General features: G+C 38.9%; 2 protein-coding genes across 7 annotated transcripts; both read right to left on the bottom strand.

Moving 5' to 3' along the window:
- Window positions 1-8,946: 8,946 nt before the first annotated feature.
- On the bottom strand, window positions 8,947-44,885 carry FRZB (frizzled related protein). Of its 2 annotated transcripts, XM_039322533.1 has the most exons (6): window positions 44,002-44,885; window positions 32,226-32,273; window positions 27,586-27,651; window positions 26,527-26,731; window positions 24,079-24,142; window positions 8,947-9,844 (listed from the first exon to the last, which is right to left on the bottom strand). In XM_039322533.1, exons 1-6 carry the CDS (start codon window positions 44,465-44,467, stop codon window positions 9,734-9,736), a joined length of 960 nt encoding a protein of 319 aa, XP_039178467.1. In that variant the 5' UTR covers window positions 44,468-44,885; the 3' UTR covers window positions 8,947-9,733. The 2 variants fall into 2 exon arrangements, with proteins under 2 accessions (XP_039178467.1, XP_039178468.1); XM_039322534.1 differs by lacking the exon at window positions 32,226-32,273.
- Window positions 44,886-59,095: 14,210 nt separating this feature from the next.
- NCKAP1 (NCK associated protein 1) lies at window positions 59,096-124,898 on the bottom strand. 5 transcript variants are annotated; one of them, XM_039322535.1, is made up of 32 exons: window positions 124,598-124,898; window positions 116,739-116,756; window positions 115,245-115,355; window positions 101,958-102,050; window positions 101,704-101,760; window positions 100,801-100,943; window positions 100,628-100,718; window positions 96,357-96,494; window positions 94,071-94,119; window positions 91,272-91,428; window positions 90,186-90,242; window positions 89,470-89,566; window positions 89,218-89,324; window positions 86,667-86,799; window positions 83,869-83,950; window positions 82,714-82,772; window positions 79,587-79,732; window positions 77,793-77,925; window positions 76,705-76,824; window positions 75,578-75,717; window positions 73,313-73,444; window positions 71,299-71,517; window positions 69,837-69,967; window positions 69,066-69,163; window positions 67,224-67,317; window positions 64,461-64,543; window positions 64,113-64,193; window positions 63,015-63,108; window positions 62,049-62,165; window positions 61,617-61,726; window positions 60,931-61,020; window positions 59,096-60,034 (listed from the first exon to the last, which is right to left on the bottom strand). In XM_039322535.1, the coding sequence occupies exons 1-32, from the start codon at window positions 124,703-124,705 to the stop codon at window positions 59,918-59,920; spliced, it is 3,405 nt and encodes a 1,134-aa protein (XP_039178469.1). In that variant the 5' UTR covers window positions 124,706-124,898; the 3' UTR covers window positions 59,096-59,917. The 5 variants fall into 5 exon arrangements, with proteins under 5 accessions (XP_039178469.1, XP_039178471.1, XP_039178472.1 ...); XM_039322537.1 differs by having other exon boundaries at window positions 101,958-102,044; XM_039322538.1 differs by lacking the exon at window positions 116,739-116,756.
- Between the last annotated feature and the right edge of the window lie 19,281 nt (window positions 124,899-144,179).

Genomic DNA, 144,179 nt, shown 5'->3' with positions numbered 1-144,179 from the left:
AAACAGTGCCAATGTGGAAAAGATCTCAATTCAGTTAACTGTCTGGCCTGGGAAAACCAGTCGTATCAATCAAGGTGAGATAGAAACGTGAATAATACATTTCTCTAATCCTTTTGTGTGATATGCTTAAATTAACATGGTTACCTTAACAAGGATTTCTCAGTTAGCCTAACGGTGTACCCAGTGTGCTAAATTCAAATGTAGTTTGCCACTCTGCGGCTCACTGCCTTGTCTAAATCCAGCCCTTGAATTGCTTTTCATGCTCAATTATTCTTTTGAATGACCCTTCATTGTCCTTTGAGGGAAGAAAAGAAACTGAGGCTGAGAACGAATCATTCTGCTGAAGCTTCCAACTGAGATCATTCTGGGAAGAAGATCAGCTCATTCAAACTCATAATCCTGATCGGTATATAACCATTCAATTGTTGGGCAACATTTTCCCCCGAGTTTTGGGAGAATACAAAGGTTTCGTGTTTCTGTAATCATTCCTGTTCTGATAACACTTCCAGGCAGTGTAAGCAAAAAGGATCACCATCTGTAATACTGACAGTGGGGGAATTGGGGCTGTATGTCAACCCCTCAGGTACATAAAAACCAAAAATCCACTTTTTGAGTGGCTGAAGTAGAAATGAGATGGACACTGTGCATTATTCCAGAGTTCAGACCAGTCAGGGGCAAGAACTGAAGCTCTGAAAATAGTTGCTTGAATACAAAACCATGCAAGGAAATGATAGCTCTATACGTCTGCCAGAATGGAGGTCTCTTCTTTTAGCCAGTCTCAGGGGCATTGCTTAACAATTCCAGTTTTTCCTCTTAATGTATTTTTTCTGGCAAGAGACAAAATGGAAGAAGAGGTAGACATGAAGGGAGGATGGCCATGAGGGCAGGGTTACCAAAGGCAGCCAGCATAACAATCTGTAAATAAAGCAGAGGTGTTGCACAATAGCCTTTTGCGGGAATAGCTTTATGCTCCAGCCTGCAGATTCAGGATAATCATCAAAGGGAAACAAATTCTGATCTAGCAAAGCTCATCACGTAATCTGTTTAGCTCTGTGAAATGCAGTTCCATTCAACACTATGCATTCTTTGAGGAAGTGGCAAACTCCTATTAAGGAAGTCTGTTTTATTTTGCCAAAATGGTACTGCCATCAGAATCCAGATGTTAGCAACTGCACAACACAATCCTTTGCTCCGCTTGTTGCCTTGTAACTGCACTCACTTAGGGCATAGTACATGGCATAGATCAGGGTTGTCAAACTCAATTTCATTGAGGGCCGCATCAGCATTGCGGTTGCCCTCGGGGGGCCGGGATGTGTGGCCAGGGTGGGTGTAGCCTACTGGATGGGCATGGATGGAGTAGGTGTGGCCTACTGGGTGGGCATGGCCAGCTCTATATCGTTCCCGTCAAGGGTGCCTGTGGGGGCCTGGGCAGGAGTGGGACAGATCTGAGGGTCTCTGGCAGAAGTGGGTGGGACCGGGGCAAGCGCCAAGGCATGGTCCATTTCTTCATTCCTCACAAAAGCTGACACCTTCCCAGCATGCACCCAGGGGGCAGGGCCTACGTGGCAGGGGCTGGTTCCTCGCTGTTTCTAGACGGCCTTATGGAGCTAAGACTGAATGCATTTCAGCATAGATGGCCACCACAAAATTGTACATTGGCTCGCGGCCGGCCTGGGCCACGGCCAAGGCAGCAGGGGCCGTTCCCTCACTGTTTCCGGGATGGCTTTGCGGGCCACATGAAACCACTTTGCAAGCCACATCTGGCCCCCGGGCCTTGTGTTTGACATGTCTGGAATAGATAGTAGAAGATAATTCTAGCCATGTCAAAATCTGACAGGCTCACAGAAATGTAGCATCCTAACATTCAATGTCTATTCAAAACAACAATAGGCCAGTGTTTTTGAAATAAAGTCATTTTGCTTGAAAGGAGTAGAACATGCTCCAGATATACGTAACATCCAGATGCTGTGGCTTGTGAGATAATATGCATAAGAACTTCCAAGCTTGTGGTTAATCTTTGTTATTAGAATTCATTTTCTACACCGAAGCCTGAGGTTTTCAGAAGATTCTAAAGACATTTGGGACTAATTGGCTATTTTATGATAAAGAGAAACAGATTGTATTGGGGAAAGTCAAGGACATAGTCCTGAAATTATTTAAAAAAAAACAGGAGAAAGAAAAGCTTCAAATGTTACTGTATTTGGGGTTTTCCATTTGCTTGAACAAAGAAAGATCATATCTTACAATGAATATATTGCAATTAGATGATGGGAGAGGGGGAGAGAAAGAGAAAGAGAGAGAGAGAGAGAGAGAGAGAGAGAGAGGAGTAACTTTCTGTAAAACAAGTCAGACATTCTGTGCTTAAATTAAAAAGGTGCAAGCATGCCAGATATCATATAGAAATAGTGGCAGACATTGTTATACCTCATAAAACTCAGCGCTATCCTGCTTCACACTAAATTTGGAAATTCACTGAACTTAAAACTAGTTTTAGGAAGTTGGCTTCTGTGCATTCCATCTGAACTTGGCAGTTGCAGAAACTGGAATCCATTAGTTCCTCCCACATTTTATCTGTTCACAACAATGTGAAGTCACAGCTGCCAGTTCTTTAGCTGGTGTTCACCTACATACACACTGAATTCTTCCAGAGAATCTAGGATGACATAATGTATCAACATAGTATATATGTCAATAGAATGTAGCCTTTTATTATTGCTTTTTAAATTAAAAATAAATAAAATGGGCAGCTGGTTTTCTATAAAACTAAGCTAGTTTTGACCCGAGCACTGTCTTTGCCTGCACTTGGCTCCACAGGCATTCTTAAAAAATAAACATGGTGGCAAGCTGTATTTCAGAACGTATATGGAAGTGTGCAATTTATTCTGATGAGTTACAAAGAGCAATTGACTTGATCTTCTAGATATTCCTGAAACAGAAAATTTCTGGTCTGGAGCTTTTAATAAATTTAGGGTGTTTTATTGGGATGTGCAAAACTTTAAAGCTACTACTGAAATAATTACACAAAGGCTGGAAAGATTTCACAAATGTATAAAGATATTAAAGAAAATATTTTAAAAGTCATAGGAAAAAGATGGTATAGGTAAGATGTGCTAAGTAAAGGAGAATGTTGAAGAAGAAGAGGTTTATTTAAAAAAAGAATTGTTCCACAGAAGTAATTTCAGAGGTCCAAATATTTCTTTCAATGCAAAACAAAATTCACTTGTAATGGAACTTTATATTATATTATATTATATTATATAATATATATATATATATATATATATATATATATATATATATATATATATATATATAACCTTGAATGTGCACCCTGTCAGCCCAAATATGGGAGAAAGAAATCTTCTTTCTTTTGTTTTCTTTTTCTTTTGCCTATATCAGCTCAATCCAGAGCCATCCACAAGCAGCAGTCGCCAACTGCGACATCATTTTACATTTTTAGGTTGCTAACAAAGAATAAAGAGAGAACTGGTATAGCTATTTTGAGTTCCTTTAACTCTCTTCAGCCAGACTTACTCTTCTGAGATTCAAACCTGGGCTATCTGCATGTTAGGCAGTTGTTATAACCTCTAAGCCACAGGCTCTCTCTCATTTTGTCAGCTGTATCAGGAGAGAGACAGGGGGAGGAGATTTTACCTTGAATGTGCACCCTGTCAGTCCAAATATGGGAGGAAGAAATCTTTCTTTTCTTTTCTTTTGCCTGTATCAGCTCAATCCAGAGCCATCCACAAGCAGCAGTCGCCAACTGCGACATCATTTTACATTTTTAGGTTGCTAACAAAGAATAAAGAGAGAACTGGTATAGCTATTTCAAGTTCCTTTAACTCTCTTCAGCCAGACTTACTCTTCTGAGATTCAAACCTGGGCTATCTGCATGTTAGGCAGTTGTTATAACCTCTAAGCCACAGGCTTATATTACACTCCATCTGAAATATAACTTAAAAATGGAAACAACATATTCTGTTGCTTTCTGTGGGGAGCCATGGGAATGACCTTGGAGAAGGCATCCAGAAGTTATTAGGACAGCAGCAGATGCAGAAGACGTATAGGTTAAGCTCAAGAAGGCAGGAAAGCCTAAGAGACTACTGACCAAATATATAAATGATGGTCATATAATAACTAAAATGTACAAATTGTTATTAAGGTTTGATAAAGAGGTGAACAAGTTAAAGACTACATGGTGAAATGGGATATAAACTTTGATTATAATATACTGTAAAATATGGATATATGGGAGAAAACGTGGGAAACTGGTGTCAAATTTACCTTGGCTTGTAATTTAAGAGAACTTGGATATAATGATGTACCAATGGTATATGATACCAGCTAAATCATCAAAAATGTATAAAGGAATATCAGTGTTGAAAGTGTGAAAAGAAAGAGAGGGATTTTTATCAAATAAGATGGACTTGTGAGAAAGCAAAGAAATGTTGGTGCAAATCCATACAATGAAGCAAAAGATATTGGAGACCAACATCATGAAACTAGTGGGTTTTGTGGACATGCATTGATTGGAAAAGAATTATTGCTAACTTTGGAGGGTTCATACCAGTGGTGGGATTCATATATGTGAACAACCGGTTCTCTGTATGGATGCCGCTTCCGGAAGCTCATTCTGGGCCTGGGCAACAAAAAATTAGGTACTGGTTCTGCCAAAATGATATGAACTGGCTAAAGCCCACCACTGCTTCATACCAACTGTGAATGAGCATCATGAAAAAAAATATGCACACCAAAGCCAAAATGGCCAAGCTACCCCTCCATAAACAATACTTATCCCATATCCTAGCACATATTTCTTTCTTCTCTCTTACTTTCCAATTCTCCTTTGTGAGATGCATTGCTTTATGGGTCCTTGGCTACTTTTTAGGGTTGGAACTGAAGCTCATGAACTGGGTGGGGAAGCCCTGCATGGAGAAATTGTAGAGACCAAAATAGCACTTGAAGATCAAAAGCCGTTTTCTCTTATTCCAAATCCAAAGAATCATGGATTTAAGGTACAATAAGGCAGGTTTTGATTCCTAACAGTAATAACAATTGGACAGTAGAGTCACTTACCAGAGATATGGGGGCATCCATTTCATTGGTTGTCTTCAAGCAGAAGTTAGTCAAATGAATGTTTGGAATGCTTTAATCTGGATTTCTGCACTGTACAGAGAGTGTGAATTAATAGCCTAAACATCGCATTCTAGCTCTATGATTTGAGTTCAGTTGCCCATGTTTCCAGTACATGCCTCTGCTTTAAAAATAAATTTGTTCCAAAAATAACAAAAATTGCAGGGGAATTGCAATAAGACAGGCTTAATGGCATGCTTTGGGATGCGAAGAGTAAAGACTTTGGCTTCATGACAATTTACCCTCAAGGATACATAGTTATAGGAAATGATCATTCACAATGTAATAGCATCCTGCTAATTAGCCAGAGAAGATGTAATTACACATTTGCTCCCTGAAATAATAACACCCAGATGCAGAAAGGTATGGATTTAATCAACTGCCTCCATAACCCAATTCATCCCACTCTACGTACATTTTGTGCATTTGCTATATAACAAAGCAGTATGCATATGTCATATACAGTATGTACTGTATATTCCAGGGTGTTTGTCAAAGCATTAGTGTCAGTTTGTTCAATTGCTCTGTATCTCTTTGTAATTTAGCAGTATGAGCCGATTTTATTTTTAGCCACAGTAGAAAGGTCTGCTGTACTGCTTCATCATAGTGGGGAATGGGTGGGAGTGTTCCTGGGAAAGATGAGCCAAGAATTCTGGGAATGTACGCCAGGAGAATATATTTCCAGCACAGTCACCCAAGGCCTGAAGGTCATCCCAGCTGCCCAGCTAAAGCAAGCAGGCACCTACATTGGTCAGTAGCAATAAAGGAAGATGCTGGAGGTAAATGATAACTTCAGGGACAATGGCAAAGGATCACATTTATATTGTGAAGGAGAAGGCGTTTTTACCAAGAAAACCAAGTAGACAGAAAATATAAATAAAAAAATTAAGGTAAACTTAATTTTACCTTTTTAAATGCCATCTAGAGAAGTCCTATGGCGAGATGGGCAGCAAATAAATTAACAATAATAAGAAACTTGCAGAGAGCATCTTTAGAGCCTACAATGGGTTGTGGGCAGGAACTATACCAATTTGTCTTGTAGTAAAAGATTATTTGGCCATACCCACCATGTCAACAATTTGAGAGGATGCTTGCTGTCAAAACTTAAAATGCCAACACTGGCCCAAAGGGCTGGCAAATTCTATAGTGAAAAAGAAAAAGAGAGCAAGATTAATGGTGTCATTCATTCCTTGAGCTAGGTAGCTGTGTTGCCCCTTTAAAAGTCCAACTAAGAAATGGCAAGCGGCAAACATCCAATTCTCTGTCTCTACACCTGCTCTCTGTCTCACCTGGCAAGACGGACATTCTAAGGCGAAATATAGGAAGTGACATGGCTAGAATGAACGGCCAGCATTGCTCTCTTTCTTAAAATACACCTTTAAGAACAATCACCAGCATCCTATAAAGAGCAAATTACCCTAGTGCAGAAGAGCCCGATCCTAGTTGCCCCATGTTAATTGGCTAACATGGAGGTGGCAAAGTGAGCGAAGCATCCTATCAGGAAACAAGGGAGCTAGCAACTTTGTTGTATAATGAGGTAAGGAATGCAGCACTGCAAGGTTGCACAGAGACCACAAGATTGCCATCAGTAACATTTTATCTGGACATAATGCATTTCTCCACAAGTACAGCACATTTATGCCTTTTTTTTTTGAAGAAGTAACTGGCAACCATGCACTCATATAAAGTACATTTAGAGCTGCACCCAAGAAAAACTATGTCAATCATAACTGAAAATAAAATCTGCAACTATCTGTATCTGATTCATTTTTAGTCATCCAGAACCATGATGCAATGAGTGTGGCAGAGCTTTTGGAAGCTTTTTCAGATAAAAATACTGTGTTGCATCATGACCTTGAGACATGTTTTAAACTAAAAGGTATTAAGCTAAAAATGACTAGAGAAGTAAAAAATTTGGAGGAAGGATGCAAACAAAAAAGAAAAAAATAGAAAAAAAGGAATGGAAAATGATTATCGGTCAAATATTTCATGCTACTTCCTCCCCAGAAAAGATTCCCCATTACCATTTTGAAGCCTTACATATGTAGTCACAGTCTAGTTTAATTTAAATTACATTTTAATTTAATCTCTGAATACCACACCATTATATGCCAAAGAAACATGACATTTTTTTTTTGCTAAAATAATTGTTTTATTTCAATCCAGAGAGGGAGAAAGATCAGAATTACAACTTTGAACTATTGGCACTGCTACAAAAGACTTAAAAGATCATTAGGATGATCTGTTGGCACTTGTTGAATAGAAATATGCATTGTAAGCTATTAAAAATGTCCACTGATTGTAAAAAAAAGTCGATGTTTTTATTTGCTACTTGCAAGGATGAAGACCCTATGGTTGCTCCTATAAGGGTGAAGACTCTATGGTTCTCCAGCAGTGTTAGACTCAGACTCCCATTGTCCACAGTCAACATGGTGGGAAGTTTCAGTCCAATAATAGCTGAAAGACCACCCTTTCAGCTTTCTTAGAAACGTTCATCCAAATCTCTAACATGGACCATTAAACATTCCGGTTGCATATAGACCAGGGATTTTCAAATCTGGCCCTTTTATGACTTGTGGACTTCAACACCAGAATTCCTCAGCCAGACACGCTGGCTGAGGAATTCTGGGAGTTGAAGTCCACAAGTCATAAAAGGGCCAAGTTTGAAGACCCCTGATATAGAAAGTGAAATACAATCAAAAGAACAGCCATGAAATGACAAAGTGCAGATCTATGATGAGATGGAGGCTGGAGGGTGACCACTTGTATTCCTATGACTTGGCAACAACAGTGAAAAGGAGGGAGAAATGTTACCAGAGGGCAAGATTTAACAATTCTATAAAACTTTTCCCAGAAGGATTAAGACCTTCAAAAGTCCTTCGTGCAGTCTTTGTCATGGCTAATGTTTTAAAACAAGGCTTTGCGTACGTGGTTTACTGAAGCAGAATTGACATTTTATTAGCAAACCTACCCTAAAAGGCCTAATTCTCTTGATATAATCTCTTTTTGCATAATCCATGCTTGCCATAAAGAGGGATAGATGGGGAACTCATCAAATTTGCAGACGACATCAAGCTGGCAGGAATAGCCAACACTCCAGAAGACAGGCTTAAGATACAGAAGGATCTGGACAGACTTGAACACTGGGCACTAACTAACAAAATGAAATTCAATGGTGAAAAAAAGCAAGGTTCTACATTTAGGCAAGAAAAACCAAATGCACAAGTACAGCATAGGTGGCACCATGCTCAATAGTAGTAACTGTGAGAGGGACCTCGGAGTCCTAGTAGACAATCACTTAAATATGAGCCAGCAGTGTGATGCAGCTGCCAAAAAGGCCAACACAGTGCTAGGCTGCATTAACAGAGGGATAGAATCAAGATCACGTGAAGTATTAATACCACTCTTCAATGCCTTGGTAAGGCCACACTTGGAATACTGCATCCAGTTTTGGTCACCACGATGTAAAAAAGATGTTGAGACTCTAGAAAGAGTACAGAGAAGAGCAACAAAGATGATTAGGGGACTGGAGGCTAAAACATATAAGGAACGGTTGCTAGAATTGGGTATGTCTAGTTTAACGAAGAGAAGGACAAGGGGGGACATGATAGCAGTATTCCAATATCTCAGGGGCTGCCATAAAGAAGAGGGAATTAAGCTATTTTCCAAAGCACCTGAAGGCAGGACAAGAAGCAATGGGTGGAAACTAATCAAGGAGAGAAGCAACCTAGAACTAAGGAGAAACTTCCTGACAGTGAGAACAATTAATCAGTGGAACAGCCTGCCTCCAGAAGCAGTAAATGCTCCAACACTGGAAGTATTTAAGAAGAGACTGGACAGCCATTTGTCCGAAATGGTGTAGGGTTTCCTGCCTGAGCAGGGGGTTGGACTAGATGACCTCCAAGATCCCTCCCAACTTTACTACTATTACTACTAGTAAGGAGAGGAGGGCAAATTCTTAAAATTGATGGATTTTCCACTTGCCAATTGCAAAAATAGTTAGTGTTTGCCAGATAACTTTTAGAACTCATTTGCCTTTTGATGCTTATTTCTATTAGAAATTATTTTTTCTTAATATATGGGGCCCTGATATTCTTCAAATTCATCTCATTCTTCTTTATAACTACTAGGTAATTTGGATTATGTTTCTTCCCCAATAAAACCAAAGAATTGTGGGATTTGCTGAGTTGTTTTTTTTAAATGTCCTTTCAGGCAACTTGTTTCTGCATCTATAGGAAGTATTTGTGGATTTCTAGCCTGTAATAACTGTATACAAACAATTATCATGAGCATCTAATAAAAATCAATTTAGCCATTCAAATAAAGAAAAATGTTTGTCAATGTAATTCACAGATAGATGTTTGTGAATGTAACATACCTTTCTTTTCCAAGTGTTTGTACTCCTGCAAGAGTACAAGAGGCAAGAAAACAAGAAGGGAAGAAAATAAAAACAACTAACATTGGCTACAGAATGAACTCATAGTAAACAATAAAAGGCAACGTGCAATAGTGCAATTTCTGTTTTGCTGCTTCAAGAAGGCAAGTCTTTTTAATTTATACAAGTCCATGGATTAGTTTTGGCCTCAAGGTATTTTCCATCTCAGTTGCGCCTTTGTCGTGGATTGGTGCTTCTCCCAGATTTGGGAGCAGAATCACTCTGTCCAGGTTCACTTCTGCCTTTGACAGGATGGCGGAGTTTCTGGTCCCAGCGCTGTAAGATTAAAAAGAAAAGGTGAGACGGCCACCACGGCAGCTAAATTTTCTTCCTAAAGACATGGTTCTCTCATCCTTTAATAAAAGCAATTAGCTATTTATATCAGAATTATATTTCTATAACATACAATTATGCGCAAAGATAACTAATCTATCCTTGCATCTTTCACTTTATTTGTAGTTTAAGGGATTGGTATGCAAAATTAACGGCCACAGCCCGGCTCAAATAATTCTGTTCTAATTCTGTTGTGATGCATATATGTCTATCTACCTTCTTTGCTGGAGTTGCAGTTCAACATTTGTGGCACTCAAGAGAAAGGAGCAAAAGAATTTCTTTCAGAGGTAGCAGTCTTCACTTCTGGTATCCTCAACTTGGCTGTGAGATTATAGAAGGGGAAGTCTAAACATCTGGAAAGCACTAATTGGTAGACACCTGGGCCAGATCATTCAGTACTGATAGCTGCTTTATTTTAATAACCCAACTTGGGGAAACTCTATTAAAAACGTCTTACTTTAATGTTAGAGATCTTGTTAATAGAAATGAATTAGTGAACCCAACATAAGATGACACAGGCTGAAAAGTGCCTTGCAGAGAATTTATTTTTCAAATAAAAACTAAATGAAGTCAACTGGGGGCAAACTGGAGGAAAATGAAAACAAGCATAGACACAAATACAAACACGAATCTCCACAATTGGACAGGAAAGGACAAGGATGAAGGACAGTGAATATAACAATTGGACAGGAAAGGACAAGGATGAAGGACAGCCAATGCAATCCTCTTATTCTTCAGTCATCCAGCACCCATTTCTATATATGTTCCCTTCATCTGCTCTGCTTCCTCCCGGAATTTCAGATGTCAAAATATATATGTCCCAAACTCAAATAAATAGCATGAGAAGAATTGAGGTATCCTTTTTAAAGATCTTCAATAAATTAGAAATAACATCCTAAAACTTGCAAGATAATCAATAGCACTGGGAGGACAATTTCCTTTCTCAGCCCACTGGCTATTTTTTTTTAGACATAATCAATTCTTTCTTGAATAAAAATTTGCAGAATAATGTTCTGAAAAGTGCAAAAAAGAGTAATAAATAATAAGGAATTAAATGTATGAGATAAAAAAAGAAATATAGAACAAAATCTAATTGATACAAACACCACTCTCCATACTTTTCTACCTTTGCAAACCGCTTGGTTCCACATTGCCTTCAGTGCCACATATTCAAACTTCTCCCCCCCTTCTCTCCTTCACGTCAGTTTCTTCCTTTCATTTCATTCACTCTTCCTTCATATATTTTTTTTATGATTCAGTTCTCATTCATTCTCTTTATATGACCAAACCACCTCAATGTACAATATGCTTTTCATGCTTGTGGCTTACTTTTGAATTCAGCCTACATTTATTCATGGCCCTTTTCTGGTTTATCTTGTGTCCTGAGCCTGCAAAATGTTGCATTGGTCCTGGGCATTCCAAAAGCTGCCCAGGACCAGACAGAGCGGCGCCAGCCTTGTGCGCATGCACAAGGCGTGAAAACGCTAAGTTCCTATTGGTTGACACTGTCCGGGCTTCTGGCCATATAAAAAGGCCTGCGAGCCTTTTGCTTTCGCTTGGTTGTTGTAGAAGGAGAATAAAGTGTTTGTTCAGCATCACCATGTGTCTTCATCATTCGCATACGAACGAAGGATTTAACACTGGCGACGAAGGTGGGATCCTTTGCAAGCTGAAACAAAAGATTTAAGGACTTACCCAGGAAATCCGATGAAGGGAAAAACGGTGTTTGAATCAGTGTCTCAGCCTGCCAGTACAGCGTCGCTGGAGGGTGAGCTTGGCTAAAGGATCTTTTTCCAAACAATGGTTTGCAGAGGAAGTGATTGGTGAAGATCGTAAAGTTTATGATGTCAAAGATTGGCCGCTTGTCTGATTTCGATGTCTCCCACCCAGAGAGAATTCCTACATAGCACGAGTGGAGAACTACTTCAGAGTAAATCAGATAAGAGAAGACGGTCTGAAGGCTACAACTTGTGGACAAGAAGCTTTTGACATCGCAGAAAATCTGGTGGCCCCTGCACCTCTAGAATCAGTAACATATGCTGACTTGAAGAAAATGTTGAAGGAACACTTCCAGCTGAAGTTATCCATCATTGCTTGGAGGCACGCGTTCAAGCAGAGAGACCAGAGGCCGGGTGAATCTGCTGCGGACTTTATTGTGGCCTTAAGGCAAGCCGCCAGATCTTGTAAGTTCAAGGATCTGGAGGAGAGGCTGCGATATCGCTTTGTCTGTGGCTTAAGGAGCAGAGACTTATAACAAAAGATTTTTGCAAAGGAAGATGTCTCCTTCCAAGATGCATTGTGAGAGGTGTCAGCTGAGGAAGCAGCAGGCGGGGCTGTGAAGGCCTTGCGCCTCGCCAGGAATCTTCCAGAAACAGCTACCGTCCATCAAGAGGACGCTCGAGAAGGATCAGAAGTGGATCCTAAAGAGGAGGTCGACAGACTTCACCAGCCAGCTGAGAGGAGGCAGAAGGGACGTCCGGTCAAGGCCCCAGCATCTCTTCAGTGCTTCGGGTGCGGAGGACGCCACAAGCGAGCTGACTGCAGGTTTCGCTCCGCCATCTGCAGGGCGTGTGGCAGGCAGGGCCACACTGCATCCATCTGTTTGGGTCGCCAGAAGGTTCAACCTCGGGAAGAATTGCTTCAGAAATGTACCAGGGTCCCCAGCCAAAACAGGGTGAGTTTCTGCGCATTGTACAGGAGCATCCTAAGAACAGGGACACACAAGCCCCTTAAGAAGAAACTTTCCCTTAACGTAAGGTTGCAAGGGGTTCCCTTACTAATGGAGTTGGACACAGGGTCCGCTCTTTCCATTATTTCAATTAATACCTTTAAAAGGATTTGCAGCAGTAGTGACCTTCGAGTTAAATTCAGGCCATCGAATCTAATACTCACTGTCTTCCAAAATTCTATGGTGTGTGTTAAGGGGGAGGCCACCCTTTGGGTACAGTATAAGAATTTTGAAGGTTCCCCAGATGTGGTGGTTGTTGGGGGTGATCGTACGAGTCTTATTGGACTCGATTGGTTCGAGGCTCTGGGAATCCAGGTAACTGGGCTGCACAGCTTGCAAACGCTGGGCCTTGCAGAGGTTTGCAAGGAGTTTGCAGATGTGTTTTTAGTTCAGAGCTAGGATCCTACAAGGGGTCTCCCATTTCGCTACGGTTAGACCCAACCATCATGCCCATCAGGGTTAAGCCTAGGAGGGTACCTTTTGCCCTCAAAGGTAAGATAGATGCTGAACTGGACAAATTGCTCCAGCAGGGCATTTAAGAACCTGTGGATTCTAGTCTATGGGAAACTCCCATAGTGACACCTCTAAAGGCTAATGGGGAAATACGTATATGTGCAGACTACAAGTGTACACTGAATAGGGAGTTGCAACAGTACTCTTATCCAGTCCCTGTTGTAAGCCACATTCTGGTCTCCCTCAAGGGGGGGAGCGTATTTTTGCGAAGCTTGACCTGGCACAGGCCTATCAACAGCTACCTATTGATGAGGCAGCTGCAGAGGCCCAGACTATTGTAACTCACAGGGGGGCCTTCAAGGTCAAGAGACTGCAATTTGGGGTCAATGTAGCCCCTGGCATATTCCAAAGTGTCATGGAAAACACATTTCGAGGTATTCCTGGGGTCTGTCCCTACTTCGATGACGTCCTCATTGCTGGGGAGTCGTCTCAAAATTTAGCAGAAAGATTAAGGGCTGTCTTGCTTCATTTTCAAAAAGCAGGCCTTAAGCTAAAACAGGATAAATGCAAGATAGGAGTCACTTCCACTGACTTCTTAGGGTTCAGGATTGATACCCAAGGCATTCATCCTGCTGAAGCTAAACTACAAGCTATCCAACAGGCCCCAAGCCCCAAGTCCAAGAGTGAGCTGCAAGCCTTCTTGGGGCTCTTAAATTTTTACCATGCATTTCTCCCACACAAGGCTGCAGTGGCAGAGCCGTTACATAGGCTCTTAGACAAGCAGTCTCCTTGGCAGTGGACTAAAGTCCATGACAAGAGTTTCAATGAGGTTAAGGCCTTGCTCACTTCTAATGCTGTTTTAGCGCATTTCAATGAGCAACTGCCTGTTTGCATCACATGTGATGCATCCCCTTATGGGTGGGAGCAGTATTTAGCCATCTGAAGGCTGATGGAACACGAGTCCCTGTGGCCTATTATTCAAGGACTCTGTCATCTGCAGAGCGGAATTACGCTCAGATTGACAGAGAAGCCTTGGCCATAGTGGCTGGCATAAAGAAATTTCATGATTTCTTATATGGCCACCATTTCACGGTCTATACAGACCATAAGCCTCTATTAGGGTTGTTTACTACTAACAAACAGACACCACATATCATTTCTCCTCGTATGCTGAGATGGTCCATTTTCCTGTCAGCATATGACTACACTCTAGTTCACAAACCTGGAAAATAAATGAGCCATGCAGATGGCCTAAGCAGATTGCCTTTAACTCAGGTAGAAGCAGACCCTGATCCTGTCATAAATATTCTTTCCATTCAGGAGTTGCCTGAATCTCCTCTTAATACTAGGGACGTGGCTGCTGAAACTGCCACTGATCACACGCTTACACGCATGCTGACATGGGTGTTGTCAGAATGGCCTGACACATGTCCAGATGCGACATTTCAAAGTTTTTGGCAAAGGAGACATGCACTGTCCACCTTTAATGGGTGCCTTTTATGGGGTAGCAGGGTAGTCATCCCAGCCTCACTGAGGTTTAGAATCTTGATCTCTCTGCATGAGGGATATCCTGGGATAGTCAGGATGAAAGCGCTTGCGCGCAGCCATCTTTGGTGGCCTGGGCTCGATAAAGCCATCGAGGCCCAGGTGCATGGGTGCCAAGTGTGTCAAAATTCTCGGCTTGAAATGCCTCAGGCCCCAGTACATAGCTGGGAGGAAACTCAAACCGCATGGTCTAGGGTGCATATAGATTATGCTGGGCCCTTTCAGGGGCAATTCTTCCTTCTCCTCATTGACAGCCATTCCAAGTGGCTAGAGCAGGGGTAGGCAACCCAAAACACTTAAAGAGCCACTTGGACCTGTTTCCCACCAAAAACAAAACACTGGGAGCGGCAAAACCCTTTTGATATCTAAAATGAAGATAACACTGCATATATCCTTTTTTACCTTTATTATAGGTGTGTGTGTTTGTGTGTGTGGGGGTATTTGTGTGCGTGTGTGTGTATATGTATATGTATGTATGCATGTATGTATGTGTATACACACACACACACACACACACACACAGGTTAAAAAAAGGATATATGCAGTGTTATCTTCATTTTAGATGTCAAGAGGGTCTCTCTCTCTCTCCCTCCCTCTCTATCTGCCCTTGGTCTACCACTCCTCTTCCCCCACTCTATTTCTTTCTCTCTCTCTCTCTCCTCTCTCCCTCCCTCTCTCTCTTTCTCTCTCTCTCTTTCTCCCCACCTCTCCTATCTGCTGCTCACCTGGCAAGCTTCAAGCTGTTGTCCAACAAGATCAGGGGTAGGCAACCTTGTCTCTTTTATGACTCATGGACTTCAACTCCCAGAATTCCTGAGTCAGCCTAGCTGGGCTAGCTAGCTCTCTCCTGCCCTTCCTGCTTCCTGCAGAGATGCAGCAAAGGGAGGAGCTCCGCCCAGTAAGCTTTTCAGCTCCTCGGAGAACATGTGAGTACACTCTCTTTTACACATACACACACACACACACACACACACACACACACACAAAACACACACACACACACACACACACAGAGAGAGAGAGAGAGAGAGAGAGATTGAAGCAGGGAAGCGCAATTGCCTCTCTCTGTCTCTCTCTCTCTGCAAAGACAGAGGAGGCTGGGAGCCACAGGGGAAGGCTCAAAGAGCCGCATGCGGCTCTGGAGCCGCAGGTTGCCGACCTGTGGGCTAGAGGTTGTTCCTGTTTCCTCCACTACAGGACCATCCAGGTGTTGAGAGGAATTTTTGCATCACACGGTCTTCCAGATGTACTGGTTTCTGATAATGGCCCTCAGTTTAGGTCTTCTGAGTTCCAGGCTTTTCTTCAGGCCAACCTGATCCGGCATTCACCATTGGCTCCTTTCCATCCATCCTCCAACGGACTGGCAGAGAGAATGGTGCACACCACCAAAGATGCCCTCAAGAAACTGACTTACAGTAACTGGCATCACAGGTTAGCTGACTTTCTTCTTGCACACCGCACCACACCTTGCACGACCACAGGCAAGAGCCCAGCTGAACTCCGCTGGGGTCGCAGACTCATTACTAAATTGGACAGGTTGCACCCAGACTGGGTGGCTTCACAGGTGTCGCATCCTCGGGCACCAAGGAGACTACAGTTGGGTGATCCGGTCTGGGCTAGGAACTATGCTCCTGGTCATCTGTGGGTTCCTGCTGTCATCTGTAAGATCTCTGGACCTCTATCATACAAAGTGACCTTGGGAGATGGCCGTGTCCTGTGGTGTCACATCAATCAACTGTGTTGGTGTTTGTCCCCTGTGGATTCCACCCCTGCCTCCGCTCTTGGGGGGGAGGGGGCCCAGGAAACACTTCAGGTCAACCTCCTGAGACACAATCTCACACTTCAGGTCAACCTTATGAGACACAATCTCACTGTTCCTGGGACGTACCGCAGGTCGCTAGGGATTTCCCAAGGAAGGTACAAGGACATCCTCAGAGTTCAGCTATTGCGCCGAACAGGGGGTCATACATATCTGCAAGAGCTCCAAACAGGAATTCACCTGAGGCGGAGCTTGCCATGGAGGCAGCTCCTGACTCTGGAACCTCGGCCACAGGGGACTGGGAGTATTGGGGCACACCTGCAATGCAGGTCATGTTTGAGATTGGTTGTGGGCTCAAGGGACTAAGTTCCCTGGAGCCATCCAGAGTAGTTGGGGAATCCTCAGCCAATTCAGAGGGTTGGGGAATTTCAGCTGCTCTCATGGACCCTGGGGAGAACTCTGGCAATTCTGCTGGCACGCCTCACCAGGGGTCACCTGCAAAACTTGTGCATAAAAGTCCTGGTCTAGTGAGTCCAACAGACGGGCCAATAGACCAGGCGCCCTTAAAAACAAGTCCTGGTCTGCCTAGCCAGGCAGGTGAGCTGACAGGCCAGGCACCCTCGCTAACCTTGCGTAGGTCACAACAGGCTAAGGCCCCTCCTAAGCATCTAGGCGAATATGTGAGGTTCTTGTCAATACAAGGGACTTTACAGGTCTAGGTTGAGGAGATGGGACCTTTGTGGGGTAGAAGATAGACACGCGAAGTCCACATTAGAGAGTGGGTTGGTTGGCTAACTCTGTTAGTAGAAGAAGGTGTCTGCATGTGAGCAGGCTATTATTTTCTTTTAATTTATTTTATTATGATTGTAAAGAAAGTGGAATTGTGTGTGTTCTATCCAGGGGGGAGGGGTGTTGTGTCCTGGGCCTGATGAGGAAACTCAGCAGGCCCAGAATTGTTGCAAATGGTCCCGGGCATTCTAAAAGCTGCCTGGGACCAGACAGAGCGGCGGCAGCCTTGTGCGCATGCGCAAGGCGCGAAGGAAGAAGAACTCTTATTGGTTCACTCTGTCCAGGATTCAAGCCCTATAAAAAGGCCTGCATGCCTTTTGCTTTTGCTTGGAGTTGGAGTAGGAGAATAAAGCATTGATTAGTTGTCACCATGTGTCTTCATCATTCGCATGCGAACGGAGAATACAACAGGAGTGAACAAATGTTTATTGATTATGTTATGGAAAAAAGGAATGGGGAGACACCCGAAGTGTTAATTATGTATTTAGAGTAACAATATGGAAGATAGTAACTGAAATAGTAAAGCTTTATACAGGATTTAGACTTATTTAGATGAAATGTTACTGATTAAGAAAAAAGAAGGAATGTTATTAATAAATGAATATTGATTGTGTTAATGGGGAAAAAATTATGGAGAGACATTTGAAGTATTAATTATGTATTTATGTTACCAATATGGAATATAGCAATTGAAATAGTAAAGCTTAATATAGGATTTGGATTTATTTAGATGAAATCTTATTGATGACTATTTTGACTGACTTAGCTGTACTGAAATATATTAACTTGAATATAATATACTACTAGAGGGAATAGAGAGGGGTGCATTTTTTTTAAATGATTTAATTTGATCTTTATGAGTATGATTTTGTATTTGGACAATTGATTGCCCTGCCACCACAGTGATTCTTAAGCACTGGTTTGTAAAATGAAAAAACTAATAAAACTTGTTTTTTAAAAAAGGATCTCCTAACAGTTGGAGCTATTTAGCAATAGATGGCTTGGAAAGAAAGCTATTTTACTTGTATTTTAATAAAGGGTGGGTAGCCATCTCCTGAACCAGACAAGGGACTGAACTAGCTTCTCTTCTAATCCTTGTTAAGTTTTCCTTGCTGTGGATGAACAATATTATCTTCTTTCTGTTTATCAGGTCAACAACTCACATAGCCACTGCATGAGCAAACCACTTCCATATTTTAACATTTTCTCAAGTTTCACTGCTGTTGAAGGAACACTGCAATTGTTCCATATATATCCCTAAAAAATTATTTCTAGCATTATTCCATTTCAGTTACCTTCAAAGTCTTCACTTTTATTTTCATTCTGTTCTGTATCTGCTGGATGCTCCTTGTTTTAGCTTTTGTTATTCATGATCAAAGCATTTTTTTTAAATGCTCTGCATTTCCTCTGCCCCTTTTGATCCTAACTTTTTCATGTATCAATAGAAGAGAATATATTAGCTCATGGTTGAATTGTGGAGTCCTAGGTGCTCTCTGAGTTTGCTTGGTTGGTTGCTTGCAGAGATTTCATTACCCAGCTGGGTAACATCTTCAGTGGGGTTTGCCCTATAAGTGTTGGTCGGATTGTTGTTGTTTTCCTTGATAGGTTCCTTGGTTAGGGAATATTGTCTACTGCTTGACTGATAGCCTGACTTGGAAGTTCCTTGATTAGGGTATTGTTCACTGCTTGTTTGTGTGTTGTTGCTCCTGGTGTTAATCCCTGCTTATCTGGGTGTTGATTTCTGGAGAGGAGAGGTTCTTAGCTTTTTGTTTCCTTTTTAGATTTTTTTTTATTATCTCTTTTGAATGGAGGGTAAATGTGGTTTATCTTTAAAAAACTTCATATTGGCCGATTTGTTTGAGTGCCAACCTTCCTGGAAATTCCCTACTTGTTTTGGATTTAGCTTGGTCTAAGATGCTCACACTTTTACAGCTGAAGCTATGATTAAGTCTGTGCATGTGTAATGAGATTAAGGAGTTTAAGAAATTAAGGAGGACACAATGACACTGTCTTTCTTCTTTGTAACTATCTTTTTCTCTACATTTACATTATACAGTATAGTACAATTATCCTAATTTTTGCAGCTGACTTTCTCTTAAATTCTCATCCCTAGCCTCTTTCCTCATTCCACCAAGTTTCCATTTTCATACGTCCCATTACCACAATTACATACACTTCAGTAGCAGACTGAAGCATAATTCTTTTCACTTACTTCCAAACAGTTCCCACATAATCTCGTTAACATGTCCATATTTTATTCATTTTATTGGAAGATTAATCTACCTTCTAATAATTTTCAAACAAAATATATTTTCTCTTTATTTATTTCATTCAAGTTTCTTTCACTTTTTTTTCCTATGTCCATTTTTCCCAATATCCACTTACTATAATACCAGATAGTCCTCTCTATAATATTACTACCTGCTTCTTTTTTTGTGATTTCTGCTAGAGAGAGTATATACTTATGTGCTGCTGTAAAGAGTGGAATCAATTAGTTTTATTAATGGAGTGCTTTATATTATAGGTAATTAATTTTAATAAGTACTTATAAATAGTTGTACATTTAGTTTTTTGGTCTTGGTCCTCTCCTTTTTTGAAGTATGGCTTATGAAAGGAATACAATTGCATATGCCTATATGTACAAACATAAAAAGCATGTTGCATGCACAGATTCTCTGAGGGTGGAAGATTAGATTCGTTTTAGGTAAATATTAATATCAATTGCAGATTTATTAAGCAGAAGAGGGGAGAGATACAGAGAGAGATCAATTATTTTATTTGGGTTTGTCAAGGCTGCAAGAGGTCTCTGAGCTGTTTACAATAAGTGCAATGCACAGTAAAAACCATATAATTGCACAGACCAAAATAACAATCTGTAACCTGCAAAAATTCAACAGGGGCTCTGCGGACACCCATAACCTCAGGATTTGGAACACAACCAGGTCTCCAGGAAACCAAGGAAAATGGGAGCTATGTATCTTTCAGAGGGGGGGGGGGGGGGAGATGCTGCTCCAGAGACCAGGGGCTGCAATAGAGAAGGCATGATTCCTCAGTTCCATAAGATGATAACCTTTAATTGACTGGTCTTAAAGAGCTCCACTCTGATTGAAGGCATCAAATGGGCAAAAAACAACTATATTAAGCCCTATGCCATGAAAGGTTCCATAGGTGATGACCAGCATCTAAAATTAAACCTGATAGCCAAGAGGATAGCCAACATAACTCACTTAGCACAGGGGTCCTCAACCCCTGGACTGCAACCCCTAACGGACCACAGCACATTCAGAACTGGCCTGAGCAAGTAGTGGGGGAGTGAGCAGCTCCACTTGCATGAGTGGCAGGCAAACATGTGCAGGTAAAGCTCCATTTGTGTGAGCTTGCATGGAACCATCCTCTCTACCCCCCCCCCCCCACCATCACCACCAGTCCACAAAGGTCAGAGACCATTGGCTTAGAAGTTATGGCACATGGGCATAACCAGAAGCATTTGTTACTGTCTGTGCTGAGCTTCCAAAGCATCTTCAAGCAGCCCATGCAGAGCCCATTGCAGTCATCTAATCATGAGGTAACAAAATCATAAGTGACTGTCAGTTTAGTAACACTAGCTTCCATCCACCTAAAAAACTGCCACTTTCTCACCTATAGTATTTTACTGTTTTTCCATTCAACACTATTTGCTTTTAACCTTTTAATCAAAGAGCCTCAAAGCTACCTCAGCTCATTTGGGTGCCATCACACACACTTTTGTCTAAATCTGTTAGTAAATGGAAAAATTTGGAGCACTTCATTCATAACTGAGAGTTTTAAGTTGTTAAGCAGTTTTAATGTTGGGAGTTAAATATTTAGGAAAAAGAAAATGCAATATTTGGGGGGGGGGTCACAGAGAAAACCAGATAATGTGAGTAATATGTTATGTTTCCAGGCCACTTTGACCTAGAAAGTGATAAATACTATTAAACACAGACTGCAAATGGAAAGTTAACTCTTATCAAATAATCAATTGAAACAAAGGTGTGAATTTTCTGCTGTCTATTTTTTTAACAAATTGTATATGACATGTCAAAATAATTTTTCAAAACCTTTTTTTTTTTACTTACGGTTGCTATTTTTAGGAAAAGATATTTAACTGTCCCTTACAGATGACTTCTGTCTAAGGCAGAGGTGGGGAACAATGACACCTTTATGACTTGTGGACTTCAACTCCCAGAATTCCTGAGGCAGCATGGTTGGCTCAGGAATTCTGGGAGTTGAAGTCCACAAGTCATAAAAGGGCCATTGTTCCCCATCCTTGTTCTAAAGCAGCGGTTCTCAACCTCTGTGTGACGGCGACCCCCGTCACACGGACGCGCCGCCGCCCCCTGAGGGGGAAAAATGGCGGATCGCATTGTTTGGTGACCCCCGTAAAATGGTCGTTCGACCCCAAATGGGGTCGCGACCCATAGGTTGAGAACTGCTGTTCTAAAGCATTTCTGTTGCCTTATGTCTTTTGCTACCATACACAAATATGACCGCTAAGTATTAAAAAGTGTGTTATTGTTACAAGAATGATAACATTTCATATCATGAACAATAAGTCCACAATGACAAGAGTTTTTCAGAAAAATATCAACCATATTTTCTGCTTAGAAAGCACCCCAGTAAGAGAGTTGTACTAAATTGATGCTGGTCACCAGTATATGTGTCTGAAGGCTATGTGTTGAAATGAACATGATGGCTACATGTTCAAATATTGATAAATGAATGTGGGAAAGTAGACTGTAACGTTTCCTTCTTTGAGCAGTGAGAATAGGAAATAATCTATGTTGCATAGCAGATCAGATTTTAAATACTGCTTTGCAAAGTGAATCTCTAGACATAATGTCATACACAAAGCTCAAATGAAAGAGCTTGCACCATTGTCCTTCCCACATTGCCAAGCAATTTAGAAGGATTTTCCTGGATTCAGAATAACCTTCCATAAATCCAGAAAGAGCAGGAGCATGTTCAAAGCTCAGCATGTTCTCTTATGGTGTCTCCTGAGACATGTACTTAAAAGTTTCAGACTTAATACCCTCTTAACCCCCGTCGAGATGGATTGAGTGGACTATTGTTTTGTGTTTTGGCAGCAGTTTTTTAAAAAAAAAGAAAAAGAAGAGGAGTAAAGACAAAGGAAGCCTTAGCAGCAGTGCTGACAAGATCTCCACAGCCTGTGGATATGGCCAATTCTCAACAGAGGGATAAGCAAACTGTGTCAGGGGCATTGATTTCTTTTCTGACACTTAACTATTTTGAAAAGCTTGAATTGGGTTGATGCCATTGCAGAAGGAAGTTTACAATCAGTGCATACTTTTGTGGAGCCGTTCTCTTTAACGACTTAGTAACTAGTGCTTTTAGCAGGATAGAGAGAACTCTGAGCGAACTGCCTTCTGGGAAGAATTGTGGTATATGAGGCTATAGCAAATATCAGTCATTTCACCTCTGAAAAAAATAATAATCCAGGAGCACAACAGAGCATAGCTTCCTGCTCCACCTTCAACCTCAAAGCTCTCTGTGAAACCAAGAAGCTGGAAATAGTTTCCACTTTTTTACACAACAAAACAATGCTGTTCTGGATCAATATATAATTATTACTCTGAAATTATCAACATTTCATCCCACTGGTACCACTCTATAATATACCTTAAACTAGCATCTTTTTTTAGACATCAACATGACCCATAGTTCTTCGACAATACCTTCCACTTTGTGGCCAATAGTGCAAAATGAGTGGTTTACATCAGGCATGTCAAACTGCTGGCACACGGGCTGGATGCATCATACTAAAACCACACCCACCACATTGCCGGCAATGGGGAAAAAGTCACATGATGTCACAGGTTTGACACGCCTGGTTTATATCATGGGTGGTATCATCAGTATTCAGTAACTGGTGTCAACTGCAATTGTCTTTGATTTTTTTCCCCCTACGCATTCTGTAATTCCTTAAAAGGATCTGGAGGGTGTCTTGTTACTATTGCTTCATTACTCCAGCACTTACCACTGCATGTTCTGTAACCGACATTCCATTCAAGCAAACATTGTATTCATCGGTCATCATACATAAATTCATGTTTTCCCTGTCCATCTTCACATGGGGCACATCACTAAGCCCATTTGTTCAGCAACGCAGGGCTTTCCCCCCACCTTCTGAGACACCCCATGCTCTACATAGCACTCACAATGGGGAAAGTCAGGATTGCATGGATGCCTTGCTTCATGATTGTTATAATTTATGACCATAATTCTAGTCTCAGTTGTGGTCATTAAGTTGAGGACTACCTCTAAAGAGCTGTGTTGAAAAGAATCCTAAAGGAGAGCAGCCCTGTTCCCAAAGTGCTGTCCTAAAATGTAATCATGAAACATAATTATTTGTGCTTAATATTTAATATTTTTAATAGTTTAATATTTTAACACCATTGTCTACGGTGTGATTCTTCACCTCTAGTTTGAATTGCCTTGTTTTTGTATTCAATTACAGATTTTGGAATTTGTTTTGGCATGGGAGATTCTTGGTATAATGCAGTGTTTCCCAAACTTGACAATTTTAAGGCATGTGGACTTCAACTCCCAGAATTCCACAGCCAGCATTGCTGGCTGTGGAATTCTGGGAGTTGAAGTCCTCATGCCTTAAAATTGTCAAGTTTGGGAAACACTGGTATAATGAGAAGGAGATTCAGTATTGTATAGGAAAAAAAACATCTCTCTGTGGAGAAAGGAGATGGCCAAGGCTGTATTCTCATTTAAGCATGCTGAAGAGGGAAGCCTAACTGAATGTTTCTGAGTAAACAAACAGAATCTGGCCGCTTGTTTAGAAATAAGACAAAAATATAGCAACATATAACCAAGTCAAATGTGTGATTAAGCAGTTAATTAAATTTGTCTTACCTTCACTTTTTTACCGAGACGATCCTTCCATTTCTCAGCTATGGAGCCTTCCACTAAGAGTAGTCTTTGCATTTTAAGGAAAAAGAACAACAATGATTATATATGAAAGGCAAAATAGCTCAGCTTAAGAAGAAAGAGGAAGCTTTATGTTGAAGGAGCAAATGCAGATCTATTAATGACCACTGCAATTTCCCCTTAAGTTCTATAGCAACAGTCTACTTCTCCCAGTTGTAGAAATGCTTGTTAATACAATCTATACTCATGGAAGGAAAGTTAGCTATGGATATTTAAGCAGTGGTGGGATTCAGCCGGTTTGTACCACTTCAGCAGAACCAGTAGCTAATTTTTTGTTGCCCAAGCCCAGAATGGACTTCCGGAAGTGGCATCCACACAGAGAACCAATTGTTGACATATTTGAATCCCACCACTGTATATAAGTATACGAGTACCAATAGTAAGTAATATTACAGTAGTTCAGCTGTATCTTTCCTTAACTATCCTGAATTTCAAAAGATGCAAGAAAAATGCAACTCTTTGCAGTTATAGACTTTGATAGATTTAAGAAACATTCTTAGAAATAGATAAATCAATTTTCATAGGTGGCTTTGTTTAGTTTGTGATGACAACATAACAAACTTTACATTATAATAAATCTGCCAAAATTTAAGGTGTCACAAGACTGTTTTTGCATAAAATTAGGCAGAAACATATATGACAGAGGTGTAGATTTTTGTAATTAGATAGCCCTTGACCTGATATAATGTGACAATTTGAAGGATGGGCAGACCCAATGAGAGGAGTTAAAAGAGGGTTCAATTTAGAATCATTGCATAGTCACAACTCCAACACCTCCTCCCCCTCCCCCCGATGCCTTTGACTCATATCTAGTTCTATCCAGATGCTGACCATTAGTTGAGAAGTTTCCTATACATAGGCTTTTAGCAACAAATCAGTTAATTTGAACCTTTACATATGGAATTGGTTTTTCGTGCCTGACACAATTTTAGTCTAGGGAAACAATATGAAATGTTTAAAATCAGCTAATGTTTATTAATATTACCCTGCTGTCTTGCATCTGAAATTAAATTAACCTCACAACAAAATCTGATGTAATGGGCCAGGCACAGAGATTCACTTGACCAGATCCATACAGTGTCTGATTCTGAAACATGAGTTCCAGCCAATATCTCATTTTTTCAGTCTGTTACTCAAGATCTATTGACAGTTTATTGTACCTGTCCCCTCCTCCTAGAATTGTAACTTCAAGAATTTCCAACCAGAAAAAAAAATCCTAGTTGAGAATACTGGAAGTGCATATGTTACACTTTAGAAGGTTGCAGAGTAGGGGACCTATCACCATTGGTTATAAATGAAATGACTGATCGATTAGATTGGGTAGTCTTTCATCACCAAGGACCATAACTGGGGAGGCCGAGATATGCAGAATGGGAGATAATGCACCACATAAGGACAGGTCTAGTTTGGGGAGAATATGAGGGCTACTTTTGGTGGGGGGACTGCTATGATATACCTATTTTAACATTTTTTTATAGTGATAGGAAACTGTTCTAACAGTCTTCATCATTTAAGATCACAAGGAGCTGCAAACTCTACAAAAGAAAGGTTCAGGAACTGTCTGAGGCCAGCATCCAACAAGATAGATGGATTATACAAAGCCAATGAGTGAGTCAGAACTGTGGTCTAGACTTTGGCAAGCTTGGTTATTGCAAAATGCAAGCTGTCTACATTAGCTGAATAAAACCATTTGATCAGATCTGAGAGGTTGTTCTTGGTGCCAAGGACCTTCTTCAACAATTCAGGTATTGTTTTCTATTATTAAATCCAGACTCCTAATTCTTATTACACATGTTTCCAAGAAATGTCTCCATGAAAGAAGCTGGGCATCCTTAATTCTGGGCAACGTTGAATAGATGGGAGTTTTAAAATCAAGTTATAGATACAAAGCATTATTTTTCTGGGCAACTGGGAATGCATTTAACAAAACTCTGAATAATGATCACCAACCATTTTTATTTTGAAGAAAGCCAATGAACACCAAAACCACTCTTGGAAATAAAGATGGAGCATTAAAAAATATCTGATAAACTTTAATTTATATAAAAATATTAAGAAGGTGAGGGAACCGAAAGGCATGAAGTATGTTCATTTGTTTAATGAAGACACATATAAACAAAGATCTACTCTACAGTAAAAATTAACAAGACAAGTGCTTCTGTTTACTAACTTCCTCAAAATTATTCATTGGAGATGCAGATTTTTTCTCTCTCCAGCTACTCTTCTTTTCTCCTTTTTAAAATCTCTTTTTCAATCAAAATATTAATCACCCATAAAATAGTTTGTTTTTGATAATATTTGATCCAGAATCAACTTAAAATTTCTCTTTAGGTTTTATAATTTTACTAATTAAAGGGAGGAGCCCATAATTACCTAGAACGTTCCTCATCTTCATAGCCCATGATGATATATTCTTCATTAGCGTTAAGTGGTGGGCAAAGACAGCCAGAGTTTGTATATAAATTGACTGTGTCCCTAGGAATGTTCACCAAGGAAGATTTTAGAATTTCTTTCACTTCGACCACTGCAGTGACATCATGACATTTGGTCTTTACCTCCTTAACTTTAGCCCGAATAACTGAAGAAAAAGAAGAACAGAGGTTAAAATGAAGACAGCTAATGTATCTTCCAGAATATTTTGTTCTTTTTGACTCCGGAAAGAAAGTATTTTGTTTTGTTGCTTTAAAAAAAAAGGTGTATCGTAAATTAATAATTGAAAACATAGTAAAAGTGTTATTTTCTTAAAACAATAAGCACTGTCATTAGCACCAAAAAGGTAATTTAAGAAAAGGATAGTCTTATCACTTTACTGTTAGTATTGAAGAATAACAATAGCTGTCTTCTTGAAATCAGTATTGTTTTTTATTTCTTTTCTAAAGAAGTGCTTGTACATATTATGCATGTAAAATCAATGCATTTGTATCTAATACTTTTGAAATTTCCCAAATGCATTTGGTTGATGTTGTTCCCTCCAGTAAGCTACCGTATTTTCTGGCGTATTAGACGACTCGGCTTATAAGACGACTCCTGACTTTGGAGCTGATTTGCATGCTTTAGAAAGTCATCTTATACACCAGAAAATACGGTACATATTCTCGAAGGTTTCAAGCAAAAATGTAGGGATGCCAGGCTCAAATTCCATTAAGCTTCAAAACTTGTTAATTGACCTTGGTCAATCTTTCTGGCAGTCTGAACTACCTAAAATGGTTGCTTTAAGCGTGAAACAGGTGAGGGAGGAACCTGAGCTCTTTAAAAGTCACTTTCAGCAGACAATTTTTAACCCCCAACTCAATTGACTTGAGTTTTGCTTGCCTTTGGAGATAGCAATTCGCTAAAGTAGCTGCCCAAGAACCCCTTTCTGTGAAATCATTTCTGCTTTTGTTTAATCTTCTCTTCTTCCAAAGTTATTGCTTGTCTTCATGCCATACTTACCATAGTTGTAATTGTTCCGAAGGTAGGTCTTCTGGGTAGCTTTTATAGGCTTGCATTTGCAGCGCTCTAGAAAACAGAATTTCCCTCCGCATTAGAACAAAAAAAAAAAAAAAGGAAAGGTATGTGATTTGGCAATAATCACAAACAAGCATCTGTGTTGACAGTAGGAATTGGTTTGTGTCTCACTCAGCCCATTTGTTGATGGGGAAAAAAATAAGTTTATTGCTTACATACAGTGTCTTACAGATTTATTAGAAATTTTACTGTCAAAAGAAAGATGTTATAATCATTATAGGCATTTTTTTTTCCTGCATACAGCCAGACAGAGCATAACGTTCAAGTTTGCAACAAGTTATTTTCTCAGGTTCATAAAACAAAACAGTAGTAGGATTTGTCTTGGACACTGATTCAGAGCAGAAGATTTCTATCGGGGAATGCAGACCACCAAGATTCCTAGTCTAGACATGACAAATCCCACCAGCCTATCTCTCCTCCCTGATTTTTCCCAACACAATCATTGCTTCCTTCCTCTACACAATCATTGCTGCAAATCCAAATCTATTTCAATGACATTTTCTTGCTATCTTTATAGACCAAGTTTCTTTGATACAGTGATCCGTGGGATGCAATGTTTCCAAAAGTCAAGAAACATTCATTTAGCGTGAAAGACACACTACTTCCCCTGGGGGGAAAATGTATTTGAGACTCTTAAATAACAGAACAATGCAGAAGTCAAGTTTCCATGTCCCTAATGCTCCATGTGCTTTGCTTCAGTCAGATCTCTCCTCTTGGATCACTATTAGACAGGAGAGGTGGAATAGTACCGTAGGTGAAAAAACTGAATGAGGGCACCTGTACATTTATGGTGGTGCAGTGGTTAGAATGCAGTACTGCAGGCTATTTCTGCTAACTGCCAGCTGCCAGCAATTTGGCAGTTCGAATCTCACCAGGCTCCAGGTTGACTCAGCCTTCCATCCTTCCGAGGTCGGTAAAATGAGGACCCAGATGGTTGGGGGCAGTATGCTGACCCTGTTAACTGCTTAGAGAGGGCTGTAAAGCACTGTGAGGTGGTATATAAGTGCTATTGCTATTCTAGCAAAAAATAATAATAATCCAAATACTCTCCTCTCCTGATAAGAAACCCACAGCAAAGAGTAGAATGCTTCTAGGATACAGCCAGCCTGCAGGTCAATGGCTGATGTCACGTACACATTGTTGTTTTAACAGATTGCTAGCAAAGCAAATCTTTCCCACTCCGCCTTTTCCCATCTTCCAAACTGATGGTAACTTTAACATTGGGAAGATCAAACATTTCCCCTTCTTGGCTAAGGGGGAAAGGAAAATAAAGCAAAGTGAGCTGACAGAAGTACTGGTACTCCTCACTTAGCAAGCATTTGTTCAGCAACAGTTCAAAGTTAAGCTGGCACTGAACTTGATTGCACTGAACAAATGGTAGTTATGCCCAATCCCAGAAATTATGGGCGCTGCAGAGTCCATGGTCATGTGATTAAAATACGGGCACTTAGCAGCTTATATAAGCAGTACTGATAATACTTATAATTAATCACTGGGGCTCTTCAATTCCTCTCCTCCCTTCGCCACTTATCTCTCATCCATCTCTTGGCTTCCCTGCTTTCTGCCTCTTTGCACTCTACTGGCCCTGCTACCCCCAGTTTGCTTTTGCTGTTTTCTTCCTCCTGCTGCTGATGAATTGCACCTGATCTAATCCTCCCCAAGGCACGGCTAGTCACACCAGGCCTTCTTCCTGAGGCCACCCACACCTTTATCCAAGTTGCCCGTGGACTTCTTGCGATGGATTGGGTGAGTTTGGGAATGGTTTGGATTGGGTAGGCCAGGGGTAGGCAACCTTGGCTCTTTTATGACTTGTGGATTTCAACTCCCAGAATTCCTGAGCCAGCATGGCTGGATCAGGAATTCTGGAAGTTGAAGTCCATGAGTCATAAATGAGCCAAGGTTGCCTACCCCTGGGGTAGGCCCTTGCCTGACAACATGGTGGGATTCAGTTAACAACAGCAAACAATAGTAGTTGGACTGTTGTTGCGAGGTAAAACAGTCATGGGACATGACTGCATTACTTAGTGATGGATATTCTGGTCCCAATTACTGTTGTAACTCAAGGCAGATTCTCACCCACATAGTCAGCTACAGCTGATCTTTAGAGACAAACTTCTGTATCAGTCCCAGCCATCCCACTAATCTGCATTAGTGATATTTTTTTCTCAAAATATACATTTTTCAACAATGATTCCTTCTGTTCTGATAAGGCAAGATATTACACTGCAAGCTTATGGACTCTGTCATCTTGCTTAGTTAAATTGTTAGTTTGCTGCCTGATCATTTATATATCATTGAATAGAAAATACAGAAAACACTGTAATAGACATACATACATACTTCCAAGACAATATCATATGTTTTTACATGTCTTGCCTGTCTTTTTGCTTTTGACTTTGCCAGTCAAGGTAAGAAATACACCAACAGAGAAATGTAAGAAAACTTAATCTAGCTTTCACCTGGAAGAAAACCTTATTTGCCTTCTTAGTAATAACAGGAATAAAAAATCACTACAGGGCTCCTTGTGTCTACAATCCAGAAAGCATAAGTATCTGAGCACTACGGATTTTCACATCTATTTGCATGATTCAAAGCTGAGAAATGTGCAAAACATTTTAAGTTCAAAATACCCTGTTTTGAATGGAAAGCAACATTCCTTGAAGTATTCTGAGCTGATAAGACTTGCAGGATAATCAGAATATCAACAGATGCTTGCAATACAATTGGAATAAGCTGCTTTGAGCTCAAGAGCATTTTAAATTCAAAACATTTTGCACCTTCAGTGGAATTCTACTTTAAATTGGCTATGTTTTCTTAAGCTACCACTGCAGGAGAACCCCAATTCTTCAGTCATTACATTGGTTGCGCCTAGACTTTGTGGTCCAACTCAAAATGCTGGGTTTTGAAAATTCCTGATCTGATACAATACAGTGCTGGGTAGGTCATCTAGAGAAAAGCTAAACTGAGTCTTGCCCCCCTCCCACAAAATAGGGGTGGGGGAAATGGGTGGATTACAAAATAGTGGTAATCCTGTGTAGCATGCCATCTCCAGCAATATCCTAGGTCAGTGATGGCGAACCTTTTAGAGACCGAGTGCCCAAAAACAGCCCCATTCCCAGCCTGCCCCCGCTCTGCCCACCCACCCTCACCCTGCCTGCTCTCAGGGCCAACCATGGCCCACTGCAGATCGCCCAGTTGGCCCTGCAGCGCCGTGGTGGCCACGCCCTCCACTCGCGCCCTGCAACATCTGCTGCCCAGCTGTCATGTGTTTGGCTGTGCTGCTCTGCCTGGGCCGCACCTGGGGGTGACTCTTCTCCGGGGGGGCTGCTGATGAGGGGACTGCAGGGGGAGGCAGGACTGGGGCAATGGCATGTGTGCCCACAGAGAGGGATTACTTGATTAGATATTGCCTAAAGACATTGTTCACCAGCAAAAATACACTATGGAACATTTGTAATGTTTGTCAGAATAGTGTCATAGGTTCGTGACCACTGTCCTAGGTACTTCCCTTCTTGGCCATTAGTAGAAAAATATTTTAAAGCTGGCATTTGATAATTTGGAAGCCCGCTAGGAGAACAGTATGACCAAAAAAGTATTATAAAGGATGTGATAAGCAATTAAAAATGAATGGCTATGGGCCAAAGAATTAGAATAATGTGTAGAAAAGGATCCACTATTCTTCCAAATTGGATGTGATATCTCATCAAAAGTGGTATGTTTTTTTTAAGTTTCATGTGTAGCTCTCAAAAAGTGAGGTTGTCTATAGCTTTGATGGAAAAGATGAGTCCTAGATATCCTAGGGATTGACGGGTGAGAGATAGGTGTCCAGGCATAAGGAAGAGCAAGGGAAAATTAGTTGCACTTTTTAAAACTTAAGGAACTAGAGCTAGAGAAACAATGGACATTGCAAATGCAACTTTTAAGAATATTATTTTTTATCAGCATAGTTTATGTCTTTTAGTATACAATAACTACAAACGACAGCAAAAGCATTATATTTTTAAAATAAAAAAAAGTTGGGAGAAACGTTTTAGATTTTTTGAAACACAAACACACATTTTGTGAAAAGGACAAAAGTGTTATTTCCAGCCCAGAAAGAACGAGTAATTATTTATACAAAAGAACTTGCCAATTGTTTTTCTTAGGGATTACTTGATTAGATATTGCCTAAAGACATTGTTCACCAGCAAAAATACACTATGGAACATTTGTAATGTTTGTCAGAATAGTTCAGGTCCAAGGCTTTTCTTTGAACATTATCCCACAGTACCTCTTTTAATAGGGTATTAAATACATAAACAAAGCATAATAATGAAAATTTCCATGTTATTTTAGGGAATGTGAAGTGCTTCACATGGAATTCAGTTTCTGCTGTAATTTTTACAATAGCCTGAAACAACCTGGCTCCTTCCCAGTGTGTTGGGACTATAACTCCCAGAATTCCCAGCAAGCATGGTCTTTGGCACTATTATGTTGCTTCTATTCTGTTGAGGCCTGAGCTCAACAAAACAACAACAAAAAAGAATAAAAGGCAAAAACAAGGTATTAGATAAAAATGTACTCACCGGCATTGGTGCCTCTACAGTTCCCATTATTAGAATCCATAGGGAAATCTAGCATGAATTGTTAAATATGTAAACAAGTGTTAGTATTTTTAATACTGGATTATTCAACACAGCCACAACAAAATGCTTAAATTTTCATCCATTAAAAAAGACTTCCCCAATTCAGTATCCTTGGAAGAGTTGGCTTGAAAATCTCAGAATCCCCAATACAATATAAATACTATAAATTCTGGGACTTAAAATCATGGAATGAGGAAGACTGTGTCAGTAGTAAGTGGAACTAAGATTACATTTGCTTTTTTAAAAAATCAGATAGGATGGGGAGCTTTCCCTCAGGAGCCAAGTATAAAGGTCTATCGTCCTATAATAAAAAGAATTTGCCATACAGGTAGTTCTCCATTTATGACTGATTGTTTAGCAGCTGTTTAAAGTTGCAACCAAACCAAAAAAGGGGACATACGACCTGGATCCAAAGTTCCAAAAGCCACACTCCTTTGGTGAACTGTCCACCATGTTAAAATACAAGACATTAATCTACACTTGTTGTTGCTACTGTTCTTCAACTTACAATACCTTCAGCTTTAATGATCACCCCTAAAAATGCTTCAGATCTAATAATTTCATACACCGAAAGACCAAGGATACATGAACTTTAAATATAGGCTATCTGTTTCAAGAATGAGCCTACAATCTTAGGGGAATGAATTTGTATACATCAGCTCCAAACTTTAATAGCAATTCATAAAACAGTAACTAGAGCTATCAGCCAAATAAAACCTTGAGACATTGATTGAACTACTGAATCTTGAAAGGGTTCAACTGAAAGACATTCCCATGTTATCAAACCTTTAGTGTAGGCACCTTTAGTAACGCATTGAATTAATTCATTAGAAATGTAGTCTCAATTAATTGCAATGGTATTTTCTTGGAAACTGCTAATTCATGGTGTTTGTTTTTTTCTCCACCTTGCCTGGCAAATTTATTCAATATGTTTGGACTAAACTCCCATCACACCCAAATGACCATGCTTGACAATATGGGAGCTGCAATTCATATATTTGGAGACCTTCAGTTAAATGAAAGCAGTATTAAAACAATAGGAAAGACAAAAGTGGTTAAAGCAGTGGTTCTCAACCTTTATAATGCCGCGACCCCCAACCGTTCGTAAGTCAAGGACTAAACCGGTCGTAGGTCGAGGACTACCCAACCAGTTGTAGGTCGAGGACTACCCAACCAGTCGTAAGTCAAGGACTTTCCCTGCCCAGGAGCACTGCGCATGCATGGTGCTGCCCCCTGCGCCGGCCGAGGTGTAGCTGGCATGCGGCAGAGACGGAGCAGGCCAACCACCAGCTGGGCCACCAGCTGGCCCAGCCCAAGGGAGGTAAGGCACCCGCCGGAAAAGGGGAAAAAATGGCGGACAGCCTTGCTTGGCGATCCCTGTGAAATGGTCGATCGACCCCAAATGGGGTCGTGACCCATAGGTTGAGAACCTCTGGTTTAAAGTATTCACTGAGCAAATATCAAGAAGGCATTAGTAATGCTAGATATTCATGCTTGAGAATTTATTTTATTTATTGAGCAAATCTATATGACACCTGACTTGCAACACTGGCATCTAAAGAGGGAATCGGTGTGGAAGATGTAACTACCTGAAGCTTGAAAATCAATCTGTTGCAGAATCAGATTCTCTCTGCCAAAGAAACGGGGATGGGGGTGTCTTTTCAAAAGGGGAAATGGCTTCAGACCAAACAAACAGAACTTCAGTGGGATTTCATATCTTGTCTCTAAGATTCTGTTCATACTCTTTGAACTGCATTTACAGACTACTTCCTAATACAAAGAAGCCAATAAAATCAGTATGTAGAGCCAGATATCTAGCACTGATGATATTACCTAGTTTGGGTAAAGAAAAGTCTGCAAGAAAACAAGCTCAGAGAGCACCAAGGGCCCCTCAGAGCCATATATCATCCCTGCCTTACTATATTTCATTTTTTTTCCCCAGGAGATGGAGGGAGAGTAAAAGTTTGAGCCTTAGCACAGCCATCTATCCCTGTCCCAACACGACTAAAAGGGGCCAAAGTTGAAGAAGGCTGCGCCAAAGTATATATCTCTTCTCAGACTGCTATTGATTATTAAATGTAGAAGATTTCGTTTTCTACACTTATTTCTGTTATGTTCAGGTCATCCGCTCCCAATTATTTCTCTGCTGTTTAAGTTCACAGACATGTCAACATCTTTGAGCCTAAATGATCTGGTGATTTTCCACATTATTAAGTTGCTTTTCTTGGATGGGGCTAAGACAGGATTATCTGTATTGGGCAATACTGCTTATCCTTGTAGCACAGCTAAAATTGTAACATGGCTCCCTGACTCCCACTAAGAGATAAAAGACATAGAAACCACAAAAGGCCTTCTATGTTTTGCTTTGACTTTTGCCAAGAGTAGACTTCAGATAGCAAGAATGTGACACTCTGTGCCTAGACTTTCTTTTGATGCAAGGCTCCTGCCTTTCAAATGAGTACACTACAGTATTCTCAGTCAGTCCCCACCCCCAAAACCCTTTATCTTCCATATCCTCCTTTCTCCAGAAAGAAACTTAACTGTCCAAAACAGGTCACATTCTGAGCTGTATAGAGAAGAGGGTTGCTGAAATTCCCTGCTTCCATGTTTCACTTACAGAAGCCTTTCACTGGCAGAGGGACAATAGTTGGAGTCATCCCCAATAGAGTGGGAGTCTTCCTCAGATATCCTTTTCTATCTCTGTTGAGTATAATAAATATGCAGTCCTTGACTTACAATAACAACAGCAATAGCACTTAGACTTATACACCGCTTCATAGTGCTTTACAGCCCTCTCTAAGCAGTTTACAGAGTCAGCCTTTTACCCCCCAACAATCTGGGTCCTCATTTTACCTGCCTCGGAAGGATGGAAGGCTCAGTCAACCTTGAGCCTGTCAGGATCGAACTCCAGGCTGTGGGCAGAGGTTAGCCTGCAATACTGCATTCTAACCACTGCGCCACCAGGGCTCTTTATACAATCACAGCTGGGACCAGAAAAGTGGTTAAGTGAATTAACAATGTTATTTTTTTGCCATGGTTGTTAAGTGAATTATATCATTGTTAAATGAATCATCTGGTTGTTAATCCGGGTTTCCCCACTGACTTTGCTTGTCGGAAGCTGCCTGGGAAGGTTGTAAATGGCAATCAAATGTCTTTGGGATGCTGCAACCATTGTAAACACATGCTGGTGACCAAGCAACAATTGTAGGGATGCTGTAACTTCAAATGGTCGCTAAACAAATGGTGTGAGTCAAGGACTACTTGTATTAGGGAGACTTACATTCTCTGTAAAGGGCTTTCAACTGGAGCTGGAGCTGTATGTGAGGTCCGGCACTTTTTTTTTTTTTAACAAAAAAAAAGCACTGAGTAGTATTAATAGGGATTTGCAAATTGAAGTTGAAAGAATTTGGGGGGGGGGAGTCAACTGTAACTAGAGCTCAGACAGCCATACTGAAGTGATTCCCCAAATATTTTAAAGTTTTACATTTGCAACGCTGACTTTGCAGAAAACCCCCTCCAAATATTACAGTGATACCTCCATGAACTCTTGGTTCCTGGTTAAAACCCAAATAATGAGAAAATGGCCAGTAATATATTGTGACATTCACTGGATGAATAAACTATGATGATGACAAATATGATTATTTAATATTTAAAGCCACAGGTTTTAATGCCAAATCCCTTTAATGTTCTTTTAAAACAGACCTCCTCTAAATTCATTGGTAATTATAGTGAAGAAAATGAGATTATAGGTCTCCATTTTCTACAATGGTTGTCCTTCCTAAGCATTTTCTTAAATATATTGTTTTAGTAGCAAGTTGGTTATCAGCACTGAGCAATATAGAAAATAATCATTCTCCTTTTGAGATAGCAATTGTATCAAGTGTCCATGGAGGGCAGGATAAGATCGAAACATATAAATAGTTTAAAAAAAATAAATGTCAGCCTTCCTTTCTTTTTTCACAAGCAAGACAAAATTGCTTACATGGAGAACTGCATTTCCAGCCTCTACTTCATTTTTCTTTTTTTCTTCTTCTAGGAAATAGCACGGTACATCTTTTAAAATTTATTTGATTTGTATAATTGATTTATACCCTGCCTCGCTATCAAAGGGGTAAGCAGGGTGGAGAACAAAATTAAAATATTAGTGGGGTCCAAAGTGGTATGATCCAAAATGTCATCCCATCAGGTACCTTCTCATGCTGCTTAATAGATAACAAAACTGTCTTGGAAAGGCAGTTTCCATGATGTGAGGTCCCAGGAAGTGAACAGAAGCAGTTTTGAGCTGGGATCTTTGCCTATATGAATGCCTGTCAGTCAGCTGTTCATGGCTAAGAAAGATTGCTTGGGATTGGTGATCAGGTTGCTCTCGAACTTCATACTCTGTCATGCTCTGTTGTGCTTCATGGAGCTGAAGGGATAAACTTTTCATTTGGGAGAAGTGTGCTTATGGGCCTTGAATCACCAAAGGCTGGACAAGAGGGTTACAGGAGGACAGGACAGGAGGTCCTATCTTCCATTATAGGCCCAGTCCACACATTTAGTTTCAAAAGTGGGAATCTTTGGTTCTCCAGATGTTGAATGTCAACTCCCAGCAGATTAATCACAGGAAATGTAAAAAGCTGTGCACTTATTGTGGGTAATGGAAAATTAGATTTAACACAGCCAAAGGTTGCTGGATGGTAAGAGCTGGCCCAAGACTTTATGTGCCATTCAGAAACACTGCAACCTGCCATTAAGCCAATGAGTGAAATCACTAGATAGCCCATTCTTAGTCCACATGTGACTGTCAGCCTAATTTTATGTACTCCCTGGCCTAATTTCAGAAGCCCTTGCAATCAGTCAAGACAAGTGATAGTAGAACTGAATGCAATAACATCTCAACTCACTTTTGACTTTGCCTTCCACCCCTTCCTGCCTCAGGTCTGCCCATCATTACTCCACAGATGCAGTGGTGGGATTCAAATATGTAAACAACTGGTTCTTTGTGTGGATGCCGCTTCCAGAAGTCCATTCTGGGCCTGGGCAGCAAAAAATTAGCTACTGGTTCTGCCAAAATGGTGTGAACCGGCTGGATCCCACCATTGCACAGATGTCTCGTGAGAGAAAACAGCCTTGTCTAGGGAAAAAAGTTATTCCTCCTGATTCACAATGACTGATAGTGGGGCCTTTCTCTGATTTCAGACCAGAGTCTTGCCAAGACATAGCAAGAACAGGGGTATGTCTGCCCAATAACTGTAATTTTTTTTTTTTGCTGTGGCTGTTATCACAAAGCAAACTCTTTTGAATATACAATGCATTTAAGATGATTCCTCCCTAAAGCTTTGTGATCATAACTTAGCAGGACATATCCAAAGCACAGTACAGCCCCAGGAGCTGTAAGCAGTGCTACAAAACCCGACTTCTTTCTGGCCACATCTGCCTACAGCAGTGGTTCTCAACCTTTTTAATGCCGTGACCCCCAACCGGTCGTAAGTCGAGGACTAAGCCGGTTGTAAGTTGAGGACTAAACCGGTCGTAAGTCGAGGACTACCCAACCGGTCGTAAGTCGAGGACTTTCCCTGCTGCGCGTGCGTGGTGCTGCCCCCTGCACTGGACGAGGCGTAGCTGGCAAGCGGCAGAGATGGAGCAGGCCGACCACCGGCTGGGCCACCAGCTGGCCCAGCCCAAGGGAGGTAAGGCACCTGCCGGAAAAGGGGAAAAAAATGGTGGACAGCCTTGCTTGGTGACCCCCGTGAACTGGTCGATCGACCCCAAATGGGGTCGCAACCCATAGGTTGAGAACTGCTGGCCTACAGCTTATGATCCACATGGAGATGCAAATTAAAATTGGGGAGCAGACCGACAGGTTTGCTGGGGAGATCCCAGGGCCCTGGGGTGTTTAAGCATAAGCCTTGGATCCATACAAACAGGTGTAATTGATCCACAAGTCACACCTGCTTGCATGGACCCAAGGCTTGTGCTTAAACAGCCAGGGTGCCGAAACCCCTCCTGCAAAATCCTATTAGTCTTCCCCCCACCCCTCCCAATTTGAGTTTGTAATCTCCATTTCCCAAAGTTTCAAAGCACTGTTTAGTCTACTTTTAGAAGATGAGGAATTCGTATTCCTGGAAGGAGTGGGGGGGAGCTGTGGGCAGAGAGAGGAAAGAAAGGTGGCTTCAGCCTAGTGGCCAGTGTGTTTGTTTAGTTTAAAAAACATCTCAGCACTAAGAATGTCATCATGTTCCCCCCCCCCCCCGTCAGTGAAAGAAAGTGTTCATGGATTCCACCCTGGCTTTATTCAATGAAACTATTGTGCTCTTTGTGGTCCTCCGTAATAGGTAACGTTGGGGCAATCTGACAGAAAACGACTTCTCCGTAGCCTTGAATATGACGGTTTCTTAATGGCTTGCCGAGTTTTTGCCAAGCTGGATTTCAGTGCTGATCTGTTCTGAAGGCACTTTGGGAAGCACCTCCGTGCTTAGGGGAGGTGGACCTTTGCAGAGGCTTCAATGGGAGACATTCACCCTCCCCGCCCCCCCAGCCCGCCATTCGAAACCACTTGCCCGCAGAGCTTCCCAGCAGGTATCAGACCCAAGGCAGCTGAAACAACAGTCAACACTCTGTCTGTAGACAGATCTGGGGAGAGAGGTTTAGAATGGCTGAAGCTTGAAGGCCAGTTGTCAAAATACGAGGCAAATTAAGACTGGGGAGTAGGATGAGTCTGCTAGGAGGGAAATGGGCTGCCCCAACTGTCTCAGCTGAAGCCAGAAGGTGCAAGTTTAGCTGTGGTGTGGAGGTAAAAAGATACAGTTAGGAACACACTGACTGGGTTGTACAATGTACTTTTAGAAAGGCACGAGAGAGCAAACCTATCCTGAGATGTATACCTTCCTTTCTTTTAGCTCTAGTTTACATTCATAAGATGACCTAGATTTTCAAATTTATAAGTCTCAGCTTTCTGGTGCCCAGATGATGTCTGGAATCATTTCCACCCATTCCAAAACCTGGCATAATGGAAAAGCAAACCTTCTGCGCATAGCCATGAAGTCAGTCAAATAGTGAAACTGAGGACATGGACAAGCAAGCCTGGAGTATGGCAAGTACTTAGCAAGCCAAATGTCAGCAAGCCAATACAGACAACTTCCTTAGTCACTGTAAAGTGGTCACTAGAGCACTTTTGACATTTATCCTGTGCATTCTGCAGTTTTTCCATCTTAATTCAGAGCACTCTAGTCTTACAAGAGTAAGGTACGAACCTGGAAATGCTTGTGACTTTTCAAATCCAGCACTTTTCCTCCATTCCTGAATTAGAAAATCTTTTTTTAATTAACATTAAAATAAGGTTTATAAGTTTCACAATTGTGATATAGAGCCATCATTTAAAATGCCAAGGATTTCTCAATCTTGCTCTTCCCCAACCTTTCTGGAGGCTGGTGGCCCAGAGTGGGAAGGGGGAGGGGAAAGAGGGGATGATTTTGTGGGAGGGGCAGGCGCATGTCCAGGTGCATGCACACACACGAGTGCCTGCACATTCGCAGCAATGCTTGGGCAAGTGGGGCTGCAAGCGCCCACGAGGTTCGTGTGAGGCCATGAGCCCCTACAACAAGGCTCGCATGAGTGGGGCCGTGTGCGTGCACCAGCCAGCCGCTCTCACGGATCAGTGGCAATTAGGCCACGGCCTGGTTGGGGAGCCCTGCTTTATAGCTGAGCATCCCTGGCGATTACATGGATAAGTCCCTGTAGTTTTCTTAGCAACATTTTCAGAAGAAGTTTGCCATTGCTTTCTTTCTTGGGATGAGAAAGAATGACTGGTCCATGTTTTACCAATTAACTTCTGTATCTAAGGCAGGATTAGAACTTGGGTTTCCTCACTCTTCATCTAACCCAGGGGTAGACAACCTTGGCTCAGGAGTTCTGGGAGTTGAAGTCCACGAGTCATAAAAGAGTGAAGGTTGCCTACCCCTGATCTAGCCTCTTAACAACTAGACCAAGCTGGCTCTTTCTTTGCTTATAGATATATCTTTATGCTCAGCTGTCTTATTTGAATGGCATGCATTCTTTTGCCAGAGCATCTGTCAACTCAGGTGGATTTCAAGCAATTCCTCATCAGGTTAAAGACATAGATCCTTTAGAGCCCCAGATATTGTTAAACAACAACTTTGTTTTTCATGCTAAGAGCTTGTAATTCAGTAACACAGGTAGTCCTTGGCCTACAACAGTTCATTCAGTGACCGTTCCAAGTTACAACATCACTGAAAAATGTGACTTACGGCTGTGTTTCACACAACCATTGTAGCAGCCCCAGGGTCACGTGATCAAAATTCACACAGTTCGCAACTGACTCACATTTATGATGATTGCAGTGTCCCAGGATCATGGGATCACCTTTGGTGGGACTTTCTGACAAGCAAAGTCAATGGGTAAACCAGATTCACTTAAAGCAGGGGTTCTCAACTTTGGCAACTTTAAGACTTGTGGACTTCAACTCCCAGAATTCCTCAGCCAGCTTTGTTAGCTGAGGAATTCTGGGGATTGAAGTCCACAAGTCTTAAAGTTGCCAAGGTTGAGAACCCCTGACTTAACGACTTAAGTGTGACTAACTTAACAACTGCAATGATTCACTTAAAACTGTGTCAAGAAAGGTGACAAAGTGAGGCAAAACTCACTTGACAAAGGTCTCGCTTAGCAACATAAACCTTGGGCTCAATTGTGGTCGTAAATTGAGGACTACCTGTCTAGGAGAGATTACAGATTTTCCACCTTTTCAGTATGGAAAGGGTTTCCTTTAATTGGAACTTTTGGGAAATCGCAGATACACCAGAAACTGAATCCCAGAAATCTTAAGCAAAGCAAAGCAAACACACTACAGTGCCAGCTAATACAAACAATCTTGGTTTTGAGTAGTTGAAGGCTTCCATTTTTTTCCCAAGACATAGAGGAATTTTAAGGGTCATCTGCCAATACTATCACTGGTGAGCTCACAGCCAGGAGACTGTAAGCAGAGGTATCTCACCAAAGAGATCTTCCTCAAGGACTCTCTGTATTCTGGATTTCATGATTACTTATCATGCATCACCATGATAAAAATTTAAACATACTGGAGAAATGTAAGGGGGGGGGGAGTTACACCAATGAATAGCCAATCCTCAAGAGGTTACTTTATCGTCACTGACCAAGATTTGCCAAATGGAATTTCTGAAAGCTCTCATTTAATTGTGGTAGGCTCTGCCTATTGTAGACATCTGTAAGTATCCTCCTGATCATCTTGCTAAGTCTATATGGTAAGTTAATAATTGGTCATACAAAGCTACCTTTGGATTCCAATACACATTTCTCTTGGAGTCTCAAACACTCTCATAGCGTCTGAGCATAAATCACCAGCTGTTTCCTAATTCCTACTGAATTTCCAAAGTGACTGAGGATAACAGTATGTTGATATGGAAATGGAGAAGATGGAGGTTTATGGCAATTGGCACACAAATCTGAGACACTTCTTGGCAAGGTTTTCAGAAGTGGTTCGCCCTTGCCTTCTTCTTAGGGCTGAGAGACAGTGAGGGGCCCAAGATTACCCAGCTGGCTTCATGACCAAGGTGGGACTAGAATTGCATCCTAATGCAGGATTTCCCAACCTTGGCAACTTTAAGACGCATGGACTTCAACTCCCAGAAGTCCATTCATCTTATAATTGCCAAGGTTGGAAAACCCTATTTTTTTAAAAAAACAAGAAAACATCTGTGAAATACCATGTGTAGCTGAAAAAGTGTTGTGCAGCCACCTGATTTACAAAGTGGTCAAGAGGTATGTGTGCCATTATTCCAATTCCACTGTGCAGCCACCACCACTTCATAAGTATGCAGCCTCCCTGGCTTTAACTAGAATCCAAAGAAAAACAAGAACCCATTTAAATCTATGGGACTTCTTCAGATCAATAAGGGCAAGTAGCAAGGGAAGATGCAGAAGGATGGAGGTTCTTAAAACAGAAACCAGCAGTTTCATTTTTCTAGCATCTTCAGCACTAGCATTTCAAGAACCACTACCAAAATAAATTCGAAAAAAAAACCATACAAGATCCTAATAATAAAGCAGAAAGTTGCAAAACTTTTTTTTTTTTTTTTTGCAAAGAAATTAACTTTGGGGAAACAAATTTTACCATTCTAGTGATAGCCACACAGCAGAGGAAAGCTAGGTCCTTAGTGAAAGTCACAGCTGGTAATCAGATGCCCATTTACACTAAGCAGCAGATTTCTTTCCATAGAATACAATACCGTTTGCTTCAATACTAAACAAATGTTCAGTTTGTATATAAGACCAATTATCTTAATTCATCCCACAGAAAAGAAACCTGAACGCATGGGCAAGAAACACTACAATTGTGGACAAACTGTCAAGTGTCCTAGATTTCATCATCATCCAGGGGATTTAGACATAGGATAACCCCACTAAAACTGGTACTAACTCCTCTTCCCTTCCCTTCCCTTCCCTTCCAATGCAGACTTAAATACATTTTTGTAATGTCTTGAATGAACAGAACCAGAAAAAGCTAACAAGCATTTTTAGTTAATCATAAGGAAAGTATTGCCTGGGAACAGAGTCCAAAGTCTAAGATTTTTTTTCTTGCAAAAATTTTTTTGCTATGAAAATTTTGCAATAACTTAAATGGGGAACAGAATATGAGGCACTAGGGAAGGTTGCAAGCTTCTCAGGAGGCTAGGGCTGGAGAAGCTACAATTGTGGAATGGAAAGGCAATAAGGGAGTCAGAAGACCTGGTTTGCTGGAACTGTAGTTTACCAACATAAAGTAAAGCAAATTATCATGGTTACACACTGGAAATGGAGATACACCCATAAACTTAGAACAAGAAAAATTAAAGGCACTTCATTGCTTTAATTGCTGCTGGAGACCAACCCTCATTAGCCTCAGGCAGTAATAACTGGAAACCACAGATTCCTCAATCTTTGTTGAGATATATCAGGCATGATAGATAAGGATTTGAAAAGTTGATTAATCGTTTCACAGTTCTTATGGTTAAGTTCATTTCCAAACTAGAGATTTACAGTGTAAATCAGCATCATTGTGGCTACACAAAGGTACAAGGATGGATAGATGATTACAAATGACTAGAGATTGGCCTACTTTTACACAGGTCAAAGAGTTTGATGGGAAAGTTTGGGAACACAAGTGATTGCCATAATAATAGATTGATGCTTATGTTGTGGGCAAATATAGACAATAAGGCCTGGAAATTTGAAAGGATAGGTAAGGTTTACTTGCAAATAAGGAAAAGATGGGCAACTGTAGAAAGAAGACAAGGATCCACTGACAGTGAATGAGTGAGGTTAGATTGGAAAGGCCAGCAGATTTGAGACAATAGTTTAGTTGAGGAGAACTTCTACAGACAATGGTTCTCTTAGGGAGAAGGAACTCTTGAGCAAATTTATCCACATTTATTTCCCCCTTTTCTCATGGTACACACTCCCTCCTCCTCCTCTTCTTAACACAGTGATTCTGGATTCTCCACCCAATTTCATTTCTCCAAGGGGCCTCTAGACAAGGTAGTGGTGGAGGGATTTTAAGGAAAATGTGCGATTCTGAACTTGGAAGTCTCCAAGGATCCAGAAAACACCTGATGGTTCGAATTCGAGCCAGGCTTAGGGAGGTGGAAGAGAAACGTCAGAAGGGCAAGGCCAGGGATTTCAGGATAGTGGCTGGGGGAGGAAACCGAAGGCAACTCACCGGATCCTTCGGCAGTGACAATCGCCTCGGGGGAAATGCAGACCCCTCGGTCGTAAACAGGCAGCTCGTCGCAGGCCAGGCTGTCCGGCCAGGCGTGGCCGTACTTGATGAGGACCGGTTCGCAGCCCGTCCGGGCCCTCTCGCAGACGGATTTGCAAGGCTTGATGGGCTCGTGCTGGAAGTCGAGGGTGCAGATGGGCGCGTACATGGCGCAGAGGAAGAAGAGCAGGTCCGGGCTGCAGTGGATGCCCAGCAGCCCCTCGAACTGCTCCATGGCCAGGATGGCATTGGCCTGCGTGCTGTGGTGCAGGTGGTTGGGCATCTTGGTCATATTCCAGGGCAGAGACTTGCAGAGCGGGATGCGCACCGGCTCGCACGCCGCGCCCCGCGCCCCCGGCGCCCAGGAAGCCAGCAGCCCGGCCAGGGCAAGCAACAGAACGGGCGGAGGCGGCAGCAGCAGCAGCATCTTCTCAGAGCTGTGGCCGCAACCCAGCGACAATCTCTATCCTTGGCGAAGCCCGCTTTCTTCCCGGCGGAGGAGGGTGGACCGCCCCCGACTGCTCGGGAACCCCTCTGTGGGCGACTCCTACAAATAGTCTGGCCGCAGCTGCGGGGCCGAAAACTGGCCGGGGAGCCTCTCCCACCTTTTCCGCACAGCCTCCTTCAGAGAGTATCCGGCTCGGGCAGAGCGGAGCAGCAGGCTAGAGAGGCAAGAGGGAAAAAGAAGTTGCGCCGGTGCGGGAGAGGCGCGAGGTCGAGGAAAGAAGTTTCCCGAGGGAGACGGGAGACCAGTCGCGCCGCTCAGCGAGCTCAGGTCCTTCAAGCCCGGCTTCGCTGATGTGTGACTGGATCGCGCCGCTGCTTTTTCACTCCTTTCCCACCTCCCGGCCGGAGAGCCCCACCTCCCTTCTCGCGCCGCACCCCCCTCGGCTCCCCCTCCCACCCACCCACCCACTTTTTCCTAGGAGAGAGAGAGAGAGAGAGAGAGAGAAAAGAGCGACCTGACCTGAGGCTGCCTCCCGCTTCTCTCCCGGGCAGACGCCCCCCGCCCCTTTCTGTTTATCCATCTGGAAAGCGGCCGCCTCTTTCGCTCGCTTTGCGCCGGGTTTTTTTTTCGGGGGGGGGGAACTTTCTGGTTCTGCCCGAAAACGAGCCGTGGCGACAGTCCCCATAATAAGGTCGCTTCAGACTGAGATTCGTCCCTCGACTGGCAATTTGGCTGAGGAAACACCTTAATCCTCCCGCTCCTCTCTGAAACCAGGCTTAAATTCCTCAGGGAGTGAACGGGGGAACTCGTCGCTCTTTTCCTTTCGACTTCAGTATTCCCCCCCCCTTTTTTTTTTTACAACTTTCTCCTTTCTACTTCCCCCCCCCCCCCAACAATAGAAGTGGCTCATAGAGCTTGCCTTAAAAGTCCCCCAAATCTACTCTCGTTTGTCTTTTAAAATTTGTCCTAGTTTTTCCCCCACCTATCCACCCCCCCCCCATCTTTGGGAAAACTTTCACTTAGCGGCCAAAGGCAGCTCTTCCCACATGGATCCAGATGCTTTTGATCTTCAGGAACAAATAGAAAGCAGACCCTCTCCACCGTCCCCTCTCTCTCACCCTTGGACCCCCCCCTTCATTTCCCACTGGTCTCAGGGCAGAAAATGAAGCCACCAGCCAATGCACACCCTCCCACCAAACAGAAGGTGAAAATCAACCAAGGAGGGTAGCAGAACTCCCCGCCAGACGCAGCCTAACAGGAAATCACCTTTGCTCCCCATCCTTCAAATATGCTTTTGTTTTCACCCTCTCCTTTACACTCTGTCAAGAGAGATGAAAATGGAAAGGAAACTTGCCTTATCCATCTCTCCCAGGGCATTCCTGCGCCCTCATTTGGCTAGAAGGAAGAGTTACAAAGAATTGTGAGTGAGGGTCAGCCCCACATTGGTCCCAGTATTGAATAATGGCTTAAGGTGGTTTTCTATATGATTGTGCTGCAAAAACTGTAAGTTGTACTCAGCACTCTGAGTTTCCAGTGGCATTTTTATAACTCTACAGTGGGAGAAATTATGCAATCATTCCCCTGATTGCTTTAAGATTATTTTATGGCCTACTCTTGTTGCTGTACGGTTAGTTCGTGGTGAAAGATTTGCAGGCAAGTGCCATACTTACACCCCTGCATGCCCCAAAGCACCAGTTTGAATCCAAAGGGCTGCACTGTCCTAAAAGGTAAATCTTCAAGTTCAGCTTGGTGTCATGGACATATCCAGGTTGTTTTCTGAGTTCATTTGGAGTGTTTTTCAGATTTCACAGTTTGTAGTTTCCTGGTGCCTCCTATCCAAATAACAATCAGACAACCACTTGGGTTTTTCAAGATCAGCCAAGGTTAGCCAATTGCTACTAGGTAGGGGGGCTTTAACATGGACTGTCATTTAAATTACTCATGATAGTCAATAGAGCATTGATGGATATTGGGGGGGGAGAGGGCATGATATCTGTGTCGGGGAATATAGTCTCATTTCCCTTGGAGGGCATATGAAATTAGTGTTGAGTGATATTCATGTTTTCTAGCAAATTTGGGCTGTCTGTGGCTACTCATTATAAACAATTATTGGCTAATGCCAATGTTTTATATCAAGCATTGGCTAGGTACTACCTCAGGGGTGTCAAACTCGCAATCTTACGTGATGCGTTATGATGTATCGTAACTTTTTTGCCATTGCCGGCAATGGAGTGGGCGCAGTTTTGCTATGATGCATCCGGCTTGTGGGCTGGCAGTCTGACACCCCTGTACTACCTGCTAGATTCAAGTTGCATTAGGGATTTAATAATTTGCCAAATGCAAAAGGAACAAGGAGAAGGTTTGCAAGTTCATCAGACATTTGCTGATGGATATCATTATGAAATAACATGGCAAAGCATGTGGGTTTATTCATGGTTTTGTAATATTGGAAAAATATGATAAGGTTTCTTAAATGATCATTTAGTAGGTTGATTCATTTAACATGTAACTTGATATCATGAACTGTCAATGATGATGTGGCTGCTGGGTTTTTTTGTGTTTTTTAAACATTTATTTATTTATTTATTTATTTATTTATTTATTTTATTTTATTTTATTTATATGCTGCCCAATCCCAAAGGACTCAGGGCGGCGTACAAAATTAAAACAATCATCAACAATAAAACAATAAAATAATACAATCATACAGCATGTCCGATCATATCCCCCCCCCCCTCCGGGACATCAGCCCCAGGCCTGCCGGAACAGGAGAGTTTTAATGGCTTTCTTAAAGGCCGTTAAACATAGCTTGAGATTCCAGGATGGCTTTGATTTTAGTTTATTTTTAAATCAGTTGTTGATACAGCTCCTCTTGTTTGCATTATAAATATTGTGAGGTAATTTTCACAGATTTCTGATAAGACTTAAAAATGGGATAGCCCTTTGGGTATAGTGGAGGACTTTATGAGGGAGACATATACTTACAAGAGAAATAAAATCAAACAATATATTGGAAAATACAAAACAATACTATATACTGACACAATAAAACAGTCCAGCTTTGATAACTCCTTGATAAATCCTCTGGGGGAACAAAAGAAGTCTTTGCAGCTTTCTAAAACTTGCAAAATTCTCCAAGGACTCCAGAGCAGGTTGGTTTTCAGTTAAACCAAAGATACAAATGAAATAATGAAAATTTCATAAGTATATATTCATGATAGTCTGGCAGGAAAATTTAAAATGACATCATGTGTAATTTGTTACAGGTGCAACCTTTGTGTAATGTAACTTAAGACAGTCACAAAAAGCCTCCAAGGCCAAGAAGAAGGTCAAGTTGGAAATGATATGCAGCTGTTGTCAGCCTCTTATTTCAATGGTACTTTTTTTTAAAGGTACAGCAAAAAACTGACATTTGTTCCCTTGCATAGTGTTTTCCTATAGTTACTGTTTTCTGTACTGTTGTATTGCTGTATTGTAATGCTTGGAACAATTCTATGTTTGAATCTAATGGAGGATATAATAAATGAAGCCTCTGTATGATGGGCCAAGAACAACATTTCTGGAAGATTTTTTTGTTTCTATTAACAAAATTTAAAAAATATTTGAACCGGTGTGTGTGTGTGCACTGGAATAAAACTCAGAATGAAATAAACTGGTAATCAAAACCCCACCAAGATAGCTAACCATCTGAATTAACTGCATTTGTTAAAATATACTATTTCAATTTTTATTTTTATCTCCTTGGAACTTCTGCAAAAGAAATATCATACCAAAGGTTTCCTTGAACATTGTCTAGGGTCAGTGGTTGATCAAATAGCTTTCACAGTGATATAGCAAATGAATCCTAACATCTTTATGTTACTTATTGCCATTGTATACTCAATTGCTTAAGAAGACAATACACTGAGTTCAACAAGGTTATCTTGTGAATAGGTTTAAGTTATAGGAAGTTTGAACTTCCTGAACAGATGGACAATGGCACCAGTTACCTAGAGGAGCAATGGCCTGGGGCTTTTGACCAGAAGAGACCTGATCAGGAGTCCCTCATTCTGAATCTTCTGTGTTAAGTAGAATCTTAATTTAAATGACTTATAAGATTCCCGTTTAACCTATAAGGTTCACAGATTGCTTTAAGTTACGATTGGCCAACTTCATGTACCATGCCACTAGATAATGCTTTATTTATAAGCCACAATGACTGAGTTTACATAATATAGTAAATAGTGAATAATCAAATTATGACATGCAAGGTAAGATCCTGTAATGGGCAATAGGAATAAACTTGAGGAACCCTGAATTGAAAGTCCTTTAACTGGATCATCTACAAAGCCCCATCAACTATTGCAGAGATAAAATAACATCAAGGCGTTAAGGAAGTCTTTTTCTGCCGAGCAGATGATCCTATTGGAATGAGGGGAAGAATGTAGTATGATCCCTCACAGTTCTATAGGCTACATTTGGGGGAAAGCCCAAGACTGCATGGATTCTTGAATCATTGATTGCTTTCATTCATAATATAAAACCACACAGTTCAGGACTTGAATTTATTAATGTGGGGGCTACAATTAGGTTGTTCCGGTATACTAAAGAATGCAATGTCAGGAATTGTAGGGATCACCAGTCTGCAAGTTATACTGTAACAATTAGCTATCATTTAGAACTATCAGTTTCCAAACTCTGCCCATTGCCCATTGCCTGCCTTTCATTCTACACCTCACCTTATGAAGCTTCCTCTCCTTTGCCTAATAGGATATGTACTGACTAATTTCTTCATTTCAAAGTCCATGACTTGGCTGGAAATTGTTTAGCAAGGAAGTTAATTCAGTTCTTACATCTTTCGTATTTATTAATCATCCCACAGGGGCATCTGCCTTTCTCTAGACCAGTGGTTCTCAACCTGTGGGTCGGGACCCCATTTGGGGTCAAACGACCATTTCACGGGGGTCGCCAAACAAGGCTGTCCGCCATTTTTTCCCCCTTTTCTTTGGCCACGCCCTTGCCACCCAGTGATGTATAAGTGGTTGGAGGTCACCACAACATGGGGAACTGTATTATGGTGTCGCGGCATTAGAAAGGTTGAGAACCACTGCTCTAGACTTTAAGGGTGTTTATGACTAAATTTAAAACCCCTGGACAATATCTGACTTGTCAGTAGGATGGTGGAGAAATAGGAAATAACATGGAAAAGATGAAAGGAGAAGGGTGTAGATTTGGGGGGAAGGCAGCTGTTTTGCACCTACCAGTCTCCGGATTCTTCTTCAGATACAGGCAGTCCTCAACATCCGAGCACAATTGAGCCCAAAATTTTTGTTGCTAAGTGAGAAATTTGTTAAATGAGTTTTGCCCCATTTTATGACTTTTCTTGCCATATTTGTTAAATGAATGACTGCAGTTGTTAAATTACTAACACTGTTAAGTGAATTTGGCTTCCCCATTGACTTTGCTTGTCAGAAGGTCGCAAAAGCGATCACATGACCCCAGGACACTGCAACCGTCATAAATATGAACCAGTTGTCAAACATCTGAATGTAAATCACATGACCATGGGGATGCTGCAACGGTCATAAGTGTGAAAAATGGTCATAAGTCACTTTTTTCAGTGCTGCTATAATGTTGAACGGTCACTAAATGAACTGTTGTAAGTCAAGTGAAAGAATATGAGGCCTCCCAAGCAGGAAAATGTTGGCTACACTATCCTTGCCTACCAAACTGTTCCCTTTATGGGCCAGAATAGAAGAAGGATCACTTTCTGCTGCTTTTATGTGCATAAAAGGGTTAAAGCTGAAATAACCACTCACTCCCTTTGAGACTATTTATGCTAATGATACACAGTCACTGTTACTGTTTCCAGTGGCCCTGGCAAGTACTGTTTCCTTGTGATAGATACCTAGATAAAGTAAATGGTTGCCTATTGTTCATGTCTCTCTCTTTCCCTATTTATGAGTGTCTCTTAACCCATTTTTACCAGTTGCACTTTTTATGCTTGTTGAAATTTCATAAAGAAATAGCAAACTATATTTTTGCTACTGAACTGAGGGGCAGGTGTGTATGCTCCAATCTGGATATACAGTAGTGCTTAAAACTTTATGAACCTTTTGAATGTTCAATACTTCTGCACAAATATGATCTAAAACATTATATTTTCTATACACAAGTCCTTAAAACTAGATCAGGAGAACCCAATTAACCAAACAAGTCAAAAATATTATAGCTGTTCATTTATTTATTGAGAAAAAATGATCTAAATGTGTTCTGTAGGGATTGACTAGTAACATGCTGGATGCAAATTATCTACAGTAATTTTCAAGCAAACTGGTTATGGGCCCAGGAGGGAGGCAAAATTAAACTTTGAGCATTCCAATAAAATAATCGAAGGTATTTCCAAGGGCTTGGTCAAGCATATAACTGAACCACCATTCAGAGCTCACAAATTATAGACTATGCATTTGGGCTTATTTAGGAAGTATTACACGCAAAACTATATCTCTCAGAAATCCTGGAGAAGTCACATCCAAAAGCACTTCTAGTCAGGTTAGTTTGGATGAAAAAATGATAGGTTATTATTATTATTATTAATAATAATATAGTTGGAAGGGACCTTGGAGGTCATCTATCTAGTCCAACCCCTGCTCAGGCAGGAAACCCTATACCATTTCGGACAAATGGCTGTCCAGTCTCTTCTTAAAAACTTCTAGTGTTGGAGCATTCACCGCTTTTGGAGGCAGGTTGTTCCACTGGTTAATTGTTCTAACTGTCAGGAAGTTTCTCCTTAGTTCTAGGTTGCTTCTCTCCTTGATTAGTTTCCATCCGTTGCTTCTTGTCCTGCCTTCAGGTGCTTTGGAAAATAGCTTGACTCCCTCTTCCTTGTGGGAGCCCCTGAGATATTGGAACACTGCTATTGTGTCCCCCCTCGTCTTTCTCTTCATTAAACTAGACATATCCAGTTACAGCAGCCATTCCTTATATGCTTTAGCCTCTAGTCCCCTAATCATCTTTGTTGCTCTTCTCTGTACTCTTTCCAGAATCTCAACATCTTTTTTACAAAACTGAATGCAGTATTCCAAATGTGGCCTTACCAAGGCATTGTAAAGTAGTATTAACACTTCACGTAATCTTGATTCTATCCCTCTGTTAATGCAGCCTAGCACTGTGTTGGCCTTTTTGGAAGCTGCAGCACACTGCTGGCTCATATTTAGGTGATTGTCCACTAGGACTCCAAGGTCCCTCTCACAGTTACTACTATTGAGCAAGGTACCCCCTATACTATACCTGTGCATTTGGTTTTTCTTGCCTAAACGTAGAACCTTGCTTTTTTCACCATTGAATTTCATTTTGTTAGATAATGCCCAGTGTTCAAGTCTGTCCAGATCCTTCTGTATCTTAAGCCTGTCTTCTGAGTGTTGGCTATTCCTGCCAGCTTGGTGTTGTCTGCAAATTTGATGATTTCCCCATCTATCCCCTCGTCCAAATCGTTGATGAAGATGTTGAAGAGCACTGGGCCTAGAACAGAGCCCTGAGGCACCCCACTACACACTTCCCTCCATGTAAATGTGGTTCCATTGAGGACCACACGCTGAGTACGGCCGGTCAGCCAGCTACGGATCCATCTGGTGGTGATGCTGTCTACCCCACATTTTTCTATCTTGTCAAGTAGTAGGTTGTGATCTAATTTATCAAATGTTTTACTGAAGCCCAAGTAAATTATATCCACAGCATTCCTCTGATCCACTAATTTTGTCACTTGGTCAAAGAATGCAATAAGATTTGTCTGGCATGATCTATTTTTGACAAACCCATGTTGGCTTTTAGTAATGACTTTGTTTGCCTCTAGGTGTTTGCTGATTCATTGTTTGATTATTTTTTCCAGAATCTTCTAGGTATAGATGTCAGTTAAGTATGGAATAATTCTAAGGTTGAACTGTAAGTTGTTTCAAAATTGTTCTTCAGGAAAGATCTGGGATGAGCTAAGCAATCATATGCATATTCAGAAATCAGCAATATTACTTTAATGTTCAGAAAACTCATGAATCTGAAATTATCAATGAATGAAAGATTAATAGAACCTGTGTTAGGGAATCAACCTATTCAGCAGACGTAAGGCCATCCCAGTGCCAGATATAGGCATAAGCTGAACAAGCTACAGTTTAGGGCCTCACAAAATGTCAGAATAACAATTTTCTGTTTTTTTAAATGAGTTTATTATTATATTAATAGTTACCTCATTACTTATTTTGTCAGTGTTTGTATATATGTTAACATATCTTAAAATTATTTTAAGATTATATTTAAGTATTGTTTCCAGGATATACTATATTACAATCTATGAAAGAGATCAAGTCAGCCAGATAATATATAATCAGTAAATACATTCATTTGAAAAACATGTTCTTTTTCACTTTAAATACCTAGCTTTTAAATAAATAAAATACATATATGTTTTCAATATTTTTGCAGTACCCCAAGATCCTGTTTTGGTATGCATCTTGGTGAGACTTGCTGGTTTTACTTTTTAACAAGGGGCCTCCAAGCTTTATATAATTTAGGGCCTCACTAAGTCTAAATCTGGCATTGTGTAAACTAGAAAACACTAAAGAGATAATAGAAATAATCAAAATCATAATAAAATTTGTCTCAAAAATGTAGTTGCGAAACTGGAGGCACACTGAATGATAATGATAACATTGTTATTACATCAAATAATTCTCTAAAAAAAATAAAATGGAAGAACATAATTTAACATTACAGTGTAAAGGAGAAGATATTAAAAGGGAATGCACACTTTACAGAGTTAAAACAATAGAAAAAGATAAATGAGATCAAACTTTCTAAAAGAAAAGTCAATCTTGCACAGATTGCAAAAAAAAAAGAAGCGCAGACAAATAAACTGCTTTTATGTTAGATGCTTCCTTGAAAGTGAACATAATCCTGAAATTAAAAAAAAAATTTTTTTGTTCTGAATAGTGGTGCATTAAATCAAGATATCTGTAACTAAGTGTATTTATAAGTCTTGATGGATTTTATTAAAGAAAACGTAGCAAGTGGAATGTTAGTATAGGTATGTGGAAAATACAGTGCTAAACTGAAATGACTGATGAATCATAATGGAAACAGGAATCCTTTAAGAATCATATAATGCTTGGATGCAATTTAAAACCATAAGGAAAGCAAGAATCTTGCTTAATGTACCTGAATGAGATGTAAATTACATAAGTCAATATAATAATAGAATGCAGTTGTAAAATGGACTCTATTTTGCCCTGTTACAAAATACCACAAAGTAATGTTAATGGCAAAGCATAATGAAGCTAATTTGTAGGAACTTATTCAGCCTGAGTAAGAAATAAAGGATGAGGACAATTGAATTCTCCTTGCAAGGAACAAAGAGAATGAAAATATGGATGCTATTTAAAGGAAAAAGAAATACTGGCCATCTTCAAGTTGCCACCATTCATTTAGTGACCATTTGAAGTTACAACAGAACTAGAAAAATGAACTTCCAACTGGTCCTTGCACTTAACTATTGCAGTATGATTAAAATTCGGGTACTTGGCAACCGGCTTACATTTATAACCATCACAGCCTACTGCGGTCACATTCTCTTATCCTGTGTGAACTGCCTCCACTTCCCCTACCTGCTGGATCTTCCCCCCTTCTCTGTCCTTTTGGACCTTCTCGACAGCAGGGCTGGGATGAAGGGGCCACTGTATTCTGCTGACATTACCTGTCACCACCCCAGCTGACCTTCAACTTCTTCACCTTGCTGTGCCTCACACCTACCCTCTGCTGGGCTGAGGAGTACAGGTGAGTATGTTTGCACGACTCCTAGCTGCTGGTGGACTGAGATTACTGAAGCAGGGCAGGCCCACTAGGAACCCAGCAGCTGGTGAGATGGTGGTGGTGAGATGGTGGCAAGCATGCATGCATGCAGTGGTGAGCTGAGGATGCTGAAGCAGGACAGGTCTGCCAGGAGCTCAGTGGCCAGGGAGGCGGAGGCAAGGCCAGCCCTGACAGAGCCCCTATGCCAGGGATAGGCAACCTTGGCTCTTTTATGACTCATGGACTTCAACTCCCAGAATTCCTGAGCCAGCATGGCTTAGCTTGGAAACCTCTCCTTTTTCCCTCAGCATGGCTGGCTCAGGAATTCTGGGAGTTGAAGTCCACGAGTCATAAAAGAGCCAAGGTTGCCTACCCCTGCTTATGCAATGGAGCCTGAGGTAAAAAAAGACAACGACACTTAGTTAGGATAGTGGTGGTGGTGGTGCGGTATAGTGGTGGAATACAACAGCCTTTTCATCTCAGCCATGCTGTGCAGGGTGTCCAGAAGGGCAAAGGTGTAAAGGAAGATAGGTGGGTGGAGAGAATTGATGGGGGGGGTAATTTGTGCAGGGCAGAAGAGTGAAGTCCTGGCCCATCCATCACTGCTGGGACTGCCAGAACTGCGGTCACTAAGATTGCTTCGCTTAGAAAGAAATTTCCAGTTCCAGTTAGAATCATAGCCTCAAGACTACTTGAAAAAAACACTTTTCCTAGGCTGGACTGCAAAACAGTAATTAGAACTATTCAGACATTTTTTGTCCCATGCCAATCAAGACACGGGTGGAAAAAACTACTTTTTAAAACTTTCTTTTTTAAAAAAATATATTTTATTGATTTTTAACATACACTTTGATAATTGGTAAACAGTGTGTTGTCTGGGTTAGTGTTTAAAAACAATAATAATTAATTTCTCTAATTCTATAGTCCATAAATAGCTTTACTTGATTTCCTCTTCTTCCAATAATATTCTCTTTTGCCAACCTTAAATTAAAACTTTCTTTTTAAAGCTTCCTTATCCTTTTAACCTACTTATCTGGAAAGCCATCTACTCACAAAAGGTGCAGATGAAACCCCACATGATTTACGGGCAAACCCAATATATCATATCTGAAGTTATTTAGGTGCCAAACCTATGCACATATCCCTAAAGAAAAAAAGGAATAAATTACATTGCAGAACCCAGTTAGGAATAATGCTGAGAAGTTGAATAGAAACAAAAGGCCACAAATAATTTATTTTAATGAGGAAGAAAATAACCCTTAGGTGAACTGCAGTGTTTAAATAACACAAATTTGGTTTTAAAAGTAACACCTGGATTTATCCAGGAAGTTCACAAAGGGAAGCAGCAAATAACAACACTGGACAGTCAGAAGGGGTTCCTGAAAAGGAATCTGAAATAGCATCGGGATTCAGAAAGTGCTACTCACATATAATCAAACTGAGGCCCAGGATTAGAATTAAGATCTCAAAAGATCTAAGGAATCCCACTTGAGATAATGTGCTGCACAGCTAGAGCAAAGGATGTGCCTAATTCCATCTGGTAGAAAGACAAGGACTCCCAACAACTGGACACAACAATGGAAGGCAACTGTAGGGCAAGTGATCCTTGCTTAAAAGTTAAACATGGATTCTAATAGAAATTTCAAAGGACAAGAGCCGTAAGATTGTAAGTGGGTTTTCAAAACAAAGCTTGAGGTTCCTGGTAATGTGCAACACCATAAAGCAGGTTAGTAGCAAAGGGCAGTGCACAAACATATCATGGTGATTATGATATTTTTGTCACTAACATCTAAGTCAAACAATATGATTTCCAAGAATAAGCCAATTTGTTTTCCTACCTGGGAGGAAAATCACAAATAAGTAACAAAAAAAAATCATTTGCTGTATTTTCAGACTCTGTCTAATGCAGAGTTAGTTCTGGTGGAGTGATAAAAATGAGCAGCTTTAATTCAGGACTCTGATCTTTGTTTCATTATGACAAAGATTACTTGAAAACAGGCTCATCCTTCTATGTATCTCATCTTTAATATTTACTCTAGAGTTTGCAATTAACTCAACTAAGTATCACTAATCTTTTTTAAAAAGTATATATATTTGCATCTAAATTGTTATTAAATGTTTGTTTGTTTGTAGTTTAACAGTTCTGTTTGCCAGCCTCTAAGGTATACTTAACTCATTGGTTTACCCTAGCCCCAGAGTATGCAATTTCTATTAGTCTTGCAAAGTCAACATGATTTAAAGACAATGCCAATGTGTGTTCTAACATCTCACATTTTCTAAAGAAGCTTTATCTTATCTTAATTAACAGCAAGACAGCAAAACCATTAATTCAATTTGAGCTTCCTCTCCTACATCAGCAAAAGCCATTTTTCTAAGTAGCCAAAATGAATCAAATGTGGAACTCTAAAGTATATGAGATGGGTGCCTATATATATATTTAATTCATAAATATATTTATAAATTTGAATTTTTATACTTGCTTTATGTACTTTTTTTATCTGATTGTTGTGCAGCACCCAGAGTTCTTTCTGGAGAGATAGGTGACTATATAAACTTCATAAAGCTAGACGACCGCTTCAATTTTATGTGTGAATTTTAGAGAATATTCAAGAGCATATTTCAGTAATATAATTCTTGGAATCTTTGACCTTCTTACTTACACTCACATTAAATGGCCAAAATATTGTTGACACTGTATGCATTTTGCTAACATTTTTAAAGTGTTGGCTTGGTTCAACAAATCTTGCAATCTGCAAATGTATGAATATCTTGAAAATAAGAACTAAGAAAAGTTGAATTTCTTCATTTGATATGAAACAAGTTTATTGCAGCTGAGCAGAATCTCAGGAAAAGAGCACTTGAACAGACTTTGTCTGCAAGCAACATTTCTATTTAATCTGTCAGGATTGAACTATTAGTCATACCAGACAAAAGATGTCTACTGACTTCCTATGAAAGATGTTATGTATGGACCACGAAACATGGATTCCAGCTGTCTTCAAATCTATGTGCTCATAGATTTAATATTAGGACATCAAAGTAGTGATATAGGACATTTGATTTCAATGGTTTAATAAAATTTGAGGCAACAACTCTATTCAGAATCAGTCTCTAGTGTAGGAACATGCAACATGAAACCCTTCAGATCTTCTTGATGTAATCATTGCTATCTGTGTTGACCGGGGTGATGGAAATCAACATCCCACAGGTTGTCAGTCCCTGCAGAGATGGCAGCCTAATCTCTTCAAACCCAATGGCAGCCAGGCTGGTATTGAAGGGAAGTAGACTGGTGTTGCTTTCTTCTAGCATGTTGTTTGGTCTTTCAGAACTGTCTGGTAATATGGAGTAACAAGAATTTTAGAAACATAAATGTTTTTACCACTTGCACTGCATTCAGTGGGAAACAATAGACCTACAGCTAAACTTTAGTAAATGTAAAACTTTATAGGGAGGATTTTTAAACTTGTAAATGATTTGGAAAATGTTCATTATATCCTTTTAACAGTATAATCATTGGGATCACTTCATAATACTGCCTGCGGATAGTATTTATTTGTATGTTATCTGTATTTTTACAAATAACTCAAAGTGGTGAACATATCCAACACACCTTTCTTCTCCTACTTTCCCCACAATGGCACTGTGAGGTGAGCTGGGCTAAGAGAATGTGACCGGCCCAGTCACCTAGTCAGCTTACAAGCCTAAGGTGTGACTAGAATCCAATCTCCATGCTTTTAGCATGGCTCCTTAACCACTACACCATACTGGCTCTCACAGACAAACTGACTAAACTTATACTAGGTTTACAAGTCACATAAAGCCATATGATTTCACTGAAGCATAGTTTTCTTAAATTAATTAATATAACACATTAAACAAGTGAAAGAACTATATTCTCTTAGTGTGTCAGGTGAACCTGGTCTATGTGAAACAGATATTTTTCATAAAAACAGACTGTGCTTATAGTTACTTAAAATAGTTTTTTAGCCTACAGCAGAATGTACTGTCAATGGTACAAACAATGGCACCATAATAATTTCACTTGTGCCTTGGAGCAGCAAAGTTAAGACATAGTCCACAGAATCTATTAGCATCAGACCTTTACTGATAGTAATTTAAAACCTCAGCAAGAAAAATTGGAGAAAAAAAGAATTGCCAACATTTGAAAACATTAGACACTGTAACAGCTGGATCTGTGTATCTCAAGAGGGTTTGAAAGTAGACTAGAATGGAACTTAAATCAAGTTTTGAAACGTCAGGATAAGTAATAATTGTCACAGGAACAAGATTCATGCATGAATGGTCTTATGCAGAAGAACTAAGAGTTTTGGGGAGGCTGTATGTGGCATTCAGAGATGTTTCAAAAGAAGCACAGATGGCAAAGGATTGGCATAAGCAACTGTTGGACTATATTATGGTTATTACGCCAGGTATTTGAAAGAAACTGAAAAGTATGCAACCAAAAGTTAGGGGACTAAACTTTTTGCTTCCTTTAGTTACAGTTAAGAAAAATGCAGAGCAACCTGCAAAGTTAGGTGTTTTTAATGCATTCAAAGTATTTAAAAAATAAAGTACTCTTCAATCAACTGTACTGTAATCATAGCCATTAGAGATGACAGTTAAGGGAAATGTTTTGCTCTTTCTTCTGTAGTTGTTAAGATACTAAAAATATACTCCGTACAAAAAAAAGAGAACTAATGTTGAGTCAAACATTAAAGAAATTCTGTGATGAAGATACATTAAAATTGTGTCAGTTCAATCTAGCTTAGCATAAAATAGCAAAGTCACCAGCACATTTCAGTGTAGTGTTTATTGTATGTAATGGAAGATACACTTGAATTTCAAAAATTTAAAACATATAAAAAGTGGTTAAGGGCTAACATTTTATCAACATTTGATAAATGCATAAGAATGTTTATTATACAGGAGGATACAATGTAGTGTTAATGCCAATGGGGCACCATGGACATTAGTCTTAAAAAATTTCACTATGTAGGCTTTATACAAACAAAATCACTTTTTCTCATTTCAGATTGTATGGAGAAGATTGTTTAAGGATAAGCAATCCTATAACTTATTTTTAAAATATTAGATAGCATCTGTCATTAATCTGAGTGAGTGTTTCAAAAAATAAAGTAAAAATGTTGTAGTTCACAGAAATGCACATCCAGATCTTATTTCTGATAAGAACAATAGGTACAGGTTGTAATTCTCCCTATATGAAATAATTTACACACAGATGAAAACTAGGAACACTAAAATAATCACTAAATAGAGTTCTTCATGGAGATAAACAAGCCATTATGATTTCTGCATGATCAAATATGAAAAAAACTCCATGACTTCAGCATTTCTCTTTTGAACAGAATTGAGACTCTTAAAAAAGAAAAAATAAAGAGATAATTTCAGCAAATGTGCAACCTAAAATCAGCCAAGCTTATATTGTAATACAACCATATTAAGAAACCACTGGTCAGAAATACAACTGCATTGGGAAAAAGTTCAGAATCCACAAAACTCTGCCAGGCCATAAAATAAAACAGCTCCACAGTTTACAAGTAAAACTGAGGCAACAGAGAGGCGTGCTTAATTGGTCTCCAGATAAGTAGCTATTCAGGCAGAGGATGTGACACTTTGTTTGTACACAGCATGGTACGCATTCCGTAGCAAGACGTAGGGAAAGCAGGACTCCAGAAGATCCATAGTCAGGAAGGGAGATTCCTGCACAATCTAAGATAAAAGAGGAAATCAGTCAGAATCTGGGCAAAGAGCAGAATTCAGGATGCTGGTAAAATTTGTCTTCCTATATTTACGGATATACACATACACCAACACACACACACACAAACACACACACTTCAATTAAGGCTTCAATAAAAATGACATTTTGGGGGCAATCTCTATAACAAGGAGACTCCAATTGCTGAAAGGGAGACCACTAATCTGTAAATCCTGTAAACCAAATAGTTACAGTAATTTGCCTGTTCTTTTTGGATGCATTATAAATTACTCTCATTCCCAAATTGTTTGTAAATGAACTTTCACCCTTATCCTATAGCCGAGCTACAGATATGTGCCACTATTGCAAATTTATAAATATTTATAAATTGCTCTCATTCCCAAAATATTTGTTATGATTCTATGCACATTTGTGAGTTGCTCCAACCAATTTAGAATGTGGCAATCATGTCACATTGCTAGCAGACTCTGATCCACAAGAGAGAATCATAATGGTCAGCCTACTACTTTTCTTCTCCTTTTACATTTTCAGAGTGAGCTGAATGAGCACGATATCACAATAAAGTAATTTTCAGAAATGCACTTGGTAGTGATCTATGTATTGCTGAGAAAATTTAAAATGGAAAACTGCTGGAGTGAGAGACAACATAGAAGAGAAGCCAAAGACAGTGTAATATTGTGGGCTCTAGCTGTACTGAACTGACACTCACAAAATCTGCAGCCAGCATATGTCCGATTTGAGACAAAACTAGGGGGGAAAAGGCAGGAGTAGAAATTGTTTAAATAAGTTAAGCTTGTTGAGCAATTATTTTCCTGTGATCCACAACAATCTCTCTCTGCTTACTTGCAAAACAGTTTTAGGTACAATAGTTAGGATTAAAGCGTACCATGTCAAGAAGTAAGTAAACAGATTCTCTGTTCCTTGTAGTGGTTTTGTCTGTCTCCTGGCCAATTTTTAGTAGACTGGAGGAGGCAAGCTGTAAGAATGCACACAACAGAGTTAGAATTCTTTATTGGCCAAGTATGATTGGACACACAGAAAGAATTTGTTTCCGGTGCATAAGCTCTCAGTGTGCTTACAAGCAACAAGTGATAAATCCTGATCACATACAACATGATTAAACATAAGCAAAACAGGTTACAGTTCCTCCTACTTTTAAGGCACACTATTTCATTTTCATTTCAGGATATGTGCAATGTCTGATACAAATACCACGTAACACTAATAGTAATTCGCAATGCTAAGGTAATAGTAATTCGCAATGCTAAGGAATGTAACAAACATAGGGAATATTGGGTAATGACTAATAATGAAATGAATAGGACTAACTGAACACTACACAGTTCATTTGATTATTCGAATCCCTCAATTAGATTCTATTGAAAAACAGTATGTAAAACAAAAAATGGACATTCACTATAGCAATCATTATTATATAGAAAAAACCCCCACAGTATTATCAGGGTTGATAAGAAACACAGTGCACACTAATCACTGAAGAGGTTCAAACTTTGCAAAATAAAAGGTTAATTTCTGGAGCAGGTTATTTTGGAAAAAAATAATTGTACATACAGCCAAAAATTCTTTGAGACGATCTTCAATGCTTCCCTTGTGAATGGTAAATAAGGCTGCAGCAATCTGATTGATTGCTTTTGCCAGGCAATGGATATTGTTGCAGTGACCTAGACGAGAACACATTTATATTATTACATTTATTTTTTTATGCATATACACATACAAGTCAATACTGCTTCCAGATAATGATCACCACTGCTTTTCATCTTATAAATACTTTCGCTATAGCTTAAACCTTTTCTAATCACTAATCTCTAAAAAGCAGACTTGATTGAAGCAAGATATTTATTTTTTGAAAACTACCATTCTGAGATAAAAATGACTTGTTGTTCCACACGAAAATGTAAGGACCAAGACTACATAAATTGAAATCAATAGCTTCAGCTGAACAGTTAATAGATTCTCTCCATGAATTCCCATAAATATTACCTTCAATTGCAGGACTGTATTGAGACATCACATTACTAGCCAAAGTTGGTAAGGAGACTGCCACAAAGACCATCAGAAGGCAAGCAATTTTATATTCCTCCTCTGGACTAATATTTTCTGAAAATGAATTCAAATTAAGACAATTTATTATTGGGGGGGTGTCCAGAAAGAAACACACCCTAGATCAGGCATGTCAAACTGCCGGCCCGCAGGCTAGATGCATTATACTGAAACCATGCCCACCCCGTTGCCGGCAATGGGGAAAAAGTCATGATACGTTACGTGACATCGTGAGTTTGATATGCCTGCCCTAGATTAATCATTGAAGAGAAAGCTCAAGAAAGAAAACATAAAGAAAAAAGAATTGCCATGACATTAATGATTTTAAAAAATGATTCTAGAGGGGAGAGCAGTGAAGTATATATAGCTTGTTAAAAGAAGATATGAAATTGTTCACTTTGAGAATGGGCAACTAAATTTCATTTTTGATGTGTGTCCTTGTGCCCACAATAAAAAATGACAATAAAAAATATCTTAATTATTGACAATTAGAAACTTATGATTTAGAAGTAAAATGTTTTTAAGGGCCCATATTCATTTCAGCTTGGTTTAAATGAAAACACACGAGGTTTTATATCCTACATAGGGGCCAAGATAAATAAACTTAATCAAGACTAAGTATTTAGCCAGCTCCTCCAGCTGTATGCATTCAAGGGAAAATATCTTTATATCAGTTTTTTACTACTTCAGTTCTTTGCTATAAATAAAGCAGAGAACAAAGCACATAAATAATAGCACTAATTGGGCAATATTTTATCCTGTAAATAGAATGCTGACTGGAAGAAAACCTTCATGTACTCTAAAGTAAAGGGAGATAAAATCAACAATGGTTGATTTCACAACAGCAAATGGCTGAATGCGGAAGTGTCATACAACACCCACTTATCCACACGATTTATATCTTGCCTGATTTTTGAGAAGAAAGAGCTACAACCAGGGCAGGGTCTATTTCACATGGGAGTCCTGCAGCTGATGAGAGCTCATATACATTCATTGCAACCTGAAAAACAAAACACTATTGTAGAATGAAGTATGTCACTAGATTAGGAAGGCTATTCTTTATAACTATTGCAAAAAGATTAAAAACAGAAGTAGGGAAAAATGGAAAAACTAGTATATTTTGAAAAATCTAGCCGGCATTTCCATACAGGAATTCTTAGCTGTTCTCAAGCTGAACTAACTGAGAATTTAATTAACTTCAGGTATAATTTGTGCTGTTAATGCTTCTTGTCTCATATAGAAGGATTTGATTCTAGATGTCTCCTGTAAATGAAATCTGATTTTATTTCAAAGTAGAAGTCTATTGTTTTAGAGGATGAAGGCTCATTATCCTAAAAAACAACATTTTAAAGTTTGCTGCCTGGAGTCACTGTGTATGACTCAGGCCGCTCTGTAACCTAAATTTATTAAATAAATAAAACTCCTTTCAAATTTCTCCCTCTGCTATGCTATTGGTTACATACCTAAGGCCTCCATGATGGAGAACAATTCTTTCCCAGTGCTTGTCAGAAAAACCAGATGCAAGCAAGTATATGGTAGATTCTTCCTACCATATACTTGCTTGCATCTGTCCCTCAAAACTCCTCAGTCCAAAATGATTTTAAAATATCCATTTATCTAAGGAATATTTCAACAACTATAAATTAGAAGTTTTTGCTAAATGCAAAAGTAACAACAAATGGTTATTCTTTTTCTTCTTTTCTAATCAATCTTAGCTTCCCTCTTTCACTCTCTTCCCCAGCATTCTATTCTCATCAGTGATGACAATTTCTCCCCAATCTTTCCTACTACCTCATTTAATATTTCTGATTAATATGAATAGTTTTTCATTACATGTGTCGAAGAAGACAAAACCTGGAATTGTAAATGATCAGAAAAGCGTAATACTATGATTCTTTTTATCGTGTTAATCAATTCCATAGCTACTGTGGTATGTTACTTTTATGATTTGATAGATAATTATTGGAATTAAATCATCCACTCCACTCAGGAGAAATTTATTACCTTCATATCAGTCTCTCTTGGAATGTGGTCCTTAAAGTCTTCAATTGAACTTACAAGGAAAGGAATGTGATAGGATAAAACCTAGGATAAGGAAACACAGGAAAAAAAAAACTTTTCTTATATCTTCTCTCCCTTTTGACAGCATTTTATGATTTCTGCATACATTTATCCCATGGCACTGTCAATTTATTCATGACAGCTATTTTAAGACTACTGAGACCTTATTTATCTCATTTACAGTTATTAGCACTTAACTACATTTACTTTTGTAATATATTTCACTCAATTTACATGTAGGTAAGTGAATGTGTTTTACAGGACAGTTACAATGCACAAGACAGTACTTACATCCCTAAGCGCTTCTTGTGCAAGTGATCGGAATGATAAAATAACACCAATAATAGTCATCCTTTTCAAAACACTATCAACAGCTGAAAAAAAAAAGTAAAGACTGTGAAACAGAATGGCAAATTTTTCATTATGGTCATAAGTAGCATTTTTTAATCCTTGCTAAGTTCTGTAGGAGGTGGACCATGAACCAGGAGAAACATATTTGCATTCTTAAATCTCGCGGACGTACCCCCAACTGCCCAAAATCTCCTGCCACAGCCAGAATTTCTGGAGGAAGACCCTTGCCTTAAACTGTCAGTGGAACTGAACTAGTAAAGACAGAGGAACAACCAAGATACAGTCGCATACGGACAGGAATACAATCAAGATGAACCTCACTCAAGACACAGTTTTCAAAGGTTGCTTATAAACTGCCCATGAACAGGATTCCCTCTGAAATTTTCAGACACTGGATTGACCCAACATCAATTTATGCTCGAGGTCAATTAGGCCTTACTTAACATTACTACCTTAAGCAGGTATGAAAGTGAATAAGGAATAGGTGAATATTGGAGCAAATATGGGAAATATAACTCTGTCTTTGCATGTTTTTCAGTAACTGAGGAGCACCATTTCTCACAGGTGAAGCGTCCAAACTGTTTTCAAAGGTTGTCTAGAGAAAAAAATGCCAGGCAAGGTTATTCATTCATAAACGGCTGTGGTTAGAATATCCTCATAAGGGAAGGATGACAGCTAGAAAACTGATAGCCAATGTAAGCACTTTGACTCTTGGGGGACAATAATATTTCCATAAATACCTCTCTGTTTGTTCACCATACCTGCTTACAGAAGGTGGTCTGTCTTGTCAGTAGTTCCTGTTTAACACTGCTCATAAATTAATACTGTCTCTACACATGGGTTAGGCTCTTGAAGACTGAGTTGCATATCACCTGCATACTGATTATACCTGGCTTCAAAATTTTCACATGATTCATCCATTCTTTCACGTGGATGTTATAGAACATGGAAGACAATATGGATCCTTGCAGTACTTCATAGCTAGACCCAACAAACCATGCTCAACAGTCCAGCTTCATCATTATCAGAATGACACCAACTTCTACATAACAAGTAATTCTAGGAAATTAATATAATAAATGGATCTAGAAAACCAACAGGGGCTACACTTTCCTCTAATAAGGTTCATCCACCAAAGCAGTTTCAGAGCTGAAACTAGACCTGTATCGCATAAAAATCTAGAAAATATATTTCACCTAAGCATACTGAAGTGGAAGGTCATCCTCCACTCTACCATCTCATCCAACAAGACAATAATTGCTACTAGACAATAGTAGTCCAAAACCCAGAGATCTAGGCAAGGACTTTTGAGAAGGAGGCATGCCACTTCCTCTTTCAGAACCAAGAGAAGAAATTTTTCTGGAAAGAAGAAAAATCTGCAGGATCCCCAGATAACCATTTCCATTTGCTCCCAATCCTGTTGGCTTTTTGCAAAGCTTTAAGAAAGCTTTATGTGCCTGAAACTCAGAATGTATTAAGGGCCTTGTTACTTGGCTTTACTATTAGTTATTAACAATCATGGCTGCTGCCTGTATTTTATGGATGTTTTTATTGTTTTATTTTTTTAAAATTATTTTAATTATTATATAATTTTAGAATTGTAAGCTGCCCAGAGTCACTTGGTCGAGTTGGCGGCTATATAAACTGATGAATGAATCAATCAATAAATACATTTCCAGCTGGATTTAATTAGCTAAAATGATCAAGGATGGGATACAAACAGTGGTGTCGCCTCCTTATTCTGTTTAAAACTCTGGGTTGCAGAAAATTAAAAGTAATCCCATATAATTTAGCCAGACAATGGCGTAATTACTTCAGCTCACACTGTAGCTTTCTCAAACCTAGTTCCCACCAGTCCCTGGCTCCGAACTCTGAATGAAAGGTAATAAACTAGGAAGATTAACTTAAATCATTTGAAATGCAAATCAGATCTAAGACTGAATGAAAGGGAAAAAATGAATGTTCTTTTTCCAGAAGCTTGTTTGCAATCCACCTTTTAGTATCAAGAACTCTTCTTAAAATTCTTACAAGCTTTTAAAATATTTGTCTTTATAGTGTTTTATTTGTGAGTTTCATTCACCTAATGAATTAAATAGATTGTTATATCAGCCATATATGACGGTTCATAGATTTATGCAATTAGTTAATGAAGGTCCTGCTATTTCTAATGAGTGTAACTTGTTAATTTTAGTCTTTATTTGACACTGTTGATCTATTTCAGCTATTTTTTTTTTTCACCGAGAAACATATAAGAAACGGTTGCTGGAATTGGGTATGTCTAGTTTAATGAAGAGAAGAACGAGGGGGGACATGATAGCAGTATTCCAATATCTCAGGGGCTGCCACAAAGAAGAGGGAGTCAAGCTATTTTCCAAAGCGCCTGAAGGCAGGACAAGAAGCAATGGATGGAAACTAACCAAGAGAGAAGCAACTTAGAACTCAGGAGAAACTTCCTGACAGTTAGAACAATTAACCAGTGGAACAACCTGCCTCCAGAAGTTGTGAATGCTCCAACACTGGAAGTTTTTAAGAAAAGACTGGACAGCCATTTGTCCGAAATGGTATAGGGTTTCCTGCCTGAGCAGGGGGTTGGACTAGATGACCTCCAAGGTCCCTCCCAACTTTATTATTATTATTAACTTTTATTACCTACTCCATTAACAAATATGAATATTTATGTCTTTTACTGATTAGAATACTTACATGACAATCTTTTGAAGAGAGCTGCCATCTGATCTGGTTTATCAAAACTGGTCCTCATTTGTGTTAGTACTTCAACATTCTCAACCACAAGTTTCTAAGACGAAGCAAGATCTCAGGTCAGGCACAGATCTGAGTATAGTAATAAGTGCATGCTTTAGAACATTTCAGTGAGGCAAGCAGGAAACAGCTCATGAAATCCAGATCTTCCTACTATCTGACCAGAAGAACTATGCCATTATGCTATTTTAGCCTGAATACACAGCAAACAGAAAGCTTTTGAGTGTAATAATAAAAGCTCTGTCTACTTCATAAAGCATTTATTGTTCTAATCATCTCACAAAGTTGGCCAAAGATGGTTTGGAATAACTGGATTGCATTCCTCAATCTGGACTAAGATGGTCTAAAAAGAAAGTAGAGCAGAGCAGAGGAGAACAGAGAACAAAGCAAAATAAAGCAAATGATAAATAACATTTTCTGCATAATATGCACAGAAAATTAAAAGCATAACTATGGCAGAACACAATATTCAATGCAGTACATCATTTCTCCACATCAACATCCTTTACAGATTTTCCTCATGGAAAAATAACTTACATTTTCTAAGTTTGGTTTGGCTAGAGCTTCAAAATATTGCCTTCTATCATGCCTTCTTCTATTTTGGCAGGATTTTTACAGTACATTTTGGAGACTAATTTATAAGATATAAATATCTTATAAATTACATATAAATATATGTAGTTTGCATTCAAAGAATTAAAGCTATAGCTCTAAGACTACAAACTATACCACTCTTCACGAAACTACATCTCAAGGATGAGGTTTCCTGAATTATTACCGGATTTCCTTAAATTAGGGATAGAAAACTTTAAACCAGTCACATTTTGGATTTCAACTGCCATCAAGCAGCCAAAGCAAGACCTTATGGTTCACCGTATCAAGGGGGCATTTGTAACCCAGATCTGGTCCAGAATGCAATGGTGCAGACAATTTGGGGCACATTATGTTATGCCCTGTGACACTCTTGCTTTACACTGTATTGTTGCAGTGGATATAATGCAATATGCTGGTAAATCACTACAAAGCCCTAAATGGGTCCAGGATACTTGCAGTCTTTTGTGTTCACCCATCAGAACAAGTAGCACTGCCATGCACCAAGTTGTGTCCATAAAAAAAATAGGATTTTTCTGGGGCTTCGGAGTTATACCTTCTCTGTCATGGTACCTGCCCTGTGGAACAGTGTCACCTGAGATCAGGAGGCCCCTGACCTTTCTGGATTTTCATAAAGGCCAAGATGCTCTCCTAGGCACTGAGCCAGGAGGCTAAACCAGTTCTGTTAGTGGATTTGTGGTTTGGTCTCTATGGATTAATATTCAATTTTTAGGTCCGATCATACATTACATATTATCATTATAAATTTAAGTTTCTATTTGTTGCATTAGGTTGTGTTGAGTTTATTACTTGATGTGTTGCCCAGAGTTACCACCATGACGTATGTAGGTTATACAAATTGTTTAAACAGATAAATAGGGCATATGGCAGCCACAAGACTGAAAGTTATATGTAATCAAATGTAAAGAGCTGACGAGCCAATCCCAGGCATTTATGATATATAGAAATATGTTGTTTGAGTATAGCTTATGGTTAAACCAACAGGTTTGTGCGCTTTAAGACTACGAAAATTTCTCCTAGAGTGAGGAGAGTTTGCCATTCCGATGAAATGCAGGGAAAAATCCTGATGAATGAGGACAAAAGGTGGTACTAATTTAAATCATTTTAGAGATACCACAAATTTGGCTGTTAAATTATAAAAACAGTAACCATGCAAGATTATTCAAAAACTACCTTGAGCTCAGCAACCTGTGAGGAAATATGCCACATAAGACTTTCACTTAAGAACTTCATACCATATGGACCAAGAAGTTCTGATAGGGCTCTCATTTCTAAGGAATAAAAATCATATACATTTGCTTTAATATAATGCCTACAGTATATATTGCTATTCTATTACCATCTTAAGGCATGTACTCTATCTCAAACACCCAAAACAGAAAATAATTTGCAATCAATTTGCTGCAGTGTAAAAATGAAGCAGGTAAATAGATTGAGAAACAAGTCAGTTTGGTCTAGTGGTTAAGGCAGCAGGCTAGAAACTGAGATCATGAGTTCTAGTCTCTCCTTAGGGATGAAAGTCACCTGGGTAACTTTAGGCCAGTCCCTCTCTCTCAGCCCAACCCATCTCACAGTGTTGTTGTGGGGAAAATTGGAGGAGGAAAGTATGTCCTCAAGTTAATTGCCTTGAGTTATTTCTAAAAATAATAAAGGTGGGATATAAATAAATAGAAATTACCTCACTATAAAAACAAACTTATTCTCAACTTCTGCTTCTTAGCCCATCTCCGCTCCTTAGCTCCTTTTGATCCATCACAAGTGTGAAAGGAGCAACTTGTGAAGACTTAGTGAAGCCTCATTGTGTGAGCTAAATTCTCTTTATTTTTCTCTGGGTTCAACAATACAGCTTAACTATCTGATTAGTATTTGTACTTAAAAAGCGTTACTTGACAAAAAAACTCCAATAGTTACAAACAATGTAACAAATGTTTACAGAAAACCTACCTGAGATGTCTGAATATTCTTCTGCATTAAATGTCAGCTCATTTTCAGTTGGCAAGTTGACAAATGCCTTCATTGCAGGGAAATAAGCTATATGGCCATTACTGACTTGCCGTAGCAGAGTTTCCAGATACCTTAACAAAATGAAATTTATTTTCATAGTAGAATTAACACCATATCAATTCTGACAAGACCTATATGAATTTTTGTCCTTGCTAATTGATATAAAACAACCTAATGTACTAAATGCCCTTCTTCAGAGCTGGTAATATTCAATTAAAACCAATTAGCAAATGCCTTGATAGGAAACTAAAACACTCCACTTCGTGAAATTCATAGTCTCTAATTAATGTCTCTGGTACAGCATCTGAAGCAACAGAAGCTTTGAGTGTATTGAAGACAACCTTTATTGAGGCCAAACTGACAATTTATTACCTTTTTAAAACCTTGGACAATATACAATAGATTTGGATCAGATAATTGGAATAACCTAGGTGCCAGGCTTCAAGGAATATTACCTATGTTTCTTGTGTAGAAAAACTTAGAATTTACTGGATCTCTCAGAAAAATATTTTAAAAAGTTTGTCTTCCATCCTTTCTATACAAGAGATTTATGAGTGTGCATTTGTCATTCTGTATTGGTTAGGAATTATTGCTATGATGAACTATGTTCTTGGAGCTAAAAACATTAATGTTTTATTATACTGTATCTCTCAAAAATGTATTGTAGAATCTTTTAATCTATGAAGCTTTAGGATATATTTTTGGAAATAAAAGTTTATTATGTATTCCTGAAAGAATGTTTGGGTCTTTTAGGACATAAACATTGACTTGATAAAATTTGGCAAATCTGTTTTTGAATTTGCTCTGAACCAAATTTAGAAGTGAGACCAGATACTATCTGTGTTTAGTTCATTGTTAAAAATTAAATCTTAATGTTGAAATTTAAGAAACTTTTGAAGAAACTTTTCTTGTTTTCATTTTTTATAAATATTCATCTAGGGCTAGATATAATTCTGGTAGGTGAGGTTTACAGTTATTTTAAAATCTCTCTCCTCCTGATACACTGTCTTTGAGGGGATTTTTGTTGTTTTGTTTTGTTGTATGCTTTTGCTTTTCCATTTTTTTCTCCCTATACAGATTCTTTTAAATATATTCTTTCAAAAAATATAGTTTTTATTCAATGGTAATGTTAATTCATATAGTATACTGATACTTATTACAGTAAAAGAAATATTAATTGCAATGTTTTTAAAGTGGAAAGATTTTAAAGTGGAAAGTTTAAAATATAATGTCTTTTGAGATAGTTTTCAACTGCATACTGAAGCAAGGCACATTGTTCTCTTTCACTTGGAAACTCATTCTCATCTCAATCTTTTTTTTTTTTTAACTCTGAAAGTTTGCCTCTTACAAAACACAACAGGAGAGAAAAGCTGCAGACTGATACAGCCATTCAAATTCTTACCAATTTGTGTATAGACTGGTGATGGTTGGCTCCCCATGACTATCTAAATGCTGGGTTTGCTGAAGGAGGACATTATTAAACACTCTTGTGATGTCAATCTGTACATAATTTTCTATTGACTGGAGCACTGTCATATAAGCTCTGACACTCGTTAACAATTCTGAAGGTTTTGCAATTTCTTGTGTTGCCTGGTTATACATTGTCATCCCAACAATTGACCTTTGCAAAAAATAAAAGAAGTTATTAGCACAGAAGTATCATGCAGGTACTAAATCTAAATGAGAAGTTTTCAAAAAAACAAAATCTGGCTTTAAACTAATACAACACAGTTACGTTATCTGAACAATCTGATGTTTGCCTGGGTTTCTAGTGCCAATAAAGGAGAATATTCAGCTCAGGGTTGAAATGAGGGGTCTTTGGTGTTCTCTGAGCTTGATTGTTTTCTTGCAGACATTTCATTACCCAAAATGGTAACATTATCAGTGGTAGTAAGGAGTGGGTTTGGCTCTATTTATAAACTTATAAACTGAGAGCAAACCCCAATTCTTACTAGCTTTGATGATGTTACCTAGTTTGGGTAATGAAATGCTGCAGGAAAACAACTAAGCTCAGAAAGCACCAAGGACCCCTAGTGGGTTTCTAGAGATGCTGACTGCTTAGCCCATGATTGGCATTAAAATGTTTAACAGGATGTTATGAGGCCTCTGCAGCTCATAAGCACATTTTAACCTAGTGTTAGAAAGTGGATTAAAGAACAAGCCTCACTTGTCCTACTACAGAATAACATAGAGGGAAAATCCAAAACAATCACCAATCCATCGGACCCAATGAACAGTTAAAATGTTTAAATACCCATGATTAAAATAAAATAGTTCTCCTTTAATTTTTCCTTGGATTTTGTTTTGTCTTGGAGTACAGGAGCTTATTACTTTTCTTATTAAAGCAGGCTACAGCTGGGTCAAACAATAGTACTATAAACTGCCACCTAATAAATTCTGTTCATGGATTTTGCATGTACATGATCTGGAAATTTTTGTAAAATGAGGTCGGCACTTTGAATCTATCATTGAGACTGAAGCTTTAAAAGCAACACATATCTGTGGCCATTAAAACTTGTTGAGTGTTATTTCCTGATGCATCTTGACATTGCCTGAGATGTGGAGGAAATCTATCATAGTAACTCCCATATTTGAAAGGAAATGGCAGAAAATATGCCTCTTTGCCAGTTTCCTTTATTTGCAAAAGAAGAAATGTGCTTTAATGTAAACTTTAGTCTGCTGAACAAAGCATTTAGAAGTTCTACAGAGGATGTAAAATTTGGTTTTGTTTAGCAGCTGACTAAATTTTAGTGAGACTCAATCCTTAATTAGCATATGATTACAAGCCAGGACTCTGCAAAACTAAATTCTGGTTTACTTTTCTGGTGTTGGTGAAATGATATTTTGGTTTACTTTTTTTCCCTAGCCAACAGAGTAACAACAAGGGAAAATGAATTATTCATATGCAAGGGCATTACTCCAGGGCATCTTCCTGTTCTTCCACAGAATGCTATAAGTGAACTGACTATGTGTCACCACGACATATATCAAGCTTCCATATAGAGATGTTGAAATATTACCTGATCCACCTGATCTAACTGAACTGGTAGGATTAAACAAAAGCAACAGACTCTTGTGTTTGTAAAAACAACAGAGGTGCCTATTGCAAAATGTCAATTGACTTGGAACTTTCTATCGCTCAATGATTCTACTTGTTTGGATATTAAGAACAGACATTTCCCAGTATCCTTACTTAAGGTATTTGTCATGAATATCTGATTGCTATGATCATAACCTTGGCAATACTATATTTCTTATAAAGTGACAAAACAGTATCATTGCAAGACTGAAAATAAGCAGTAATAAAGTTGGCCAGTGCCTAATGGAACATGCACACAGAAGATTCCAAAGAATCTTTGGTTTTGGTTATTCACGATAGCTAAAGATAAAGATTTAAAACTGTTCACTGAACTTACTTGGTAAAACGAATTTCCAAGTGAGATGTTAAATACTCCCTTGGGGTAAAGGTGTGTTCCCATACGATCATGTTTGGAACGTAATTGATAGAGAAGCAGAGTTCAGAAAGTGCTGTGTGCAATTTGTCCAGGCTTGAGTAGGTGAAAAACAAAGAATAAACAAGTCACATAAGTAGATAAATCTACATAAAAACCATCTGCCCAATCTTAAAAAAAAAAGATATAAGGATGAGGGAGGGCACGTATGCTATTTGAATGCAATTATATAATATTTCAGAGCCAATTTGGTGTTGTGATTAAGGACTCAGACTAGAAACGGGGGGAAACTTTGAGCTCCAGTTTTGCCTTAAGCACAAAACCAGCAGAGTGATTCTGGACCAATGACTGAAGGAGGCAATAGCAAAGTACTTCTGAAAAAGCTTGCCAAGAAAATTGCAGGGTCTTATCCAGGCAGTCTCAAACAATTGGACATAACTGCATGAAAGGAAAAAAAATATTTTTATATTAAGAACAATAGCACAAAGATAAAAGAGATGCCATTCTTTTGTTCTATCTTGCGTTGAATGGAAAGGAGCAGAAGGTTAAAATACAGAAATAGGAGTTTGTCGCGCAGACCCAGAATTGGTAAGAGTAGCCCTCCACCATACATGAATAAGCAAATCTGAATATCCTTGGGAAATGTTTTGCGTTCCAATTAGCCTTGCATGGCTCCAATATCACTGGAGCTGAGAAGAACATATGATTGTTCTTCTCAAAAGAGGTGGAGGGAGAGCAACCACATGGGCTGATCTTGCCCTTTCTCAGCCATGGTCTGATGAAAGTAGAAGTCTCTACTACATCCATCGTAAAATTTAATACTGAAATAGAAGAAATGGCAGACCAACACATTGTTGCTTGCGTCTCATCAGGATATGAGGACAAGAAGCACACTGATACCTACAAGATTGAAGAAGGCTATTACTATTTCCTTAAACAAAAGGAAAACCAACAAAGATGAATGCAAAAACTATAGGAGGATTTGATCTGTACTGTACACCAGGGGTCTCCAACCCCCTCTCCGCAGCCCAGTACAGAGCCACAACCCATTGTGAACCGGACAGTGGGAGTGGTGGGTGTGTGCACACACTGTGTGAAGCAGCATTTGTGAAAGCAACACACAGGCATGCACGCAAAACCATCCCCTCTTCCCTGCCGGTGCCGGTTTGCTGAGCCGGAAAGGTTGGAGACTGCTGCTGTGGGCCAAGGAAGGTTTTTAAGCAGGATTCTCATTGATAAGGTTCAAGAGGTGACAAACTAAATTTGGAACACACTGTTAAGTTTAGCTGGGTAGGGAGCAAGCAGATCAATTGCTGCTCTGCAGCAGTAAAAATACGAGACACATTTAGTTTGTAGATTCAGAGAACTATTTAATAAAGTGAATAGAACTGAATTATGGAATATTTTCTGCAAACATGCAATTGAAAATTGGCTAATTAATGTCGTAAGACTAGTATATGACAGAAGAACATGCAAGAGAAGGGAATGCTTAGCAAACAATTCAACACAAAACAGGGAGAAAGACAAAGATGTGAAATGTTTCCTGGTTTTTTTAAAATATATTTATGAAGGTACTTATGATGATGATCTAGATTATGTTGGTTGGCATCATGAATGTGCACACGCTTTTGCAAAACACAATGAAGTCCTTTGGCTGAAAACCTGAATGAGGCAGGATAGGTATATGGAGTAATTTAAACTAGCATGAGCCTGAAAATTAAACTATCAAATTAAGTAATTAAACACCATGATGAGTGATAAAATGAATATAGGCTGAATATAAATGTACATGATCAGTGCAAAGCAAAAGGATGCTGTGATAGTTTGGTCATATATAAAAGGACAATGCCTGATTCAGGAGATCTTACCTTTATTCTAAGAAAGGTGTGGTTGATGGAATTGATTATATTTCAAAAAGGAAGAAGTGAATAGGGAATGAAATCATGTGTGATATAGTAGAAACAAGGATGGTTTCAAGGACAGAAAGCTATGCAGAGGTACAGTGAATGGTACGATAGCAAACTATATTTAGCTACATTTCCTTTTCTTTCTCTTATCTTGTGTTTTTAAGTAGTTTCTTTTTTTCTATTCCTTCCTCCTTTTTTGCCTTTTGCACAGCACTACTTATCCTGAAAGGGAACAGCATGATGTCTATGTATGTATATAAAAGACAAAAGAAAAGTTAAGACAAATGTCTCCTTAAATATAAACGATCTCAGAATTACTCACTTGGTCACTACCAGCCTGTTTTTTCTCATGCTTTCTACTCCTGGTTTTTCTCTTTCTGGTTCTCCTTTCTTACCCGTCTGTTTCTTTGACTTTTTGTTCACTGCTTGGCTAATGGTTTTGGCACAATGTTTTGGCAGTAACTTTAAAAAAAGGAGAGAGAAAAATTCAAAACAAGTTACAATTTACAAAAAAAACCCAACCTAATTTCATTTGGATTATTATACTTTGTACCTTCAGTACCATTTTGCCTTTGGAAATAAGTACTTGAGTAATACTGTCCATTTCCAGGATTTTACATACTTGCAATTTAGTAGTGACAACATTTAAAATTGAAAAAAGGTTTTATTCTAATTTCTATTTATTCCAATTATGAAAGGCTGTGCTGGTCTCTGGTTGAAATAAAAACTGGATTATTATGGAAAGGACTTTATTAGGAATTTAAAGAAAATATATTATATAACAATACCTAAATTTCTAGAATTGTCTGCCCATCTATCCATCCAATTCTATGTCTCCCCCACTATAGCCGAGTGACTTTGAGCAGCTAACAAGGGATAAAAGGATATAATATGGAACATGACAACTCAAATGTGATATAGTAAAACACACTACACTGGGGACTAGGCCCACACCCTTTATTATTCCACCCGCCTTATCATCCTGGCTCACATCAGAACCAAGGCGTCAGGATCTTCTTAAAGCTTGGCATGGGTAGGGCCAATTTAGCATTGAGGATGTCTATTGTTCCATAGGGTAGGTGCTTTGACAGAGAATATGTAGACCTTGGACCCCGGGAAGTCGTTCTGTTTAATTAATGGGACCTCAAACATGTCAACCCTTTCAGGTCTTGTAGGATGGGCAGTTAATTGGAGATAGATGATCTAAAGAAATATTCAATTTTTTTATGACTTTACATATTTTTCATTTTATGTAGGTGACATTTCAAATAGAATGAAAAAACAAAACAAAACATGTTTATGCCCAAAGGGCTTTTCAATGTGAATGGGGACAAGGTAAACTATGGAATACAAAGGGTTACAGGCAGGGATAAACAAAGAATGTATAATTATTGCATAGTACCGAATTCCATTCAGTTACAGCACAAAATAATGAGATTTAACTCCTACCTGGTCACTTAGGGTACATTGCTCTGTACAAATATCTGTGATAAGATTCCGGGCCTGTTTAGCCATTTCATCCAAAAACATGTTACACAAAGAGAGACTGCGATCACCAATGTGGTGTCTCTATCAAGATAAATACAGTTCTCAATTTATTTCTACTCTTTTAAAATTAGGAGATCATTAATACTCACTGAAAATAACTTTTATAATTTATCTGAATGAACACCAGGGCAAATAGGTGTTATTCTTATAGTTTAGTCACTATATTAAAGAATTCAGTTCATACACACTGAGCAACAGGATATAAATCTAATGAATAAACAAATACCTTGAGTACACAAGGCTAGACCTCCCTTCAAAATTATTAGCATTAAAGAGATGACATGCATTCTTACTATACCTAGCTAAGCTCTTTCCACCCCAGATATATGTGAACCAATATGAATAATTTTATACCACATATTTTTTAAAATCCTTAACTTAGAAGGAATGAAACTAACCAGCTCAAGCCCCTACTTAACTATCTGTCTCCTCTGAAATTTTGCTGAGTTGAGGATGAAACAAAAATGCACTCCTTACTCTGACATATTACCTCTAAATAAATTTTGTCCCTTTTCTTCAACATTGCCACAAGCAGACTAAGTCAGGCTAATCCGACAGGAATCATTTTTTTCTATCTGAACCTGTATTTATATCAGTTATCGGCTTATGTCCCATGTATTTTAAGCTTCCTCTGTCTAAAGGGTCATTTATGAAGATGGAAAGTGTAAACATTTTAATAAACTAGTCAGCACATTTGAACACTGATTTAAACTTTAGTGTGTTTACTATATGTGTGTATGAGTGAGTTCATAGCCAGCCCTTTCTGTTTTTTATTTCTCAAGAATGGAGGAATTTCTAATATAACAGACAAAATTTTGAACTATGTTAAAGCAGATTCATTGTGGTTGATGAAGCAGGCAGTCTAATCTAGTCTTGCTGTATGTATGTACGTACGTACGTACATACGTACGTACGTACGTATATAAACAGTATCATCCTCCAGCTTCTCTTTTTACTTATGCAAGGGTTACTTTAAGTCACCGTATTACCTCTTCTGGGCACAGTTCATGGGTACAGCTCATAAAGTGAGTGCAAAGCAGCGGAAATGCAATTGAGTATCTGGACTGGGAGGGCAATTCCAAGCACTGCTGAAACATCTTCTCAAAAGCACGACTGTAAAAACTGTTCAGAATCATTGGAAAACAGCATATTCATTTTCATTTTACTTGGAAAAAATGTTTTATATCAATAAACAGTATAAAATATGCACCTAAGTGCATACATTTAACATACCAGAAATTGTATCCTACCATGTTTCCCCGAAAGTAAGCCCTACCCTGAAAATAAGCCTAGCTTATTTTATATAAGCCCTACCCCAAAAATAAGCCCTAGTTTTGGGGCGGGGGTGGAGCTTACCATTGCAGCCGGGCCTCCCATGGATCGACACTTGCCTTGCTGGCTCACTTCTTCTGCGGCCGAAGGAGCAGCTTCATTCTGCAGCTGAGAATGGAGTTCATGCCTGCATTTTGCCGTCAGAGGCCTTTCCGGAAGGCCTCTGCAGCCGAGAATCGAGCTATGGATTCATTCATTCATTCATTCATTCATAGGAAAGGCCTCTGACGGCAAAATGCAGGCCTCAACTCCATTCTCAGCTGCAGAATGAAGCTGTTCCTTCAGCCCTCAAAAAAGTGGGCCAGCTAGGCGGGACGCAAGATTAGTGGAAAAGACCCCCCCCCCGAAAATAAGACCTGGTGTCTCTTTTGGAGGCAATAAATAAATAAATGAATAAGACTGGGTCTTATTTTTGGGGAAACATGGTATATTCTATTTATACAATGCCTGAAACCATCTAAAGACTGAAACACGATGTAACATACGAGAGCTTCACATCATCATAAATTATTCTAATAAAAATTAGAGGAATAAATAAATTTATAGAGCAATAATAAATTACAATTGAATCAATCTCTACTTCAAAAGTTTCTGAAATAAGTCAATCTTGCCCTCTTGAAAGAAAAAAAGAGCAGAACAATCTTTTAAAAATTCAACCCAGAAACAACTGCAGAAGAATGCTTCTGAGTGGATTTTGATAAAACATAAAAGCAAAATAATGAAAAAGGGTATACCTGTGTCCCATTGCCTGCTTGGTATAGTGGATAAGGCACTAGTCTAGAAATTGGGACACTTCAATTCTATTCTTGGCTTAGGCCAAAGTCAGCTGAGTGTCATTCTCACTTAGCCCTATAACAAATCCAGTTTTTAAAAAATGCTGCCAAGAAAACTGCAAAGGGCAATTTCCAGGAGTCAAAACTGATTGGATGGCACATTTTTTACCCTCTGTTGTTGTTGCACAGCACCACCAACTGCCAAATAGATGAATGGCATGCTGGCAGCAATGACCCAACTCTATACCCATCACTAGCCTCGTCTTATGGCCTCCACACAAGATCAGGTATGCTATTCTCAACAGGTATATAAGCAATAGCATGGCAGAGAGGCTAGTTTAATCAACTATATTAAACTGATACAATTTAATAAAATCAGTAACTATATTCTTGCTCTTTTGTAGGTATCAAATGACTAAAATCCAGATTAAGATGGTTCCCTTCCAATCTCTGAATTGAAATAGCTCATAGTATGTATTAATAGTGCATTTCTATAATGTCTATTCAAAACTGTTCCATGGAATTCAGTGGGTCCTACACAACAATAAATTGCAATCTAATTGTGTTAATAGCAGACATTTTGCAGCATTTCTTAATTTATACCTTCTCTTTAGAGTTGAAGATGGGTGAGAAAACATTACAAATATTAAAAGTTCAGAATTAAATTAAACGACGTACCAAAATATAGAAAGATCTGATGTTTCAACCAACATTTCAACCAAAGAGTCTACCATTTTTGTGTGGAAAATGATTGTGTTCATCATTTTTCCAAGTTCTCTGTGGTCTGCAAGACTAAGTGAAGCCTTGGACACACTAGTATAAGCCTGTAAATATAAAAAACAAGGAAAATAAACAAAAGACAGATCCCAGGCTAAGACCTATTCCTTTGAGAGAATCTGTCACCATTTATATGGAAATATTTATGTTATAAAACTGAATGAAAAATAAAACAAAATATGTTTTCATTATATTTTGCTTAACTTGGGACAGGTCATTTTTATCAATCACCATTTAGAAAATTTCAAAATGCTCCTTAACAACTTTTTGTGTGTAAACAATTTTATCTATTTTTACAAAGGGAATTACAAATAAGCAAAACTGATTAAGAGTCATTTGAGAATCTACGAAGACGATTTTTCCAGTTATTTTTATTTAACAGTTCAATCCAGAATTATGGAAGCTACCGTAAATGCCGGTGTACAAGGCGACCCGGTGTATAAGACGACCCCCCGTCTTTATAGCCGGGCCGCATTCCTAGAACGTCGTCTTATACGCCGGAAACTACCAGTATTTCCGGCGTATAAGACGACTCGGCGTATAAGACGACCCCCGTCTTTGGCGCCGATTTCAGCGCTCACGGAAGTCGACACCGGCATTTACAGTACTTATTTTCCTTATAAAAGAGCATTTATTGCTTAAATATTTTTTTATAAAGCTACCTGACTGGGATGAAAGCCAAATCAGATCAAAATAGTAATGTGCCAATTAGCAATTAAGTAAATGTTACTTGAAACAGTATATTAAAAAATTCTAAGTTTGTTTATAGCCAAAAACCTCCTAAGTCCAAATGCAGAATTTAAATTTTAAGCATATTCTCCTGTAGTATTTGAAAAAAAAATCCAAAATTATATAAAAAGACCAGCATGTTCTTCCAACTCTTGCTCTTTGAACAACTGAGGAAAACCAGACTTTACACATTATCTTAAAAAATAACTTCCAAGAAAAACTGATTTGGGTTTAACAATGGGATCTTTCCAGAAGGATACCCTTGGAGGTATTTGCACAATAAATTCATCATGAACAGGCCATATAATCTTCTAAACTGATCTGGCTATTCAACTGTTATTACAGATTACTGGTGTTACCTGATGCTCTTGCTTTAAACAAGAGCCATATCTAAATGACAATAAGGTTTACTTTATGAAAAGGCTTGCGCTCCAGATTAAGATAACTATGTGTTTTAGAACTTCTAGAAAATATAATGTTGAAAAACATACTCAATACTCCAAAACCTGAAGCTAGATGATTAGAAAAGTGTCACTAGCTTACTATGTTACGTGAAAATAAATGAATGGTTCATATGTGGCTTATCTGATCCAAACAAAAGCTTGTTCTGCCCACATACAGCTAGCCCAAGAAATCAAAAATTGGAAGCAGTTGCCAAGTTGCGAAGACTACTGTCTTTAGGACTGTTGCGTGATTCTAACTTGCCAAGAGTGCGGGAGGGGGAGAGGGGAATTGTTTGAATCCACAGGTGTGTCTTCTCATCGTGAGAGCTGAAGAGTTGTTTTGGTTTTCTTCTCATAACAATTACTAGAAGATGTATTGGACAATGTGATGTGTACTGTCAGAGATGGGAGGGAGTTTTCCTCTTTTAATTATCTGCTTCCTGCCATTGCTTCAGAGCTAGCTTTACTTCAGAACTTGCCAGATTGTTTATTGCTTAATAAAGTTAACATTGGAGTTCATCATGACTCTAGTGTTTTGCTTGGTTGGGCTTATTCAGCTGGAATTGAACAGCAGTTCTGCCAACTGACCAATCTCTACAATGTCTTGCCAGAATAGCTTGTATCTTCACTGAAACCCATTCCAGAGAATCAATGTTTGATTTAATAGCATCCTACTTCCTGACATCAAAGCAATTAAAAAAAAATCAATCTAATTTGAGCATTGCTTTTAAAGCCCATATATTGGACTACCATGAGCTCTTTCCAGCATGTCCAATAAGAATCAATGAAATCATATAGGGAAGTTATGCCAGCACAAATCAATGTAATGCCATGTTAACAGCAATAAATGTAGGAGGACTACAACGTAGGTAGAGAAAAATAACATTTGCTTGCTTGTCAGCAAACCAATTCATGTCTAAGATTAACAAAGGGCTTTTTGTTTTAAAGGCATGAGTTATTGCAATATAAAACATATCCTATGCTTATGAGATGGGAGATGATTAATTAGTCATGGACACATTGATTTGTTTCATCATAAATGATATGGAATGAAGTATACAAACGACTATTAAAATCTGGGCATATTTCACCTCTAAACCAAGGTAGACCTGGTTGAATCAGATCAACGTTGTGTATTGTATTATACTTTTTTTAATTGCAGATTTTTGAATATACTTAAAAATTAACAACTCAAAATCAATGGAATCTTTGAGAAACTATCCTTCCTATCACCAGGCAGAGCCCATGTAGGCAATCTTAGGTTTTTATATTTTGCTTTCTAACTATATACATATAGTATGTTTTATCCTCACATTATGAATATGATTATATGAAACAACATAGTAGGCAACTTCTAAAAACATTTCTATTTAGGAATTATCAGTTGGAAAAATTCTAGATCTAGGCCTGTTAATGTTAATTTGTATATTATTTTGTTCCAACTAACCAAACACATATGCAAATTATTCCATTTACCATCCATGCATGAGAACATGTAGCAAACATACTTTTTACTAGCAGAGCAGGATGGCAGCTTTAATCATTTAAGTTCATTTATTATTATTTAGTAAATTTACTTAAAAATTATTGGCTTGACTAAAAATTATTAGAGCAGAAAAAAAAAGCAAAACACTTTAGAGCAGGGGTCCCTAACCCCCAGTCCATGGACCGGTACCGGGCCGTGGCATGCCAGCAACTGGTCCACACAAACAAGCAAAGCCCCGTCTGCGAGATGCAGGCAGCTCACAAAACCACGCACCTTCTGGTCCGCGGAAAAACCTTTCTCCACAGAACCGGTCCCTGGTGCCCAAAAGATTGGGGACCTCTGCTTTAGAGTACAAGAAGATAATTCTTACCTGTAATCTAAACCAATCAAGCCTCATTCCTCTGAAGTCAAATACCTCTCCATCTTCAACTGCACCATAGAAGGAAATGAAAAATCAACTCTGTAGCACATTATTAATGCACAATGAAGATAATCCCTCAATTCGTAAAACGTTGTATTTAATATCAGAATTTTGCTTATGATTTTTAGACCTATGCAAAGCTCTCTACACTCCCTAAATAAAACTCAGTTTATATAACTAACTGAAATTTGAATTGTGGAAATCTAAGTTTCAACATCTGATTATTGTTATCAGTTAATTGTCCTGTGAAACACTACTAGTCAAAAATGTTCAGGTAGACCTAGGTTATATTTGTAGTTTTCCATAGAGAGTTCTTAGTTTCTGGAAATACTTTGCAAGGAATCTTCAGAATTTAACATCTGTGCCAACTGTACCTGCACTGGACATTACACAGTCTATAGCAGTGTTTCTCAACCTTGACAATTTTAAGGCATGTGGACTTCAACTCCCAGAATTCCACAGCCAGCAATGCTGGCTGTGGAATTCTGGGAGTTGAAGTCCACATGCCTTAAAATTGTCAAGGTTGAGAAACACTGGTCTATAGTAAACCGAAGAGATCAAGCAAAGGCAAAGATAATGCCACATTAGCTTTCAAGAGTAGGGTTATCTAGAACATGATGAGTTTATATTTGAAAATGAAAGACTGACAGCTCAGTTTCTGACAGTGGGCAGTTGCTTTCAGAAACGCATGCAGGAAAAAAAGAATGACACTTATTGTTCAAAATTGTTTACTTGGTTAAAACAGCTGCATCAAACATATACCTCTCTATATATTTGTATATACGTTATTCAGAATGATAAAAAGCTGGAAACAGCACTTTCAATCAAGAACACTTTCACTGTTATAGATGCCCCTGAATAAATAAATAAATAAATAAGATACACTAAAGGTTCAAACCACACAATGTTGTTTGTAAATATTAAGATCTTGCGAGATGTGGATATCTCACAAGATTTCTATTCTTCTGCCACTCCCTGGTGTAAGGGAGTAGCTTTTAGTGAGGAATGAAGATTATGGAACTCACCGAAACCATACTCCTTTTAAACCCTTTAATCTCATTCTCTCTCTTTCTCTCACTCACTCACTAACACACACACACTTACCTTGTTTCACACTCAAGGAAGTCATAGTGTTTACAAAAGAGGACATAATGATGGATTCATCTTCAGGGCACACCGAAAGATTCTAAATATTAAAATGTATAAAGGGAACAAATTACAGCATTGGCTAATTCTGTAGTCAATCACTAACTGCAAGTAATCACAAAAGGGAATTCTTTATATGTACACACAAACACACTCACTTACAAACTCTATATCACATCATCATCAGATGGATTTGTAGCTGGCAGACAAACCGCACTCAATGAATAGTCCTCAATGGTACTACATCCACATGGAGAGAAGTAAGCAGTGGGGTACCACAAGGCTCTGTCTTAAGCCCAGTACTCTTCAAAATTTTAGATTAGGAAATAGAAGGGGAACTCATCAAATTTGCAGATAACACTAAACTGGCAGGAATAGCCAACACCTAAGAAGACAAGTTCAGGATCCAAAAAGATCTTGACAAACTTGAACAATGGGTCCTATCCAACAAAATGAGTTTTAATGTGGAGAAAAGCAGAATTTTATATTTAGGCAGGAAAAATCAAAGATATAAGTGCAAATTAGACAAGACCTGGCTCAAAAACAGAGGACCTTGGAGTCCTAGTGGACGATCACTTGACTATGAGCCAGCAGTGTACAGCAGCAGCTAAAAAAGCTAATACACACCTGGGTTGTATAAACAGAGGCACAGAATCAAGATCATGCAAAGTATTAGTACTGCTTTATAAAACCCTAGCGAGACCACACCTGGAATACTGCAACCAATTTCGGTTACCATACTACAAAAAAGATATTGAGACCTTGGAAAAAGTTCAGAGAAGAACAACTAAGAGGATTCAAGGCCTGGAGTCTAAAACATACGGAGAATGGCTGCAGGACTTGGGTTTGGCTAGTCTAAAAAAAGAAGAAATAGGGGTGACATGATAGCAGTATTCCAGTGTTTGAGGGGCTGCCACAAAGAAGAGGGGATCACATTATTCTCCAAAGCACTAAGGGCAGGACAAGAAACAATGGTTGGAAACTGATCAAAGAGAGAAGCAACCTAGAATTAAGGAGAAAGTTCCTAACAGTGAGGACAATTAACCAGTGGAACAGCTTGCCTCCAGACATCCTGGGCCCTCCGTCACTGGAGGTTTTTAAGAAGAGACTGATTAGTCTCTTGTCTGAGATGGTATAAATTCTGCTGCTTGAGCAGAGAGCTGGACTAGAAGACCACCAAGGTCCCTTCCAACTGTATTGTATTGTACTGTATTGATAAAGAGGTGCTTTGAAACCTATGTAAGTGTGGATTTAACAAGTGCCTGAAATTCTTTAAAGCAATGACATTTTCCTGGGATTGTTTAGTTGCTTTCTGCTTTAAATTGATGTAGCGAAGGTTGTTGTTCACATTCCCACAAAATCCAAGCACTGAATCTAAAGTGCCAACACACACACACACACACGCGTTAGGAAGTTTTCCTTCCCCATTACTTGCATCCCTTGCCAGATATATATGTAGATAAATTCGAAGTGGTGTTGACAGTATATAAAGTCTGATGCATGCAATCCATGTATAAAAGAGTTAGGGTGAGTAATAATAAGAAGAGTATATCATTTTATAGACAGTATTAAAAAAATAAAATCAACCCATAGTATTTAATCTGAAATCTGTTAATATTGTTTCATGGCTATCAGGCTAAAATAATTTAATTACAAAGTACAACAAAAAATGAACTATTTATTTAACACTCCCCACTCCCGTATCTAGATAAACCTAAGAGGTTATTGATGAAAGCAGGAAAACTAGTGATTTTAATTAAAGATATTTGAGAACTTTTACAAGTCAAATGCTGACATCCAGGGACAGTCAACCTAATAGTTACTATCAAATGTTTTAGACAACTTGTCTTAACCAGGCTATATAGAGCTGAAATGCACAGAAGTTTAAGTTATGGAAGAGAACTTCCTTCTGAGTCCTAAATAAATTACTTATTTTTATATGTATATTGTATAATTACAACCTAATTATCTGCAGGACCATCTCTTTTTTTTTTTGTGGAAGCTATCCAAACATTAGACAGGGAGAAAAGACATTCTAAAAACGCTACTGATGACCAAGGTTCACGCATATAGTACTCTAAAAGGGATGGAGGCTTCTTCACAGTTCCATGGAACGTATTTCCTGTTTAGATGCGCAGTCACAACCCATTCTTTTTCCCAGGTTTTTCTTAATTAATGCGAGTGGCCATTTTCAACACACATTTTTAACTTTTTGTCTACAGTTTGTTGTTCAGTTTCTGTTACCCATCTCGACAACCCAGCTAAGTACATAAATCAAATAAAGATAAATAAATATTCAAAGCTTACTAAGCTACACTAATAAAAGAGGGGGGAGAGGCACTAGTTGTTTGCTTTAGTTTTCACTTCTGCCGTGATGTCCTCACAGGCTTTTTCCTTATGACAAGAAACTTCACCTTTATTATATGCATTCATGATTTAAAATATAAGCACACTGGTAACTTATTTCCCCCCCTGAACAGCCTAATGAATCTTTGATGAAGGACAAGTGTTAAGCCCCATCTAGTGGACACTGGAAAAACTGACTTATTGTAAATAAAGCAATTTTGTCCTTCCAGACAAAATATGGAGGCCTTAAAAATGTTTTTGTCACCAGTGTATCTTTTTATGCTGACTAATAGGAAACATAGACTTTTATACTGACTTTAAACAGGAATTTCAAAAAAATAAGCACAATAGTATTTAATCCAACTCTTGCAAATTTTATCAGATTTCATGGCAAAATCTTCACCACTCACCTGTACAAGTTCGTTTAAAACAACTGCATCAAAACCTGATAGATACTGAACATAATATCTTTGCATCACTGGGCCATATTTTCGTACGTGTGCTCTAAGCTCTTCCATGTAGAAAATCAGTTCTGCTATGTGCCTGAAGGAACAGAACAAAGCAGGTGGCTGACAAGTGGGGAAAAAACACCTTGTAAAATCTGTAGCGAGTGAGAAAAGACCAACAGCTCGACTTTTTTTTGCTTTTAACTTATATTGTTTTCACTGAGACAGATTTGTAAAGGGAAGAGAATTAAACAGAGTATCTCATGGAAAGATTACATGAAAGTCTCTCTTCGTGCAAATATAGAAGGGCAGGCAGAGCTGGGAGGGCGGAGTTAAATGCACCATCAATTTAGAACCCTTGTGTTGGCACAAGAGATCTAACTCCAGCTCCCCCTTGAATTCCATGGACCCTTAGCACCAATTTAGTGTTGACTGTTAGTTGACTAGGTTCTTGAATATGCATTTCATTAATTCAACTATGCTTCAATCTTATGAATGGTCTTGATTTTTTGCGCCTGACAACAAACATTTTATGTTTGTCCCAATTAAGCCTACATAATTAAGAGGAAACATATTAAAACGTACATTTGAAAGAAGGGGACAGGGGACAAATGGAAGGGATGAATCATCTAGCAAGCTTGTCTTCTAGCTGAATGGGAAGGAAGATGTAAGGGAGCCAAGGAGAGGGAGGGCCACCAGTGATGCTATGGTCTCTTGAGATGTAGACCCTTTTCCTGTGGCCTTTGGAAACCCCCTGTCTGGGATTGATTTCCTGCCAGTTTCAGATGTAAAACACATGAAAACTGTATAATAAACCTCAAAAAGGGTCCCATCCACAAACAAATTTGTGCTGTGGTTCCACCCATTTAGAAAAGTGCAGTCTCTAAAAATGTTGCTCTTGACAACTAAAAGGTTGCACGCTTCTGCTATAGAGAAGAGACAGAGGGGAAGGGTTAAAATGTTCCTGCTTTTAACAGGCCAACAGAGATGGATGTCTGAAACAACACCTCTATGATAAATGAGACATTTACTGAACTATTGGCATTTGATTAAAAATAATGGCACACATCCAAGAGCACTGCAGGGACTACTCCCATACAATGAATCTTCCCCTTTTGAAAGAAGCAATTCTAGTAGAAAATGTCATGCTATCAGTGGATAAGGTCCATAAGGTCCCATCAGCCTAGTCTAAGGGACAAAGAGTGGCACAATTTCCACAGAATTTTGATAAAAAATTAAAAGGTTGGCTTATTTGTGAATAAATATAGTATGCGTTGCAAAAGGAAAACAATCTGTGATGATGGAAATTATACTACAAAATGAGTACATGCGTGCGCGCACACACTTTATTAATTTTTATGTATAACGTGTTCAGTGAAACTTTTGTTTGTGGCTGACCCATCACATTTGAGATCTAACGTAGTTTTAAAGATTGGCTTACAACACAACAATCCATGTATGTGAATTAATTGACATAAATATTTTAAATCTCTTTAGGATATTCAGAACATTTTTGAGAGCTTTTCAGCTGAGGGATATTGGAACATTCTATGCACTGACTCACCCGGTGTGCATTAGTACAGTGTGCATCATATTTATATTTATATTATTTATTTATATCTCATCTTTATTATTTCTAATACATAAAACTAAATTAATTAAAATTATTAATACATTATTCTCAAAGTCCTGTCAGCAGCCTTCTCACCATCACTGCAATAATACAGTAAAGATCTGCTGATGGGAACATGTTTCAGATTCCACCTTAGTTATCTATGTGGTGATAGCGGAGAAAATAATAACAAAACTATTAAATATCTTTATTAATATGACCTTTTCTGTTAGGGCCCCATTAATTTCTTGTCTGTTCGCTTTTTATAGACAAATTAATGCTTTTGAGGAAACTAATGAAAGGCCCCATCCAGTTTCATTTAATTAATACAATGTTGTTTTCAATTTGCATCTTATCTCTTGTTTTTATTTTTAAACTTTCTAAAAATTGCTAGTAGTCAATACTTTAAATTAATGCAGCGTTTCTCAACCTTGACAATTTTAAGACATGTGGACTTCAACTCCCAGAATTCCACTGCCAGCATTGCTGGCTATGGAATTCTGGGAGTTGAAGTCCAAATGCCTTAAAATTGTCAAGATTGAGAAACACTGAATTAATGAAACATTTGTATTGTAATCTAGTTTTCATACAGTGCAGTAGTGCAATTCCCTATGTAATACTGGAATGGCACATATTCAAATCATCATGCCATATATATCCTGCCTTATAAATCTTGATATACAACTTTCAACCAACATGCACAACCATGTTTTGATATAATTTCATATTTACAACGACCCCTCAGCAGCTATGGTATAGAGGACATTTATTTCTCTATCAAGAGATAAAAGCTGTCTAGAATCATCGTGTATAAGTAGTTCCCAGTATCAAAAGGCAAATGAATCATAAGCTGCCAAGAAACATGACCCTTCCCCCCCCCCGTTATTTTAGCTATTGCCTTACTTATCTATGAAATCATCCGTGCTTTTCTTAGGCATATTATCTGCATGTCGAAGCAGCCAAATAATTTCATCACGAGCAAAGGATAGTGCCATAAATACAAACAGGGCCTGGAAAAGAAAGAGAGACATTTATTAATGTGATTCATTTCTAAAGAAGGTGTGCATATCAAACTGAATTGTCCAGAATGATGAAACAACAGAACTAGTAATTCTGAAAGAAAACATTTCTTTTCCGGTAGCATCATTTATTTACCTTGGGACCTAAGAGTCCTGGCTGATCTGACAGGACAGTGGCTAGCTCTTTTAGTGCAGACCGTAGAAACTTGCGCCGTTCTCTGTGCATTGAACCGCTGTTTGAAAAATACAAATGTTATGATTAACATTACCAATATCTTACATTTCAGAAATAAATCTCAAGTTGTTTGGAAATCTCTGGTCTACTGATATTTCATATAATTCCGCAGTCTAATTATTTTTATGTTAAAGCCTACTATTAATAAACACTACTTTTAATGTTTTTTTTGCAGCCACAGAGTTCTAGAATTGTTTAGCAACATCTACTTTGTAATTCTGCTCTTAAAGCATTTTAACAAAAATATACAATTCAAGAACAGATCAACTATGGAAGATAGCATATAGAGTGAGCTGCATGACAGAAAACATATACTTGGATTCAACAATCCAGTGAGAAAGCCAGAGGATAATTGTGTTCACCCACAAAGGGACATGTTAATATTCTCCCCCATGAAATAAGCTCCACAAAAGAAAACATCCCCCCCACTAACATTTCTGAATTGTGTGGTTCTGCAGCTGCAAGAAAGGGAAAGGAGAAAAAAAAAATCGGAATGGCGTTCACTTTGTGAAATAGGATCTAAATCTATCTCTTAACTTTATTGATACAGCTATAAAATTTAGAGGAGTATGAATAATTAACAGCCTTCTAAAATTGTTACTTTGTAGTACACTTACGCATGTGATACAGCAGCTTCCTTGCACTCTCTTATGTCATTTATACGCTTGTTATAGCTGCAAATATAAATAAAATGTGTAAACATAGTGATGTAAATTTTCGGTGACTCCAGTTGCAAAAGTCAAGGAAATCTTCCTTTATTTAATTTCCTCAAAGCCCAAAGTCTTACTTATTTAATATATATAAATCCAATATAAACAAAGAAAAAACAGAAATAGAAAAAGAGTTTTATGTATCTTTTTCTTTGCAGAATCAGAAGGCATGCAATAAGAACATTTTAAATTAAGATTTAATTTTAGATGTTAAATAACTCTAACTCGTGCCTGCTGTTTCTGGAGGCCTTTGTTTTCTGATTCTCATAATGCTTTTGTTTTTTTCCTTTATCAGAATATTTACCCTAGCAGTCAATTCTCTTTTGGCTCTTCTGAGGACATGAACTGGCAACTCTCCAGGTATTGCTTCAAGATATATCCAATTCTTCTTGCATAATAGAAACCATGTCTGCCTGTCTGTCTATCTGCCGATCTTATTTAATTTTTTTCAATTTCAAAAACAGTTTGCAGCTTAGAAAGAAAAGGATGATCTTTAAAAATATAGCTCCAAAACCTTCTGGGAGGACTAGATGAACCCCCTTCTAGGTATGATCAATGAAACATTTATGTACTTCAATAATTATCAAATTAAATATGTACTAGTAATGCCTTTCTTCAGGTTCAATGCTATGAATAGCATTGAAACATGGTCCTAAAGGATAGGGTGGACAAATTTCTCTGATCTTCCCTTCTAATTTCATGAGTGTTGAATCTGTTAATACTATTGACAGATATTTGTATTATGGACCCCAATTAAACTTAAGTTCTAAAATAACTTTAAAGGCAACCTTAGCTTCATCTTAACAAGACTCAACCTTAGCTTCATCTTAACAAGACTCATAATGAAAGATCTGAATATGATAAAGCTACAAATGAGTGGGGTGAGGTGAAAGATAACAGATGCTGCTGTTTCTACCAATCTTAGTGATGAATGATCTAGATTTTCTTCTCTTTTTATCATACCTCAATCATCATAATTTTTTAAAAACATACCCTCTTATGTTTACAAACAAATCTTCAGCTGCTTTATGAATATGAAAAACTTCATCCCGAAAGAGTGCCAAGCAAGAGCTGCTTTGAAGAGCAAGTTTCCAGAGGGTCAAAGCTGTTGTATCATTATTCAGGATTCCATGGCACAAAATAAACCCAACTTTAAGATGAGGGGAAGAAAATCACGAAGTTATAAAAATAATTATTAAGAATTGAAGCAAAATACTAAGATTCAAATCCATTTACATTCTACCCACAAAAATAAAATAGGTCATGCATACCTTTTATTGCATCCAATTAATACATCTTCAACCTACTTGATCTTAAGATACAATTGCTTTAACATCCCTACATAATTTAAAATAATCACTGTGCAGTCCTCACTTAATGACCACTCATTCAGTGATCATTTGAAATTACAACAGCTCCGAATGAGGGGAACGAGCATTCCCATGATCACGTTTTTACAATGCAGAAACTTGGCAAATGGCTCACAATCATGACGTTGCAGCATTTTTTGGTCATGCGATTACCATTTGCGACGTTCACTGCTAGCTTCTGACAAGCAATCAGGAGGCCACAAATGGCAATCACATAACTGTAGGCAGCAAATGGGATTGTTGCAGCTGACACTATTAATAGGCATAGTCACATGACATCATGCCGTCTGACCACCTTGTTTGGCAATGGAATTTCTGGTCCCAATTACAATCTTTAAACGAGGACTACCTTTTAATGTTTTTATTGTTTTAAAATGTTACTAGTATTTTTAATTGTAATACTTTTTAAATTGTAAGACATCCAGAGTCACTGACTGAGATGGGCAGCCGTAGAAATTGAATGAATAAATAAATATCTATACAGAATATACAAAATGACTTTTCATGATCTGTGCTCCCTAGAGCCATTCCATTCCACCCGACCTGAATCCCAACAGTACCTGGCGATTCCCATTGTTTTATGGAACAAAAGGATAACAGTATAGGACAAGCAACCATATGAGCCATGGTTAATTAAAGCTACATTAAAATGTAATCAAATTTTTATCATGGCTTTGTCCACTTTTGAGAGCCTACCAACACCAGATGCTTAAAAAAAAAATCTACATACCCTTGGTTTAAAACAGTGGTTCTCAACCTTTTTAATGCCGCGACCCCCCAACCGGTCGTAAGTCGAGGACTACTCAACTGGTGCAGCACCGTTTGCAGAATGGGACTTTTGGCGGGCTCAGTAGGGCAGAGACAGCCTGGACAATTCCTATTGGCTTTTGAAAGTCAATAGAATTAGACTCTATTTAAGAGAGTCTATTCTATTGGCTTTCAAAAGCCAATAGAATAAAAGGGAGTAGCACAGCTAAGGAAAAGGGGGGAAAAAATGGCGGACTATGTTGTTTGGCGACCCCCGTGAAATGGTCGTTTGACCACAAATGGAGTCCCGACCCATAGGTTGAGAACCACTGGTTTAAAAGGAGAGAGAAAAAAAATCATAATTTATTTTATGTTGAAACATAATGTGAAAACCTTTTTTATCTTTACATTATTTTCTTCAAAAAGAGGCATTCTTGTTTGGTCTCCAGTAGAAATCAAATCGCCATGAGTGCAAACAACTTGCTTGGTGTTTTGCATTAATAAGTATACTAGAAAAAGGCATTTCCTAGGTTTTATATCTAGTGCATCAGAAAATTAAGGTTTTTTTTTTTAAAGAATAATGGTTCTTCAATTAGCCATTCTAAAGATGTTCTAGGTAAGGATTAAAAATCTCCATCAGCTAGCCAACCACAAACAGCCACACCATCTCCTCAGCAAAGCATTCTGGTTAAAGGTTCAGGTGCTTCCAGACATTTTAAAGAGAAAATGCAAGGATAAGCAGTCCCATTGCTCCCTACTTTTTCTCATATGATGATGTTAAATGATAGGTCTTTTCTGACTTTCTGTTAGTAGATTTCTCCTGTTAGTCCTTGAACTGAACTTATTTCTCAGAGAGGTATCCATAAAATCTCCCTTTGGTTCCTCAGTTTTAACATAAAAAAGTTTGCCATTTTAAACATTGATTCCCAAGGAAGATATTTAAGCACATTCTTGATTCTCTTCTCATTAATATAAACAGAACTTTTTTGGGTCATGTCTATAAGAAATGTTAAAAGTTGGAAAAATTAAATAGTTCACGCAGCTGATAACACTGCTTGACCATAAAAAAAGGAAGGAATTGGAACTAAAGCTTCAAGTACGTTCATACTACCCAATGTGTCAGCTAGTGTAGCTAAGAGAATTGTTGTGTGGCTCAATTTTAACTCTCTACTGGTCTTTAGCAATAGTGTGTAGCTTTTCTATGACTAAGTCCAACTTCCAAACCTGCCATGACCAAAATTTGAAACCAAGAAACTACTAATTCAGATTCTGGTCCATATTTATTAGAAATGAAAGATGTACAGTTTGGGGCTGGGTTGTAAGACGGTGGTACACATATTTTATTTTACTAGTATGGTTCAGCTTAAAATGCAGTGGGAATCGGGACTCCATTTTTCCTTCTATTATTTCTCTCATTCATCTTATGTCACAATAAAAATTAACGACCAGTAAATTTCACCTGGATTTGAAAAGTCTAAAACATCAGCTGAAGATGAAATGTTGTTTAGCATCATTTTATGCCACTGTACTAAAAAATTATGGTTAAAGCCATGAATATTTTGGAGTAGAGAATAGCACAATTGTTCTATTCTCTCAATAATTTCTTACATATTGATACTGTGACACCACGGTAAAGAACTTTAACTGCAAGCAAATCAGTAAAATTTAAACTTACAAATTATCCATTTTTCCATTGTATCCAGAGAGAGATATTCACATGGCATCTGTTTAAAAAAGCAATTTTTAATCACCACTGGAAAACAGTAATCTAGTTAATATAAGATTCATTTTCATCTAACATCTACTTACATTTTAAAGAAAAGCAGGAAAATATAATGTACAGATATTTCAGGATTATAAAAATGGTTTAAATTATATTTTTAATACAGATAAAGCTAAAATGGCTTAATCTGTATTTTGCTTTAAATATAACGACTGTTACAGTTACTTAGTTCTGGACTGACATGTTCAAAATGTAGTGTCAGGACTGTTTAGCTACAATTCTGCATGGCAGTGGGAAGGGAGGAAGGTGTTCAGTTTAACAGAAGTACACATGTTGTTATGATCTAACAATTACATATAAATACACTCTTGACTTCTTCTGATTTGTCCTGAAATACACTTCTCCTAACTTAGAATTGTGAAGACGATTAATATTGAACTGAGACTGACTTATTATTCAATTTCAGCTCAGAGACATACTTTCTAACCTGTATTTAAAGATGAGCTAACTTTTCTTTGTGATGATCCTCATGGGAGCCCCTTGGGAGAATATAATGACTTAATCAGCACAAATTTGCCAACTGCGATAGCCGCAGGCATAATTCTAATGGATCAGTGCTGTCCAATGAAGCATAACTAAATATACTTATTGCATATATAAACACAGTATGTAGGATATGTGGAATGAAAAAATTAAGCAAGCACTATTTATAGCCTAACAATTTGTTATTTACTCTGATTCTGTAATTTAAAATTTTAACATCCCCAACATAAAAATTACAATTCTGTGCTTAATGGCCCAAGTGTAATCTGACTTGCAATAAAATTAATAAAGAGAACTAGAGATAGAAGCTTGTATGAGAAAGTCATCTTAATTCGGTGCTTGCCATTATGATAAGGTTGAATAAAATCCATTCATGATGTAAAACTATAATGGGAAAAACCTCCCCCTCTCATAATTATACAACACAGAGATCGTCTACTAATAGGAGACATTCAAAAACAATACTCCTTTACATAATAACTGGTTAAAATATGGAAAATTCACTGCCATCTGTCCCAAAGGTGCTTTTCCAAAAGACAATTGGACTTTCTTGACTTTTTTTAAAAAACATTTCACTTCTCATCCAAGAAGCTACTTCAGTTCTTCGATGAGAAGCGAAACTTTTTAAAAATAAAATAAAATAAAATAAAACAAAAAAACCCCAAGAAAGTCCAGTTGCCTTTTGGAAAAGCATCCTTGGTCAACCAGGACCTTGAAGATTGAGACTCTCCACAGACATTTATCATCATCTGATTTGGTGATATTCACTAATTTACATGGTTTTAAAAAAGGGACTGGACAATATTATTTTAGGGCAGGGTTATCCATGCCTACTAACATTGGTAGCAGAATTTGATAGGTTCAGATATGTCCTGAACTAAAGACAGTAGAAGAGAATTCTCTTGCCAACGTTCCACTTGTAAGCCTTCAGAATGCTTCTATACTGGAATAGACAGACTTTCAGTTGGTCAGTAGATTGCTTTTTAATTTACATATGGGAAGAATCACTAATGTAGAAAATTAATTAATGTATACACAGCATTAATAATAATTTGTTTGTATAGATTTAATCCCCATTGTACTACCTTGCAGTGTTTGGGGTGGCTAAATATTCCCAGATACCAGACCACTATATTAACTGGGTTAATATAAGATCCCCCACCTTTTAACCATAAGTTAAAAGAGCAATGCATAGTTTATGATCTACCTCAGCCAGTATTTTAAGTTTTTAAGTCCATCCATCCATCCCATTTCTCTATTGCCCATCTCCCTCAATGAGGGACTTTGGGCACTGTACAATAAAACGTTAAAATACAAAAGAGTAAATAGAAACGTTAAAAATGTTAAGAGGAGACAAGAGATTAAAGTTAGTTAAAAGGAGAAGGGAGGGTTTTCTGGGGACTAAACAGCCTCATGGCTGAATGCTCCCCTGGGCTCCGCAGCCGTAGAAGCATGACTTATTAAATTAATATAATTAGTTGTTTGGATAGAAGATGTTATGCAAATAGCTCAATTAATTTATGTTAACCTACATTTAGGCATAATATATGAACTCAACAAAAAAATCTGAATTCAAAGGATAACAGAGGTTGGTGGATAACATCTTATATCCAAACAAATAACTGTATTAATTTAATTAATTAATGCTAGTTTCAAGGCATAAGTATAATGCAGATCCATCGAAGAGTGACTTACTGTGTCTGATTGTGCAGGATTAAGCATTGTGCTGGGAGCACTGATGAGGCTCAAGAGCTGGGCATTTCTCCACTGATCAGCTGAAAGGTTCCGACGAGGATAGACCATTTGAAGTGAGATTAGGGCATCTGAAAGAGCCTAGAGCACAAATTAATAATGAATCGAGACATACATTTTAAAAACTGATAATAAATAACATTTGAATCTAATATCACGGTACTTTCAAGCATCCAATGTTGCTCATGTTTCAGAAATCCATAGCAAAACTTGAACACTGACTCCAGTTTGCATGCTACAAAATAGCATGTAAAATACACCCTGCTGTTTTTAAGTGCCTGTACATCCAGAGCACCAACAAGCTAAGCCTGCATCAAAACAGCTGTGATGGGATATAGTAAATTCACATTCTATCTCTGGCTGAAAAAACAAAACAAAACAGTATTACCGGTACTTCTTGCTATTTATTACCAAGGCTTATACATCAGTCCAAGTGTAACTGACTCTAAATGGCTTGCACTTCCATATTCTATAACAAGATTAAAAACAAATAAAATACATTCAATGAATCATCATCATCTCATATGCAAAGAGCCAAAATCCGATTAAAACAGATATTCCTCCTGCAGGAAAGAGAGAGACTCACAACACACCAGCCTCTGTAGCCTTCTTGAAAAGCCATACATATTAGCTTTCTAAAATACCAAGTGGGTTGGGGCTAATCAGATTTTGAGGGGGGGGAGGGGGCAAAAACACAGCTCAACCCCACAGCCCTTGCAATGAAAGAATAATCAGTTCATAAGTCTCCCCCCCCCCCGAATCTTATTCAGCTGCCAAATCATGAAGTATTTTAAAGTACTTTGAATTGCACTGGCAGCCATCCCATGCAGCTCTGAAAGAACAGGCAATGGATAATGGGCAATCAAGTGGCATCCATAACTAGCTGAGCTGTTGCATTTTGGACTGCCTCTACTATCTAGGTACCTTTAAGGGCATGAAAAGTGCATTGCATTACTGTAGTAGAAAAGTAGCCAAGGCACCTTAACTATGAGGAGGACTTGATTCAGAAAAGGCCATAGCCAGCACACAAGATGAGAAGGCCCTCCTCACAGTAGCTACCTCTTGTTCTTTAAGTCAAATCAGTAAATCTAGGACAGGGGTCTTCAAACTTGGCCACCTTAAGACTTGTGGACTTCAATTTCCAGAATTCCTCAGCCAGCCATGCTGACTGAGGAACTCTGGGAGTTGAACTCCACAAGTCTTAAAGCAGCCAAGTTTGGAGACCTCTGATCTAGGAGGAACTGCAGATGATGAAACAGCTCAGCTATCCAGAACTAAAGAAAGAATATACATATGGATTCTGAACCCCAAAGCCATTCCACCTTTCTGGAACTGAGCCTGCTTTTCCGCCATCTAGACATTAATAACTTCCAGGCCCTAGATCAGGATTCCAATTGGCAGGGGTGGTGATGGGGTAATATTCAACTGAGAATCTTGTGTCAGCTCCATACAGTAGAACAGACTAAGAAAAGTGTAACAGTATCAGGTCCAGTGGCATTCCACAACAGAACGCCCTAGGCCTTGACTACTTCCACCACTATTGACCAGAATTGTCCCCTTAGGAAAAAAGATCACTATGTATTCTCAACACTCAGATACACTGCAGAGTGATACCATAATCAATGGTACTGAAGGCCACTGAGAGATCAAGCCAAATTGTGAGGGTTGCACTCCCTCTACCCCAGTCTTGCCACAGCTCACTAACAAGGGAGATCAATGTGGTCTTGAAACCATATCCAAGCATGAAACAGCCCCCAAAGTGTCCAAATAATCTTTTTTTAATCTAGGCCCCTCTGCAACTGCAGGCCTATCTTCTTAACAATCTAAACAGTGTTTTGAGCTGTACTGCATTAAGTTATGTATGAAGAATGTAGTAAGTAGATAAAAAGTGCCAACTGAAGACACAAGAATGACGTTCCACACCTGACATAACTTAAATGTAGCACTAAACCTATCTGCACATTGACTTTGTCTATCTGTACCTCCCTGGAGGCTTTTACCAAGGTTCAGATGCCAAAGTCGATGCCACAGAAAATTGAATCAATTTCCTCAGATCCTGGCTCAAACTCTTATCACCTAAGGCGTAATTCTGGTCACTTTTATAGTATTTGTATAGCAGACCTGCAATTTCCAACTAATCTGAGTGATTTTATTTCCCAATTCCCACAGCAGCCCAAAAAATGCTATTCTGACTTACTCTTTCTGGCCTTTTTGAACTGGACATCTGGGTGGCAATCCATACAATAAGAGTGGAGACATACTATCATTTTGCCACTCTTACAGCCACAGTGTAGGCTTGAACCTATGTTCTTACCAATGTTTGATCAGATTCACTCTTGTTTTTTTGTCAGCATTGCTCTATGCATCTCTCCAGCCCATTCACCTGTCGGAGCTCCTCAATAAACTTAATATTTCCCCAAGATCAGGAGTGTCAAACTACTGGCCCATGGGCCGGACTCGTCATGAGGAAACCGCACCCACCCCATTGCCGGCAATGGGGAAAAATTCCGATACATCGCGTGACATCACATGATGTCGCGAGTTTGACATGTCTGCCCTAGATCAACTGACAAGGAGAAGCCACTCAGGTACAATCCTGTCTAAGGCTGCAGTTGTTTCCATAGTAAATAACCAAGGCCTCTCCATAACTGTCTTCCAGGGCTTCAGTAAATTATCCAAGAACCCTCTGGAAACCAGACGATCCATTAGACATCTGAGGCAGACCAAATGAATAGACTCATTCATTTGCAAAGATTGGTAGTACTAGTTAACTCCATAGCAATCAAAGAGTAGTTTTGTCAATAACAAAGGACAGTTAATATCCTCCATTCTCAATTCATACTGCATCTACTTTTGAGACACAAATGAAATCTAGGAGAGAGCCCAACTGCTTCCAACTCCTAGGATGACCTATTAAGGTATGACACCACCAGGAGCAATCAGAACCAAATGGTTCACCTACTCAATCCTCTGCTCTCTCCAGGCCATTAACTCATTCCTCTTGTACTCCTCCAACATCTTTGGTTACCGTATATTCCGGCGTATAAGGCGACCCGGCATATAAGATGACCTCCGACTTCGGCGCCAAGTTACATGCCTAGAAAGTCGTCTTATACGCTGGAAACTACTGTTATTTCCGGCATATAAGACGACTCGGCGTATAAGACGACCCCTGACTTTGGCGCCAATTTCAACGCTTTCAAATGTCGTCTTATACGCTGGAAAGTACAGTACCTTACCCTGTCCAATACTCAAAGCCAGGGCTTGGCATCACACAACTCCCAAATTTTACTTAACATCTCTCTTCCATCACAAATACACTTCTATTTACTTTCATTACCTTTTACTGTTTCTTTTCGCAAAGCTACTGCTTGAAGCCAGTTTATTTTAAAAAAAAAAAAGCAGAGAGCTTTTTAAAATGCTGACAAATGGTGACAGATATTAGAAGCTTTAAAAGCTATTTGGTTACTGGCTAACGTGATTATATTATCTTGTTCATAAAGAATGAAACTGCTTACTATAAAGTCAATCCAAATATACAGCAGAGAATCTTTAACAGAGCTTTATAGAATGCAGAGAAAGTGAGTTTTATTTCCCTTTTGTCTTATAGTTCCTTCAAGATTCATTCTATTAACTCTAATTAATTTAAACATTCCTTTTCACATGCTTGCAAATGATTATCATTACCGTGCATATTTGCATGCAGTAAGAAAGTGAAATTACGAATGTTATATTTTTACCAGAATGTAAAATTCTTCTTTAATGGGACTACTGCAAGCATAGTCTAGGAGGTGAAAACTCTGAGTCCCAAAGTATTAAATATAATTCTTTATATATATTTTATATTTTTGAGAATACTGAGAAAATGTGGTAAGCATATACGATACCAAAAGGGATAATGAAGGTTAAAATATTGAATTAGATAATGACTGTGAATATTCCAAGACTTAATAAGTGACTGAACACTATCTCACTATACAAATTCAGAAGTCAGGGGAAAAGCATAGAGAAATCACAATAATATAGCAATTTACAAATTTTGTTTACAGGGGAAAGATAAAAAGTTTTTATCTATTTATGCAACTAGCCTAATTAACAATCTAATTATTTTTAAATCATTAATGAAAATAGTGACAGGCACATTATAAAGCGCTTAACTGAATTTTAAAAATACATACACGCTCATTTCAGCAAACAGAAAAATTCACACCTACTTTACTGTGTGGTACAAATTCTTCCATCATTTTCTTCAATGGATTCTCATAATCCACAATCATCTGGCCAAGACGTGGGTACTCTCTATCACTGAAAGCAAAAGAAGAATTCAGTGTAAAAATACTTGTGCAAAATGCATGAGGTCCCCGAAGGCCCCCAGTGTATCAGATACCTTGCTCCATGCGTCATTTCATGAGCATAGTTGTACAATCCTATGATGGCTTTCCGTTCTTCAATCCGAGACAGCAATATCATTAATGTTGTGTAGGTTATGATTAAGTCTAGATAGTTCTTTGTTAAATCAAAGTTTACAGTCTGAAATTAAAATACAAGAGCTATTTTTAAAAAAAAAATTATGCCAAATGTATTAATTCACTGATTAAACAATGCACACTTTTTCCAGCAGATTACTCGTATCACATTCAAATTTTTATTCTTCTTGCATTTTTCCATGCCCATTGACCATGGTGTCTGTGACTGATATAGGCCCAACATCTGGACCTCTCAGATTTGCTCCGACTTATTAATTTGTCCCAGCCAAAATCCTCTATGTGAGCTCACCCAATAAAACAATTGTCAAATGTCTTGAAAATACATTTTTGGGTCCCAGAGGTAAAAGTAGTTAGTGACAAAATATAAAGTTCTCTCAGTAGCTGATATCCTAATTCTCTATCCTCTTCCTGACAAACCAGTGTACTGTTGCATGGAACAGTCAGAGAAGTAGGATTTTTGAGATGTGGTAGTTTGGGGGTGGATTTGGGGGAAATTTAAAATATTTTTTTAAAAACGTATATTAACCCTATTAATTTATTAAAACTATTCACCAATGGCCTTGTTTTGCTAAAGATGTTTAAAGACCCCATATTGAACAGATATTCCTGATCCGGCATTATTTAATAGTAATTTAAGCAGATGAACCACAGTGATTTGATGTATGAACCCCATGGTCCGTTTTAAATCTTTTAAGAATCTAAGGAACAGGTCCAGCTTGATATAACTACAACAATACAACCCTGATATTCCCTAGTAATGTTTCTATCTTAATTGCTTGAAAGATTCATTTTTTCAGACTTACAATATCAAAGAAGACTTGGCAAACATCAATGGTATTCAGTAGTTCACAGACATGATCCTTTGAAATAAAAAGGGAAAGAAAGGTATGATTGTTAATTACACCACAACATTTTACAGTAACAAAGAATTTATGATAGGCTATATATAATTTTCAAAGTCACATCATAGTGAATGATTTAATCTATACTTAATGGGAACTTTTAGCTACAAGCTATCGAGCCTCTCAAGAAAGTTAATCTATACTTAGATCTTTACCTTAAATTCCATAACATCAACAAAAGTGAAGTAATATAAAGCCAGATTCTTCAGAATTTCTGATTTCTCTTTCTGCAGCTGAGCTAGCTGTTGCTGTAAATTAAAGAAATATATATATATATTTAGACATATACACATACTTTTCTGCACAACCAATAGTTTAGTTTTGGGAAATTAAGAAATCATATTGCAATAATCAGATTTTCCATAATTTTTTTTACTTATGATTTTACCGTATAATTAATATCAAGTTGCATTTTATAGAAATTTTACAAAAATCAATAAATAGCAGGATTCAGTCTTTTCTGCTGTAAGCTCAGTGGAGTTCTCCCCCTGTGAATACAAATATCTACCATAAGGCTGGCAGTTAGGGAAGCAAGAGGGTGGATGTGGACAGAATACCTAGATCAACCAGATTACTTCAAGGAAATGTCTATAGTTCAACCATTGTGTGTGGCTTTTTATTTTGAAGACCAAACTAGCATGAATTGGAATTTGAAAAGGTTAATTATTGATATTTTTATTTCTATCTACTTATGCACAGACCATGGTTAAAGAGCAATGCAAGTCAGGAAAGGAGATGGCACCATGTGCATATCTGTTAACCAGTGTGATTGGCTAACATGTCATGTAAATTAGATCTTTGGTTGAAATCTCTCGCTGAACCGAAGTGTTGAGTACAGAGCACAAACTATGTGTGTAGCAAGCCAGCTACCCATTCCAAATAATGAATAGCTCTCTGTGATACACAGGTGTGTGCACACATTTCATGAGCAAAGGTATGCACACACATAAAAAAAGAGGACTCCACTGGGCTCTTTGCAATATTTTCATGAAAGCTGAGAATGATTCTAACCATATTTTTATTATCTTTAATTAGTCCTGGTTACTGGGTATAATTAGTAGTTATTAGTACAGAAACTGTGACATAGGCACAGAAGATCTAAATATGAAATTAAGTGTTATGTATTGGTTATACAGATAATTAGCCAAAGCAAAACCATCTATGAGCACAAATCAGCATGATGAAAAGAAGGACAGGTATCTCGATGTGGGAAAAGTAGGTGGTAACAGAGTTTACAGGTTTACTACAGAAAAACAATACACTTTTAAAATTCAGAACTTACCAAAAAGAATATCCAGGCAAAGCCACGTTAAGCATGCAAAATAAAATATAGATACAAACATAAAATACGGTAACGGTTCTTTAACCAGGCCAATATAACACAATATACATTGAAAACACAAGCAACAAAAGAAACAAAGATGAAAAAAGAAGCAAGAGGCTAGCATGTTAAGACATTGGTGAAGGTATGGAAGAGCAAAATATGAAAACAAGAGTATTCAGTGAACATAGGCTTTCACACAGTATTTTCCAGCAATATTCGTGTTACATACGCTACATACATTACACTCTGAGTGCTATGATAAAAGCAATGATTTCCTTCACACTGACTTTCATGAACAGTGTCACAGATCTCAAATTGTATCTATAATATGCTATTTCATTGAAGATGGGAAGCAACAGTATTCTGGGAGAAATGATATGTTCTTTTTGAGAGATGGTCTTAAGACAGGTCAATATATGAGGGAAATACACTTTTTCAATCCGTTCACAAAAGTCAAATAGAATTTTATCATTTTCCATCTTTTCATAAACATTCAAGTAATTCTCTGTTACATTCTCCTAAAATAACTTAATTAAATGCAGATAAATTGCTCCTGAAAATTATCAACAGGAATCATTTCTGGAAGCATACATAAGGACTGATGTTGACAGTTGTTACTAAGATGTAATAAGACAGGCTGAAAGGTATGTAAGGTAACAAATGCATATTAATGGAACCAGTTTTAGTCAAACATGGAGAAATGTTTCCTCATTATATCATTCAGAAGATAGGATACTCAGAAGGAACTACAACAGATCATTTTGATTTTAAGCAGACTGCAAAAGAAATACGAAGGCAATATTTGGTTCCATGCTCAGGATTTATGAAACTATCACTTGGATTGAGTTCATCTAAGAATACAATTCCATAGATACTGAATTCACAGGGACAATAGGTTTTGGCTAATTGTGGCTTCGCTATATATCTGTACAAACTTAAAGACTGCATTTCCTTAACTGCATAGTTGCAAGGCAATTGTCGTTTGCTTTTAACTTATGTTGTCTGAAGATGGTATGGCAGTTTCCTTCAGCTGATATAAAGTCAACAAGGCAAAAGTAACACAGATCTCCTTCTTCCCTATTCAGGCTGACAGCAATCTAGAAGCAAATCAGGGATGGATAATCTGAAATTGCATTATCTGTAAAAGAAGTTGGGCTGCATTAACAGAAGGATAGAATCAAGATCACGTGAAGTGTTAATACCACTTTACAATGCCTTGGTAAGGCCACACTTGGAATACTATATCCAGTTTTGGTCACCGCGATGTAAAAAAAATGCCGAGATTCTAGAAAAAGTACAGAGAAGACCAAAAAAGATGATTAGGGGACTGGAGGCTAAAACATATGAGGAACGGTTGCTGGAATTGGGTATATCTAGTTTAATGACGAGAAGGATGAGGGGGGGCTTGATAGCAGTCTTCCAGTATCTCAGGGGCTGCCACAAAGAAGAGGGAGTCAAGCTATTCTCCAAGGTGCCTGAAGGCAGGACAAGAAGCAATGGATGGAAACTGATCAAGGAGAGAAGTAACCTAGAACTAAGGAGAAACTTCCTGACGGTTAGAACAATTAACCAGTGGAACAACCTGCTTCCAGAAGCGGTGAATGCTCCAACACTGGAGGTTTTTAAGAAGAGACTGGACAGCCATTTGTCCGAAATGGTGTAGGGTTTCCTGCCTGAGCAGGGGGGTGGACTCAATGACCTCCAAGGTCCCTTCCAACTTTATTACTACTACTAGTACTACTACTACTACTACTACTACTACTACTACTACTATTGTTTCACAGAAAATACTGGAGATGATTCCAACTAAAAATAATTTGGAAACATATCTTATATAAAAGATTGATCTCTTCTTTTTAGAAAGTGCAATATAATCACATAAACATAAAATTATAAAATATCAATATTAGAAGGGATCTTGCCAATTATTTAGTCCAATCTCTCCTGCCCAAATGCTTAAATCCAGGGCTTTTTTTTTGTCATAGAACGCTCAGAATGGAAGTTCAGCACCTTTTTTGGATGGAACCTAGTAAGATAGGCAAAGCGGATTGTATAACGTGTGAGTTCCAGCATTTTTTTTTTTTTTTTTACAAAAAAAGCACTGCTTAAATCCACAACTTTTAATAAGTGGTAGGGCAAAATTGAGGCAAGTTGAGGCTAATTTGTGCTAACTAATAATGCACAAAATAAATTGAACAGAAAAAGGATCAATAAAGGAGAATATGTGTAGCTCAGGATTGAAAGGAGACTTCTTGGTGCTTTTTAAGGTTAGTTGTTTTCTTGCAGCCATTTTGTTACCCCGAACTAGTTAACGTCATCAGTGCTAGAAGAAGGATCAAATATGAAGGGAGTGGAGAAGGGAAAAGTAGGCGGAAGAAAGATCGAAGTAGAAAGTGGAGAATTCAGGTAGGGGGTGGCATAAGGAAAAAGGTTCCGCAAAATTCCCCAATGTCTTCCCAGCTTGGAATGTTGCTAACCACTCCATTCAAAGGTCCTTTCCATTCTAGTCATGTGAACCAGAGTTGAGTTGCTTTTGAGGGGTTGGACAAAAGTCTAAAAGCCATGCTTTTCCTACTTTTTGTCTCTAGTATTTCTCTTTCTACTCAATTTTCTTGTAATATGAATCTAGCTCTGTTTGAAGGAGCGATTTGAGTATGTGGTCTCACATATACAATAACAGTATCCATCTGATCCCTCATTCTAGATCTTCAGGCCAGTGCTCTACAGGGTTAAAACGAGAACCTTATTCTTCTGCAGGTGAGCTAGAATACCTGGCTGGGAGTTTGTAAAAAGATGAATTAAATGGAAATATAATGCTGCTTGCAAGCAGCTTTGCTATTCTGCAGCCTATTATTTTTTATTTACGTTGCATTATCTCATACATAACAAGTATAGCAAACACTTTACATGTCATCAATGAATAATATGCAAAAGAACCAGATTCCATTTCTAAAGATACTTATTACACTAAAAATGTTCATTTGTATTCTAGAATCACTTAAGTAGATCTTTCCAAAGTGAAACTTTTTTTTTAATAAGTCAATATCTGTTTTTTAGGTAATGCCCAGGGATCTCCATTCTAAAAACCCATGCAAAGCGCTCCCCCAAAAATACAATGGTGATTTTATTAAAATAAGATAGTTAAAAAGTATTTAATAATTTTTATTTTCTGTCAGTTTAAATAGTATCTCTAGCACGTTTCTGAGAGATTTCGGGGACAGCAACTCACTCCTAACATAACAATCAATACTTAACTATGTTACCTCAGGAAAAAACTTGATAAAATGAAAATAAGGAGGAAGATATTTAAGTAGATCATATTTTTAGGTTTTAAATGAATTATTATCTATTCCACTCAATGTCTTCAAGTTGCGTAAAGATTTGGCAAATTTCTGCTTTTATTTCTGCTAATTTTACTTACGGTAATTAATGTTTAGACTCTATTATTCATAATTTCTAAAACAGCAAGATGTTCATTTTGCAGTTCACTGGTATAGTTGTGTCTATCTAATGAGTAATTCAAGGAAAGTATTGAAAGTATTAAATATATAAATAAATTTAATATTACTGATAACTCCTGCAATATTTCTACCAGTTCCTTTTTTATACTCCCAAAGGATGGCTATTTTGTGGGATCAACCCTTATGAAAGAGAATTGGCTATTTAGCTCATGCAAGTAGAACATTCTGTCAATGTGATTTTATAATTGGTCACTACTGAAACTATTGGCAGCAGTCTTCTCAACTCTGGAGCTTTGAGAATGGGTAGCTCAGTGATAATGCTGATATTTCTAGGTTGCCCTATTTCCTTCTCACATGAAAAGAAAATATTAGTAAATATTAGTAAAACATTTCTTTCTCATTTTTTTAGTAAGTCACCACATCTCCAACTCAGAACATCTCAAGCATGCCATAGTAAAACTGTCAAGCTTTATATTTGAAATAGGAGAGAGACCAAAGGTTGTTCTTAAGTAGAATTAGATATATAGTACAAAATAGCAACAAGGAGAAAGACAGGCTACTTATCACCATAATTTCAGCCTTGATTATATAGACCTGTAAAGAAATTAGGTCAGAGGGTACAATGCTGGAGGATACATGAACATCTGAGGCTGTTTGTCTTATCCTACTTCATGCATAACCTGTAAATCTGGTCTGTGCAATGACTGGCCCATACAAAGTAGTAATTACCATAGGCATGTAACTACTAGGAGTCAAAATTTAAACTGAGTACATATAAGATAGCAGGAATTGCTGCAAAGCTCCTAAGTGAGATTAGAGAAAATTTGTTTCTGCATGATCGTTTACTAATTTGTAGCCAATATATGATCAGTTGTTTAACTGATCAAATGTCAATCCACCTGACATTTGAAGTAAGTAAGAAACTCAAGTTTATATTGCTGAACTATCACACCTTAATTTCCATGCTTCTTAAGAATTGCGGGAAAAGTAACAACAGAATACGTGCAATGCAATGCATTGCCTACTCCTATGATAATTCACATGGTTTGAGTTATGCAAATATATTTTTTTCAAGATTTTGTAATATAGTTGTGTAATATTTAAACAAATCTTGGTATTGTGGAAAAATATGTTCTCTTAAAAAACAATCTTTTAAGTCTTTTTTACTTTTACTTTCATTATTTCTTCATAGTCCAATTCACCAACTGAAATTATGACCATAAAAATGAAACTTGTATCTTTAATATTATAGCATGTGTTCCAAAAATCCTTTCCAAGTAGTGTAGGATTTTTCCTAGGTAAATATAAATACCCTTATTTATAAAAATAGAACAAACTGAGCAAACTTTTCTAAAGAGGTGCTACGTAATTTGCGGAAGTCTTTCTCTTTGAATCATTAAAAAAAGCAGTGCTCCCCACCCACAAAGTCTTGCACAGTTCCTTCATAGACATATGTTTTCCCCAGTAAAATAGTTATGCATCAAATGTATGCAAAGACAGCTGGGAACTACTTATTAAGCAGTCACATGACCCTGGAAAAGGAAGTGGCTATTAAAACCATTGTAACGCTCATCTTTCAAAGGACTGGAACAGAAAGCTACAGAAAGTATGCTCCAGTCATCAAATATAAATGGGAGACAGTCATTTCGATATGGGCCAGCTCCACTTAATAATCTAATAGATTCAATGGATGTAACTCAAGCAGTCATTATGTGCCTTAATTGCAGCATCCACCATGAAAAATATATCAACCATCCAGCACTAGACAAGTTCCCTAACCAATCCTATGCAATTCATTTAAACATTGTGTAACTGTAAATGATTATCTCGGTGAAATAAAATCTGTATTTAAAGTGTATTTTAAGTTAACTCCTTAAATAACAAGAATGCTTAACTTAATGATTTACTTCAGTTAAATGTAAAGTAAACAAAAATATTTTAACAATTTTTACATTGTGAATATCCCCTGAAAGGTGTTTGTACCATGTGGAATCACATACTCACCGCTTCTCAAGCAACTGCCCATTTTTTTTTCAATCTTGCACAGTTGCTTAGTCTGTTCCTATTTGTCTTTGGGCATAGCAACTTTGTTAGAAAAAAGTGATACATCTTTTTTTTAAAAAAAATTTCCCCCTTAATACGAACAGCCATCCTTCATATGTATTACAAGTACTACAAAACACTTCTTTGTAAAGAATTGCATCGCCCTAAAATGTCTTTAACTTTCTTTCTAAGTATTATTAAGCATTGCACAGAAATCAATAATAATTGTTTTTCTTACTACAGAGTTAATTACTGTAAAATGCTAGGAGTATATAAAAGGAAAAAAAATACTTTCATTTCATTGCTATAATAAAACATTTCAGCTTTCAATATTTTTTCCACTGTTATTGTACTTACTATTAACCTCAAATCTTTCTCAAGTCTGCCTGATACATTTTTAGTAATCTGTTGTCAACAAGTAGCCAAAAGGCAAAAAAAGATCCTTGAGTTATGACATGAAACAATACATTCCTGGTTATAATAATGGCATACTGTACTAATTAAAACTGTTCTATGATCAAAGTTGCAGAAAACATGTGTGGGGGGAAAATTCAATACTAGGTAATGGAATGTAGTTTCTCCCCATCACATCTACAAGACAGATTTCTTAGTTGTACTAGGAGAGTCTACAGGAGATTCAAGGGACAAAAATAAATTCAGAAGATCAGATTTCTGGTCACTACCAACTAATTCATTTTGACAGTACTGTAGAAGAGGGATACGTAATGTTCGGCGCTCTGAATCTGTTTTAAAAGTTGGCTTTGGATCTTGCATTACTTCACATTCCAGATCTAGTTTCCAGATCTTGAAAGCTGATTATTTTGGAAGATACTGTCCAATTCCTCTCTCCTCTCCCAGTTTCCCAAGACAACGTTGTACTCTGACCATTCCAAACCTCCATTTTGATACTATTCACTTACCCAAGCCCATGGCTAAAACACCTTTGAGTTGTTATGTAGGTAGTCCTCAACTTACGGCCACAATTGAGCTGAAAAATTCTACTGCTAAGCAATAGATCTTTTTTTTGGCCACAGTTGTTAAGTGAATCACTGAAGTTGCTAAATGAATCAAGCAGTCGTTAAGCAAATCTGGCTTCCCCCATTGGTTTTGCTTGCCAGAAGCTGGCTGGGAAGGTTACAAATGGTGATCACATAACCCCGGGACGGTGCAAGTGTCATAAAAACATGCAGGTTTACAAGCATTTGAATTTTGATCATGTGACCACGGGGATGATGCATCAGTCATAATGGTGAAAACTGGTCATTAGTCCTTTTTTTTCAAGTGCCATTTTAACTTTGAACGGTCATTAAACGAATGGCAGTAAGTCGAGGATTTACCTGTATACAACTGGAATATTTTCCCTTTATGCCAACACTATCCCAATCTTCGTTCACAGCATGTAAAATCTAGAATGCTTTATCATCCATTTTCTTAGCGGCCAGATCAAGTGGCTTGTAAGGGGGTGTGATCAGAAATTTCTTTTCAGATCTGATCACTACCCATACTCCACTGCAAGCATTTCTTTTCCAGCAACTCCCCTCCCAATTAGCATTCTGCCTCCTGGATTCTCTTCCTTTATGTCCTCTCTCTTCTCTAATTTGAAAGCGCCTTCTCCAGGCTGCCTGAAAATACAGAAGAGAAAAACAGATCTCCACTACTTTATTTGGCAAAGAAGAGGCAAATCTGTACAATTCTGCTCTAATGCTATTCTGAAACAACATTTCTGCTACCGTATTTTCCGGCGTATAAGGCGACCCGGCGTATAAGATGACCCCCGACTTCGGCACCAAGTCGCATGCCTAGAAAGTCGTCTTATACACTGGAAAATACCGTTATTTCTGGCTTATAAGATGACTCGGCGTATAAGACGACCCCCGACTTCAGCGCCGATTTCAACGCTTTCCAAAGTTGTCTTATACGCCGGAAAGTACGGGTACTTTATTTGAAGAAGTGAGGGCGTATCGGTGCCATTCACTTAAACAATATTCTGAAATAGTGTTAAGAGTCTGGTTTACATATAGCAGCTGTAATTTCCCTCACACACTATCCAGAAAATAAAATATGATATCTGAACTGTGCTTTGGTTTATTTTCCAGTCTTCCTAGATTTGTTTCACTCCTTTTGAAATAAGAGATTGGCCAAACAACGTCAGTCTTGCACTTTCAGTTGTTCCAGATTCAGAATCTATATGCTTGCCCAACTGCGATAGTCTCTGCTTTCCTGTTCTCTAAGGTTATCCCTGATCTGCTGTCTATATGTACACTGCTTTATTTCACACTTTTTTTTTAATCTCAAGAGATGCCCAAATGGTGTGTGGGAAGAGGGGCACACAAATCTGTTCAGAAAGTTTTAGCCAGAGACCATAAGTCAGCTTCTCCCTGCTGACCATGGACAAGCTGAAAGGGGTTAGCAATAAAGCTAGACTGACAAACCAGGATCCCCTCATTTGATAGGTTCTCAGAACAGAGGCAACAGAGACAGGATATGCTGGCATTGTTTAGTGCTATCAGCAGATAGCATTTTATCTCAATAGCGGGGCAAGACTCATAAAAATACTGCACTATAATAACATTCCCTTTTGTTATTGTTTTTTTCATTTGAATTCCAAAAAGGAGCAGAAATTCCTTCTAATTCAGTGGTGGTGAACCTATGGCACGGGTGCCAGAGGTGGCATTCAGAGCCCTCTCTATGGGCACATATGCTGTTGCCCCAGCCTTGCCTCCCCCTGCAACCTCCTCCTCACCAGCAGCACGCCTGGAGGAGAGTCGCCCCCGAGTGCCCACATGGAGCAGCACAGCCAAGGACATGGCAGCCAGGCAGCGTAGAAAAGACTCTGCCCTCACGCCCGATCGCACATAGTTGATGCTGCGGGGCATGGGCAGAGGGCATGGCCGCCGCCATGGCACTGCTGGGCCGCCATGGCGATCTGTGGCGAGCCCTGGAGGTGGTGAGTGGTCCTGCGGGCAGGTGGGGTGGGGTCAGGACAGGGGGTGGAGCAGGGGCGGGGCCAGTTTTTGGGCACTCAGTTTCTAAAAGGTTTGCCATCACTGTTCTAATTTGTACTTTATAACATATTTTTGTGCATTCAAGATAGGAATACTAACCGACAGCTGTTTGTATATTTGGGAGGGGTTTTTTAAATAAAATTATTCCACCGATAGCATTGAATAGTGAATTTATTTAACATATAACTAAGTGCCTTTAACACAAAATAAGTGAAAAGTTAAAAATTAGTGTAATCTCATTCTAAAAATTACAGAAGCAAAACCAACCCCCCCCAAATCTTATTAGTTCCAAATTTTAAAACTTCTTTGGTATAAGAACTTTATTTAATCATTGTACCGAACTGCTATTCTCAATGCATTGTATGCAATGCAAATCCAGTTTTGGTAACTTTTGCTGACTCATGAGATTTTGCTCTTGTTGCAACATTTTTGTCTGATGCATAATGGTAAGCAGGTAGAACCTGTCTAACGCTACCCTAAAATTAGCTTTGAAGAATATTAAAATATAAAATAAAAATATATACATATATACTGCCTACCTAAAAACTTAGTTCTGATATCCTACTTTTCTCTCTTTTTAACAAAACAAATATGACAAGAGGAAAATCCAAACTAAAACTGTACTTTTCTCTCCTTGTGTCTTGGGAATTTTCCATCTTAATTCTTGGATGGGGTTGCATTCCTGCACTCAAGAATGTTCACAATCTGGGGAGCAGCTTAGACTCATTGTTTGTGCTCAAAGAGCAGGGGGCAAGTGAGGGCCAAGAAGACCTTTACTCAGCTACATTTGGTGGCCAGTTGCATCCATTTTTTAGAAAAAAGAGCTCTCCAGAAGGTCATATATGGCCTAGTCACCTCACAGTTGGACTAATGCAATGCTCTCTACATGAAGGTGCACTTGAAGGCCATTCATAAGCCTTAGATGTTGAATGTGTCTTAGTATAGTGTGATACCATTGCTTCATTAGCTGCGCTTGTTGTCTGTGAAGTCCCGGATACAATTCATGGCACTGGCTATCACCTAGGAAGACCCTCATGGATAGGGCCAGTTTATTTGAGGAACCTATTTCTCATGGTTTCTGCCCATCCAGTAAGATAGGTAGAATTCATATGCTTTGGATTCCCTTGATTAGAAATGACATCTAGGAGGACTTACAAACCATGCTTTGTCTGATATGGTATCTTTTCTGGAATGATATTCCCCATCTTCAAGATCTATACAATTTCTATCCCAATGATGTTCTAGAAGAAAATGACTATTTTCCCAGGCCTTGGGAATCAATCTTCAGTGTAGGAGTGGCCAACCTTTGAGCAATCAGGTCACAACTCAAATTCCTGATTTCTCAGGACCACATGAGACCATACAATCAAATGGTAGTCCCAATGGAAGAGGCATGGCTGGAATCACAAACCATTCCCATTCCCAGCTTAACCACCCATCCCCATCCTGCTCAAAGTTGTAGAGTCCAAATCCAGCTACTTTGCTATCAAATTTCAGCAGCATGATCTCTGACTATAAATGAATTGTTTTGTGTCTATGTCACTGTCTAGACCACCAGTGCTTTGCAGGTACTGCAGTGGGACATAAAAAAAATGGAGAAATGTTCTGAATGAGTCTTGGAAGTGTATACCCTTGGACAAATTATATCTGAGTTTGGGCTCTTATAACACTACTTTTCCATTGGGTAAGTAATAATCCTTTCATGGGTGGCTGATGCTTTCCACTGAAAGTATACATACAGATCAAGCCAAAGTCACCGCATTTGAAAGTTACAGATATTATTGTGGCTTGCAAAACTACTTATTTGAAATGTTGACAATGTACAACATTTGAATCAGAGTTCAGCATTCTTAAAGTACATCTATAGAAATCAATGGGACTTTAGCTTTACATAGCTAATAAGCCTTACTGATTTCCAATGAGCCTTCTCTAAACATAATTGTCTGGATGCAACTTACAGCAAGCAAATAAAGTTTTAGATACATAAATATATTAACATTGCCAAGTGGGACCATAAAAAGGAATATAATTACTGAACTTAATAACTGCCCCAGACATAGGAAATTTCAAGCAGCCGTGCAAACTCTTCCATGCAGAAATCGTGCAAGCCCATTACCTGCCTCCCCTTTCCACTTCTGAGAAGAAAAATAGATAGGTAAGATCATCTTCCTCCCAATTTTCCATTACGAAGAAATAAAAAAAAATAACCAACGGAGAGCTTTCTATCAGAACTCAGTTGAGATTATAAATATCTTTAAAGCAGTGTATGCTTATTTTATTGAACAAAATAGGATAATGTAGCAATACCATTGAATTAATTGAAATAAATCTAAAGATAGGGAACAGTAAAAGGCATGATTTGAGGGTATTTTATTCCATCCTGTTCAACAGATGGCAAAGCATCCACTTTCACAATACCAAAAGAATAGAAATAGCTTCGTTTTACACAATTACCTAAATTGAGAGCTGGACCCTTAGAAATTATATTGTGGGAGATGATTCTATTTTATTTATTTATTATATTTCTAACGTACCTTTCAGGATCACCACAAACTGGTTTATAAGACTGTAAAACAATATAAAAACACATATCCCATCCCTGCCCCCTATTCAGCATCTTTGAAGATGCTCTGGTATAAAAGCTCATCAACAATTTTCAGAAAGTCAGTGGATTAATGGATGGTGAAGCTGATGGAATTGCCAGAAATGATGAAATTGACACTTCTGATGAAAGCAAAGACTCTGACAGATATTATTTCTACTTTGAAGCCACTTTGGGGATGATGGTTAGAATTATATGGGATTACAGAAATAATGTAGACAAATGTTAATCTTAGATAAAGGGTCTGATGTATATTCTAATTGTTATCTATATGAAAAAAAGTTGGAAGGCCTTTTCTATTTTTCCTTTTTTGCACTTTCACTTTTTTCTTCTCTGACCTTTTTATTTTCAGATCTTTTTTTCTGCTTATCTTTTAACTTAAAACCAATAAAGTTATATAAAAAAGAATCTTCAGAAAGTATCATGGTGTTCTTTCTACCCCAGGTTATGATGGAATGACTAGTTTAATCAAAAGGCAGGAGCCCATGAGACATTTTCTCAGAAATATATTTATTTCATTCAGTTTTCCTCTATAGTTAATTTAAAAGAATGATGGCTGTGTAATACTTGAAAAGTATCTGTTAATATTTCTAGTGGCAATTCTTTCACAACATTTTCTAATTCTCCACTGAGTTTGGAACATCTCAAACATACTCACAATAAACCCTGACACACTCAAAGGGTTCCACTGAAATTCTGTTCCCAAAAACTATTGTTAACTGCTTAGTATGGTCATACTCTAAATTAGATAAGCTCCTAACCAAATATAAAAGTTTTAGGACATAGTAATAGTCAACACAGAATACTTCTTCTATTATGTCGTTAACAAAGTTACAACTATTTAATGTCAGTTTTCCATCTAAAATAATCACTACAAAAACGTCAACCTGTATCATCACTGATACTATGGAAACATTAATAAATCCCTAGCAGTTGCATTAACAGAATTGATTAAAGAAAGAGACATTTATGAAATTCAATTATTTATGGAATGTTTCATTACTTACATTATTATTGCGTGTCTCTACAGCTGGAAATTTTCTGACTATGAATTTAACAGCGGATTCCAGATTTTTATCAACAAGATATGAAGGTTTAGCTTTTGGGTCTCCACAAGCCTATGGAAGAAAATAAAAACAAGAAACTAAAGATATAATCTTTTCACCAAGCATTTGTTATAAATAATCTGCAACCAAGAAAAAGAAATATCTCTTTGGCTTCATAGTGAAGTGAAAAAAAATGAATGGAGATTGTCATAGCTGGACAATGCAATGAGACACAGTACAGAAATGTTCTCCTACTGGAAAAAAAAGTGTGTGGACATTTCAAAGTAGTTAATGCAGGACAGTAGTGAAGGGAAAAAGCCATCTTAAAAGAAACTAATATTTTCCTTGTATCAGAGTGTGAAGTAGGTTTATCTTTAACTGCCACCCTGAATTAGTGAAGCTAAGCAACTGACAAAAAAAAAAAAGCAATCATGGGCTTATTACATTTTTATGTCTCATCTGAATCAAAGAAACAAGCAGCTTAGAATTAGCATTGGTCTGTCTACAATCTGAACAATTAACACTAGCGTGCATTTAAAGGTAAATGAAAGCAAAAGTTCTAATGAAATAGACCTATTTAAACTGTGTTTGTCAAGGTTACCTTTAGGCACAAGTTTTGCACCTGCAGCCACATTTCTTATGTTCTGATTTACAAACACACCGCAAGCCCCACATAATTATTTCTATCATAGAAACCAAGTCTTTAATTGGGCTGGGGATCCAGTTGTACTACTCTGAAATGTATTGAATGTCAGTATGGTGGGTGGCAGGAAGAGTTCTCAATTTGACTAGTACTGACAACCTGCTTCCAGCCTAAAAAAAATTAAACATTAATTTAGGTAACCTTTATTTTATCTAAACTTCCAATCTTCTCACATTTGCTAACATCATAATGTTTAAATGGGTTCTTATGGGATTTTGTGATATCTCAGCTGGCCATCAGTTTGCATAATGCAGGTATGATCCTTAACTGCTACAGGTAAACCTTTTCTTAAAAGTACATTGTTCTAGTCCAAGGGTAGGCAACCTTGGCTCTTTAATGACTTGTGGACTTCAACTCCCGGAATTCCTGAGCCAGCAGGAGTTGAAGCCCACGAGTCATAAAAGAGCCAAGATTGCCTACCCCTGTTCTAGTCTAAAATGAAGTCAATCTGGGAGCAGTGGTACATAGTAAAACCATGCCCAAAGTACAATTAGCAAATTCAAATTAACTACTCTTAAAAGAAAATTGTGCAGTAATTCTAATTTGGTGCCAATACCTTTTCTTCAACATAAAATTCTCATGTAATCTGTCTCATGCAAATTGTAACATGCTGCACATTTCTATACAATATAGTGAAAAGCCAGAATGGCAACTTATTATTATTTACAGTTGTGAATAATAGAGAGAGAAATCATGGAAATATGAGGCTGATCTGAAAGCGGGCAGAGGGAAGGTGAAAAAGCTTTGCAAACCTTCCATACTTGTCCTTGCTGGGGAAGCATTGTAACGAAACAACAACAAAAAAGAGAAGATTACACATAAACAAAAGGTTTTTTTTTTTAATTCCCATAAACATCAGGTTCAGGAATGCAAACTAAAACTATTAACAGAGTTAAAGCTAAATATTGATACTCACTGTCAACATTTTAACTGTCTCCATTTACATATATGTTATTTAAAAGGTGTAAATCATAATTTTCAATACAAACACGTCTCATGTCATCTCCCAAAGTATCATTCTGAGAGACAAGGAAAGGGAATTAACAAATTGATAGTGCAGGAAACCTTCCGGAAGTAGAACTCTTAGTGAAAATCTTACATACCTGTAATAGAAACGAGAGCCAAGAACTGGGGGGAGGGGGAATCCCAGTCATTACAGCAAATCTAATGTTTATTGAATATAATTTGCCATAAGAGCTATGTCAATATGCTAGTCGATATGCCTGTTTCATACACAGAAGAAAAATGCTGCTTGCTTTTAAATCAACTACAGGATAGTCCTTGACTTACAACCACAATCAAGTCCAAAATTTCTGTCACTAAAACGAGACAGTTGTTAAGTGAATTGTGCCCTATTTTATAATCTTTTGGCCAAAGCTGTTAAGCAAATCATTGCAGTTGTTAAGCAAATCAGATTTCTCCCATTGATTTTGCTTGTTGGTAGCCAGCTGATAAGGTTACAAATGGTGATCACATGACCCTGGGGGAGTATCTTAAATCATGATCATCAATAATGCGGATTACCAAGCACCTGAATTTTGATCATGTGACCAATGGGGCTGCTGTAACTGTCATGTGAAGACCAGTCATAACTCACTATTTTCAGTGCCACTGTAACTTTTACAAATCACTAAACACATAGTTGTAAACCTAGGACTACCTATAATCTTATATCAAAGTACCTTTTTTTAAAAAAATGAAAATAACTTTTTAATTTAACACAATTTTCAAAAAATTTTGGATGGGAATTCCGGTGGGAACACATATATGAAAGGGATTAAAAAAAGACCAGCCTAATTCTTAAACAGTCATTGATAGGACACCCTAAAAAATTCTCTCTCTAGACACCAAAGCCTGTCATATTCATGCATAAATGGAGTGTCTTCATTCAGACATGGAAAAAAATCTGATGAATTAGTAACAGTAACTTATTCTATCTTGCAAATAACTCTTGATCGATTTCACAGTTTAAATAACATTCCAGAGAAAAACTGAGCGATTTTATTGCAGATCACTAAGTCTTTTAGTCTCTCCTTCTATTTAATATTTTAAACCAGCAAAATGTTCAAACCTATGAAATTAAGATAATATAAAGTTTATTTGAGAAATATAAATTAAGAAATTTCTTCTGCCAAAAATATGCATAATTATAATCAGCAATATGTATAATGAACTGATTTTAATAAAATATTCCTAAATTCTAAAACCCTAACCCAGGGGTAGGCAACCTTGGCTCTTTTATGACTCGTGGACCTCAACTCCTAGAATTCCTGAGCCAGCTCAAGGTTGCCTAGCCCTGCCCTAACCCTAAATTCTAAACTAAGGAAGACAGGATAAAAACTAACAAATTACAAGCTGTTAAAAATGTACAATTTTGCTGGTTTTGGTAATGTAATTATTTCTGTTTAAATTGGATTAATCTATATTTTGGATTGATCTCTTTCTTTTATTGATAAAGTTATTCTTGTATTAAATTTCAGCATCAGGAGGATTGAGAAATTTAGAAATTAAATCCAAAATATGTACCTGAGGGTAATACCTGTTATGATCGACCAAATTTTTACAAAAAGTGTACAACTTTTCAAATTCTCCAAAACTTCAACTTGCCCGATTAATAATTCATGAAGATTCAAAAGCTTGCACTGTCCATTGTGGCATTTCAGATTAACATAATTAAGACATAGCCCAGTTGGGGATTTTGAATTTCAAAATCAACTAAGATTTTTAAAAATTATTTCTAATTGCAGGGTTAAATCATACGGGGGGGGGGGGAGATTCTGAAATAAGTACACTCCAGAAAATCATATCTCTAGCTACCTCTGTTCAAATTGCTCACTTCCTTCCAACCACAGACTATACACCATGTGCAAACCACTTCTGAAATTCAGGACAGTTTCAAAATATGTTTGTGGTAAGGCATGTGGTTCTGCTGCGGTTTAAAAGAATCAGAACCAAGAAGCTTGACTTATTCAGCTCTCAGTCACATCTTAAGCATCTTGTGGTAGGCTAATAACATTTGTAGAAAAAGGTTATAGTTTAGAGAACAACATCAAGGGCTATAAGGCATCTAAAGGTCTCATGTTGTTCCATTAAAACTTTGTTTATATATCATGCAAAGTAATTAACAACTCAAGAAGTAGCATTTTAAAACAATCTTTATTACAAAGGCAAATTGCCTTTTCTAGTAAAGTCTGAATCATTACTGTTTTAAAGCCAGTGTGTTTCATTCTGTAGGGTTAACAATTACTGTGTTTCCTTACTTCATACAATCAGGCAAGAATGCTAGAACATAAAAACCACAGGACTGCTTTCTAATAAAGATTTCACACTATCTCCATCCCAATCATACATAGTAGTCTGATCAGTCTTACCACAATACTAAGCCATAATAGTGGGTTCACACAACATACTAATACAAAAAACAAAAATAATGTATTATTATGCATGTTTTTTAAAACCTAAACTATCTACAGAACCATACTTCTCCTGCTACATACCAGTTGGAGTTTTATTCAGATGCAGGAAATTCAATACCAATTAACAAATCAGGAAGACTGATTGCCCTAGTTCAGATGTTCTTGAGAACTTCATGCTTCATGCAAGTTAAAATCTCAAGATATCAGAGGTGAGAATGTAAAGCATAGTTTCATAAACTATGACATATGAGGCCTGAGATAATAATCTATGTGCAACCATAGCATTGCTCATCTTTCAGATAAAGTTAATGCAAAAACAGGAACAACTTTTCTCTTCTACCAAATAGGAAAGCACATAGTAATGAATTACTAAAGTTCTTTCAATAATTAACTCCAATAATTTATTCAAATATTCTAAATCAGAAGAGGAGAATCCTGATCTTAATCTTAATCTCAATCATTAACATTTACTGCCCCTTCCCACTCTAAGCATTTTTCTGTTTAGCTGGTGTTTCAAGACATTAGTAAACTTTTAAACATTTGTATGTTTTTGTCCTATTTTTTCTTTTTCCCAAATGAAGGGCAAGTAAAACCAATTTTGCCTGGTTCCTGAGTGCTCAGAAAGCCACATAACAATTGTCACTGACATGTCAGGAAATATAGAAACTGACATCACTTGGTCTCAGAAGACAATTTGGGGGAACAATCTGACTACTGGTCATATCCTGTTTCCTACCACTGACAGAAAATTTCTAAATACTTATACTTCATTTTTTAAAACGGTTGCTTCTTCAAATCTTATTCTGCCCCAGAAAACAGGCAAGCATAGAGTGGGCATTAGATCAAAAAACTGGTCTTCAGCTACTTTTGAGTCAACCGTAGTGACTTGTACAAAAAAAAAAAAAAAGGGAGAAAAATGATGCCTATATTATCCATGGAAATACTATTTTAGCCATTTTCCAAATTTAATGGAAGAAGTTACACTTTCCACAAAAAATTAATTTCGTTTCAAAATGCTTCACTTCAATGGGGATCGGTCAAGTGTTACCACTGATGGCTTTTACTTCTGCTTTTCTGTTTAACACAGCCAATTCATCTAACCACAATACCACATATTGCCAGACAAATTTTTGTAATCCTACAAAACAAAAATAATCAGCTTGAATATCAATAGAAGCAAGAATTGTGGTTCATTGGGATCTAACAAGCATGCTAGTGCTTTTACTTTGATCATCTAGTAGAAAGTCTAAACAAGTTTCTTGTTTTACACCAAAGCTCAAATCTATGACTTTTACCCTCCTAAAAAAGTCAGAGTCTGAAGGGAAGAACAAATCCTGGTGTCAGGTTCTGGCTTTATCAGAAAAGTAAATAGGGATCACAGGGATTCCAGTTTGGAAACATCATTAATCAATCCATAGATGGTTTCCTGGTTTTGTTACTTCTCTTACTGATTATAATAACAAAGTAAAAATAAATTAGACAGGGTACACTTGAACACTTGTTTATTCCTGATAAATGGCAGAAGACTCTCATGGCAAACGATGATATATGAGAAAAAGATCCCTTGTAAACTATAAGACTCCTTTCATATGCAGATATTTTCCTGAATAAAGGATTTGCAACAGAATGAAAAATAGCAGCCCGCACTGTTTAGAATCTCATCCATTCTGCTCTACCAGATCACATCAGCCCAAACCAATGAAAAACAACGGCTTTAATCAGTAGTTCTATGGTTACCATAGTGATGAATACTGTATAAAATCTAGAAACGAAATTGCAATTAGCATTCCTGTAAAAGAAAATTGGCAGAAGGTGAATTGTACCAAGCCCAGCTGTTTATGATGTCTATTTTTTTAAATTATTATTCAACAGCTGGTGAACACAACTCTCTCAACTAAATATGGCTGGTTACTGTGGAGCTACGTTGAGTAATGAGAACCCTGATACCGTAATTTACAAATCCCTGTGTTGAGCAAATTCAGAGAATTGGATTAAGTAGACCATGGTTCTATTAATCTAGATGCAAATATTGTAATGGTGGAGAACTGGGTTCTATAATTTTGATTGAACTACTTGAAATTAGAGGGGTGAGAAGAGCAGAGAATGTCATGATATCACTTATGTACTACCATCAGATGTCATTCTGTGACTGTTCACATAATAATTTCATTTGCATAATATGCATATTTTCGCATCACTATGGTTTGTAACAGATACCTATGTGAAGTTATTAACCAAAGGTAATTGAGGTGGAACTGAAAGATATTCACTCAAGTTTTGAAGTTCTTGGGAGTGATGTAACGACACAGGATGCTATTCCTTTATCAAGAAAAAAAAGCAGACTGTCAAACTTTCGCTTTCAGTTCAAGCAGCATTTGAGAGCAATATAGGTAATCTGCGTATCAGGTGATTTGAGATCTAGATATGCTTGGGATATTACTAAAAGTGGTGGACAGTGTTCTCCTTCCTCTAGCTCTTCAAACTTGGCCCTTTTATGACTTGTGAACTTCAACTCCCAGAATTCCTCTAGCTGATGAACTGAAGCCGCATAATGCTTTCAGGAACCACTGAAACTGCACGTTTTTAATGCTTTTCAGTGGTTCAGTGGTTCCTGAAAGCACTGCAGCGGCTTTACCATTTTGTTGGCTCAAGGAAGGCCAATGCCACCCGCCATTTTTAGTAATAGGCCGTCCATTTGTAAGTACAAGTTCTGACTTACATACAAATTTGACAGCGTTATGAACAGAATTTCTTGTTAAACCAAAGGACTGCCTGTAGGTATATTTTATGAACTTGGAGATGCTATAATATTCAACCAAATCAATATTTTGACGAATAAGGCACCTTTAATATTTGAAAGCCATTTCATGGATATGTTTACCATGATTACTAACCCTTCTCAGATTTCTTGGGGAGTAAGAAACCAGTAGTTTTTTTTGAGGCTGCATTTTTAGAAGCTATTTTTTCTTATATGTGATCTATGAAGTTATTGTAACAAGTACAAATTGGCAGTATTTCCTACCTAATGAAGACTCATTAGCAGATTTTTATGATATCTTCCTAAAATGAAACACATATTATTTTGATTTGTCTAATGTAGGCAGTCCCTTCTCCCTCTCCTTAGAGAATCTCTAAGGTCAATGGACAAATTTTAATAAAGAAAGGGTGCTTGATCTGTATGTTCAACTTGACTGTTATATTTACTATGGCTATAGTTAGCAATAGTGAGTTATCAATCTTTACCGTACTTTCCTGGAAATATATCCTTTGAAAAATAGAGCTATACTCCTGAATATCTGACTGATATTATGATCCAGCAATGTTAGCATCTATTTTAAATGCTAATACAGGTAGTCCTCAACTTACTACCACTCATTTATTGACCATTCTTAGTTATGATGGAACTGAAAAAGTGATTTATACTGTTTTTCACACATGACCATTGTGATATCCCCACAGTCATGGGATCAAAATTCAGACACTTGGTAACTGGCATGTATTTATGATGGTTGGAATGTCCCAGGGTCATGTGATCACCTTTTGTGATCTTCTGTCAAGCAATGTCAAGGAGGGAAGCCAGATTCACTTAACAAATATTACTAACAATTGCAGTGATTTACTTAACAACTGTGGAAAGAAAGGCCATAAAATGGGCAAAACTCACTTAACAACTGTTTTGCTTAGCAGTGGAAATTTTGAACTCCATTGTGATCATAAGTGGAGGACTACCTGTAGTATTAAATGATAATCAGAAATTAGCCAATGTGCCACCAGAATTTAGCTGTTTTTCCAACCACACGTTTAAAAACTAGAAGTCTTTTAACTAAGCTATCACATAATTCAAAGGACACTGATAATACACACATTTACAGGAATAACATAATCAAACATATATAAAGTTGTTACAGTAAGGGAGGGGGGGAATCCACCTAACAATGAGCACAATTCCAAGTACTCTCTTATTAAAAGCAAAAGCTTTTGTATAGTGATTTTTAAAGCTAAGATGCCCCAGTAGCTTTACACATATATTTTAATATCTGTTCACATAATGATGATCTAATATATTAAATCAAAACAAAAATCACTTGATTATTTTCCCAATTAAATTTCAACACACTTAGCAGGAAACTCCCAGAAAAACGCCATCAGAGAGAACAGAATGACATATTGAATTTTTAGCATGTTAATGCTGCAAGTTGGTACCATAGTCAAATATCAGCAAATCGATATCTGAAGCATGGTCAGTCAAGAATCTCACTTTTCTTCCTTTATGATCAACCCACAGTGCTCCCCTCTGGCTAGCAATCAGGGGAGCTGTTACACAGTAAATCCTAACGTAAAAGTGTTTACTAAGCAGAGAATCTACCACCTTTCCAATGAGCATTTTACTTCAAACAATAACAACACGGGGCAAACAGCAATTAACGTAATAGTTTTATTAGAATTTGGGCAACAAGAGTACGAGACCGATGAGAAAAGTGCAGGTATTACATATCCTGTTTGAGATCTCCCTCATACAGAAACGTACGTGTACAATCAAACATACATGCATGCATACATACATACATACAGACACACACACACGGCATACTAGCCACCACTGCACAGGATTTCAGGAAACAGTGGCGAAAACATTCCCTCTCTCCAATGTATCTTTATCTCTACTTCCATGGAGCAAATAGGATCAATCCAGAAGGTGCATCCGGCCCAATCCCGGTTTACACCCTCCCCTTCCCTTCCCTCCTCCAATTCTTTGCGTAAAGGAAATGGAAGTTTTTTAAAAAAATAAAATAAAATAAAAAATAATAATAAAAAACCCGGGTCGGCCTGCCTTTGCATTCCGGGCCTCCGCCCTGGAGCAAATCAGTCCCAACATCTTGCAGGCCTTGCTGAGTAAGAAGCAGCCATGGGGTTAGGAAAAAAGCCCCGCGGGGGAGGGGGGAGAGAGGGAGACTTCGCCCCCGGTGCTACGTCCGCCTCTTCTCTTCGCGCGTCCCTCCAAGCAGCCGGAAAATGCTCCTTGCGCGCGGCCTGCGGCTCGCTCGCACCTTCCCAAAGCCAGGCCGGAAATTCCCACAGCTGGCGGAATAAGCCATTGGAGCGAGTCGTTCCCCTCCAGCTGCTGGGCGAGCCTCAGGCCCGCTGTCCCCGCACGGCTTCGCCCTCCCTCCCACCCCGCAGACGGGCCCGCGCACCTTCTTAATGTTGTAGAGGCGAGTCAGCATGCCGATGCCGCGATCGTTGAGGATGGTCAGCTTCTCGGCCAGCTTTTGCTGGCTGGGCTGCAACACCGAGCGCGACATCCTGGGAGAAGAGAGGAGAGGCGGCCGAGGCTGCTTCGGCTGCTGCGGGGAAAGCGGCTCGGCGCTGCCTTGATGGATCCCCCTTTCCTCCGCCAACCCCCGCCCGTCAAGCAGCCCTGACCGCGCTCACAGCGCCTCCATCTCCCCCGCTCGCTCCGGCCGCCTCCGCCACCCGCGCCGTTTCTCCCTCCCTCCCCCGGCGCTCCTCCCAATCTGGGTCTTCGCTAGGCGTGGCGGCGGCGGCACCAGCAACAGCAGCGGAGCCTCTCGCCCGGCCGCTGCCCACAGAGAGGCCGGGCTCCTCCGCCCCACGTGATGCGCCTCTCTGCTGCCCCTCCAGGGTGGGAACCCGGCAGAGGAGCTTCCATTTCGTGGACACACGAGAAGAGGAATAATAATAACAACAACAACAACAACAAATGCGGTACCTGGAGACTGAAGAATAGAAGAGAAAGAATTGGTGAAATCACAAGATGCAAAGACCTGGAAATAAAAGTAGAAGGACCGTGGGAAAAGGAAAGCAAAGATAGTACCAGTAGTAATAGGTACCTAGGGTGCAATTCCAGAACATCTGGAGCATCATATGAATACCGTCGGCATTGACAAAAATCACCATCACTCAATTTCAAAAGGCAGCTTTGCTGGGAACAGCTTTCATCCTGCCACAATACATTTAACACTATTAAACAACAACGAAATCTGGCTATCCCAGGTCCTTGGGAAGGACTCTAGGTGGATAAAAATGCCTATCCAATATAAACATCTGGCTGATTGTGTGGTGAACGATAATAATTGCTAGCATATCTGAGTGGCAAAATTCTGGAAGATTAATGGATAGCAGCAATTTTAACTCAAGATGGCTTGGATTTTTCCAGCCCAGATTTGGTTGCCATAGTAGAAATAGTAGCAAATCTAAAGCCCTCAGCAGCCCAACCCAAAGTTGGGGGGCACAAGTCTTTTTCGATAAATTCTCTCTGTAGTAATTTAGTTTGCTAACCCTCTTTTTCAATCTGCATCCACTACCGGGTTATCCAGCAGTATTGACTGACTGCAATTCCTATAATCCCCATCAGGCAGGGGAGCATTGTTGGCTGAGTTATGGGAATATTCTCAATGCAGTTGGAAAGGCATCAAGTTGGGAAAGATGCTCTTAACAGGAAATTTGGTTCTTAATGCAGAACCACACTAAAGCTGTAATATTTATGAAGGCAATCCTTCATATATACGCACATCTATGTATTACATCTATATGTTAGATTCAGTTATTAGCTGCAATAACTATTTGGGGAATTAATATTGTCTTTTTTGAAGAAAAGTAGAATAAGTAGAAAAGTAGAATAATAATTAAGTTGAGCTGGCATAGAGGAAACGCAGGTCCAAATTATTAGTATGTGGTGCTATCTGAATAAAATAAGGAGACATACCCTGCCATTCCACCTTGACATCCTAGAGGCTAAGTAAGGTGTAAATTCTATAAGGAATGCAAGGAAATGACTCACTTCATCCATATCTGCTCCAAGTCTATGTTTAAATCTGTGTACTTATGTTTGTTTGGAGTAACATTTAGATTAAAGTTATCCAAAATTATTCATAGCTGACAATATAAAATAAGTTAAATAAAATTTGAGTATGGTTCATACAACCTCCAGCTATGGCACATATATAGCCTCATAATTGTTTTTATGCAGTATCCATGATTTTGCCTTTACTTTATCTCCAATCCACAGCTGAGAGCTTAAAGCCATCCTTAGCTATCCCAGGTGATCCAGGAGTGTTCTCTCACAATTTTTGCTCTGGATAGGATTTAGCATGCTTGTCAATCATTTGTTTGAGGATATGGTCTGGAGCTGGAATGTACCCCATTCCTGATGGCCACTTCAGGTTGCTGCCACTACAGTCTCTTTTGGAAAGAAAGATGTGTAGATGGGGTTAAACGTGAAAGGATATTTTTATTAAGGTATGTTTCTTACCTTCAAGGGAAGGTGGCCAGTATTAAGCTTCCAATCCAGGCATCTCAGCTGCTCATCTTTTCTAAATGATAAAATACAAAACAATTGATGAAATAGACTTTCCATTGTCTTATTCCCTGATAATCATGGAGTATGAGTTTGCTTACAGTATATGTGCATACTCTCCAGACTATTTTATCTGGTGATTCTTATGAGAAAACTACTGACCCAGTGATTTTGTAACATAAACCAAGGACTGGGTTTACAAATTCAGAAATAAAAATAATTATTCATAATAGCTATGTCAAGATCTGACATTTTGCAGATAGGATGTTGTGATTCCTTGCCAGCCAGTGGATCCGGCAGCTGAGTCTGAGGAATCAGATGATGATGAGGGGCCTGGAGTGACATTAGAATCAGAGGAAGGCTCTGAGAAGCTCCAAGACTTATAGTCGGACGAGGAGCCTATTCAAGCCACTGAACTTGGTCTCCCATACATTCTGGTGGCCTCGAGTACAACATGATGTCCAGGCCTACGTCACGTCTTGTATACAGTGTAGGTGGGCCAAGTCAGTGATGGGGGCCCCACCAGGTCTACTTCAGCTCTTGCCAATGCCTGAAAGACCCTGGAGGGCAGTGTCCATGGACTTCTTGACAGACTTGCCCCCGTCTTCTGGGTTCACAACGGTATTTGTAGTGGTGAACATGCTGACCAAGATGGTGCATTTCATTCCTTGCCATGGCTTGCCATCAGCCCACGCCACTATTTGCATGTTCATCCAGCAGGTTTTCCGGTTGCATGGCCTCCCTGATAGGGTTGTTTCAGATAGAGGGGCTCAATTTATGGCCTGTTTCTGGAAGGTGTTGATGAAGGCCCTAGATGTAAAAATCTGCTTATCATCTGCAAACTAATGGGACCAAAAAAGTAATCGGAATCCTAGAACAATACCTGTGCTGTTATGTGAATCAGGAACAGGACAATTGGGCGGACTATCTTGCGGTAGCTGAATTTGCATTTAACAACTCACAGCACACCTCCACACATGACACCATTCCTGTCCAATGTATCATCCCCGGCTTTTCCCCCTCTCGCAGCTCAACTCACCAGTTCCTGCAGCTAATGAGTATCTGACCGAGTTATGGGCTATCCATCAATGGGTGTGACAATAACTAGATAAGGCCAAGGCGGATTACAAGAAGGTTGCTGATTGGTCGAGGTGAAATATGTCTACATTAACGGTGGGAGATTGGGTGTGGCTGTCAACCAGGAACCTGCCATCAAACTGGCCTGCCAAGAAACTAGATCACCGGTACCTAGGACGTTCCCTATCAAAGCCGTCATCAACCGCTTATCGGTTAACTTTGCCACGGTCGTTATGGATACATCCAGTCTTTCACCGGTCTCTGTTGGTCCCAGAACAACCGGCGTGTCCACTCCGATGATCAGAACATCCCCCATCGGAACAACATGACAGAGACAGCGCTTTCAAGTATGAGGTTGCCAGTATTCGAGACTCCCGTTGGCTGAAAGGCCGATCTCAGTATTTGATTGAGTGGAAGGGCTATGGACCGGAGGAGTTCAACTGTCCATGTTCCTACCTTGGTGACAGCATTCCATGAACAGTTCCTTTCATGATCGCATCTGGCCCGGCTGACCCGGGGAAAGGGTCCTGCGGTGTGGGATAGTGTTGTGATTCCTCACCAGCCAGTGGATCCAGCAACTGAGTCTGAGGAATCAGATGAGGAGGAGGGGCCTGGAGTGACATTAGAGTCAGAGGAAGGCTCCGAGGAGCTCCAAGACTTACAGTCGGGTGAAGAGCCTGGCCCCTGTACTCGCGCTCAGGCTGAGACATAGCTGTGCTGGGAGCCTGAGTGGGACAGTGATGAAGAACAGTTGTGACAAATCCAGGATGCATGAAAGCACAGGCAAGAGAAGCAAGTAGGACAGAGGAATGCAATGGGGTGGCGCCAAAGGCAAAGGAGAAGGCATTAGGAAGACATGCCTTGGTTGAATTATAAAAGGGAAGGTGTGGGAGGTGCTGATTGCCAAAGGCAACCTTTCGAGGATCGAGTTTCTGTGGATTGTGTTTGCCTTGGACATTGACTCAGGTCTGTGAGAATCAAAGGGGTTGGTTTTTTCTTGCAGTTCCTGTCTGTTTCTTCAAAGAGGGGTTTCTCCTTGTGAGCATAACAAGGACTCACATAGGCTGGGACAGAACATAGGATTAGAAATTCTTGCTTTCCCTAATCCCCTTTATGGCCCCATTTCATACTCATATTCCATGACAAGCAGGTACCCTAGCCTCTCATCTCCAGATCCAGATGTTGGAAACAGAGTTCACTTTAACCTACCCATTACTTCTGGTTGTAGTTGATCTGAGAAGCTTAAAGTAAGGTAAACTAAAGGTAAAATAGCCTTCAAATCAAGCTCAATTTCTACTGACTTCATCAATGCATAATTTCCTTGGCAGTAAGGCAGGAATGGTTTGCCACTGTTAAGATTTTTTTCTATTTTTCCAATCCTACCAATATCCCTGATAATTCATAGTCATCCATTTACTAACTAGGTCTTTCTTTGCTTCCAAACCCATACAGTAACAAACAGTGGCTATAAAATATGGTATCATTGCTTCATCTTAATCACATTGTATCACAAAATCCAGGTTCAAATACTACAGTAATTGACTTGCTTTAAGCCATGGGTGTCAAATTCGCCACATCACGTGACATGTCGCTATGTATCGTGACTTTTTTTGCATTGCCAGAGCTGGCATGGCGCGGCCTCCATATGATGCAACCGGCCTGTGGGTTGGCAGTTTGACACCCCTGTTTTAAGCCATTTCCAATACTGGGCTTCTATTGGTTCTACTTAGCTTACTTGCAGAGTTTGGCTAGATTTTACTGATATTGGTGAATAAAATCTAAAGTTGCTTTCCTCATAAATTGCAACACAGTAATATAATCTCTTTTTGGTATAAGGTTTTCCTGTTCGCTCAGCTGTTTATACTCAACAAAATATTTTTTTAGCCAACTTTGAAGCACTGCCAAAATATTTATAGTTTTATAATTAAATAAGAAATACTCTACTACTTGCATTCTTTCAGAAAATCTCTGGGTAAGAATTTCAAGCAACTACATGTCTTTAAGGTATTCTTATTTGTTAATAACAAACTCCCAATGTTTATCCTGTTTTACAAGTACCAATTACACAACAGCTTCTCTGGGTTTCTGAATTCTCTTACAGATGTAGATTTTCTCATAAACCACATTCCTCTTGGGGATGAAATGGATATCAGACTTGGCCAGAACAGTCTTACAATTGTGTTTACGTTCCTGTTTAGTAAAGATAAAGTATTTATAAACATTGTTGGCTTTTTTCCCCACAAAATAAATGAGTAGAGTTGTACTGTTCACCCCTTCAATTCATATACTTTTTTTTTACCCCTGTACTGTACATTGTTACAGAAATCTTAAGACATCCTAAAGAAAAAAAAATTCACATGCACACATTTTCCATTTACTTGAGTTCTTTTCATAATACATTTTCATTTGTTTATCAAAATATAAAATGCAAAAAGAAAATTTAAAAAGTAATAGAAAACTAGAAGGGGGGGAGGAAAAAGAAAAAAAAAACTGGTGTAAAGAGGAAAAAGGAAAGAAAAAGGCACTGACTTCCAACTCTGAATTGTGATTTCATAAAATCAACAATAAGTTTTCTACTTCTGCAACACGTCTTCAAGTTGGACATGAAGAAAAAAAGAGTAGGGCCACCAAAATTGCCATTTGTTATAGATTTTCTTTTTAAATGTATGTTGCTGCCAATTTGCCAAAGGAGGCTGGATGGCTAAGAGATATTGAAAACATCTAGCAAAAAGAATAAGACTTTATAAAGTCAAACACTAAGGAACAGAGACCCCCTCCATGTAGCTCCAACAGGTTCAAGGAACCTTTGGGCCCACTACCTGATGAAAGAATCAGGTCACGATCTTGTAAAGGCTGCTAGGTTTGGGGACAACCATTTTTTTTTCAGTGGGAGGAGGAAAACTATTCCATGGGGAAAGTATTATGTGAGAAAAGGTATGCTTTCTGGGTCCGAGACGGTGGTACTGTTTAATTGCTGGAACCTACAGCCTGCCAGTTTATTGAATCTTACAGAACGGTCTCCCAAATGGTTTCCCAACTATCTAGGTCTTACGGCATGAAGGGCTTTTGAGGTGGCTATGAGCATCTTGAATTGTACCAGAAGCCTAAGTGGTAAACAATGAAGTTCCTGCAGTAGTGTTGTTACATGGATGTACCAAGGTGCACCAATACCTACTTCACACTATGTTCTACAGCTGTAGTTTCCAAGGTATTGCATTATTATGTAGATGTACTTAAGTTATGACTTTGAAATTTAAAACAGATTCAAGGGTACAGGAAGAAAGTGGGAATATCATGTTCTGTTGTTGAAAATATAAACTGTAATTAAATCTGGTATAAGCTCAGAATATAAGTTTTCACTGTAAGGACAGATTAGACAAGAAGCCCTCAAATTACCAATTCTTGAAGATTCCTCTTCTAGAATTAGATGGGGGGAGGAGTTATCATACCCAGCAACACTGTCTCTGCCTCTTTATTCCCCCCTCCCCCCATTCATTTCCATTTTGGGAGAAAAGGACTGAGGAAACGAATGTTTGTTCAGCATTGCAATAGAACAGACCTGTCAAACACAAGGCCCGTGGGCCGGATGTGGCCCATGAAGTGGTTTCATGTGGCCCACGAAGCCATCCTGGAAACAGTGAGGGAACAGCCCCTACTGCCTTGGCCCTGGCCCAGGCCAGCCGGGAGCCAATGTACAATTTTGTGGTGGCCATCTAGGCTAAAACATATTCATATTAACTCCACAAGGCCATCTGGAAACAGCGAGGAACCAACCCCTGCCGCGTCAGCCTCGCCCCCTGGGTGCATGCTGGAGAGGTGTCACCCTTTGTGAGGAATGAAGAAATGCACCATCGCTTGGAAGTGGCCAGCAAATGGTCCTCACCTACTTCACATATCCAGCTTGATGGGCTCTGGGGCAGGGGTTTCGGCAGGCAGCAGGGCGCTCTCCTCACAGCGCCAAGAGCTGAGCTGAGTGGCACAAATCTGATGAGAAGTGCAATGCTGCCCAGCCCCCAGCCTGCCCAGTTTCAGCAGGGAGCAAGGTGCAAAGCTGGCTCAGCCTCTCGGTGCTGTGAGGAGAGCGCCTCGCTGCCTGCCAAAACCGGGCAGGCTGGGGGCTGGGCGGCATCATGCTTCTTTTCAGATTCACACTGCCTGGCTCAGCCTCTTGGCGCTGTGAGGAGAGCACCTCGCTGCCTGCCGAAACCGGGCAGGTTGGGGGCTGGGCGACATTGCGCAGGTAACGTTGACTCTCACACTGCACATGGCATCCCCTCCCCCAGAGCCCACCAAGCCAGATATGTGAAGTAGGTGATGGCCATGTACTGGCCGCTTCCAGGTGATGGTGCATTTCTTCATTCCTCATGAAGGGTGATACCTCCCTAGCTGCGTTTCTTGCCTGTTTTTCTCCCTCCCTTATCTCAAATATTTTCCCACCACTCTGTACTTAGGATTAGGAAGGAAGGAAGGAAGGAAACAAAGAAGAAAAGAAGGAGAGGGAGGGTCTGAGGGAAGTCCTGCCTCAGTTCTGCCCTGCTGCCCTTTCACCATCCCCTTGCCCCCTCCTCCTGGCCTATCCTGGGGTCTCCCATCCTATTGCTAAGGAAGCTTTGGATACAAAGGCGGGTCTCCTCCCATGGAGAGGGAATGGGTCTCCCTCTGACTTTGCCCTCGTACCCATCATGAGCAACCTGGCTAAGGAGAGCAAGCACAGAAGCAGCAGCCTTGAGGAGGAGGTAAGTGCAGCTGGGCGCCCCCGGGGGAAGTGGGGCTGGGCTTGGTGCCGCGGGTGCTTGAGGGCCAGGTTGGATGTTTGACCTCTGCTGCCCAGGGCTCCGGGAAGCTCGCCCTACCATCCAGCCCCCCCCCCACATGGCCTGAGAGGAACAGTGAGGCTCCTCCAGTGGACCATGCCTTGCCACTTGCCTTGGTCCCACCCCCTTCTGCCAGAGACCCTCAGATCTGTCCCACTCATGCCCAGGCCCCCACAGGCACCCTTGACCTGAACAATGTAGAGCTGGCCACGCCCACCCAGTAGGCCACACCCACTCTATCCACGCCCACCCAGTAGTCTGCACCTACCCTGGCCACACCCACCTGGCCCCCCAAGGGCAACTGCAATGCTGATACGTCCCTCAATGAAATTGAGTTTAACACCCCTGCAATAGAAAGTCTGAGGCCTGATAGAGTGAAAGGCTTGAAATCTCAAAGTTCCTCTCCAAGAAGATATCTGGATCTAAAACATCTTTCTTCTTGGAGTAGTATCTTGGTATTGCTACCAGCATGTATTTTCTAGGAAGATCCTCATCTGGAATCTTCCTTCTAATTGCATGGGAAAGGAATTGGGATCCCATATGCTGTTGTCTTTACTGACAAGTAAAAGTTTTAAAAATGATGTTCAGAAAATCAATTCTATAGAACTGATCTATAGAACAATCTCCTGGATCTGTATTGTTGAACCAATATGAGTATATGACTGGCAGAATCAGATGTTTTTAAAAGGAAAAGATAGAATGTAAAAATCCCCTTTACTCTATGTAATCAAAGGAATTTTTTAAAAAAACATATAACACGTGCCAAAGGAGCCTAAAATATAAAGCAGGTAATCACAATTTGTGACTTAAAACATCTTTTTCTCCCGTAGAAAAAAATAGAAAAGAAAAAAAAAGTCGATGCTGGCTTGCTCTTAATATAGATGTAACTATAACAGAGGTGCCGAATTGCATAAAATGCAGTTGTGCAGCTTGTACAGTGAAAATAAACACAAGGGGAAAAAATCTATTAGGCTAAAGCATACAGAATCAAAATGAAAACTAATGCTATGCAGTATTTTTAGCTAATCATTTTACTCTTCCTTTCGAAGACAGTTGTTTTCCTGACATACATTTTCCCCTCTCTCAGTCATGAAGTTTCCCTACAGATCTCTGGAGATTCCAGTCAGTTAATTCTGAGACTGCCGATGGATGCTTTGTTCTGCAGCGTATTCCCAAGTGCAATGTTTAAAAGTACGCTTCTCTTTCTAGGAAGAGAGGGGCTGAGGTAATCTCCTGAGCATTTGTGCTCCAAAGAGCATGAATTCCGTTAAAGAGGTACATTCAGTGTCAATAAATATCTACTCTGGACTGGCAAGAAAGACTAGTGAGTGCTGTGAAAGTAGATGATTTGCTTATGATGCCTACTTTATTATTATTATTATTCAATTTATTTATATGCCACCGTTATTATTTTCTGTGAACATATCTCCTGTTTTATCCACCCTCTGGGGATGGTTGTGTTGAGAGAGAGTGGGACTGGCCCAAAGTCACCCAGCCGGCTTTCATGCCTGAAGCAGGACTAGAACTCACATCCTCCTGGTTTCTAAAGCCAGCACCTCAATCACTTGACTACACCAAACTGGCTCTAAGTTTGTATGTCTGAGGGAATATCTGTGAATATTTGAACACAAGGTCCAACAACTCTCTATCCAGCCTCAGTCTTTGCAGTAAATATGTACTGAAACCCAAGAGCATTTTAAAGAGGTTGTTGTATTTATGATATGTAAGTACTCTAGTTGGTGTTAATAATGATTGTACCTTATTGTGACACTAGGATCACTGGAATTTGGAATCAACTGAGTTATAGCAATGGCTTACTCAAATTGCTAAAGCAATCTAGAATGAATGTACCTCAGCGACTAATTTTAGAGAACATACATTCACCCATTCTGGTTGACTTGTTGCTTATATTACAGTAGAATAGACTTGTTTAAATTTAATTTTTACCATTACATTTTTAATCTCACATTTATATTTGGTCAGCTCAAGATGGCATGAAGAGCCAGTTTGGTGTAGTGTAGGAGCTGGCTTACAAACCAGAAGATGGTGAGTTCTAGTCCCACCCAAGGCAATGAAAGCCCAACCCTTCTCATAAGGTGGTTGTTGTGGGTAAAATAGGAGGAGAAAGGAGTATTTGGCATGTTTGCTGCCTTGAGTTACTAATAAAATATTAAAGGCAGGATAAAAATCTGAACAAATAATTAAAATAAAAATGATGGGGGTGGGGTGTAATTGTTCTGGATGGGGGAATGTGGAGAAGTGAACCATACTTGATCCCCATCTCCATTGGGCCCATATTCATATTAAAGCCTATCTCTGTTGTTGTTTGTGCACTCAGTGATACAAATGCTGTGCTGCACACATTATTTTTTCCTACTATAGTATGTTTTCTCTGATGCCCAGATCCAACTGCTCTACCTTTCACAATTGTCGTTTTCTTTTTAAGGCTCTACCAATCAGCCCTAAGGAAGCCGTCCTTCTATGAACATAGATACCCAAGTTAAATAGGCCTAACTCAATACATAGCCATTTCACATGTTTCACTCCTAAAATCAAATGTATTTTGATTTTTTTGGTTGTAATAAGATAAAGATAGTGTTGCTGAACTTGACTCCTGGTGATTACTTGGCTATTATTTTTCTCGGTATGATGCAGAAGCGGTTTGCCATTGTCGCCTTTCCAGTCCAATCTAATCTAATCTTGCATTTGCTGGTGGTCTCTTCTCCAAGCCTAGCTTTCACTTATTCATCCCGCCCCCTTTTATAAAATGGAAGAAGCATGTGGAGAAAGATAAGAGACAACTAGGGGAGAAAAGAAGGAAAGCGAAGGAATATCTATGAACATTTGAGTATTGTCCCAATCTCCCCCCCCTCTCTCCACAGTCACAAGTTGTTAAGTGAATCACTACAGTTGTTAAGTTAGTAACATGGTTGTTAAGTGAATCTGGCTTCCCCATTGACTTTGCTTGTCAGAAGGTCACAAAAGGTGATCACATGACCCTGGGACATTGCAGCCGTCATAAATATCAACCAGTTGCCAAGCGTCTGAATTTTGATCAAGTGACCATGGGGATGCTGCAACGGTCGTAAATGTGAAAAATGGTCATAAATCACTTTTTGCAGTGCCGTTGTAACTTTGAACAGTCACTAAATGAACTGTTGTAAGTCGAGGACTACCTGTATACATTTTGCAAATATTGGTTTTGTTTAGGAGTTTCTTATTAAAAAGTTCACAACGTGCTAGATGCGCGGGCAAATAGCTATCCCTGGGCTGGCACAAGGTTTGTTAACTTCTGTAATTTGATACTCTCAGTGGAGAAATCCAGAGCATCTTCCAGTTCTGTGTTCCTAGAGTTGGGTTGAAGGGAGAAGTCCTGCCTGCAAAGTCTAAGAACACCTTGGCTGGGAAGACTGGGAAGACTCCAGAGTGGCTGGTTTGGTTGAGAATAAGGTGTAAACACTGCCAGGATGTGCTGATGTCTCCTCCTTGCTTCCTCCTTTTCTTCTCCACCTCCCAGAGAAGCAAAGAAACAAACTGGGTAGACAAGTCTAGCAATATAGATACAAACAGTGGAAATTCAGGATCAGACAGTACCAAAATAACTTCTGTAGGAGAGGTGAAATGGAAGCACAAACCACAACATTGAAGCAGCTGGAGGGTGAACAATTTTTTCCTGTCTTGTGTGGAAATGTCTGGGTCTGGCTTTCTTATTCAAAGCTCCCCAAGGATACCTTAACTGTGGAAATATTTTAAAAACACATACACACAAATGTAAATTTGTAGCCACAGACTGCCCTCCCCTCACCCTCCCCCCAAAAAGCAGTATGGATCATTTACTTAAAAGTCAGGAAAATTAACAGGTCTTAAGTTAAAGGTTTCATTTGCCTTAATAGAAATAGTCCTTGACTTACGACCATGATTGGGAATAGAATTTTTGTTGCTAAGCCCAGTGGCTGTTAAATCAATCATGTGGTTGTTAATCAAACCTGTCTTTCCCTCATTGACTTTGCTTGTCGGAAGAAGGCTGGGAAGGTCCCAAGTAGCAATCACATGACTCTTGGATGTTGCAACTATCTTAATTACATGCCAATTGTCAAGCACCTGGATTTTGATCACGTGACCATGGGAATGTGATGATGGATGTAAATGCGAGGACACCGACTAGGTCCCTTTTTTCTATATCATTATAACTTTGAATGATCACTAAACAAATGGCTGAAAGTTGAGGATTATGTATAAGGCCTATATTCCCCCAAATATAAATGTTCTGACATGATGTACTGAGCTAGAAATGATGGGCTGCTAATGAACTTACATAACAGAGAAGAGTGAGATGGTGATGAATGTTAGTTTTAGTCACCTGTCTGTTTCTCACTTCTGTATGCATGTACACATGTATGTATGCATCGATCTCTTCTTATATCAACACACCCAATCAATCCAATCCAATCCAATCCAATCCAATCCAATCCAATACAATATAATACAATACATCTCATCCTGCTCCTTCTCTCCTTCCTGTTTTATTCTCCAAGTTTTCAGATTTGTCTCTTTATCTCTTACTCAGGGGTGTCAAACTGCCGGCCCATGGGCCAGATGCATCATAGCAAAACCGCGCCCACCCCATTGCCGGCAATGGAAAAAAGTCGCAATATGTCACGGGACGTTGCAAGTTTGACACCCCTGCTCTTACTCATGCTAAACTCTCATCTGCCTCTCCTCCACACCCAGGTCAACCCTCACTGATTCACTGAGTGCCCTGCCTCCAGTTGCCAGCCAGCATTGTTTCAAGAAAAAAACATGAGAGATGTGAGGAGGAAGAGCAAGTGTACTTGTGAGCTACATTTCCACAGCAGTTCTTGATCCTGTGCTCCATAATTTTACTTTGGAGTTCCTCTGTGTAGCTCTTAACTGGCATTTTTCTGGATGTTGTTATGGCGGCGGCAGAAGCTGATAAGCAACCCAACAGACTGTGCAAAGAGAACAAGAGTTTGATTCGTGAGCGATGTACATATGAACTAGGAGATCAAAGGAGCGTGCCAAATGCAGCCTCTCCCTGAAAGCTGCTAAGCTGCTTTGGCAGCTGTTCCCCATTCAGGGCTTGAAATTCATATGTGCACCTGCCTGTTGATCTCTTTTCTATTTTCATAGCAACTGTGGCTGCCATGGAAGAAGCAAGAATGTTGGAATTGGGGAGGGAGACAACTGCTTTAAACAATAAAAAGGTTGGAGTGTGTTGAATTTTCCTGGGAAATAAATTCTATTCTGTAAAAGGATGCATGCCAGCCCAGTCTCTAATTCTGGAGCATCGGACATGCAGGTCTTTGTCTTGCTTTTGTCTGATTTAAACATTTGACACTTTGAATGTTGACCCTTCCCTAAGATGAATGTTCTTTAACAAGGGTGCTGTCACTGAAAAGTTTCTAACGATGGGCTGGAACGAACTGTTGTTGAAAGAAGCAAAAATGGCTGTGTTTCAGAGAGCGTTTCTTCACACTTTGTTAAATAGAATTAAGAGTTAGGCATGTCAGAAGAAATATAAATAATTTGAATGCATTGGGAGGGAGGCATTTAAGAAAAAGGTGTGCTAAACAAAAGTCAGGATAAAGAACGAAGGGGATCTAATAGTAGATAATATAGGTAGTTCAGGGTTGAAGGGTTGAGTTCTTGGTGTTCTTTGAGTTGATTGTTTTCCTGCAACCAGTTATTGGATCCTGCATAAATGTTCGTTGAATACAAAAGACAATGACCAGTAATAAAGTAATTTGAGGTGGCTTGTTTGGTCTTTTGGAGAAAATGAATGGAGATTGAGTGACAAAAGAAATGCACAAAGGAAGATGAAAGAAAGATGAATACTGAGAAGATCATGATGGGGTTGAATTGTTAAGCCTCTCAGAAGGGAGAGAGGAGAAAATTAAAGAATATTTTTTAAACCTCTCTAATTTGTAATTCAGGTTGTTTTTATATGGCAAAAGCATATTACTACTACAGTTAGTCATTGACTTATGACCACAATTAAACCCAAAGTTTCTGTTGCTACGTGAGAAATTGTTAAATAAATTTTGCCCTATTCTACAACCTTTTTTGTCATGGTTGTAAAGTGAATCACTACAACTGTTAAAATAGTAACATGGTTGTTATGTGAATCTGGCTTCCCCATTGACTTTGCTTGTCAGAAGGTCGCAAAAGATGATCATATGACCCCAGGACACCACGATCATCATAAATATGAGTCAGTTGCCAAATGTCCGAATTTTGATTATGTGACCATGGGGATACTGCAACAATCGTATATACAGTATACGATAAAATTATTACATCCAAAAACTTATATATATATGAGCCATGGTGGCACAGTGGTTAGAATGCAATACTGCAGGCTACTTCTGCTAACTGCTGGCTGCCTGCAGTTCGGCAGTTCCATTTTGACTGGCTCAAAGTTGACTCAGCCTTCCATCCTTCCGAGATCAGTAAAATGAAGGTCCAGTTTGTTAGGAGCAATAGACTGACTCTGTAAACCACTTAGAGAGGGTTGTAGAGCACTATGGAGTGGTATATAAGTCTAAGTGCTTTTGATACACACACACACACACATATGTATATATAGGTCTTTGGTTATTCGGGTTTTCTCTCGCGTAAAATTGGAAGTGTCTTGGCGATGTTTCGACGAAGTCCCATTCGCATATACATAGACACACACACATATACAGAGAGAGTTTGGTCTATGACTGCATCTAATAAGCTAAATGAAAGAACAAAAGTAAATGAAGTAGTGTGTAGATGTGATAGAAAAAAGGATGATTTGCATGGAAAGAAACGTATGGAATTAATTACTGGTGTTTGTGTAAATTAATTTTTAGTTTCCTTTTCTTTTTACTATTTCATGCTTTCAGTTTCTCTCAGTAATTGCTGTCAATTCCCTTTCTGTATTTTGAATTATGTTGTTTTCGCTTACTGAGCACAGTGCAAATGGGTTTGCTTGTATGTGCAGAAGGATGCTTTGGAGGAGAAAGCAATGATAAATTTCCTGCCTTTAAATCCCCTTTTGCCAGAGTAACATCAGATTAAAAGAAGGAAAAATGATATAGAAAGTCTTACTTGGACACATTCACAAACATATTTTTTCCAATCACCCCTAAAGTGAAGGATTAGGGGGAAAAAATGTACACGCACAGAGACGTGTTCATGTAGACTGACCTCATTTACAAAATCTGTGAACATTGGAGTATCTTGAAAAGAAGGGCACAAAGGAGAATTCAAATTCTGGACAGAAACATGAACACAGAGGCTTCCCACTATTGAGTGAAGGTCCAGCCATGGCTGAGTTAGCAGAAGAGTGCATCTGCATAATACTGGCTACCTCCTTTGCACTTCCCTATATTGCTTCTATTTTAAATCAGTGCAGGGTAGTGAATGACTTAGCCCTGGGAGGTAGTCCAGACAAGAAGCAGACCCGGGAGTACTACCTGTAGATCTATCTTTATTGTAAGGTTGCATTAACAGTCTTGTAAGACTGAAATTATTTTTACCCCTCTCCTTTCCTGAAAAACTAGGGAGGAGCCCTTCTGAGACATTTCCCATGCTATCTTTCTTCTGAGGACTGAGACATCTGCAGGATCCAATCTGGGTCGGTCACCAGGACCAGAGGTTTAGTCTTCCGAGCTTTCGGACATGTGCTGGAGCCCATCCTCAGGGAACTTCTCTCTAAAGCAGGGGTGTCAAACTGCCGGCCTGCGGGCCGGACACGTCATCTGGAAGCCGCGCCCACCCCATTGCCGGCAATGGCAAAACTCTCCTGATACATTGTGCGACGTCACATGATGTCACAAGTTTGACATGACTGCTCTAAAGGAATTCCGTTAGTGTTCTAACATTCTGTTAGAGAGAAGTTCCCTGAGGAAGACCCAGATTGGATCCTGCAACGTTATCCTAGGATAGGGGTAGGCAACCTTGGCTCTTTTATGATTCGTGAACTTCAACTCCCAGAATTCCTGAGCCAGCTGTGCTGAAGTCATAAAAGAGCCAAGGTTGCCTATCCCTGTCCTAGAAGAACATATATTTACCTTCATTCAACTGAGACATCTTTTTCATGCCAGTTGTCCAGTCTGTGGCTCTCCCAAGTCATTCTCACATACGATTGCAACTGATGACTCATCCACACTATTGCTTTGCCATACTTTCCTTCTCCGCCAAGTCTGGCAGGAAATTGTATTGGCAGAAACTGCTTTGTCCCCACAGCCTGCCCCTAAAAAATGGGCATTCAATGCTGCTGTCCACACATCCTCCATGTTACACTGTAATGGCAGCAATTGGCAGCTTTTTCCTGCAAATCTCCATGAAATGTGAGCATCACCAACCACAGGAAAAGTCAATATCAATTGCCAAACAAAAAGGTATACGGTACTCTGGGCACTCCACCCAATTAATGTTTTTTTTTTTCTGTTTTTTTCCTAAAGACTGTTGCCGGATCAACCACTAGATGGCAACAAAAAGTTTCTCTCTCTTGATTGCATATTAGCTTGTGCATGGATTTGTGTAGTCAAGGTATGAGTGTTCCTGGAACTGGAGTTCAAGAAAGGAATTTGGGTGTATGCAAAGGACAGGTTTAGCTGAAGGATGCTCTCAGGTATGCCCACAAAATTTCTCCAAAATTATTATTGACCTATCAACTAATAGGTTCCATGTTTGTCTCTCATAGATGCTATCTAGTAGTTTTCCATATTTGGGTAGCAAGATGCAGCTACTGCATATTATTTAAGAGCTGGAAAATTGATTTTAGTTAAATCACAGCATGTGTGCGAGTATGTGTGTGTGTGTTTGGGGGGGGTAAAGAACATACTGTACCAGGTAATCCTTGACTTATGACAGCAATTGGGACTGGAATTTCTGTTGCGAAATGATGTGGTTGTAATGGTCGACCATGTTGCTTAATGATGGCAATCTCTGATTGCTGTCATTAATAAAATCCTTAAAGTGGGGAAGCTGGCAGGAAGTTGCAAGTACCAGATCCAAAGGCAGATAATTGGCTGCTGCTAGGCTAGGTGGAAAAGGGAGCAAGGAGGTGGGCAAGGGTCAGAGAGGGTGTGCGGGGATGCTCTAGCAGTCTGTGTGCTGCAAACACAAAGGGGCTGGAGGAGAGTGTGTGGGAAGGAGAGACTTATCCCAGTAACTTGCGACCTTCCCTCATTGATTTTCTATGGAAGCCAGCAAGGAAGGTTGCAAATGGCAATCACATGATTGTGGGGCAATGCAACCGGCTGCAAGTATAACATGGTTATAGATACTCAAGTGTCTAGATTGTGATCATGTGACCACATGGGTGCTGGGATGGGCAGAACTCAGAGTGGTCATAACCACAATTCATTCAATGCTTTTGTAACATTAAACAGTCATAGGTCAAGGACTGTCTCTAAATGCAAAAGCTACTTTGATGTGGCGGTTAAGGCAGTGGGCTAGTAATGTGTTTTAGTCTTCCTTAAGCATGAAAGCCAGCTACATGCCTTTGAACCAGCCCCTTTCTCCCAGCCCTAGGAAGGAGGCAAAGGTAAACCACATCTCCAAAATATTGCCAGTAAAATTGCAGGGACTCTTCCTAGTCACCAGGAGTCAAGACTGATTTGAAAGCTCTCTGCCTTGAAAGGAGAATTAAAAGCGAGAAATACCTTAAAGGAAGAAGGAATTGATCTGGAATGGTGGGCGAATCTTCAAATTCAATTCAAATTTAATAAAGACAAAAAGGAACGGGGTATAAAGCAAGACTCTTCAGAATTAGATAAAATCTTATTTAGCAGGGAAGGCAAGACTATAAGTAAATTATATCGATATTTATTAGAGCAAGATATGATTGAGGAACAGGTGAAAAAAATGATGATAATAAATATTTTGGACACAATATTGATTTGGATACTTGGCAAAGTTTATGGGAAAAAAATCTAAAAATTACTCTAGCAACCTCCTATAAGGAAAACCTCTATAAGATGTTTTATAGGTGGCACCTCCCTCCCACAAGACTAGCACGAATGAACAAGGGGAAATCCTCGATATGCTGGAACTGTGAAGAGACCGTTGGGAATTAGTACCACATGTGGTGGCAATGCCCAAAGGCACAAAAATTTTGGAACTTATTAAAGAAGTGGTTGGAAGAAATTTTGCAAATAGATATAGAAGCCAAACCGGAATTTTTCTTATTGGGAATTATAAAAAGAAAATATAAGGAAGACACAAATTATTTACTACTGCATATAGTAACAGCGGCACGAATAGTCTTCGCTCAAAAATGGAAAGAGAAAGATACTCCAACCGAAATGGAAATATTATTGAAAATTTTTAATTGCGCTGAAGTGGATAGACTTACATGGGAATTCAAGGACAAAAGTGAAACCAAGTACTATAATATCTGGGAACAATTTTATGATTGGATAGACAATAAGAGGGTAACCAAGATAAATGTATAGTGCTAGAATAAAATATAGATTATAGACAAATGTATATTTAAAAGATAAATAGACATATAGAAATAAGGGAAAAAGCGTTAATAGTATATTATAAATAGTGAGCAAAGTTCAAGAACTATATGTCTATATGAGTACTAATACTATTGTAAAATGTTGGAAGATGTATGGAACCAGTGACGTCATATCTATGTCCAATGTGTTTTTAATTTTGTATTATTAATAAAAATTTTAAAAAAAGAAAAAAAAAGAAAGCACTCTGCCTTATCTCTACCAGAGATGGAACTAAGCTTTGAAAAGCTTTTCAAAACAGCATTCAGGAGGAGAGGAACTGAAGTCAGGGCTTCCCTGAGGGTAGTGACTATTAGGAAAGGAATTCTGTAGTTGCAGAAGCAAAAGAGTGGAGACCTTTCAATTATATGCATAAATTGGGGATAGCTTAATCACTTTCAGGGTATCTCCCTCTCTAGATCAACCATTCAACTAACCCATTGGAAAAGGGAGTCACTTTGGTGTAGTGGTTAGGGTACAAGGCTAGAAACCAGTAGACCATGAATTCTAGTCTTATCTTAGGCATGAAAGCCAGCTGGGTGATCTTGGTCCACACTTTTCTCAGCCCTAGGAAGGAGGCAAGGCCAATCCCTTCCCAAAAAACTTCCCAAGAAAACTGCAGAGCAAATCCTTGCAGCTACCAGGAGCAAAAAAAACTAATTCAAAGGGAAAAAAACAATCTGCCTTTAGAGCAGCGGTTCTCAACCTGTGGGTCGCGACCCCTTTGGGGTTCAAACGACCCTTTCACAGGGGTCACCTAAGACCATCGGAAAACACATATTTCTGATCATCTTAGGAACTGAGAAACCGCTCCGCATCCATCTCCACATGGCCTCCTCCGCCATTTGCAGAGAGAGAGACAGAGAGAGAGAGGCACTTTTGCTTCCCTTCTCTCTCTCTCTCTCTCTCTCTCTCTCTCTCTCTGACTTACCTCCTGCAGGGCTCCTGATTGGCCCTGCGTTCAGGTGCCTCACCCCCTGGGAGAAGCGCGGCCAGGGCCTCGTGGCCTTGGAGCTGCCAGGGGAAGCCCCGGGATCCCTGCTGGGAGCGACCCGCTGGAGGCTCC

This window comes from Crotalus tigris, unplaced genomic scaffold, assembly GCF_016545835.1.
Source record: "Crotalus tigris isolate CLP2741 ecotype Arizona unplaced genomic scaffold, ASM1654583v1 scf7180000024116.2146003, whole genome shotgun sequence".
In the NCBI taxonomy this organism is placed as follows: Eukaryota; Metazoa; Chordata; class Lepidosauria; order Squamata; family Viperidae; genus Crotalus; species Crotalus tigris.
Note: the sequence above shows the minus strand (reverse complement) of the source record. Positions and strands in the feature narration are given on the sequence as shown.

Excerpts from the sequence above, each read along its gene's own strand:
- FRZB (XM_039322533.1), bottom strand. The coding sequence starts at position 44,467 with ATGCTGCTGCTGCTGCCGCCTCCGCCCGTTCTGTTGCTTGCCCTGGCC. Across the intron at positions 32,274-44,001 it reads TGTCACTGCCGAAGGATCCG|ATTTCCCTATGGATTCTAAT; the intron begins GTGAGTTGCCTT and ends AATTCATGCTAG. Across the intron at positions 27,652-32,225 it reads CTGTAGAGGCACCAATGCCG|AGCGCTGCAAATGCAAGCCT; the intron begins GTGAGTACATTT and ends TCTGTTTTCTAG.
- NCKAP1 (XM_039322535.1), bottom strand. The coding sequence starts at position 124,705 with ATGTCGCGCTCGGTGTTGCAGCCCAGCCAGCAAAAGCTGGCCGAGAAG. Across the intron at positions 86,800-89,217 it reads ACGGATGATTTCATAGATAA|GCACATAGCAGAACTGATTT; the intron begins GTAAGGCAATAG and ends CTGTTCCTTCAG. Across the intron at positions 75,718-76,704 it reads AATGTACCCTAAGTGACCAG|TTACTGCCAAAACATTGTGC; the intron begins GTAGGAGTTAAA and ends CTTTTTTTAAAG.